The sequence below is a fragment of the Zingiber officinale genome, chromosome 6B (genome assembly GCF_018446385.1).
Source record: "Zingiber officinale cultivar Zhangliang chromosome 6B, Zo_v1.1, whole genome shotgun sequence".
Classification (NCBI taxonomy): domain Eukaryota; kingdom Viridiplantae; phylum Streptophyta; class Magnoliopsida; order Zingiberales; family Zingiberaceae; genus Zingiber; species Zingiber officinale.
The window spans coordinates 137,042,664-137,183,739 of record NC_055996.1 but is presented as its reverse complement, the minus strand read 5'-3'; the positions used below and the strand labels follow the sequence as shown (position 1 = coordinate 137,183,739).

Genomic DNA, 141,076 nt, shown 5'->3' with positions numbered 1-141,076 from the left:
ATTTGGGTCCTAATTTATCTGAGATTTGACGTCTAACGTAGGCCTCACATCCCCAAATCCTCATGAAAGACACTTGGGCATCTCTCCCAGTCCATATCCTATATGGTGTCTTTATCACGGCCTTGGATGGAACTCGGTTGAGTATAAAAGCTGCCGTGTCTAGAGCATAGCCCCAAAAGAATGTCGGAAGATCTGTGTGACTCATCATAGACCGTACTATATCTAATAAGGTGTGATTCCTCCTTTCAGATACACCATTCCACTGTGGTGTTCCAAGAGGAGTGAGTTGGGATAGAATCTCACACTCAACAAGATAATCACGAAACTCATGACTAAGGTATTCTCCACCTCGATCTGATTGAAGTATCTTAATACTCTTGCCAAGCTGGTTCTGTACTTCATTCTTGAATTCTTTGAACTTTTCAAAGGATTCAGACTTATGTGTCATCAAGTACACATAACCATATCTACTGAAGTCATCAGTAAATGTGATGAAGTACCTATAATCGCCTCTAGCCGCAACATTGAAAGGGTCACATACATCACTATGTATAAGTCCTAACAAATCAGTATCTCTTTCGCTGTGCCCACTAAAGGGTGTCTTGGTCATCTTGCCTAGTAGGCATGACTCGCACGTCTCATAAGATTCAAAATCAAATGAGTCCAGCAAACCATCTTTATGGATATGGGATAAGCGCTTGTCATTTATATGACCTAAGCGACAGTGTCAGAGATAGGTTTGGTTCAGGTCATTTGACTTGAACCTCTTGGTATTTATGTTATAAATAAGGCTTTCAAGATCTAGAATATAGAGTCCGTTTATCAGAGGTGCACTACAATAGAACATATCATTTAAATAGACAGAACAACATTTGTTCTTTATTGTAAACGAGAAACCTTTCTTGTCCAAACAAGAAACTGATATAATATTCTTAGTTAATGCAGGCACATAACAACAATCATCTAATTCTAGTACAAGCCTAGAGGGCAGAGATAGATGATAAGTTCCTACTGTTGGTGCAACCTTAGGTCAAGGTTGACCTGGTTGACCCGACTCGAGGTGACTTGACTCGAGTTGTATTTTGATGTTTGACTTGGGAAGATTGTCGGTGCAACCTTAGGTCAAGGTTGACCTAGTTAAGTTGCATGTTGATGTTTGACACTCGTGAGAGAATTCTATTCTTGATATGGGACAAGAATAGATGTTTGGGAGATTATTGGTGCAACCGTAGGTCAAGGTTGACCTGGTTGACCTGATTCGGGAAAAAGTCCAAGTATGGAGACTTGCACAGAAAAGTCCAACGCGCGAAAAGTCCAAGTATGGAGACTTGCACGGGAAAAGTCAAGTATGGAGACTTGGCCGGAAAATCCAAGTATGGAGACTTGGCGGAGAAAACAAGCAGGAGCTTGGCACGAGGAAAAGTCCTAACGGATGTTAGGCGGTGTGGAAAGTCCGGTGAGTAAAGCCGTGCAGTGAAAAGTTCTGGGATGTTAGGCGATGAGAAAGTCCTAACGGGATGTTAGGCGGTGTGGAAAGTCCCGTGAGTGAAGCGAGGCGGTGGGAAAGTCCACAGGATGTTAGGCGGTTGGAAAGTCCGGTGAGTGAAACCAGGCAAGGAAAATCCAGATGGATCGGGTGATCGGACTTCGGTGTTGGAAAATCCGGATGGATCGGGATGATCGGACTTCGGTGTTGGAAAATCCGGATGGATCGGGATGATCGGACTTCCGGTGTTGGAAAGTCCAAGTAGGTCGAAAGGACAGGACACTTGGTGGGAGTCTTAGCAGTCGAGGGGTGACCGGATGCTAAGCATGATGAACCAATAGGTCGAGGTTGACCGGATATTGGTTTGAAGTCTTGGGACTTGGTTTGGGCAAAACCAAGCTACGGATCGGCCACCGACCGATCCTGTTTGCTCGATCGATGCGGTGACCGATCGATCTCAAGCTCTCTGTTCGATTCTTGTCGATCGGTGGCCGTCGGCAGCAACAGAGGCGAAAGAAAGCGGTGATCGGTCCACGGACCGTCGGGCCATCTGATCGATGCGGGACCGATCGAGAGACGATGTCGCGGAAGCGGAGTTGGGATCGATGCGTGGACCGATCCGGTATCTGATCGGTCCACGAGACCAGTCGAATGAGCACGTGCAGCGGCGGATCGATGCGGGGACCGACAGTCTGATCGGTCGTGGGCCGATCGAGTTCTAACGTTGACGCAAGCGGCTAGTTTCATTTTCTCCTTCGCGGTATAAAGGGTGAGGGCTACGGCGAACTCTTCTTTTCTTCTTGAGCTTCGCTCTTCGACTACTGAGCTGCTGGTGTGCTTTTTGAGCTCAGTTTGCTGAAGCTCTGCGTGAGTTTCCTGCTGGTGTTCTAGCTCAAGGTTCAAGTCGACAACAAGAGGCAAGCAAGTGTTTTACAATTTCTATTGTTCTTGTTTGTTGTCTCTATTGTTGTACTCCTTTGTTTGTTGTTGCAAAAGATTGTGGTGAGGTTTCTCCACCCACAAGGAGTATATTATTAGCCGGTTCTCCGGACTCATCCACCGACGGATTGAGAGGCTTCGTCCACCTTACGGACACGGAGGAGTAGGAGTATCATCTCCGAACCTCGTTACATCGACGTTGAGGTTTGATCTTCTTGTTTTCGCTTCCTTGTTTGTTTTTCCGTTACCTAATTGTAGGAAGAAACGCGATCGATTTGGGGTCGCTATTCACACCCCTCTCTCTAGCCGCGAGGATCCTCAACATCTAGAATTGAACCCGTGCTCCATTGCCTACTCGTGAGGTCTATCTCACCCTTCGTCGATGCCTGCTATTTCTCACATTAGTACAAATGTGCGAAGCACATCCAGTATCTAATACCCGATGAAGAAATAGAGGTTGACTTCTATAACATGTATACCAAGTAGAAATCTTATTTCTCTTCTTTTAAGATCTTCCAGTATTCTTTGGAGTTCCGCCCAATGCCTTGCTTGTCCTTGATATAGGTGACAAAGATGTTCAACCATATCATAGCGCCCATTAACTCATGTTGCTTCAGCTCGAGTTCATGGTCGCGAGCATAAGACAGGACATATCTAATTCGTCATCTTGATGCTTCTTGTAAGCATCTCGATCTGTCGCGTGGCAGTGGGAGAATGGGCTGCTCCAAGAACATACAGTTTACGTTCTTGGGTGAGAACTATTCTCAGGTTCCTGTACCAGTCCAGGAAATTTGCTCCGTTGAGCTTGTCCTTCTTAAGGACAGAACGCAGAGAGAAGTTGTTCGTGTTTGACGTCATGGAAATTCTACAACAAAAATAAATGCAGAAATAAATATCATATTCTTTTAAATCATTTAATTAGACCTTTAACTAAATGATGCTCCCACTGAATTCTATAATTCATGTGGGACAAGATCCATATCATAATAATCCTTGAGTTAGCTTTGGCTAATACGCCCAAGACTTAGTATGATCGGTAGGTAACTAATTACCAATTACATCTCTATGCAACTCTTGTTTATAGGATCAAAAATCTGCATTTATATTAAAACTCGAGTTAGCTTTGGCTAATACGCCCAAGAGTTAATATAAATGTGATTTTGACCTATCTACCAACCATTGGATAATGTCTATAGTTAAACTCGATCTAATTGAGTTAACTAGTTACTCAATCTAATTGAGTTGTACTCACCCATGCGTTGATAGGCGGGACCAAGATTGTCCCTCCGTACCCTACCAAGATACTATGTGTTGCTCTGTTTTGGCAGATTCAACAACAACATGCGATCGAGGTAGTGGTAGGTATCACGACATGGTAGGCATTACGAGTTGTCACGATTTAGATCTAATCTAAAAGATGATGTGTATCATATACTCGATAGATCTAATCTAATCGAAGGGTGCATCATGTGCACGACTTAGATCTAATCTAATCGTTAGGCACTAATTAATTACTTAATTAACTAGCATGCATCACATACACACAAAAGTAATTAATTAAATAATTTTATGATTATGTCATGGCCCTACTACGATCTTCTCAAGCCAATGAGAAGATCGGATGGTCAACCTAAGGTCAACAGCTTCTCAAGCGCCTTCCTTTTGACCACCTTGTGTTGCTCGCGCCTTCCTCGTAACTCCGTCTTGAGTGGACCTTCCACCGCTTCAAAATTTACATTACATTTTGAAACTCGAGTTACATTCGAGTCTAAATCTAATTTACAACCAGAATATAAATAGGGAGGCACGACGCGCAGGTCGCACACACAAACACATGACGATACGCAGGTCGTATTATAAATTACAACACAAATCCAATCATATTGGGTCTTTTTGGGTCATGACTATCACAAAATAATATATAATTCTAAATTATATATTTTCATAATTTTCTGTAATTTTTCATAATTTTTATAATTTTTGAGTAAATTTTCCCGGCGGTCCCGATTAGCGATTTTCGGCGCAATCGCATGAGCAAATCCCCTGTGGGGTTAGGGGCAGTGCCCCTACCCACGATCTAACCATCGCGAGTGCTCCTAAGCGATCCTACAGCGCCTTAACCCACTGTCCCAAAAAGTTTTAGGGCGAAATCTTGCCGTGTCTAAACACTTGTGCTTCGCTTCTACGAGAAAAATACCCTTTAAAACTATAAAATCATGAAATTATAGAAATTCACAGAAACTATATTTTCATAAAATACAAAATAAATTCATACATGTCTTCGCACGTGGCTCTGATACCACTGCGTTGCGGAAACCCCGAAACTCCCTAGCCAACGGATCCGTGCGAAGAGTATAGAACAAAATTTTACATGTACGAGTTTACTAACTAGATCTACTCTTAGATCTATATGTTTATAAAATTACCCTTGATGCGTGTCCTTTTCGAATCCCGCTCGTCCAAGGAAGTGCCGGATCTCATGATTGTCAACGTAGACAATCCTCTAAAAGTATCCACACGAACAAGATGTGCTCTCTAACACACAAGGATGGAGAAGAGAACACCACAAGTGTGCTAGCACTTCTTGATGCTCTCGGATGGGATTGGAAGAAGAAGAAAGAAAAGAAGAGAACACACTCCTCTAAAAAAAATCTCTATGTGACTTTCACTAACCTTTCTTCTTGGATTAGACTCACTCTCCTTTCTTCTCCCTTGCTTGAAACCCACGACCAAGAGAAGAGAAGGAGCAAAAAGAGAGCTTAAGGAAGAAGATGATGTGAATGTGAGTGAATGAAAAATTCATTCTCATTCAAAACCGAAAAGGTAACCCCCATTCTCATTAAATGTGGCCATTAAAGAGAATAGATTTGTAACCCCCATGAGGTGGCACACTTTGATGATGTGGCACATCATCATTAGTCCTCCTAATGCCAAATCACTAATGATGTGGCAAATAGTCAAGTCAAACTTGACTCTTCCTCTTCCTCTCAAGTCAAGTCAAACTTGACTTAATCTCTCTCTTGGTTGATCTAATCCAACCATTTAATTCAAGCCAATTTAATATAATGAATCTAATTCATTTAATTAAATTGATTCAATGAGTCATAATCTAAATTAGACTCATTGAACACATGAATCAACTTGAGTCCAACTCAATTAGCCCAATTAGGATTACTCTTAATCCAATTTGATTCATCACATGAATCTAATCCTCTTGGTTCATCATATGCACCTAATCTCCATCCACTTGTTCTTTGTGTGTGACCCAATAGGTTCTTGTAACGTTGGCAATGCCCTTAAACCCATTTAGGACCATAAGTAATGAGCGGTATCTAACAATACATCATTACTACCCAAGTTACAAGAATGTTGAGATTCAACATCACCTTGTGACTACTAATTGTGACTCCTCACAATATATGACAAGTGTCCTTCTATCCTAGACATCTAGATTGATTAATGTGAGGCATAGACCGTGTCATCCTCTAATCAATCTAAATCTTGAACTCCAAGTAGACTCACTCAATCAAATGAACTCAATATCTCATATTGACTCATTTGGGCATGGCCATGCACTTCGTGGTCTCACTCTATCAAGAATATTGATGTCTCTCCCGTCATATAGGAGGGATAGATCCCATCTATATCACTCACATCCCTCTGCATAATTTGTTACATACCCAGTAATCGCTTTTATAGTCCACCCAGTTACGGGTGACGTTTGACGAAACCAAAGTACATAACTCCTTATTTAGGGAACCATGGTGACTTCAGGTCTAAGGACTAGTAGTCATACTAATAGCCACATGAGAAAGTATATGACACTCATATAACGATCCATGATATTTTCTCATGGCGGGTCATTCAGTATACATTCTCTAATGTATACCCATGTGTCAACTTGATATCTCTATATCCATAACTTGTGAGATCAAGTCATCGAGTTGACCTACATTCTAGTCTTATTGCATTAACATTGTCCCTGAATGTTAATACTCGACTAGGAATGATTAAGAGTAGTGTTCCCTATATTATCTCACTATCGGTTCAACTAATCGATTGATATAGGTGAGAACCTTCTACTCAAGGACGCTATTATACTTAGTTTATTTGGCACCAATACAAGTAAGTATAATAACCAAAACAAATACCTTTTATTTATATAGAATATGATACAACAAGTCCATAATACAATCATCAAATGATTGACTCTAGGACTCTAGCAAACATTTCTATAGGCTGAAGCAATTAATACGGTATGTTATGTGCAAAATTGAACATTAATACATAGGTCTCTAGGAAAAACACCTCATGAGTTGTGGTTTGGTAAACCACCTACAATTAAGCATCTTAGAGTGTTTGGGTGTAAGGTCTATATCCTAAACACTAAAGATCACATGGGAAAGTTTTCAGTTAAGGCGGATGAGGGGATCCTTGTAGGTTACTCAAGTCATAGCAAGGCATATCGAATTTACAACAAAAGATCAAAATTAGTTGAAGAATCACTAAATGTTGTCTTTGAAGAAAATCCTTCTTTGAACTCTATAAGAACAAACGATGAAGAAATACATTTTGAGTTAGAGAAATTAACACTGGATGGAATAGATCATCAAGGAGAAGAAAATCAAGAAAGTGATGGTGAGAAAAATGAATCTTTGCCACTTGAACCTGAAATTATAATAAATCAAGAATCAATACCTACTAGGATTCATGTAAATCATCCCTTAGATCAAGTAGTAGGGGGTATCACTCAAGGAGTGAGAACTCGATCTTACTTTAGAAATGAAGGAAGCCAAGTCGCCTTGATATCTCAAATATAACCAAAAACCATTGATGATGTCTTGTTTGATCCCGATTGGATCTTAGCTTTGCAAGATGAACTATCTCAATTTGAGAGAAGTCAAGTTTGGGATTTAGTTCCTAGGCCTACAAACAAATTGATTATTGATACAAAATGGGTCTTTAGAAATAAACTTGATGATAAGGGGATAGTTGTGAGAAACAAAGCTAGATTGGTTGCTAGGGGTTTCAATCAAGTAGAAGGGTTAGACTATGATGAAACTTATGCACCCGTAGCAAGATTGGAGTTAATTAGGATGATATTGGCATTTGCCGCCCACAAGGGGTTCTAATTGTACCAAATGAATGTAAAATCAGTATTTTTGAATGGTGTTATAAAAGAAAAAAGTATATGTTGAGCAACCACCGGGGTTTGAGAATTTGGAGTGTCCAAATCATGTATATAAACTTAAAAAGGCCTTATATGGGCTAAAACAAGCTCCCCGGGCTTGGTATGAACGATTGTCAACATTTCTAGTATCAAAAGGGTTTCATAGAGGAAAATTTGATCCCACTTTATTCTTGAAAAATAGTGGTAATGATATGTTTGTGGCCCAAGTATATGTAGATGACATTATTTGTGGTTCTACAAATAAAGATTATTTAAATGAATTCATTAATCACATGGAGAGTGAATTTGAAATGAGTTTGGTTGGTGAATTGACATTTTTCCTAGGGTTACAAATTAAGCAAACAAAAGAAGGCATTTACATTCATCAATCTAAATATGTCAAAGAGCTATTTAAGAAATTTGGAATGGAGAATGCAAAGGAAATATCTACTCCCATGGCCACTAGTACTAAATTAGATAAAGATGTTGAGGGGAAAGAAATTGACTCCAAGGTGTATCGTCGTACTATAGGGAGTCTTCTCTATCTTACGGCTAGTAGACTCGACATACTTTTTGCTGTAGGTATATGTGCACGGTATCAATCTTGTGCCAAGGAGTCACATTTGAGTGTCGTTAAACGAATTCTTCGTTATCTCAAGGGGACTCAAAATGATGGTCTTTGGTATCCTAGAACCGAAACTTTTGACCTAGTGGGCTATACCGATTCCGATTATGCCGGATGCAAATTGGATCGCAAAAGTACTAGTGGTAGTTGTCAATTTCTCGGATCTTCTTTAGTAAGTTGGTCAAGTAGAAAACAACATTGTGTAGCTCTCTCCGCAACCGAAGCGGAATATATTACCATGGGAGAGTGTGTATCACAATTATTGTGGATGACTCATACTCTAGAGGACTATAAACTTACTTATAACAATGTTCAAGTTCTTTGTGATAATGTGAGTACAATCAACTTGACCAAAAATCCCGTTCATCATTCAAGAACAAAACACATAGAGGTTAAACATCATTTTATTCGTGATCATGTCACTCGAGGTGATATCATTTTAAATTATGTTGGATCAAAATCAGACTTAGCCGATATCTTCACTAAACCTCTTCCCGAAGTTGAATTTAGCTTTCTTAGAAGAGAATTGGGAATGTGTTGTATTGATTAAATCACATCCTCCATGATCACTTCATAGGTAGAGTTCTTTAAGTTTTATTCACCTTAACATTGTCTCTCACAAGAACATAGGATTGCCCTCTTAATATGATTTAGATGGGATGAGAGGTTAGAGTCATTTATCTTGGTCATGATGCTTGTTATGATGCATTATTTTGGTCAAGAAAAGTGATTTTCATATGAAACATTCATTTGTCCAATCATAGGGAAAGCACGTGTACAAATCATGTGCACGTTGCCCTATGATTATGTTTGGAAATTTTAAACTCACCATATGCACCATACTTATTTTTGAAACCTTGATAAGATTCACTCGAATCATTGATGTTTTCGATAATTTTTCATTTTGTGTAAATCTTGTCTAGAGAGTGTCGCTTTTTGTCGACTTTTATTTTTTCCTTGATAATATGAGACATAACTAGTGTTTACACAAAATTTCATGATTTTTAGAGGAATATACAATTATTTGTGCATTTTCAAAACTTGGATCTGAAAGGTTTTCAGAAATGCAGTGTCACGCCCCAAAAGAGTCCCTGTCCGAAGAAATTTCGACAGCATCTCCCCTGTACGGGTGACAATCTGAAGCATTACTACATACAAAATATACATCAGCCACACTCGGCTGGAATATATATACCATATAAAATGAAACAACACAACTACGCAGTTTAATATACTCAGCTTACTCGACTGGACAAAAAGATAAAATAAGCACAGCGGAAAGAAAACGAAGAGAAAACCCACAAATTGCAAAGTTATCAAAACATCACAAATACCAAGTCCACACAACAAGTATCAAAACATAGTTCTCACAACACCAAATCCAACGAATACGAAATGCAAATAAAAAGAAACAGAACCAAAATCAATTTTCGAATATGACGCGGGACCCAGGACTGGCAACCGGCATCTCTCCAAGCATCCATGAATAATCTACTGCTACCTGGCGAAAGAAAATCAATTTGCGAGGTGGTGAGTATTGAAACTCAGCGGGTATAGAAAGATAGCGCATGAATATAACGTACAACTAGAAAGTGAGCCAAGAGTATACAGTCTCATAAGAGGAATAGTAGATACTACAATAGAACCATAATAAATGCTCATACCTGAAACCATATCCTAGGCTATGTACAGTAGATCAGAAATGGTACTAATCTGCTACAGTACTGCTCATGACTACAGAGGTAATAAGCAAGGTATATACAAATTTTCAATAACTAAACATCTACGATGAGAATATATCTCAACACAAGTAAGCACATCAGCTTATGTGAACAACAATAGTAAGTAAGCAATAACAACATATATATACAGCAGCAGCCAAAACAATTATAATAACAACAACGTATGCACGGATGGTCACTCCCGCCCACCTCTCTGCACCATGACCCCCGTATGGTCGAGAGGCCGGGTCAGTGACAGACTGTACACCACTCCAGCTACCACTCACACAAGTGGCCGAGGGGACAGTTGCATAGTAGCTAACTAGCTACATCTGCGACGGGGTCCCTGCTGCTCGTACTCCAGCTACCACTACCCATGAATGGCCGAGTGCGGCACGACAGGACAAGCGACATCAACTCCAGCTACCACCCTCTCGAGTGGCCGAGGATGCGGCCCCTTTTTTAACGACTCTCTCGACCGCAAGGGAGAATTGGTCGTTGACATGATGCGCCAAATCCTACAATCATCATACAAATATAAACAAATTTAGGTATGCTACATGAAGTCAGCATGCTTATTATCATACATAAATAAACAACATTCAAAGCATACAAACATGGTATCTAGTATCTACTACTAATCATGGACAACAACAAGAGACTGTATAGATATGGAAACGAATATCTCAAAGATCACGTAAAAGTATCAAGCGCAGGAAAAATAAGAGTGGAGTCAAGGTAAACAATCCTTAACCAAAATAATTCATGCACCAAGGTCAATGTACTAAAAGAAAACAAAGCAAGAAGTACCCGCCTTAAATGTAGATTGTATCAGAATAAATCCCTCATTGTGATGTCGTCTCGAATCACAAACCTGCAATCCCGTAATGTGCAACTTAGTTAATCAGACTTACAATATTTAGCTAAACCCCAAGATCCAACCAAAATGGAAACCCCAAGTCTAAACGATCCCTAATTATCCTAATTATGATTAACTTCAATTAATCTAATTCAGGGATCAAATTAGGATGAACCTCATTTAATCCTTCTTATTGACTAGATTAGGTTCATTCATTAATTAACCCTAATCATCTCATGACCTAATTAGATTAGCTTATCCCTAACATTCCACACCCAATTTGGATTTACCTTCAAGCACGAATCAAGGAAATATGTACCCAAATCCAATTGCACCGTCGTCCATCCGTAACCGAAGAAGCTTGCTCCCGAAAATTGGTAGCCGGAACTAGGTAGAGTTGCTAGTCTCCAAATCAGGTACCCTTGATCAGCTACACCCTAGCTGCCCCTTCTCTAACGGTGGACCCCCGACAGCACACATCCATTGGTGGCCAAGGGAAGAAGAAGACGGCGTGCAAGTGCCGGCAATGGAGAGACAATAGGGGCCGGCGGTGCTAGCTCGACGAAGAAGAAAGGAAAGATTCGGCGATGCGGCTGTGGGCAACGCAGATGAAGCTTCGGTGAGGCGTCGGCATCGGGGAGCGTCCGTGCGGAGATGGCCGAGGGAGGAAGAGGAAGCCGGCAGTCCGGCAGAGGAAAGGCTTCGGCGCAGAGAGGAGAGGAACGAGGGTGGAGAAGGGGTCGGCGATGAGGAGATGGCTAGGGCTCGGTGATGCTGCGGTGACGCGAGGAGGAAGTCAGCGCCGAGTGAGGGAGGAAGAGAAGGGAAACGGCGTGCTAGGGCACGCGGGAAAAACAAATAAAGGAATAGAAAAAAAAACAAAAGAAAATAAACTTTTCCTCGCTTAAATAAGATAGTTTAAACAGACTTTTTCCTAGCCCCATATTTATTTCCTTAACATACGTCATACGAGCTCCAATTAAATCTCAAAAAATTTCTGAAAAATCTAATAAGATTATTTGTCAAATAACCTTATTATTTAATTATTATTTTGTTCGGTATTTTACATTCTCCCCCGCTAATAAAAATTTGGTCCCCAAATTTACTACTCACCTCAGGGATTCTGATCCAAGGATAACAACCAAGCAACATACTCATATATTACTCCAACCAAATATCATGAACAAATCTCCAACTGTAAGAGATGACTCTGTGGATTATGAGCTCACAATGCTTCGTCTACACTCACACTACTGTCTAGCCAACTGTAGGTAAATCAACTACTTTTAAAATGCATAGCACACCCTATCAGTAAATCCTCCAACATCCATATAGTGCGCTCATACTGTCCATCTATCTGAGGGTGAAAATCACTACTACAACAAATCTCCATACTCACGATACTACAAACTCTACCCGGTATGCGAGGTGAATCACAGATCTCAACCCAACCTACAACACTCCTTCCAAGTTTAGAGAACAAGTTCACTTGGTATGCATGCATGTGCAAGCAAGCTTATAGAGTCCGGGCAGTCTTCTTCAACTGCCTTCAAGTCCTTTAGATCACTCACCTCTACTTTTCAAGATGGATTGAGGCTCCATATGCAGCTAAAAAAAAAAAATTCAGATCTGAAAATTTCTCGGTACTTTGTCTCAGATATATTCCCCAGTTTAAGCACCAAATCCCCTTCCTCTACTTGGCCATCCAAAAGTAGGGCTCTTAAGTACTATTCGAAGAAATGGGCTAGCATGTTTAAGAGACAGGTTTCCAGCAAGGAGAATTTTCTTGTTAGAGAACTTGAAAAGATTCAACGAAGAGGAAGGCAAAACCCACAGATGCAATTGAGAGAATAAACAACTCATTCAAGGATGAATTAGACATCAGTATCTAGGGGCAGGTCAAGTTATCTTCTGAAACACAACCATTGCATGACAATTTAATTTTCTATTTGTGGGGTCCTCAACTGATGCGAAGCTATACCATAAAATTGTCACGCCCCAAAAGAGTCCCTGTCCGAAGAAATTTTGGCAGCATCTCCCCTGTACGGGTGGCAATCTGAAGCATTACTACATACAAAATATACATCAGCCACACTCGGCTGGAATATATATACCATAGAAAATAGAAACAACACAATCACGCAGTTAAATATACTCAGCCTACTCGACTGGACAAAAAGATAAAATAAGCACAGCGGAAAGAAAACGAAGAGAAAACCCACAAATTGCAAAGTTATCAAAACATCACAAATACCAAGTCCACACAACAAGTATCAAAACATAGTTCTCACAACACCAAATCCAACGAATACGAAATGCAAATAAAGAGAAACAGAACCAAAATCAATTTTCGAATATGACGCGAGACCCAGGACTGGCAACCGACATCTCTCCAAGCATCCATGAATAATCTACTACTACCTGGCGAAAGAAAATCAATTTGCGAGGTGGTGAGTATTGAAACTCAGCGGGTATAGAAAGATAGCGCATGAATATAACGTACAACTAGAAAGTGAGTCAAGAGTATACAGTCTCATAAGAGAAATAGCAGATACTACAATAGAACCATAATAAATGCTCATACCTGAAACCATATCCTAGGCTATGTACAGTAGATCAGAAATGGTACTAATCTGCTACAGTACTACTCATAACTACAGAGGTAATAAGCAAGGTATATATAAATTTCCAATGACTAAACATCTACGATGAGAATATATCTCAACACAATTAAGCACATCAGCTTATGTCAACAACAACAGTAAGTAAGCAATAACAGCATATATATACAGCAGCAGCCAAAACAATTATAATAACAACAACGTATGCACGGATGGTCACTCCCGCCCACCTCTCTGCACCATGACCCCCGTATGGTCGAGAGGCCGGGTCAGTGACAGACTGTACACCACTCCAGCTACCACTCACACAAGTGGCCGAGGGGACAGTTGCATAGTAGCTAACTAGCTACATCTGCGACGGGGTCCCTGCTGCTCGTACTCCAGCTACCACTACCCATGAATGGCCGAGTGCGGCACGACAGGACAAGCGACATCAACTCCAGCTACCACCCTCTCGAGTGGCCGAGGATGCGGCCCCTTTTTTAACGACTCTCTCGACCGCAAGGGAGAATTGGTCGTTGACATGATGCGCCAAATCCAACAATCATCATACAAATATAAACAAATTTAGGTATGCTACATGAAGTCAGCATGCTTATTATCATACATAAATAAACAACATTCAAAGCATACAAACATGGTATCTAGTATCTACTACTAATCATGGACAACAACAAGAGACTGTATAGATATGGAAACGAATATCTCAAAGATCACGTAGAAGTATCAAGCGCAGGAAAAATAAGAGTGGAGTCAAGGTAAACAATCCGTAACCAAAATAATTCATGCACCAAGGTCAATGTACTAAAAGAAAACAAAGCAAGAAGTACCCGCCTTAAATGTAGATTGTATCAGAATAAATCCCTCATTGTGATGTCGTCTCGAATCACAAACCTGCAATCCCGTAATGTGCAACTTAGTTAATCAGACTTACAATATTTAGCTAAACCCCAAGATCCAACCAAAATGGAAACCCCAAGTCTAAACGATCCCTAATTATCCTAATTATGATTAACTTCAATTAATCTAATTCAGGGATCAAATTAGGATTAACCTCATTTAATCCTTCTTATTGACTAGATTAGGTTCATTCATTAATTAACCCTAATCATCTCATGACCTAATTAGATTAGCTTATCCCTAACATTCCACACCTAATTTGGATTTACCTTCAAGCACGAATCAAGGAAATATGTACCCAAATCCAATTGCACAGTCGTCCATCCGTAACCGAAGAAGCTTGCTCCCGAAAATTGGTGGCCGGAACTAGGTAGAGTTGCTAGTCTCCAAATCAGGTACCCTTGATCAGCTACACCCTAGCTGCCCCCTCTCTAACGGTGGACCCCCGACAGCACACATCCATCGGTGGCCAAGGGAAGAAGAAGACGGCGTGCAAGTGCCGGCAATGGAGAGACAATAGGGGCCGGCGGCGCTAGCTCGACGAAGAAGAAAGGAAAGATTCGGCGATGCGGCTGTGGGCAACGCAGATGAAGCTTCGGTGAGGCGTCGGCATCGGGGAGCGTCCGTGCGGAGATGGCCGAGGGAGGAAGAGGAAGTCGGCAGTCCGGCAGAGGAAAGGCTTCGGCGCAGAGAGGAGAGGAACGAGGGTGGAGAAGGGGTCGGCGATGAGGAGATGGCTAGGGCTCGGTGATGCTGCGGTGACGCGAGGAGGAAGTCGGCGCCGGGTGAGGGAGGAAGAGAAGGGAAACGGCGTGCTAGGGCACGCGGGAAAAACAAATAAAGGAATAGAAAAAAAAAAAAATAAACTTTTCCTCGCTTAAATAAGATAGTTTAAACAGACTTTTTCCTAGCCCCATATTTATCTCCTTAACATACGTCATACGAGCTCCAATTAAATCTCAAAAAATTTCTAAAAATTTCTGAAAAATCCAATAAGATTATTTGTCAAATAACCTTATTATTTAATTATTATTTTGTTCGGTATTTTACATGCAGAAATATCAAACTTCCCAATCGATCGGTCGATCGATTGAGAGGTTCACATTTCACTCTAGAGAGCATCTGAATCGATCAATGGATCGATTCAGATCGTTTGGATCGATCAATGGATCGATTACGACGAACTTTCGTTTAACCACAGAACGTGTACTCGAGTTTTTGCAGAAGGCATCTGAATCGATCAATGGATCGATTCAGTGCGTTTGAATCGATCGATGGATCGATTCAGACGTATGTTCGATTCTCACAGAAGCCTCGTGAATCGATCGACCAATCTATTCACATGCTCTCAATCGATCGGTCGATCGATTGAGAATTTAAAACCCATCTTAAACCCCTAAATCCAATGGTTCTCGAATCGATCCACTTATTCTCATCTCTTCCTTTTCTCTCTCTCGACCCTGTCTTGCCCTAGGCTATTTTCCAGGCGACTCTTCCGTCTGCCTCGCTCGTTCACTCTGACGTGTTTCTCCGGCGAAGGGGAGCTCTTCCACCTCTCTTCTGGTTCTGCTCCTTCTCTCTCGACGCACTGGGCAGCTTTTCTTCCTCGTCTCCGCGTCCTCACACACCATGCGGTTTCAAAACCCTAACCCTAAGTAAATTTCTTTGCTCTCTTCTTATTTTTTTTGGTTTTTGCTCCTATATTTGACCTAATCTATATGTGTCTTGTGTGTCTTTGTGCATTATCCCTCATGCATTGCATTACCTGCACTGTCCTTGCATTTTTGCATATCTTTCGCTGTATCTTTCTGTTGCAATGCAAAATCGTGTGCCTCCTCTTGTTCTTTTTCATTTCCTATCCCACAAAAAGAAACAAAAGGTTCATGAATCGGGCGAAGGATCGTCCGTACCTCCATCACGTCCTCAACCTCCTATTGATCCTAGATTCCCTAATGCTGCTATGCAGCAAGCCTTTAGCAAACACACCTTCAAACTCATAACCCCTAGATCAATTGATTTTCAATACTATAGGACGTCTTGTTTTGATACCTATAACCGGTTCAAGCACTATAAACTTGATTCATTGTTAACCTGTGAGAGGGATGTTAATATAAGTCTTGTCTCCGAATTTTATAATAATTTGCACACTTCTGATGGTGTAAATTATCGCACTCACATTGCAAAACGGAGCTTGGACTTCTCCTATGAGATTCTTCGATCTTATATCGACTATCTACCATCCAACAATGATTTTGTCTTCTATCCCAATATTGCCGATGAGTTGCCTCCACCTTTTGAGCATATTAGCATTGCATCCATGCATCAGTTCCTTTTTGGTCGTCCTCGTCCGGATGGGCCAAATGCTCAAATCACTAAATTTTCTTCGCTTGAGTTATCGGCTGAGAACGTCGCCTTATTTAAAGTGATCATCAACTGCCTTTTCCCCATTGTTTCTCGTGCCTTAGTCGCTCTGTGACCTCCTCACATGTTTGCCCTCTATGTCATTCGTCATTCCCTTGACATCAACATCGCTCTGAACATCTTCATTGCATCATTCATTTTACCCAGCCCGTGCAGCAGACGATCCATATGTCTTTCGGGCATCTTATCACAGACTGGCTGGAGTCCATGAAGATAGATGTTTCCCGGGGACAGCTGGAGCACATGACTGTGGCTTATTCTCGAATTTCTTCCCGCTCCTTCACGAAGACAGGCTTAGTTGGTGGTCCAGCGGGAGTTTGATGGCGCGATGGACATGCTTTTGGTGAGGGACCCAGGGCTTACCGCAGGGGGATGCACAGGCATTGGTTCCTACGGTGGATGATACTGAGGAGGATATCCCCGAGCCAGCTTCTCCGACATTCAAGGAGACTGTCGACACTCGCCTGGAGGAGCTGACCATGGAGGTAGCCGACCTGCATTCCACGATGGAGACCATGGTCCATCGACAGACTTTGATGCAGGCGACTATGGATACCTTAGTGGATTTAGTGAGCTCCTGGGTGACGGGTCGTTCGTCTCAGTCTGTTCCATCAACAGCTCCAATTCCCCATGCTAAGGATGCTGCTGGTGCTGACTCTGCGGCGGTTCCTGCTCTAGCTACTACGTCTACTCCTTCTGCTGATCCTGATCCCACTCCTTCGGGAGACGAGCTCATCGAGTTTTATATCTCTTTGTGATATGTTATTGTACGTCTTATGGATGGTTGTTATGGAGTCCTTATGTGAACTCTATTTTATTTTTGGATATCTGATATGCTACTTGTTCTACCTTTTATTTTGTTTCTACAATTCACGTAGTTATATTTTGTTGATATCTGTGCCATTTAGGGGGAGTACCCCTTGGATTTATCGTAGTTGCTTAGTGCCCGTATTAAGGGGGAGCTTAGTTTTTTTTTTTTTTTTTTTTTTTTTGACAAAGGGGGAGATATGTTACGTTTATACTTAATTTAATTAAAATTGAAGTTCATGTAATTACAATTGAAGTTCATGCTTACTATTTATGCTAAATTTAGATAAATTTCAGCGCAGTTGCAATCATTATTTATCAATGTATTACTATAGTATATTGCAAATTAGCCTAAACTTAAATAGATTGTCAAACATCAAAAAGGGGGAGATTGTTGGTGCAATCATGCCCTGGAAGTTTCAATGTGTTGATAATTGTTTAAGTTTAGGTTAATACGTTGGATCTAACATACAGTGTGAGTTTGCAGGAGAAGTTCTTGCAGGTCGGAAGACTGGATGCAAGGCAAGAGAAGTCCAAGAAGGTCGAGGACCAGATTCTTAGCAAAAGAATCCTTGCAGGTCAGAAGACCGGATGCAAGGCAAGAGAAGTCCAAGAAGGTCGAGGACCGGATTCTTGGCAAGAGAATTTCCTGCAGGTCATAAAGCTGGATGACCGAAGCACAGAATGCTTCTGGATCGATCGGCCGATCGATTGGGGCAATCCAATCGATTGATCCAGGAAGCCTCTATGCGAAGCACAGATTTCCCCTGGATCGATCAGGCGATCGATTGAGGTTACTCAATCGATTGGGCGATCGATTCACAGAGCTGCGATTTCACGAGCAGAGGTATGAATCGATTCAAGAACTACACCGATCGATTCAAACTCAAGTGAAGTAATCTAAGCCGTTGATCGTGACGCGATGGTTTCCGACGGATACTTATGAATTGATCCAAATATGACTCCGATCGATTCACGGCGACGGCTACGTGAGAAACAGCTAGTTTTCTCGACGTTTAAAGGCATGAAAGAAAAAGGAAAGATACAAAAAAAAAAAAAAACATATACTGTTCCATTGCTCTCCAATGTCTCAACTCTCTCAAGTGCTCAAGATCTTCAAAGGTGCTCAAGTTCAAGATCTCCATCTCGCTACTTTCTCAAATCTCACTCTGCGTAGAAGAAGCATTTTTAAAGCCTGTAATCTTTCTTTTCTTCTTCATTGTGGTGATGTGATCCTTTACTTTGGAGAGGGAGAGTTGTAACCTTATAAGGTTTCTCCACCTTCGGTGTGATTCTGAGAAGGAGGGTTTTGATAGTGGAAGAGTGTGAGTGGTGTGGATCCTTGGACTAGTCACCTCCTTGGGGAGGTGGATACTAAGCAAATATCAGAGTTAGCATAAATTAATCAAGAAAACGAAGTGAACCATTCACCCCCCCCCCCCTCCTGTAGCTCAACAGATCCTAACATAAATGTTCGGCTACTGGATCACTGACCCAATCTGATAGGAAGAGCGAAAGGAATCATGTTCTTTTCTACTGGATGCATGATCCCTCACGTATCAGAAATCGATTGGAAAATCGATTTAGACACGGCTGTGAGGAAGAATGCATCTGGATCGATCAGCCGATCGATTGGGAAGGTTTTGCGCGAAGCACAGAGTGCTTCTGGATCGATCAACCGATCGATTGGGGAAAACCAATCGATCGAGCGATCGATCCAGAAAGCTTCTGTGCGAAGCACAGAATGCTTCTGGATCGATCGGCCGATCGATTGGGGCAATCCAATCGATTGATCCAGGAAGCCTCTATGCGAAGCACAGATTTCCCCTGGATCGATCAGGCGATCGATTGAGGTTACTCAATCGATTGGGCGATCGATTCACAGAACTGCGATTTCACGAGCAGAGGTATGAATCGATTCAAGAACTACACCGATCAATTCAAACTCAAGTGAAGTAATCTAAGCCGTTGATCGTGACGCGATGGTTTCCGACGGATACTTATGAATTGATCCAAATATGACTCCGATCGATTCACGGCGACGGCTACGTGAGAAACGGCTAGTTTTCTCGACGTTTAAAGGCATGAAAGAAAAAGGAAAGATACAAAAAAAAAAAAAAAAAAAAACATATACTGTTCCATTGCTCTCCAATGTCTCAACTCTCTCAAGTGCTCAAGATCTTCAAAGGTGATCAAGTTCAAGATCTCCATCTCGCTACTTTCTCAAATCTCACTCTGCGTAGAAGAAGCATTTTTAAAGCCTGTAATCTTTCTTTTCTTCTTCATTGTGGTGATGTGATCCTTTACTTTGGAGAGGGAGAGTTGTAACCTTATAAGGTTTCTTCACCTTCGGTGTGATTCTGAGAAGGAGGGTTTTGATAGTGGAAGAGTGTGAGTGATGTGGATCCTTGGACTAGTCACCTCCTTGGGGAGGTGGATACTAAGCAAATATCAGAGTTAGCATAAATTGATCAAGAAAACGAAGTGAACCATTCAACCCCTCCTCTAGCTCAACAGATCCTAACATAAATGTTCGGCTACTGGATCACTGACCCAATCTGATAGGAAGAGCGAAAGGAATCATGTTGTTGCTGTTGCATCTGTTCGATCCCAACCTACCGAAGTCATATGGCAAACTCCTGAGTCCCCCAAGGTCGTCGTCTTTATAGCTCACGGCTGTGACTGCCGAGCTGCTAATTTTTGGGATCGATCCACTCATTGCCCGCACTGCGTCGACCTTCCAGAAGACAGGCTGATTGTCCTCAATGCTCTAGGTCGCAGGCTCGCCGTCATCTCTGTTTCCAGCCGCGGAAGATGCTGGTCTATCGAGAAGGACGTCGGCATTGCTAAAGGGATACTACAATGGTGGATTGAGAACCATGAGCTCCAAAAGCTTCCTGTCACAGCTCTGGGAGCTTCATCTGGTGGTTATTTTGTTTCTGCGCTGGCAAAGGAGGTGAATTTTAGCAGCGTAGCGCTCATGATTTCAGCTGGGGTGTTCGGTTCCATGGGTGTTCCGGTTGGGTATCCTCCCACTCGCTTTGTCCATATGCCTAAAGGCCTGCGTGCAAAGAGGCTGATAGAAAAGAACATGGCTGCGTTGAAGAAGAAGGGTGTTTCTGTTAAGGAGGTCAGGTGTCTGGAGTTCCCATTGACTTGTACCCTTTTGACGGAAAGGATCCCTGGTTTGGATGAGGCAGTATTTGCCAGTGTATTTGAGTTGTTTCAGGAGAAGGGTTTCATTGATGAGAGGGGATATTTGAAGAACGATGGACGAGCGACTCGGTGGAAGCAAGCTCTTAAGGAAAAGGATCCCTCAATGGAGAAGTATGAATGGCTTGATCATGTAGAGGAGGAGTTAAATCCATGTGTTTGCATACAATGAGATGACCAGCTTGCCTATTGGTGATATTCTCGACTGGTTTGAATCTCACATGTAGCCAGTGGCTGTGTAGTAAGCTGAAAGATATTTTGAGTTTGGACATCTGACAGAAATTTACCAGTTGAAAACATTTCTGGTGTCAAAATATTAGGAGTTTCAAAATGTTGTATAAGCATCACTGAAGTTTGATCTACACCAAACAATTCTATCGAGACATATATTTTTAATACTAGGCAAGTTTGACAACAATGCTCAAGAAAATTCCCTACTAGAGTTCAAGGAATTGGGTGATCTCGAGTTACTACCAGAGGTGGCCTTTTTTATGCCATTCTACTTTGTGGCAATTAGATGAGAGGCAAATTTGTTCATATTGAATGTCATTTTCAATTTCTTTATTTATAGAGGCTGCCTTCACTGACAGCACTGAAATTTAAGAAGATTTCAGGGAAATAGATTTTTACAAAGTTTTCTCTATACCCAAAATTCAACTAATATTTGATGCTTGTATCATATTTTTCTTCTGTGTAAGATGTTGATTACCTAATTAAGGTGGAAAAATGCTCCCCTTTATGCTACATTTTTTTAATTTCTCAAGTGCATCTATTGTCCATCTAACATAATTCCCACAAGCTTTTACAAAAATTGTCTTTACAGCTACTCCAGAGTCGAGAGTCCTTTACATCTTTTATAGGGATGTTTGACCTGTTTCTGTTGTGACCTTCACTAACTGAAAAATTGAAGAAATGCCAACTTACTATGTGCTATTAATATCTAAGAATAACGCTGTTGATGTACCTGATTTTGTTATTCCCACCTATTGATGCAAAAGAACCAGTTGATACCTCAACTACAGAATGATATTGTGTCAACAAGATAGCTTAAATTGTGCTGCCTTTGATATCTGGGAAAACTGTTGGGTAAAATATGCTACCTTTTGTATAGCGAAAGACTTCTGTTTAATAGAGAAACAATAGCTATTCGTAGCTTGATAGAATATAAATTTCAGCTTGTGGCCCCAGCAATTATCTTTATGTTTTCTCTCTTCTTGAGATACTGTCAAATTGTTGTTTGAATTAGTTATACATTTTCAAACTTGGAAATGAATACTATTGGTATGGAACCATTATTATAACTAATGCTCTCTTAGCTTGAGCATCATTATTTCTGTGAGCCACACCTTATTATTCTTTATGATCAGTTCTTGTCTCTACTGCGTCATTAGATGAATATGTCACATAATATCTACGTACATACAACCTCTCAATTGTTATGTACTGATTTCAATAATTTAGGCAATTTTTGCAGTGGACATCCATCTCTAGGATAGAACTGCCATGGTTCTTGAGTTAAATATCTTACTACGTGGATCTGGCATTTCAAGCATAAGTCTGACACAGAAACTGGTAGTATATGAATGTTATAAAAAAAATTACTGCAATGAGGAACATAATTAAAATAAGAACATGCTGCTAAACAATATGAATGCATAATGACTTGTGATCCCACATCATTCATTCATCCTGCTATCAGTCATCATCCGACCAGCTTCATCTCCTCCAAGCAGCACTTCACTACAGATATGATCCAGCACGAGCTTGAGGATGCCCTAGCTCGGGTTGTAAACACCTTTAGGTCACTACTGTAATTTCTATTTGTGTGAACAATTAGATGGATGTTCCATTTCCTCATACAATTAATGAAGTTGGATTAGCTTGATTAGATAGTTATTTTGTAGTTGATTAATTGATGATTATTGTTCATGTTTGATTTGTGTTCAACAGTAGGTTACGTGAGGTTAGATTACTTTCTTTCCAATTTCGTATGTCAATTTACATTTGCATTTGTAGTTTAGTTTCCTTAATTCTCTATTTAATGCAAGTAGGTGATAGATTTCATTAAATGCTTAATTTCCTTAATAGCTTATTCTTTTTTAATTCATTACAATTGTAGTTTAGGTTAGATAGGTTGTATTTCGTTAATTGCTTTTAGCATTAGCACGAAAACTCAAACCCCATGTCCAAATAAATTAATTCTAAGATTGCATTCTAGCAACATTCCTTGTGAGAGACGACACAAATCATCTCTATGCTATGTCAGCGTAGAATAGTTCAGTACTTAAATTGTTTGTAAACGTGTCATGACAATACGTTTATCAAATTTGGCATCGTTACCAGGGAATTGTAGTTGTGTTTGATAATTTTAAGAATGTTTTCTGTTTTTATATGAAAATATGAAAGAAAAAAAAAATGTCAACTACGAAGTCCTTATTTGACCAGGAGGATGTCCCATTCACTTGTCTATAACCTCCTAGTACATTTCAACACGGTGAGGTTAATATGATTGCTTTTCTTTTAGAAAATTTAATGGAAGTATATGTAGTTAACTTTATTGGTTGTAATTCATATTTCGATACATGTTTAGGTAAGATGGATATTGTTTCAGCTCTTCCTTATCCTACATGTGTGTGGAAGGTATGTTCCTTCTCTGGCCATGCAAGTTTTTACAGGACCTTGAACTGGATACTTTTATTGAACTGTCTCTAACCAAGAACTAGAGAAAAAATGGTAGAGGAAACAGTGCTTATCTCGGCTCAGATCACTTCAACCGCCTAGGAGAACTTTTGAGGAGATGATAATGGAAGGGGTAACATGTAACGATAGCACGAAGGCTCTCTCCTCCACTGGGATTATTCCACTATCAATGTGGATTCTATTTCTGAATCATTTGCAATCGCCAAGAAATGCACCCACAATTTCCTGTGTGCTAGTTGTTTGATCTCCCACCGAGTTTGTGATAGCCACAATTATGTTCTGTTTGTTATTTCTCTTGACCAGGTCGCTGAAGAACTTAGTACGTTGGTCACTATGCTTGAGGTATATGCATTTCACTCGTTATTGATAAAATAATCGTTCTGCCTCAGCTTGACGTGTGACTACTGCTTGTAGTTGGCTTGTTGGGTTGTCCACTAAGTATACTGTGTTGCACTATCTTCAACTCCTCATTTGCTCATAGGACCTATTCGGAAATGTGTTGAAAATACAGTTTGTTTAGATCGTCTAGCCGAGGTTAAGATGTGTGAGCTTCTTCTTGAGGATGCACTGTGCAGTCCCATGAATTCTCTACTCGATGACTAGCTCAAGAAAGTTGTCGCGACCCACATGTTGAAAAACTTGAACAACCATCGGACCCAATGTTCACCTCGAATCAAGGAGACAATGCAACAAGAATGATCTGAGAAGCATCCCAACGGAAGGAATTATGTAGAGTTATGGAAGTCCTGCATCACCTCTAATGATTAACCAAAGTCGGATCCAAATTTCTTGACACCGTGTCATTTGTCCATGTGAAGCAACATCTGATGGGTTGTAAGTCCACCAAGTGACATAAATGAACTGTTCTTTCCAAGTCTTGCAATTTATAATGCGTGACCGGCATGCCCCCAACTTTATCACTCGTAGATAATATGGAATTGAAGTCCCCAATTATAATCCATGGTTCGCTAGATCGTTCCTTGTCCAATGACTTTGAAGCTAATAGAGCATGAACAAACTTTATGATAATAAGATTTTTACTATTGTGTCAAAGACTCCCCATTCCTTATTTTTGTGAATGTAATTTATCAAAATAATCAATTGTTTCTTTTCACTGTTTGACACTAAAACTTATCTTTCACATGATCTTTTCATTAAATTACATAATTACAGTAATACTTAAAATAATTATTTTAAAAATTTTAAAATTAAATTTCTTGAACTGAAGGAGATAAATAAAAAAGAAAATAAGGGTAGGGAGAAAAGCCAACCGTGGAAAGAACAATTCCATAAATGAAAGAAATAATCAAATTTTTTATATTTTTAAACAATTATTTTTGAAATTTTGAACTTTCTCTTCTTTTTTTTTTTTGGTAACTTTCAAAGAATCACCAATAAAATCTTTTTCTGGGTATCACTTTCAACTTCTTTTTCTCGTTTCTGTTATATGCAGACACTTTTTATTTAATTATTTTTTGGACACAAGACAAGAATGGAAGGTGTACTCAAGGCAATGGGAATTGAGAATAGAAGGGAAGGCTGCAAACTCACTGCTGGGATTGAGAGGAGGAAAATATTGACTGATTTTGATGGAATTAAAATGAGGCTAAAACTCAATCTACAAATGGATTGCAAATCCATCTTTCAACTAATTCCACATCTAGTAAACGAAAAAAAAAAAAACATAGTCCCCTTCACCTTCAATGATTTCGACCTCTAAATAAACATATCCTAAGCAAATAGGACTAAAATCTAATGGTTTATTGCCACTTCTTACAGTTAAATAACTTGAGAAGCAACATCTCAAAAGACAACATCTAGATGAGCACAATGGTACCAGTTTTTTTGGTGATGAAATAGTACAAAAACTTGTAAGACCATGTAGATTCTAAATACTAAGCTAATTCATGGCACTTCCATCCTTAATGCCCATCACATGCTCTAACTTCTATGCCATTCTGCAGCAGGTGTTGTTTGACTGACGATATAGGAACCTGCATCGTCGAAATTAAAACATTAACCTTCATTTTATATAGAACATAGAGTGAAAGTTTCTTTTTAATCCATCAACAACACTGGAGAAACTAATCATACAAAAATCTCTAATCTATTTTCAGATTGATAAGGTTGCAAGCTTGTCTATATAGCCTCTTGTCAGTTATACCATCAAATAATCAGCAAAAGATGTGGAGTTATGAAATTACCTCCTTCCTGTGGAAAATTCCAGCTGCAAGTGCAGCTGATGCATTTGTCTTTTCAAAGACTTCAGAGAAGTGCTCAACGGCACCTGCTCCACTGCTCGCAATTACAGGAATCGTGACGGCATCAGATACCAACTTGATCAAGTCTATGTCAAATCCGTGACCCTGACCTGCAAACAAGTCTCTTATGATTTTTTTTTTTTTCAGGTAAACGATGTCATATCAGTACAGTGCACCAAGGAGAACATTTGCTATGCATTTAGCAGACCGACCATATTTTCACAATGACAATTTGGTAGTTTCTACACAAACGGTGACTGACTAGTGCATATTAACAGAAAGAATGTGCTGTAAGACCATCCACCTCCATGTAAGAAAAATTACCATCACAGTCTATGCAGTTTAATAATATTTCTCCAGCTCCAAGTTCTTCAACAGCTTTTGCAAGTTCAAAAGCTCCAATAGGCCGAACCTCACGTCCACCATTGACCTGCACAAGAAAAGGTCGTATCAGTCAAGAGAAAGATTTGAAGGCCTTGTTTGCTCATCTGAGGTTAACACAAAGTAATCCAATTTATAGTTACGAGTTTGGGTTGAAGCACCCAGACTAGTTTGAAGAAATTTGTGACAAAATACATGACTAGAGAAAATAATGTGCATAAATAATGAAAAGCTTACTGTGCACTGATACCATGCGTACTCTTCGCCTGAGGGACCTGAAGTTATCATGGAAGAAGAAATGTAATCATAGAGAAGTGGAAAGAAACATATAATGTGAAAAGCAATAATTTGAGGAGCTAAAAGGAGCAAGAAAGGCTAAATTATAATTATATAGTACCTGGGGAAGAAACCTTAATGGTCTTAAATTCAACATCATCAGGGCTCCTGACATAGACTCTCCGAGGGTCAATGCTCACAACTACTGCCTGATGGAGTTAAAAAGTATTGACAATAAACATTATCATTGTCATTATTTTTTTTTTAGTAAGTCAGATGTATACTGCACAAAATTCAAAATCTTTTTTCCACAATAGTGAATATCAAGAAAAGAAGGTGACAAGAAATGCAACTTGAGTTGTACTCTCAGTAAACAATTAATCTATCACATACTTTCATTGAACAGGTTCAGATAGGGAGAAAAATACAGTGATAGGGAGAGAGAACAGTTGAAATATAGGTGCAACAAACATAGGAAGCAGAAAAGTAAAAAAAAAAAGAAAAGAAATGTCAACCTGGTTCCCATAAACACGAGAAATCTGCTCCAAGCTGGTTTTCCCAGTCTTCACCTTAAACATGTACAAGGGTAAGATTAGCAAAGGATAATGGTGAAGAGTGAATGACGAGGAAAGCATATATAGCTGCCTACTCCAGTTCTCAAATACTCTTCTGCAGCATAAACTGCATCACTTCCAACTGATATCTTATCTGCACCCGATCTAAAATATTCAGATGCCACTTCCAAGCTCGAATAGTATCTGCAGAAGAAGACTAAGCCCAGAGATCAAACCCAGAGAATTTGACAAGAACTTGGTACTAAAAAGGAAAATTTGATAATAAAAAGGAAAGCAAACATGAGTATGTTGTCTGCATAACTGTAAAATAGACGATGTTTTTCTACTTATCCAAGTCAAATAAATTACAATCATATGCTTTCTAGTATCCACAAAGAAGAAAGTCCAGCCTGTTTAATCCAACAAATCAGTATCCTAACAGGTGTAGAATCTGATGTACACATCAGCTTAAAGGATGGTACGACAAGTGTCGTTCTATCAGAGGTAGGAAACTAAAAGATCCTGCACACATTAGATATCGGCATAGTCCTACAAAGCAGGAAAAAAAAATAACAACCTTCCATTTCCATCTGTGAAGTCTCGTATCCCACCACCAACTGTTAGTGGTACAAAAACATTTTCCGAAGTGTAGCGCAATATCTTCTTAGCAAACATGTGAAGGCACAAGTAGTTTAGGATAAAAACAACTATAGTAATACCAAATAATGCAAAAGCATGTTTATTTTGCAGACCTGTAACATCGGCAAATCTCCCAAGGGAAAGTCACGGAAACCAGTTATGTTTAAAAAACTAACCTGGAATATTAAACAATTACTTCAAATGAATTATTTTTAATGTTAAAAGAATAATAAGGAGATTTGTTTATACTACTGTAGAACAAGTGTATACCTCATCAGCGCCATCCTTATAATACTGACCTGCTAGATCCACTGGCTTGCCAAGGTTTCTAACCTATTGACGTGAAAGCAAAATAAGAAAGTGTACTTCAAAATAAGTGAGAGGGAGAGAAAGGTCAAACATTTAAAGCAAAGCTATTTGTCTCAAGTTCATATAGAGAGCCTTCTTATTCCACTTGCTCTAGGCTTACCGCTTTAAGTGAAACTACCCAACAACTCTACAGATGCCTAATGCCTTTTTTTTCATCCCCCATCGGAAATATCCTCCCAAATCAGAATCAATGTCGGATCTTGAAACCATTTGTGATCCATACCAAGATTATTCCCACAGAAACATAGCTCAGTTTACAACTTGAGTTATGCAAACTTGAAGTATAATATGAGGTTCATGAGGATCATCAGTAGGATAATAATGAGAGACAAAATGAATTTGCCGGCTAAGTCAGAATTCTAAATAATTGTTAAACTTGTCAAGTGAACAAATGCAACTACAGGAAAGGATTCAGCGTAGCAGCAATTCTTTTTCCATTTATAAAAGGCTAATTTATTCAAATGAACCATATACAAGATTCTTTTCACCACCATTTTCCATCTCAATCCTCTGATCTCACTAGGGTCTCTCCCTTCTCATCCAGCACTGCTGTCTATTGTTGGTTTCCTCTCCAACAACAAGCTAAAAGTCAAAAAGTACTAAACTGATTAATACTGTCTCAACTATATTCCAGACCTAAGTATGGTATCACGACTTCGATAGTAGTTCAAATAAATTCCAAATCAAAAGTTGTATTTAGATCATGAAATGGAGGAGGCATTCTTACATTTTGTACACCAAATACCAAGTCTACCAAAAGGAAACTATGAACAGCTGCCTATCAATATAGGCCCAAGAGTCAAATTTATATACTGGCACCTTTTTCTAGGAAATTTCTCGTACCTCTTTCTCATTTGACTGCTCTCTTACATCATACTGGTCCCCTTTTGTCACTACAAGATCCCCTTTGTCATTTGCCCTCACATCAAGACATGCAATCACCTGCATAACAGCATCAAGTTTTTCTTTTTTCAAAAAAGAAGCAATTATTACATAGTCATGAATAAATAAGTGCCTAAATATCCATATCCATGTCAACTAGATCAAAGAACTCACTCGCTTTGCCAGTCGTGATGCTTTACCAATGGCTGATTTCTAAAAGGTTACAAGCAAAATTAATCAAATTGTACAATAATGCCGATCGTGTAGAGAACACGACCATATTGGAATACCAGGTATACCTTTGTCTTTGAAGATGAAGAGGGGTCAAGAAATTTCTTTAATATGGAAATCCCGACATCTATAGAACCATATTACAGAAAGTTATTTTACTAACAAGGACTAACAATAGAATATGAACTAAAGTTGAATTTTTCGAGATGTTGAAGGAGAATTCCACCAGACTATATATTAAACATACAAAAGCAATAGAAAGAAGTCATCATCGCCAAGCTGTATTTGTCCTGACTATTTGGGATTGGTTATATGGATCTTATACCTTGCTAATCTATAAGCAAAGTTTTATCACTAGCACCATTCAATTCATTCCGACCCCTTATACCTTTTACTTCAATAATTTAAATTCTTCTAACTACAGAAACAATTGGTGCCTTTAAGTCTCTATATCATCTCCGCCTATTTTCCCTTATTTTGTCAAATATTGAACCTACACCTAAGGGTCTTCGTAATATTCTATATTTAATTCTTTTTAGTAACACCACATGTATCTTAACATTTTCATCAATATTAAATTAGTCTTTTGTACAAGTTTGCATCTTAAGAGTCCAATATGCCAATCCATAAAGCATGGTAATGCCAATCTTATAAAACATTCCTTTTTTCCTGAGAAAATAGCAATTAAAAAAACTATAGAATTTCCTTCCGCATTTCAACCATTAATTCTTTCTGTTAATGACATCTTTATCAATATCTACTTCTTTTAAAATAGACTAGGAAAATTACAAGAATTACAAGCTGTAATGTATGTATAAGATGTTAGCCTATGTGAAAAGTTGATAATAGAGTGAAGATAATTGCTAGTCCTGCTGAAGAAATCAGACAACAAAATAAATCCCATATTCAACAGTTTGGAACTAAACAACAACATAGAGAAGCCCAAAATTACCTCTACAAAATCATTCTCTAATTTCCTCATCCTCCTTCCTGACACTTGAATTAAGAAAGATAGGAGCAAAACACCCATTTCCATAACAACTTCTAGTGAGTAACCAAAAACTAAACATCATCTTTCCTTATCACCAATTAAAATAATCCATAAGATAAAGGTCAAATTATAACCAACTTGCACATGCACTCCGCATCCTATATCCTCATAATGACATACTCAGTTCTGGAGCTAGTCAAGCTTAGTTTGTTTGCAAACTACCTCATAAGGAATCTGGAAACATACAGAGTGTAATCTTCTATTAAATTAGAAGTAGTTGTGATCTCAAAAAAATTTCAGCAAGAAATGTGATTAAAGTATTAATCATGTTCGAGCATGTTGCAAATATATAAAAAATATATATTAATATTGACTTGTAACCTATACTATTTGGAGAATGTTACCTCCACTCTTTTCCGGATGAAACTGGACAGCATGCACATTACCCCTTGTTATAGACGAAACAAAGCTATCACCATAATTACATATTGATGAAATCCACTCGTTGTTAGCATCTGTCTAAGCAAAATTTTTGCAAAGAATAATTTAGGCAAGACTATTCATTAAACAAAAATATGAAAATGTGTTGGTCTGATTGTCAAATCACGAGAAGACATACAGGCATCACACGATAGGAATGAACAAAATAGACATGATGCCCTCCAACATCATCCAAAATTTCAGTGTCTTTGGTGGTTTGCAAAGCATTCCAGCCAATATGAGGTACTCTGAGACCATTTGATGAATCAAAACGTCCAACAACACCAGGTATCAAACCAAGACCTTTTACTGCACAAATAAATGTTATTTGTAGAATCATTTGGGACAATAAAAAATAGAAAAACAGAAATATGACTTGTGTATCAGCACAAGAGAAAAAGGAACTACGAAACATAGCATATTGGAGAGATAGTCTCATGAGAATCAGTTGAAGAAGTTCAGAGATACCTTTCTCATATGCAGACCATTGCGATAGAAATTATAAGTTAATAATTACTAGTAAAACTCACACAATGGATAATACAATTTGATTGAAACACACAGAATAAATGATCTCATTTGAAAAAGCTTGGTTTGTATAGGAAAGAATCCTTTGGTCTTCCTGTTCATGAACATTTTGTTAATGGAGCTAATAAAGCACAGAAAAATCCAAAAGGAATTTCAATATCCACCTGGACCATTCTCTTCACTGTACTCGAACAATAATTGAAGTCCAAGGCAAATCCCCAAAAATGGACGATCACTCTCTACGTATCTACAAAGTGGCTCGGCCATCCTTAATGACAATGAACATGAGTAAGCAAAACATAAATTGAGTAGAAAAAATAAGCACAAATCTAAAGATCATCAACATGGGCACACAAAAATTTCAAGAATGATAAAGCAACTCTTATAAGACAATTAGTGCAAAAGAGTATGTTAAAATTTTCTAGATAACAAATATCAGAGAAGAAAACCTTTACAGGTGTTTTATAAACAGCCAAAAGGACAAGATAAATTCTTCAAGTAACAGTGTTAGTACCACAATGAATATACGGAAGAAACCAGACCAATTTATACAAAACAAAGGATATGTGGTTGACAAAAATTCTTAACCATAGAAAAGAATGAACTAGCATAACTCTAACAAGGTGGCAGAAAATTTGAGTTACCAAATAACCAAAAGCATGAAATGAGCCATAAGCAGTTCGCTGTGAAAACCCCAATATCTTGACAAGGAAACATTGCAAATACAGCATCATTTAATCCATCAAATTACTAAGTCCAACAAAGAACAGTTGAAGACTACATGGGCAGCATGCGCTGATAAATGCAAGGTATGATAAAAAGACTGCATTTACCCAGTTCGCTCTAACACTTCCATTGCTGCTGCAAAGGCCCCAACACCAGGAAAAATAAGGCGTTTAGCATCAAGAATGTCTTCTGGATTTTGCACCTAAAAAACAAAGGTAATTTCACTGATAAATTAGTTAATTTTCATAATAAAAAATATGTATGGAGAAGAAAACCATCAAATGATAGTTAGATTCTTTTAGAATATTTCTATGAGAAAAAAACAAAGGGGTGGTCGTTTCCAAATTATGAAGGGGTGTCACTCTATGGTTAAATATCAAAAAGGACAAGGTCCCTTTAATATTGTTCCTTATTTTAAAAAGAATGAGTTGTTCAAAAATTGCTTGCAAGGTCCAAATAAATTCAAATAAAACAAAAATTGTGTTGGCTCTCTGAAAACCCAAAGCCTTCTATATATAATTTGGTATAATAGGAAGCTGACTTTAACCTATTATAAACAGTAAAGGTCTTACCTCATCACTTCATAATAAATCAAATTTCAAAGAGCCAAAGCCTTTTATATATAATTTTGTATAATTGGAAGTTAACTTGAACCTACAACAATGTAAATCTTATGTCGTCATTTCAAAATAAATCAAATTTCAAAAATCCTAAAACCTTTTATACATAATTAAAGTTGACTAGAACTTACAAACAATGTATGTCTTACGTAATCAAAATTAAGAAAACCTAAAGCCTTTTTACTAATAATTTTGTACAATTAGAAGTTGACTTGATCCTACAAACATTGTAGGTCAGATGTCATTCCTTCAAAATGAAACAAATTTCAAAAAGCCCAAAGCCTTTTATATATAAATTTTTATAATTAGAAGTTGACTTGAACCTACAAACATTGTCTTAAATCATCACATCAAAATAAATCAAATTTCAAAAAGTTCAAAGCCTTTTTTATATTAACAAAGTAGAGGAAATGTGAACAAGTATGAATATAGAGTGTGTGTGTAAATAGAATATTTATATTAATGGGAGAGGCAGTACAAATCTTTTTTCTCTCTATTCACAACCAAGGGAAACTAACCGGGATAATGTTGGAAGACATTGTTCCCACAATGCCATTTGGCAGCGTGCAAGTAAGTGTCGAATGGCACTGCTTCTAGTAGTGCTAAATGATACTGTCATTCTTCTATTTTCACAATTTTCATGTATCTTAGAAATTCCTTGATTTTAGTCACATATGAACTAACATTTGTGCATACTTGAGTTAGTGTTCCCACGCCCATGTTCATGGACCATGCTCCTGTGCGAGATAATGTCCTAGTCTGATTAGGTTAGGCAGAACCGATGAATATCACAATTTCTGCCATTGCCTCTTTTCGTTCAATTGATTAAAAAATTAATTTCTAACACTTTTAATTGACAATCTAATAAGTGTTATTTTGAATTAAGACAAAATTTTAGAAATGTCTTGCCTTGTAATTCCTATAGCTACAAAGAAGCATCATAAGACTAATTTCTTGAATCGTCAAATCATTTGGTAAATGCAATATAGGTATAATTGGAACAAGTAATAACCTACTAGAAATAGGAAATACTACATTAACATTTTTATTTAGCACTTGGTGCGCAGTATGTTTAAATTTGATATGATCTAACTCATTTTGATATTTACATGCCTAATAACTACCCTTCCACCTCATAACAACCTTGATAGAAAAGAAAAATTCCCAATAAAATCATGTCTTAATAAACCAAACAAAGGCCATTTCATTAATAATTTAGTTAATTTTCTTATGACAAAATATGCATGTAGAAGAAAACCACTAAAATGGTAGTTGTTTAGTTAATTTAGAATATTTCTATGGGAAAAAACAAAGGGGTGCTCATTTCCAAATTATAAAGGGAGTGCACTCTTTGGTTATATATCAAAAAAGACAGGTCCCTTCAATATTGATTCCCTTATTTTAAAAAGAAAGAGGTTGTTCAGAAATTGCTTGCAAGGTCCAAATAAATTTCAAACGAAACAATTTTTTTGTGTTGATTATCAGAAAGCCAGAAGTTTTTTATATAATTTTGTACAATTGGAAGTTGACTTCAAATTACAACTATGTAGGTCTTATGTCATCACGTTAGAATGAATCAAATTCAGAAAGCCCAAAGCCTTTCATATATAATTTGTATAATTGGAAGTTGACTTGAACATACAAACAACGTAGGTCTTATGTCATCACTTCACAATGAATCACATGTCATTTTTGACCTCACAAGATCCCACAGTTTACATACAAAATCTTATCCAAATTTTAGGAATTTGCTACAAATTAGTTCCGGTGTTCCATTTTGTAACAAATTTAAAAAAAAAAAAATGGGATGGTCTTTTGATATTTAATCCAAGTGAAAAATTCCTTAATGATTCAAAAAAAGAAGGATGTCATTGTGAAGTTTGTCCTTATCTTCATGGAAGAACTTCAACAAAAGCAATAGCTAAATTGATCCTTACAAGTAGATTTTCAAAAGCAAAAGGTATAATGCTAGAATTTTAGATGAAAGAGCATATGGTCTTTTTGTTTGATGAGATCTCTCAAATTCAATCCACCTAGTTCGAGTACCATCAGTCTCTTCTAGGTAAGTCGACAACTCAAATAGGTGGGGCATCAGTATGGTGACATGAATTGTGCCATTTTAAATTTTTGACGCATCTTTCCGATTGTCAAGAAACCCCTTTTGGAGGATTGACTCACACCTTTAGCATGGTCATCCACGAATCTCGTCAATATTTAAAAAACCTTAGACATGCCTCTTTCAATATCATTGACATTGACTTAACATTGTCAGTCGTCCAATTATCAATTAGGATGTTGACATACACCTTTTTATGTAAGCTTATTCCTTTGGATAAGAGATTTAAGATTGAGGTATAAGTTAGACAATCTCACTTTAAGATGATATTGCCTTGCCCAAGTGTTAGAGATGTCATATGGGCCAACAAGGTCAGGCATAGCCTTAACCAGTCACCTCGTTCTTTTGATGTGTTAGCCCAACCGAGCCAATCATTATGGATTGTGCAAGCCTGCAAGGCATGACTTGTAACTTCAAGACGACCACTTAGCACAAGCCCGACCTTGATTGAGTCGTGCTCGAGTAGGCTGGGTGATTGGCACCTCTATCAGATGTGGTGTGCAGGTTTATTAACAATTGTTGCCCAGGATACAACAATCTTCAACTCAATAGAAGAATTCCAATTTTCAGTATTGACTAAATTTCAAAGCCTTAAAACTCTTTAAAGGGGAGGCGAAAGAGCTCAAGATGAAATATCACAACCTAAGTAATTGTGATTTGAGAGAAGGGTCTTGGGTCCTTTATATAATAATGGAGAGATGATTTGAACAAGTATAAATGGATAGTATAAATGAAAATTTATACTAATGAGAGAGAGCAAATTCTTTTTTCTTCTCCCTTCACAACCAAGGGAAACTAATAGACAGCATTTTTCCCACAATGCCCATTTAACACCGTGCAAACAAGTCTTGATTGACATTGCTTCTAGCAATGCTAATCAACAGTCATTCTTCCATTTATAGAAATTCCATAATTTGTCACACATGAACTAAGATTTGCGAAATCTCGAGTTAGGATTCTTGCATCCACACCCATGAACCATGCTCCTATACGAGCTAATGGCCTAGTCCAATCAATCAAATCAAACTATTTATAGCAGTCTACTTGTTAAATTGCTTATCTATATCCCTATTCAACCAATTAGTTATAAAAATCAATTTTCAAACCTTTCTATTGACAATCTAATAAGCAATATTTTGATTTAAGATAAAATTACTTCCTTAACTCGTCAAATCATTTGGTAATGCAAAATAAGTTTAATTGAGCAAATTGCCAATAGCCAACTAGGAATAGAAAATACTACATTAACATTTTTAATTAGCAATTGGTATTCAGAATCTTTGAACAGGATATCGTCAAACTCGTTTTGGCATCTGCAGTAGTTTTTTACCATGCAATATAACTATCCCTTCCACCTCATAACAGCCCGATAGAATAGAAAATTCCCAATGAAATCATGTCTTAGGAAACCAAACAAAGGTCATTTCATTGATAATTTAGTTAATTTTATTATGAAAAAATATGCATGTAGAAGAAAACTACTAAATTGATAGTTAGCTTCTTTAAGAATATTTCTATGGGAAAAAAATAAAGGGGTACTCTGATGTGGACGCCACTATAATCGGAAGTAAATTACTAGCTTGGAATAAATCTACTACTACCTAATTTGACAATTTTGAATAAATCTGATACTACCTAATTAGCTACAGAATAAATCTGCTACTGCCTATTTGGTTATTGTCCAAATTCTGCTACTGCTCAAATTTGCTACTGTTATAAGTAGAAATAAATAAAGGGCATTTATTTATTTGATTCCTTGCTTCCTTTAGGGATTGTCTTTTCCTTTTTCTCCTTAAATAGTCCATGTAATTAACTCCTTATAAAAAGGAGTGTTATTATCAATGAAGGGGGAAGAAAAATTGAGTAATTAGGACTCTGTCTAGGACGAGTCTTCCTCCTCCCTTTTCCCCTTACGTGTTGCATGACCAAGTACGGATCCGGATCTCGACCTGTGACTCGATCCTATACTCGAGACCATATCAACTTGGTATCAGAGCCGATCATGGGTGACACGGATCTGATCGCATCCAAACTCGATGACTTCATGGAGAAATTGACCTCGCATCAGCAAGTTTTTATGGAGCAAATCACCTCCCGCCAGCAACGACTAGAGGAGCAGATTACCGAGATTTCCCGTACTGTTCAAGATGCTAGACGACGACCTTTGCCCACTGCAAACAGCCCTTCCAGCGTAGAATATGGCCCTTCTAGAGGCTCGTGGGTCAGACTTGAACTGCCAACTAGAGGCACCATGGCTCCGCGATACTCAAAGATGGAGTTCCCCACCTATTCTGGAGAAGGGGATCCGCTGAGCTGGGTTAAAAGGTGGGAAAAATTCTTTACCAACCAAAGGACCACAGAGGCTGACAAGGTTGGCCTTGCTGCCTTCCACTTGGTAGGGGAAGCCCAACTTTGGTTTGATCAGGTAGAGCAAGAAGAGCCAGAGATGACTTGGAAGCAGTTCAGAGACCACTATCATATCCGCTTTGGCCCGCCTTTAAGCAACAACCCTTTGGGAGAGCTAGCAAATCTAAAGCAGACAGGCTCTGTAGAAGACTACCAACACCAATTTCAATCTCTCCTTGCCCGAACCTCGGACCTCTGACCCCGACAACAGGTTGACTTGTTCACAGCAGGGCTAGTTGACGATCTTCGTATCGACATTGAGCTACAGAAGCCTGGAAACCTGGACATTGCAATGAATATAGCTAGGGCATTAGAACGGAAGCAATGCTTCCATCGAGGCGGGCACCCACTGCGTACAAATTGGGGCGAAATCACATCCAAGTTCAACCTTAGCAGTGGAGGCCCTCTTGTAGCAAAGACCAAGGCCATGGGGGACAACAGCAAAGGGACTCCACCTACCTCATTCTTCAAGCGTCTATCCCGCGCGGAGATGGCAGAACGAAGAGCTAAAGGCCTCTGTTTTAACTGCAACGAGTCCTACTCCATGGGTCACAAGTGTAAGAGCCTATTCTGGATTGAAGTACCGGATGATGACAGTGAAGGTGAGGAAGAGGGGGAGACGCACCCAGAAATTTCCCTCCATGCTATCAGTGGGGTTAGAAACTCACAAACAATGCAGTTGTTGGCCGCATCACACGGGATACCTATCTCGGTATTGGTGGATTCAGGAAGCGCACACAACTTCGTGCGTGAAGGGCTAGTGCCGGACTTGAAGGTGGAGATTCAAAAGCGACCGGGCCTGAAGATATACTTTGCCAACGGAGAGCGCGTGCCAAGCTTAGGCCTCTGCAAGTCGGTACCCCTACAGGTGGGCAAAGATATCTTCTCTGTTGATCTTTATATGCTTCCGTTGGAGGGGTTTGACATGGTTTTGGGAGTTAAATGGCTACGCACCCTAGGCCCCATTATATGGGACTTCCACTCTCTGACGATGAAGTTTGTCCTGGCGGGCAAGGAGGTCCTCTGGCGTGGTCACCCGTTGGAATCGAAGCGAGGTACAGCCATGATACGCAACGAGGAATTCATGGGAAACAAACTGGAGTCATTGCTTGAGGATTATGATGACTTATTTCAAGAACCTGCAGGCCTCCCTCCACCTCGAAACTGTGATCACCGTATCACGTTCTTGCCAAGATCCGCCCCTATGGTGGTCTGCCCTTACCGCTACCCGCAGCTGCAGAAGGATGAGATCGAGCGACAATGCACCCAAATGCTCATCCAGGGTATCATCCGCCCTAGTAAGTCGCCTTTTTCGTCATCAGTTCTTCTGGTAAAAAAACAGGATGCTCGTGACGTTTCTGTATCGATTATCATGAGCTCAACAATCGTACGATTAAGGACAAGTTTCCCATTCCAATAGTGGAGGAATTACTTGACGAGCTCCATGGGATGCAGTACTTCACCAAACTAGACTTGCGCTCCGGATACTAGGGGTGGGCATAAACCGACCGCACCGAATAAACCGACCAAACCGAAAAAACCGAACCGGCCAAAAAAACCGAAGAAACTTTCTTTTCGATATTTTTCGGTCAAATTTTCCAATACCGTTTTCACTCTTTTTGAAATATTGGACATATATTTAGGTATTTAATAATTTACTCACATTTTAAGAACTATAGATCATACATTTAAGCCTTTAATGTTCTTTTTATATTTAGTAGTAACAAGTTATCTTATTTAATTATTAGAATTACTTCTTTGATATTAGAACAATTTATATTTTATTGTCGTTGAGTGACTTGAGTCTATATTTTGTATTACATTAATCAAATGAGGAAGAGTTTAATTAAGTATTATAGTTGTATATAATCGATCGAAAAAGTGGGTTGTATTATAAAAAATGAACCGAATCGTAATAAAAAATAGTTCAATTTCGGACCAAATATTTTCAAATTGAAAACCGAAAAACCGAACCGTAGTAGAGCAATCCAAACCGAACCGACCGATGCCCACCCCTACCGGATACCACCAGATTTGGATGGACCCGAGGGATATCGAGAAGATAGCTTTCCGTACCCACCATGGGCACTTTGAGTTCCTGGTCATGCCGTTCAGCCTCACCAACGCCCCGTCAACGTTTCAAGCACTAATGAATGAAGTCTTCCAGCCATATCTCCGTAAGTTCATTTTGGTTTTCTTTGATGACATCTTGATCTACAACCCCATAGGAGATACTCACCTAGGACATTGTCAGCTTGTCTTTGAATTGTTAAAGGCTAACCTTTTATTTATAAAAAAATCCAAGTGTTCCTTTGGACAATCCCAAGTATCCTACTTGGGTCATGTTATCCATTCCCGAGGGGTCGAGGTGGATCGCAACAAAATCCAGGCGATTGAGGAGTGGCCCAGACCTCAAACTTGCAAAACTCTCAGGGGATTTCTCGAACTAACAGGTTACTACCGCAAGTTCATCCAAGCTTACGGGCAAATCACAACCCCTCTCACGAGTCTTCTTAGGAAGAATGCATTCCAATGGTCCCAAGAGGCTGAAGAGGCATTTGGGCAATTAAAGAAATCCCTATCAGAAGCACCAGTGCTTAATTTGCCTAATTTTTCCGAAGAATTTGTAGTGGAGTGACGCTTCAGGGAGTAGATTTGGAGCAGTTCTTCAACAACTAGGGCACCCCATTGCTTTCTTCAGTCGAAAAATAGCAGAGCATCATCTCAAATTAGCAGCATATGAACGAGAACCCATTGGTTTGGCCAAAACCGTTATTCATTGGAGGTCGTACCTGTGGAGTCGCCACTTTATGATACGAACAGAGCGCATCACCACATCACCCCCAACAACATTGGATTAGCAAGCTGATGGGCTTCGACTTCCGGGTGGAATTTAAGGCGGGCCATTTGAATCGTGCCGCAGACGCCCTCTCCCGCTGTCACGAGGAGGAGCCTATTATAATGGCACTTTCTATTCTGAGATCTTTGATAAGATACGAAGCGAAGTGAACTCTAATTCTGAGTTGTTCGGGTTACTACGCCGAGTTCAAAGTGGAGAGGAGGGGCCCGAGTGGGAAACTCGGGATGGCTTAATCTTCTACAAGGGTCGGGTTTTCCTTCTCGGCAAATCTCCGCTGCTTCCCACAGTGATCGTAGTTTTTCATGAGGTGGGGCATGAGGGGATACAAAAGACATTACACCGCCTTCGTGTCGACTTCTATTGGCCAAGTATGAAACGAGATATCTTGACCTTTGTGCGACAATGTGTTACCTGTCAGCACAACAAATGGCAGAACTTGCAACCAGCATATCTACTTCAACCTCTTCTCATCCCCGAACAAGTATGGGCAGACATCTCCATGGACTTTATTGAGGGTCTTCCGAAGGTGAAGGGTAAATCAGTCTTGTTTGTAATTGTGGACCGTTTATCCAAGTATGCTCATTTCATTCCCCTAGCCCATCCGTATACAGTGATCTCAATGGATGCGATCTTCTTTACTGAGATATTTCGTCTCCACGGAATGTCTGAATCTATTGTCTCTAATCGTGACAAGGTTTTCCTAAGCTCCTTTTGGCGGGAATTGTTTCGACTTTGTGGAACCAAACTATCTTTTTCTTCAGCCTACCACCCACAGACTGATGGACAAACGGAGGTGGTTAATCGTACAATTGAAATGTATCTGCGCTGCCTTGTTGGGGATCAACCGCAGAAATGGCTTGAATGGCTTCCATGAGCTGAGTATTGCTACAACACATCTTTCCATACTGCTTTGGGGGCTACACCATTTCAACTAGTATACGGACGAGAGCCCCCTCGTCTCCTCTCTTATTCTGGAGGCTCTACTCGTGTTGCTGCAGTAGATCGTGCCTTGATGGAGAGGGATAAGGTGCTTCAGGTGGCGAGGGCACGTTTACTGCAATCCTAACAACGGACCAAATTGATTTTTGACTCCTCTCACCGTGAATTGAGCTTTGCAGTGGGTGACTGGGTTTGGCTACGCCTACAGCCGTATCTTCAACTATTGGTGACTATCCAACATCATCACAAGTTGCTTCCCAAATATTTCGATCCATTTCAGGTGGCTTCACGCATGGGGTCTGTTGCTTACGAACTTGATTTACCGCCTGATAACCGCATCCATGATTTTTTTCATGTCTCATTGCTAAAGCCATATAAGGGCTCTCCACCAGATAATACGGAAACCTTACCTCAGATGTGTGAAGGCCAAGCTTTACCTGTTCCCAGACAATTCTGCGCAGCCGTCTTAACAGAGGGACACAGGAGTACTTAGTGCATTGGGCAGGTTCCTCCATTGAAGATGCTACTTGGGAACCGGCCGGGAAGTTTCTCTCCGTCTACCCAACCTTCGAGCTTGAGGACAAGCTCAACATCGAGGAGGGGAGTGATGATGTGGACGTCTTTGTTGGACACCACTATAATCGGAAGCAAATTACTAGCTTGGAATAAATCTACTACTACCTAATTTGACAATTTAGAATAAATCTGCTACTACCTAATTAGCTACTAAATAAACCTGTTACTGCCTATTTGATTACTGTCCAAATTCTGCTACTACCCAAATTTATTACTGTTATAAGTAGAAATAAATAAAGGGCATTTATTTATTTGATTCCTTGTTTCCTTTAGGGATTGTCTTTTCCTTTTTCTCCTTGAATAGTCCATGTAATTAACTCCTTATAAAAAGGAGTGTTATTATCAATGAAGGGGGGAAGAAAAATTAAGTAATTGAGATTCTGTCTAGGACGAGTCTTCCTCCTCCCTTTTCCCCTTATGTGTTGCATGACCAAGTACGGATCCGGATCTCGACCTGTGAATCGATCCTATACTCGGGACTATATCATACTCATTTCCAAATTATAAAGGGGTGCACTCTTGTTAAATGTCAAAAAAAAAAAAAAACAGGTCCCTTTAATATTGTTTTCCTTATTTTAAAAAGAAAGAGGTTGTTCAGAAATTGCTTGAAATTTCAAACGAAACAAAAATTTTGTGTTGACTATTAGAAAGTCGGAAGTCTTATATATAATTTTGTGCAATTGGAAGTTGACTTCAAATTATAACTATGTAGGTCTTATGTCATCAAGTTAGAATGAATCAAATTTTAGAAAGCCCAAAGTCTTTCATATATAATTTTGCATAATTGGAAGTTGACTTGAACCTACAAACACTTTAGGTTTTACGTCATCACTTCAAAATGAATCAAATGTCATTTTAGACCTCTCACAAGTATCCCACAGTTTACATACAAAATCTTGTCCAAGTTTTAGGGATTTGGATTCCACAAATTAGTTCCGGTGTTCAATTTTGTAACAAAGTTAATGATAAAAATGACATGGCATTTTGATATTTAATCCAAGTGAAGGAAAAAAACGTCATTGTTAAGTTTGTCCTTATCTTCATGGAAGAAATTCAACAAAAGTAATATATAGCTAAATTGATCCTTATAGAAGATTATCAAAAGCAAAAGGTATAATGCTAGAATTTTAGATGACAGAGCATATAGTCTTTTTGTTCAATGAGATCTCTCAATTTGATCCACCTAGCTCGGGTATAGTCAGTCTCTCCTGTAGGTAAGTCGACGACTTGAATAGATGGGGCATCAATATGGCGACATGAACTGTGTCGTTTTAAATTCTCGACATTCCGATTGTTAAGAAACCCCTTTTGGAGGATTGACTCGCGCTTTTAGAATGGTCATCCCCCACTCTCTCCGTCAATCTTTAAAATACCATAGACATACCACTTTAAGTATCATTTACATTGACTCAACATTGTCAATCATCGAATCATCACTTAGGATGTTAATTTTAGGTTAATAATTTTAATCAACTCCTACTGACTGAAATAATTTAAATAGACTTAATTAAAGCCTAATAAAATTATCTATTAATTTAATATTTATATATTTAAAGGGGAGTCTTGGCGCAACGATAAAGTTGTTGTCATGTGACCAAAAGGTCACGAGTTCGAATCCTGGAAACAGCCTCTTGCAAAAAACAGGGTAAGGCTGCGTACAATGGATCCTTCCCCGGGACCCTGCATGGCAGGAGTTTCGTGCACCGGACTGTCTTTTTTTTATATATATTTAAAACATTATAAAATATTTAGATTAAATTTTTAATTTTTAATTAATATATTTTATTAAAAGTAAGCCGACCCCACCTAATCAAATAAGACTTGGTTTTTGTTTTATATATTATTAAAAGTAAATATTATAAAAAATAATGATTATTTATAACATTATGTATAAAAAATAGTAAAAAAAATTCAAGTGCTTAGATGGTCGAGGCGGTCACCACCTACCACCATTTACAACACTATTTATTGACAATTGTTGCCCGGGAAACAACAATCTTCAACTGAGGTATTCCAAATCTGATTATTGACGAACTTTTGAAGCCTTAGAACTCTTTAAAGGGGAGAAGAAAGAGTTCAAGAGGAAATATCACAACCTAAGTAATTGTGATTTGAGAGAAGGATCTTGGGTTCTTCGTAAAATAATGGAGAGGTGACGTGAACATGTATAAACGAGTAGTATAAATGGAAAATTTATACTAATAGGAAAGGGCAAATCCTTTTTTCTTCTCTCTTCACAACCAAGGGATACAAATAGACAATATTTTTCCCACAATGCCCATTTAACACCGTGCAAACAAGTGTTGATCAACACTGCTTCTAGAAATGCTAATCAACACTATCATTCTTCCATTTTTAGAAATTCCTTGATTTTAGTCTCGCATGAACTAAGATTTACAAATACTCAAGTTAGTATTCTTGCGTCCACGTCCATGGACCATAATCCTATACGAGTTAATGGCCTAATCCAATCAGATCAACTCAAATCAAACTATTTACCGCCATCTATTTGTGAAATCTTTTATCCATATCTCTATTCGAGCAATTTGTTATAAAAATCAATTTTAAACCCTTCTATTGACAATCATAAGTATTATTTTGATTTACGATAAAATTTTAATAATTTCTCGAAGCATACTATTTCCTTGACTCGTCAAATCATTTGGTAATGCAAAATAAGTTTAATTGAATAAGTTGCTAATAGTCAACTAGGAATAGAACATACTACATTAACATTTTTAATTAGCAATTGGCCAGTAGTTTTTTTCCCATGACTTATAACTACCCCTTCCACCTCATCACATCCCTGATAGAATAGAAAATTCCCAATAAAATCATCATAAAAGGTATCATTTTGGTACATCTGTCTGTTTCTTTTCATAACTAATAACTTCTTCCACCAGATAGAAAAATAAATAAATAAAATCTCTATAGAATCATCATATAAATTAGTGAAGAATGGAGGTGTATAAATAGAACTTACATCTTTAACACTGAATCCTAGATGGCGAATGGCGTTGCGCACACTTCGAACATTTCCAGCACCATAATCTAACAATGTAACAACTGCAACAATATACCGAATCAAGACAAACATTCATGAACATCAAAAAAAGTCAAATGAGAGGGAGATAACCTGGAGATGAGGCGCGGACCGAGAAAAACTTGATAGAATTAGATTTCCATGGCGGGCAAGTGAGCGCAGGAAAAGAAATGAGAGGCATCGGAGTCGGCCAACACAGGAGGAGCGGAAAAGCAGTAGAGGCGGCGCAGGCACGGAGGCCAAGCAGAGCAGGAGCGGAAAGAACTCCCTACAACCCAAATCAGAATAGTACAAGCCCATTAAAAAAAAATATAGCAATCAAGACAGCAAATCAAGCACGGATAGACTTCCTAACGAGAATCAGATGGCAGAAGTAGCTCGAAAACAAAGGCAGACAAAAATACAATGAAAACCCCCCAAATAAAGTGGCGAATACGAAAGGAAAGAGATGAGATCAGGACAAGAAAGGCAATAGCCCTAAGTCAATTCGAGCGAAGGCAATAAGATCCAGAGCAAATCGAGGATTCTACGGGGAGGAAAAGGAAGCGTACCTTCTTTGAGCACGATTCTACGAAATGGGATAAAGAAATAAAGCAAAGGGTAAAGACAATAATATATATATAGGCCTATTATTGTCTTTACCCTCTACGTTATTTCTTTATCCCATTTCGTAGAATCGTGCTCACTCTCAAAATAAGGAAAGCAAGACAACATCAAACAAACGAGAAGGTACGCTTCCTTTTCCTCCCCGTAGAATCCTCAACTTGTACACATAAAAAATATTCTTTGATAGTGATAAATGCCCCTAATTAATTATTCTTTATAAATATTATGTTGATTTGACACGTAATTACAAGTTTCTCCAAATTGATTGAAATGTGAATAATAAATTTTGATTTGTTCCGCTAATCATTTGTTACTGTTGTCCTTATTTTCTCCTCCATCAATTTTCATTTATTAACGTTTTTTTTTCTTTTTCAAAACACAATCTACAATTTAAAATAATTATAAAAACTTTTACACCTAACTATACAAACCTCCTCACTTAACTATTATATATTAATATTAATTGTGTAAAAGCAAGCACTGTAGTGCTTTTTTTAATATAAAAAAATTAAATTCATATCATTATATAGCAAATCAACTATAATCCATTCGAAATCAACTTATGATACATTTGGAGAAATACAGGATATTTAGCTACTAATGATAATTTCCTCAGGGGAACAAACACTAAATTGATTATTTAGATACAAATTAATTAATTAATTACTAATCTAATGAATGGTGTCCACTTTGGGGACTTTAACCGGGAAGGCATGAATCTTGTCAGCTCATTGGTCCTTCTTCGTCTTCGGGTTGATGGTGTTAGTGTTAAGAAGGTGAAATGGCACCTCTTTCGCTTCATCTTCCAACTCTTTCACCTTCCTTCATTAATGGAGGTAGAGAAACAACCATCGTCCTCTATAAAAAGAGTGTCTAAGGCAATTAGTGGATAGAGAGGAGTGCAAGCATTGGGAAACGGTTGTTGCGTTGTGTACGTAGAGGAGATCGAAGCACAACGGAAGTGTTGTTGGAATTCTACCATGGAGGTGAATATTTGTTTGATCAGCTCAAAACAATATGTAATGATAAAGGAATTATTAGACAGCTTACTATCCTTATAACTCCACAGCAAAATGGGATTGCTGAAAGAAGAAATCGAACTTTTCTAGATATGGTTAGGTTTATGATGACTCAAGCTAATTTGTCAATTTCCTATTAGCAATATGCGTTATTAACTACAACCTATATACTTAACTGAATACCTTCTAAATCTGTTTCATCTACTCCATATGAACGTTGGACAAATAGAAAATCATATTTGAGTAATCTGAGACTTTGGGAGTCAGCTACTTATGTTCATAATAAGACTCACAAATATGGAAATTATGACTCAGAGATAAGAAATGCAATTTTGTAAGGTATTCTAGTATTTCTAAGGGTTGTGTTTTCATTGGTGAGAAGCAAAATGAAACCATCTCTGAAATAAAGTTGAGAGATTCTTTTTTTTTAAAACTGAATTCCCAACAGGAGGTGAATTTGATAAGAGAATTCCTTTATTTACAATAGAGGAAGAAGATAATGTTCATTTATCGACAAATCATCAATCACAAGAGATGCGTGAATCTAGTCAACCTAGTGGAAGTAATTTGCCAAGTCATAAGTCTACTTCTCAACAACCCAACTTACGAAGAAGTGTTCGTAAGATTAAACCTCAAAAATGATTTGATATTGAGAATGAAGCACAAATGGCACTCCCAGTTGACGATGATGAACCTTGGTTAAGGAAGCATTGAGATGCTCAGCTAGAGGGAAAATGGAAAGTTACAATGGATGAGGAAATAGAGTAGAAAGAATTAAGTTTAAGATTTAGTCGATCTTCATCCGAACTGAAGGACTATTGGGAATAAATAATAGAAGTCAAATCGTGACTTTCATCACAATTTGATATAATAGATAAGGGAGAAGTACATTTTAAGAGTAAACATCATTAAAAATCGATCAAAAAGACTTTCGGGTTTGTCTCAAGAGACTTATATCGCTAACATACTACAACGCTTCAATATGTCAGATTGCAACAATGAACAAACACCTACAATAAAAGGTACTATTCTAAGCAAAAGTATGTATTCCAAGACTCCTGAAGAAATATCGAAATAAAGGAAAAACCATATGTCAATCTTATTGGCAGTTTGATGTACACTATCTTGTATACTCGTCCTGATATAAGCTATGTTGTTGACTTAGTCGTTTCCGGTCAAATCCATGATCGAGATACTGGAAAACGGTGAAAAGAATATTCATTATTTTAAAGGGGCAACCTGTTATTGTATCTGTTTTCGAGGATCTAAGATGAGTCTGAAGGGCTATATAGATGCAGATTGGACGGAACACCTTAATGATAGAAAATCAACATCTAACTATACCTTCTTGCTAAATAGTGGCACAATCTCATAGAATAGCAAGAAGCAGGCTTATATAGTTGTGTAGCTTGGCTTGTGTAACTTTGTCGACAATGAAAGTTATGTGGTTTGGCCTATGCAGCCTTGTCGACAATGGAAGTTGTGTGGCTTATGCAGCGGATGTGTAAGAAATTGTCTAGTTGAAAATGTTCCTAAAGCATCTAAAAATTGTTGAGGACTATGGGAGTCTTGTTACAGTGTATTGTGATAATCAAACTACTATACCTTTTTCTAAGGATCACAAATATCACAACAAAGGCAAACATATAGAGATTAAATATAATTTTGTAAGGGATATTGTTGACAAGAAATAAATAATTCTTGAGTATATCCCTAGACATAACATGTTTGCAGATTCTTTTACTAAATCTAAAGAGTCATTTCAAGGATCTGGGAAGTCTTAAAGACTTGGCTTCGTAAAATGTAACACGTTGTAAAATGTCATGATCTATTCAGTGTATATGTTGTTATATTTTGGATTAAAATCTCGATGAGCAAATTGGCAGGTTAAGATTGATCTACTCACATGGATAATCATCTATATTTGTTAAGTATAAATACAAGTAATACTGTTACTTATAGGACATACTCATAAATTAAGGTCATATTGATAATTGTGTCAAGATGAGATCATTTATGTAATGATCGGAGTAAATGAACCCACCATTTACTGAATCTGCTTAACATCATATTGGAATTCATATGTTGAATTCATAATTAAGCATTATGTATGTCTAGATCAAAATTTGTACAATATCAAATTTTAATGAAAACATACGCTCTTTTTTTGTAAAGTGAATAAAAATAGCATGTGATTCATACCACATGTGATTTGACGACAATAAGGGTAGTAGGAGTATGATCCTGCTTCTCTACTATGTGAAACCATTGAGATTATAAATTAATCTCAATTTTACCCTAAGTGACTATTTAATTGTCTGCTACTTTAGCATGTATCCTATGGCTATGAATGATTCGATTTATAGAGCATAACTAAGAAAGAGACTGATTAAAATGAATAGATTGTAACTAAAAAAAAGATTAATATTTATTTGCATCTTTGATATTTATTGACTGGTCAATCAGTTATATTTTTTTGTTGAGTATTTAAAATGTGATTGTGAATAATTGTATTGATTGGAGATGTTGAACATAATAGTCATTATGAGGGATTAGATATGTTCATAATGATATAAATGATTGATATGGGGTAAAGGCAAGATTTTAATGTCAGATTCGTTCTATAGAACAGCTAAGTTAAGTGTAACGACTTTCTTAGCAATAATTACTCAAAATATTTGCTATCGCACGAACCATTTTTCCTGAAGTATGAATTGAAGCTTTATGACTAAATGATCTTTATAGATTGATTTGAACAATGTGAGAGATATTGGTGTTAAGAAGGTGAAAGGGCGCCTCTTCCCTATCAGCTACCAACCCTTTCGCCTTCCTCCATTAATGGAGGTAGAGGAAGAGTCATCTTCCTCCATAAAAAGAGTGTCTAAGGCAATTGGTGGATAGAGAGGAGTGTGAGCATTAGAAAAAGGTTGCTACGTTGTGTACGTAGAGGAGATCGAAGCACAACGGAAATGCTGTCGGAATTCTGCCGAGACTAGGAGGCCAAACAAGCGCTCCTTGCTCAAGCTACCGTTGCAGTAAGCGTTGATTAATGTACCATACGTTAAATTTGTGGGAGTTATTCTATTTGTCTGCATCTCCGTCCATAATGACCCAATGAGATCCCAGTTTTGTGTTTGCCCAAGGATCCTTAGCACAACATTGTAGTGAATCACATTCAGTTCGTAACAGCCCTTTCTCTTGAACCAGTTAAAGATTTCTATAGCCCTCTTCCAATCTGTTTGCTCTTTTAGGATGATGGTCCTCTCCTTGCTGTTAAGATTCTCTTCCATGGCTTCAAAGCCTCATCCAGATCTTCACAAGTTTCCAGTGCTAGCAACATCGATGGGATGCAGCCTCCATATGAAACCGACTTTGATGATTTCTTCACTTCCGATTTGACAGGCACAGTTTGAACCTCAAACTTCAGTTTTGCATAAGACCTAAGCTTCCTTGCTGGTGGAAGACGAAATCTTACTAAAGAAAATCGATTTTGGTCCTTCTAACGACCTAAACAAAACAGCAAAACATGAATTTTCGCAGGTGTGCCATCATACACGTTGGCAGTCGATGGAATCTGGCTCGGCAAGCAACCAAATGCGCCCGGCATTCCAGAAATAGCAGTAACAGAGCCTATGCTTAGATCAAAATTCCAGTTTCAACGAAAACGCTAAGCAAATCGGAGGAAAATAGGAAGATTATATATACAAATTTGAGCTAAAGAATCGGTTTCATGTTCCTTAAGAAAAGGACGAAATTTCTGGAGGCAAATCTGTCGGCAGAAGCAAACTCACCGGCTTCCTTTCGTCGGAATCTATAAAACCCTTGGCTCGAACCCTCGTCCAGCGAATCACCGCAACGCATTTACCTGCGGAAAGCATAAAGCGAAATGTCGCAAACTTATCTCGGGCTCCGATTTGGGCCTACAAGACCATCATCTCATAAAGCGAAATTTGGGCCTTTGAAGCCCATCATCTCATAAAAGACGATTTGGGTCTGCAAGACCTTTTGATACTGCAAGTCTCAAACCGTTCCACTCTAACGATTTCGTTCGAATCGCCGATTCGCCATCATCCATCGCCGGAGAGCCGCCATGGCTCCTCCTTGCTGGCCATCTGGTCTTCCTCACGATTTCCTGCGTATGAGGTAGTTGGTGCATGATCCGTCAGTTTTTCCTTTGGGTACTCTCATTACGGCACCGTCATCTGCGAGGATTCCGAGGCCGGAGTAGGAGACGAATGCGAAGGTTCATCGGTGATTACCTTTCTGGAACTCACAACTACTCAAACCAAAACTTGATGTAAAGGAGCTTGCTTACCCAATTTAGCTGGCATGCAACCACAATTTTGTAAGGTGGACATGATGCACGAGTAGAAAATAACATTAACAGAACTTGCAAGTTACAAAATAGATATTCCTACTTCATTGGAAAATATCTACTTTATGTTTTTTTTGGAACAATCATCAAAGTCCTTTGATATGTGTGATAATGTTGTTTACATTTCCAAACTTTTCCGTTGTCATCATTGGATTTGAGAAGCTCTTGAAGGTGTTGACAGAATCTGCAAGATTTGGTACCCTTAATTAACAGATGTACCAAATATTAATGTCAAGCCTACAACATCTCAACAACTTTTACCTGCTTTATCACCAACTCCTGTGTTCTCATTCTGCTGTCTCATACACATGTTAAACAAGATCTAGCTGATGTGTACCTTTACTAACTCTGCCAATTTCTAGCACTATGTACTTCTTGTAGTTGCTCAAATGAGTTTGATTTCATAAGCACAAATACTTGAGTGCTGTCTGCAGCCAAGATGAATGCAGATGCCCAACCAACTCCACCAGAGATATTAGCACACTTCCTTACAAATACCTAAATAAATTATCTCAGATGCACATGGATGAAAGCCAGACTGCCACTTCTTTTAAAATACCTGTTTTGGCTACATCTACTTCTCTGAGCTTGTGGAGCAATCATGAGATGAAACATCATCTTTCTGGATCTCCAAGTTATATGTGGATGTATTTTCTGAGAGTCAATCTTCAAGAGGTGATTTTGAAACTTCAATGATGCTTTTTACCCTGTAATTTTGTAAAGGCCTTCTCTTCAAGTTATGTCTTAAGTGCCACAAAAGTCGTCCTAACATCACTGACAATACCAATCATAGGGAAATGATTTTTTCGAACTAGTTTAGCTGCTCATAATTGCTCATTCCAATCAATATAGCAAGTTCAGAGCATGAAAGGGAAAGGTGCTTCTATTGTTGTATCACAGCTGATGGCTGATATCCCAAGGTTATCATCTGAGGTAATGTTATGAACACAGAGACTCATTATGATCAATCCACCATATTGCTTGCTAAAAGATTCATTTTCTAATGTTAGTTGAGAAATGTGCTTGGGGTTATAAAATTGTGCATTAAATTCTATTTGGTGGTATATTTTTGGATGCTAATTGTTGGTTAGGGGAGCCTTGGCACACATTTTGCATTTCTTTTTTATGTTTATGATTCAGCTTTTGATTTGGCTCTCTTGCGTGAATTATATCTTATTATAACACCATCTGAATGATTGTATTGTTCTTTCCATTTTGATCTATATTAGCTTTACAGTCTAGTCAAGGACGATGGATCTTTTTTGAGTGAATAGTAGAAGGATCTTTCTCAGTTCCATCTATCGTCATTACCATCTTTATTCTAGTTGACCACATGTAATCTCTTTGTTGTGAGCTGCATGTGCACTTATTCTTTTTAATTAACCATTGTCAGCCAATTCAAGGATTTCAGGCTGGTGCAGTTGGTTCATGCAAGGGTGTTGTTGCCAATAGGTCTAGGGTCGATTTTCAGCGGGTGCGGAATGCCCCGCTTGCCTCAACCCCTCCTTGCATGAGCTGTTGTTGCCGGGCAAAGTCCCCCGTAATTTACCTCCCTTCTAGACAGTGGGGCCATCGAGGTGACGGTTTCATCTTTTTTTTTGCTTGCAAAGGATTTCATATTCTATATCTTATTCCTCCTTGTTCATCTTATCTTAGGCAGACACATGGAAAGATGAATATTACTTTTTCTGTGACAACAATCGCTCAAATAATAATGATGGGGCTCAAGCAGTTATGATCCACGAAGATGATTTTGTATCAGCAATGCAGTCCCTGCAGCTGAAACCCCTCTGCATAACAATGCTCATCTCCCTTGCCACTTCCATCCAGCATTCCTACCTCAAAACAGAAGCCATTGGCTTCAAGTTGGTCCCGATTCCCTTCCATAATCTTCATCGCTGTCCTGCACGTGCCCATCAACAACTCCTATAGATACAATACATATTTGAGACATCTCAAGAAGTTGCATTTCGTCAAAGTAGATAGCAGTTGCAGTGATCTGATACATCTTCCAAAGCAAAGAAACATTGGAACTTTTGGTTCTTAAAGTACAAGGAGAGAACTGTGACTTCTTTCTGTTTTGTGTTTTTGATGGCCGCAATAGAATGCAATGCTGCAACTTGTTGTGTCTGTGGTTCTGTCCTCAGTCAGTGCTAGAACAGTGAATGTAAACAGATCTGTACTATGTATTATGTGGAAATAAGTGAATGTACTTTAAAGTCTTAAGGTATTTGATTGTGATATTTGGAGACAACATTGCAGTGACAATGCTGGTAAGCAATTATGCAAGATTCTCTGACAAGTTGCATGTTGCTGGGTCATTGACTTGTTAAGATTTTGTCCCTTGCCTTCTGTTATGATGCTTGCTTCATTTTTTAACAACGACTTTCATGACCATATCAATATACGATCACTCCAATAGTGTGTGGTTTAATCTGCAGGACTTTTGAAAGGGCTGTGCCTGGCCAAGTGGCTGTTGGAATCAACTTCAATGTGCATATTGTGAACAGGGTGCCCCTTAAGGTAAAATTAGAAGTATTTGATTTCAAGCGATATGGCATATGTTATCTTAAAATTATACACTACATTTTTAGGCTCCTAAGACATCTCCAAACAATCTCCTGAAGAAACTACTGAACCACAAAGTCATATTATAGCCAAAAGAGAACATTTTAAATTACATGGAAATTAATGAGTGACCATTTCATTGGTATCTAGGGCAGCACTACCATCTCTTTCTGGTTTCTAGTTGGAGAAGCATGGTCGGCGGGTCTGATTTGCTCATCTTGAGTAACTCCCTGCTTCATCACATACTCCCATTTGCATTGCAGGAGGTAGAGAAAGGCCATGAATGAGACTTCTGCAGTGAAAAGCACAGCCCACAAGCTTACAATTGATGAGGTCTTCTCATGGAAGGTGTGCAGGCCAATGAAGATGTTGGCTATGCCCAACACACAGACTCCAGTTCCAAGCAGCCAATGCACCAGGTACCACAAGCTCCTGGTTTTCATCCCCCTGATAGGAATTCGTTACTTTTTTAAGTTAGAAAACAAGCATGTGCTAAGAGTTGATTAAAGATTAGAGTGAATGATTTTTATTATTTATTATTAAGTGAATGGTTCAAAAATACCTTCTAGGCCTCACAAAGGCGATTAGAGGTTGAATCCAAATGAGTCCATATAGAACCAACCCAATTTTCTGGTGAGTGTTGTTGAAGGAGTTCTCAAAGTTGATTAGTGAAAGAACAGCTGCCACAGTAGCAAGTAGGATTGCCAGAATCTGTAGAATGATGCATTGAGAATAGCTTTAGCATCAAGTAAAATTCAGTAATTTCTACTTAATTGGAAAACTGAAATGAGCAGTAAATTTATTATAACCATTGAATCTTAATGTTTAATACAATATTGACAATTTTCAGTTTCTGTTAGAATACTTTGTATTGAAGACTTGGAATCCTGAATAGTCACAGTTTGTAGCAAGAACGAACTGGAGTTTGCTGACCTGAACAGTTACATGAGTGTAGAACAAAACCTTGACCATTTTAATTGATTTAGCACTCTCCGACATTCTGATAATGACCACCCCTAGTGGCATTAAGAAACCAAGTGAAGCCCACAGCAAGAATCCATGAATTTTGATATGGATTGATAACTCTGGTGTCAGCTGCAGAGTAATTGCTTATAAGTTCATCAAAAGACATTTTTCAGCACCATGAACAAAAAAAGAGCAAGAGAACAACTGTTTCATACCTTTAGAGGATTAGATTGATTTATCATATATATTTTCTTGAGCTAATTTAGAAATGTTTTTCAATGAGTCTGCAAATAGAATAAGAGAAATGGCTAGAGCTTACAAATTTGTCTATAAGGAATCCTTTATTGGCAAAATGCAAACAAGATGCCATACCTTGTAAGCAGTGGAGCGAAGGTCTTTAAACTAAGAAATCCCTCTCTTCAGATGCACAACGCTCAAAAAAATAGATAACCAGTGGAGATAATTTAAGAGGAAACAAAGCTGAAACCTTCACTAGTTCTTCATAATATGCATTTGCATTTTCTATAGCTTGAAGATGACTACAGGAATCTCAAAAGTGATGAAACTATTGGAAATCTCTATAGAACCCTAGGCGGGGACTGGAATAAGAAGCTTTGGCCTAGCTCTATTAGTTTATTAAATAATTAAAATACATGTCTATCATTGTTTCAACGGATCAATCATAGTAGCCGAAAGTGAAATGGAGTTTAGTTGTAATATAACATCTTGAGGTCTTCAATGTTCAAGCTCATTATGAACACTTTATTTAACTGGTTCCAATATAAGAATCTTACATTCTGGTGATGTCAATGTGAGGTGTATGGTCCATGAGCAGGAAAAGAGAAATGTGCCACAAGAACTCTTGATGTAAAAGTGCTCAGGGCACCCCTTGGTGACTCTGTCAGTCCCTCTTGTATTTCTGAAATGAATTGCTGACATTAAACTGGTGTGTAAATGGGTTGTGTTTGAAGATGTGTTCTTGTACATAGATCATCATTAAAGTTGATATGGATATCTACGAGAATTCAAGTATGTCGGGAAATCTAGGGACCTTAAATTACTGCCAATTTTTTTTCAATTTCATAAACTACGTTAGCTTTAATGTCTTAACTTTATCCTAATGATCACTGGAGTCTCCTGACGTATTGATTTTGTTGGTTCCTTCAATAAAGATTGAGCAATGATGCATGGAAATGCCGTCAAGCTACGAGGGTCGGAGGTAAAGTATTGCTTATGAAAGAAGAATAATTATGTGATTCTTCCACTCAAACACTGATGTGACAAAAGCTTAATGGTTGACACAAGTTTACATCTTCCATGCAGGATTCATCCACCTTTCTTTGCTGTTATGCCGATTTGGCTTTGGAGCAGCACTTTCTGGTCTGCTAACATAATGATGTCGAGTAGTTGAGTCTAAATCCATCAACTTGTTTCATTTGTTCCTTCTCACAGCGTCAACCTTATAAGAATGAACCCTCCACTGTGTGACATTTTTTTCTCCCAGTGATAAAGTCGACAACCCACATGCATGCATTCTTCCTTTTCCAACTAATAATCATTGATTCTTAGAAAGAAGACTCATCATTTCTCTTCTGGTAGGGTTCTTTTTAGAGCAAATACCCAAATCGACCACTCTGTCAATAAATATTTCTGAGTTTAGGCCTCTTGTTTGGAAATGGTTAAATCAAGGCTCCTCTTAGCCTGTTATATCAAAATATTTGTTTGCCTCAAGAAGTTTGACGAAACAAATTGATGGACTTAAGATTATATATTTTTTTAATCCTTATCACCACCTTAGGAGTGGGATGATGCACAAAAATAATATAAATTTACACAATATGAATCTTAATCAACAATTCAACTAATCAATGCCAAGATCATGCAACTCCACCATCTTCATCTCACTTGCTCGCTATCATAATCTTTGTCATGACTGAAGTTGACACCTTCTTCTTAGGTATTAATGACATTCTCCAAAGGGAAATTGAGATGAGCTCTCGGTCCTTTGATCCTCAAGGCAGCTCTGTCGTAGGCGATGGCAGCTTCTTCAGCAGTGTTGAATGTTCCAAGCCAAACTCTAGCACCCTTTCTCGTAGCATCTCTTATCTCCGCTGCAAATTTGCCCCAAGGTCTCCTCCTCACCCCTCTGTAATGCCTCATATCATCTTTTTTTGATGTAGTGTTGATATTATCGTTAGGGGTAGAATTAGAGTCTGTGTTAAGCTTATTAGAACTAGGTGAAGCGAGAATGGAGGCATCATTGAGCAATTCCTCCCATACCTCAGCTCCCATGGAGATCCACCTACCAAGGCTTGGAAGCCTCTGTAAGAGTTGAAGGTTGTCGTTGGTTGTTTGGAGGCCATCTTCCTCATCTTCTTGCGTTTGGCATGGCTTATGTTGCATGGATCTATCAGTGCTAGTGCCACTAGTGAAACTAGCCCACACATCCTCCAGAATCATTTGGTTGTGCTTCGATCTGTCGTCCATATGGGCAGAAAAAACAATATAGAAGAGTTGGAAATGAGTCCAAAGAATTGAAGAAGCTCACGAGTTATATATCAATAGGCTATAGAACTTGCAACAAGCTATGAATTGATGCATCAATCAAGATTGGGTGTTAATAGAGTAACAAATGTGGTTTTAGGATGTAGAAGAACTTGTGTGAATTAATGAGAGTTAATGCTTCTATATCGGAAGGGAATAGAGGTTGGGGTATAGAAGATGTTTCGAGGATGAAAACAACTATCGTAAAAGATAATTTGTGTAGTTGGATGAGAACAGGAGAATATTTATAGAATGGAAAATGACAGCAAATAAACAGCTCAAGGATTCATTTGCAATCATGGAGCAAATTCTTTGAAGTAACTTGAGTTTGAGTCCAAGAATCCACAAATTGAGAGAGGTCATTTAAAGGGAACTTCTTCCTCTTTTGTTTTTTTTTTAAATAAGATGAATATTTAGGGTTTAATTTCAATCACATCTTCATTTTTTTTTAACTACTTGCTTATTTAAAAAATTAAATGTTGAACAATAAAAAAAATGAAGCTTCTTTGATTTTGAAATTTCTATACGTTTTATTATTATTTTTAGATCATGTGACTTGAAAAGTTTTAATAAAACAAATATTTACTACTGTTTTTTACATTTTTAGATTTATCAAAATTGATTAATGTTATACATATTTATTTATTTCTTCTTAATTTTCATAGATTCATTTTATTTTGCTAAAAAATTTGAAAAAAAAAAAAGGAGACATTTTCACTAAACTTTTCTCCCGGAGCGGCCCACAGTAAAGTCCTTTGTTTTGCGTACAAATTAAGAAGCGACATGGTTGACTTTTAATTTTATTTATGGAAAAAGATAATCTAGTGTTGTTTTGTACAAAAGTCAACATCTAATGAGCTCTGGGTTTAGAAGAGTCTATGCATAATTCTGGCTCAGTTCAAATTTTAAATATTTAATTATGCTGATTAATTATAAAAGTGTTGACTTGTTTCGATCCCTTAATTAAGGCATCAGTTTGAGAAACTGAACTTGAAGCTGAAGAAAAGAAAATGAATTGATTTCTTCAATTAACCTCAATCCGCTGTGGTTAAATTAATTTCCCATAAAAAAAAACATAGTTCCATGTATCTTTCCAATGCTTAGCTTACAAGGGAATTGTTAGGGAAGACATTCCTTGAACATTTCCATATTCCATTAATGGTCGTCCCTTGCATTTGACAAGTTTGGTACATTAAATATTTCTCATCAAAATACTTCTTTAAATTTCTAGGTATGTAAGCAATGAGTTTTTCTAAAGTACAATTGACGGTGAGCAAATGTAATCATGCAATTTCAAAATATGGTGGTAAAAGGCGAATACTTTCACCTCCAGTGTCCTCGCCATCTCGTCCCAGAGACAATACGAAGGAGGCAAATCACGGATGGTTACTAGCCTTTGGAAATCTGATGATGATTTTATCATTCTATTCCATTGCTCTCGGTGGGGCGGTCAACCAATCAAATTCTTTCGTCCAGCGTTTCTATGCTGGTTGTTATCATTTTCTCTCAAAGAAAACTTTTGTTGCAAAATTACAGTTTCCTCAGAATTACTCAACTTAAGAGACTTGAAACATGAAGTCCATTTGGTACTCTAAATCTACGGTATCAAGCTGTTTGATATGATAAAGGGAGTTTTTAAACTACCTGGAGATCTTGTCTCCTCATCTCCATTCAAGCTTCGGACCTGGCACTTCATTGAACCTCAAAGATAATAGCAGCTCCAGCAACCTAGTGCATCAAGAGGCTTATATAAGTAGTTTATATTACAGAAAAGGTGGCGACTAGCGATAAAATTGATTCATTTGACTCGTGCACTAGCAAAGTGCTTGTGCTCACACTGATTGGTAAGCAAAATATGCACAAACAACTCAAAGTTACTCATGAACATAAGCATCTACATAATGACCAAATATATCATATTAAGCCCAAGAAAGACATCAAACATATTTATGGAACTGGTAACACATCCATAACAGAAAAAATAACTAGTAGTAAACAAATAAGCTAGGTAAGTACCTAGAAAACAAAGACTTCCCCAAGAAGGTCTACAGCTGACTGAACAAAGGTACACCCAAGTTTTTCAAAGGATGCATTTCAAGTTTGATTTTTGTCCAAAGGTACACCCAAGTTTTATTTTTCCCAAAAAAGCATATTTGATTTCAATTTTACCCCTTTGAGGATTATTAACTTTTCATCTTCTCTTTACTCTTTGCATATAACATTTAATCTCTTCTTTTTCATTTAAAATTAATTTAAACTTTAACCAACATTATAAATTTTTTTATTTTTTTATTTTTAAAAATTTAATAAAAAAATAATAAAACATAAAAGAAAATTAATAACACACCAAAATTATTTTTTTCCTATTTTTAATATCTTCTATTAAATATCTAATTATAAGAATAATAGAATAAAACTAATTTTATTAATAAAAATAAAAATTATTTTATATTGGTTTTCAGAAAGTAGCACTTTAGCTCAAGTACTAACATCATTAGTACTGATTTTTGAAGACAAGCATCATAGTATCATGACAATTTCAAATTATTTTTAACATAGTTGAGAGGGCTATAGAACAATAAATGAGCACTTATTTGGACTCAAATTTACCTAATAAATACATATAGGAGTTGGAATGAGTCCAACCAAAACTAAAATCTTGAAGTAAGATAGAAGAAGAGAGTATGTAGAGGGGAGATATAGTGAGAAATTCTGGTCCTTAATCTCTTACAAGAAGTTATAGATGTTAGGGCTGCAAGGTTAAAAAAAAAAGTCTCATATTGAAAACATATAAGAAAAATGATGAGATTATAAAAAAAAAAAAAAAGATCTCTATTGGTATGATATCTTTTAGGTAAAGACCAAAAATAAAAATTATGAGGGCGTAAGTCCAAAGTGAAGAATATCATGTCATTGTGGAGATATCAAATTACTTTAGTCCTAACAATTGGTATTATAGCCTAGACTACCAAAAGGTTTAACCGTCAACTATGTACAAAAGTTATGGTCTAATCGAGTCATGTGAGTATAATCTTGACCTTAAACAAAGAAAGTGGGGATTCCAGTGTCTGAATCAAGAGGACCAGCCACCAAGTATGAAGTCCTGGTTGGACCGAGAGATAGGAAGATCCAATGGATCAAAGATCGGACATCAAGCGAATATACTTCTCGCTTGAGGGGGGAGCCCTTGGTGTGAAAATGGACAATAGACTTCGGATATTATCCAAAGTAATAAGTAGATAATTATAGAAGTAGATACACGTGAAGTAAAAGAGTCGGTTTATTATTTCGTCAAAAAAGTATCGAAGTCTTTAGCCAGATCAAAATTGATTCAAAATTAGACCAATTTCGAAGTAAAAAAGGCTCTATTACTTCATCGATGTTGTAATAGTACCAAAGTAGTTGATCGTATATGACTTCATATGTTACATTCATTAACAAAATAAAATATGCATATGATTTCATAATTTTTTTATTATGGTCTAGTAAATATTTAATTTTACTTAAACTTAATTTGGCTTAGTAAAAGTATTTTTTTGTTATGTTATGTTATGTCATCATAGTGTAGACGTAAAAGAGCGTATTTTACTCGAACAAAATTTAAATTTAGTAAAGTAATTTATACGAATAACTTTACAAATTTAATCAGTAGCAAAGTAAATATTTTCTTTAATCATACCACTATTTAAATTTGTTGAAGCGTTTTGTATTATGTTACTCCACCATTTATTAGTAGTGTCGAAGTAATTGACCATATTTTACTAGAATATAATTTTAATTGATAAAATAAAGTATATTTCACAATATTTTACTACAACATAATATTTTTTACCACTAAAATTAAATAAATATAGCATAAATATCTATCAAATACAACTTAATAGTGTATTCATAAAAGACATATTTAATCAATTTCATCCAAAAATCTTTATATCCATAAATCTCTAAATACAATTTAAAATTTATATCATAGTCTACACTTAAATACACATACAAATAGATAAATTCATTCTATCTACTTCTTACTTTATCATACTGAGATTAATTGTAATACTATTTATTTTTTTGATATTGTAAATTGAAATATTAACAAAGTTTGAGGGTTAATAGAAAATGACTCAATATTTTATAAAGAAAATATTTCATTAAAAAGAAAAGAAATTTACATTCCTTTACAAATTATGGTTATGCATCCAAGACTAATTATTAGTTTTCAACTGAGCTAAAATAGAATTCAGATTGAGTAAGTAATTTACACCGTATGAATAACAAAAGCACTTGAATTTCATAATTAATTATCTTGATTTGGAAAATTGCATTTGAGAAGTATAAGTAGGTACAACTATCAAAAATTCACTTCTTTCACATCTTGAATTTTATATTTTAATTATCTCGATCTGTAAAAAAATAGAAGGGAGAAAAACATGGATGCCAACATAAGAAAAAGTTTATTAGTCCTATTCACATCTTTCATCCATAACACTGGAAAAAAAAAATGAATAGACATGCATATATATGTACCAAAAAAATATTTAGGCATCTATTCTATAATAAATCCATTTGAGAACAATCTGTATAGTTAACATAAGGAACAAAAAAAAATAAGGTAAACAAGTAGCAAGAAAACATTTCAAAGGAAAGGAGCTCGAACTAGAATTTAGAAAAGCAGTACATTTAAAAGCTAGAGAAGATAGGGTAACAAATTCAAGTGAACAAAATAAAAAAAAAAAATAGAACTAAAACTAAGGATAGTAAGAAGCCTCAAGGATAGTATAAGCTTTACCTTCCAAACAAAATCAAGGTAAATATGGGCAAAATGTAAAAGTTTGAATGGATCTAGTGATGGGAAAAAAAAAATATAAATGTCCAATTGAAACTTATAATCTTGTTCTCAAAGTTCTACTAGATTATAGTTCTCAAAAAAATATAACCTTGTTCTCAAAATTGGAACTCTATGTTATTTATATCCTTGTTCTCAAAGTTTTGCTAGATACAGGGGCGGATCCAGAGAGAAATTTTAACGAGGGCTAACAGAATATCTTTTGTAACATAAAAAATATATTTAATAACAAAAAGTTCAATTTAACATCACAAAAAGATAAAATACTAAATTAATAAATTGCAATTAGACTATTGCTTATTGAAGTATTGGTTAACACTTTGTGACATATTAGGTGATCGTTGGATAAGAAAGAGGAGGTAACTGCATCCTGCGGCTTTTCATCTTTTGAAAACGTTGCAATATTTGCTCATTTTCAATTGTTGAAAAGATATCTTTCTCGATGTATACGACTAGACTGTCATTCATCCACTCGTCTCCCATTCTGTTACGTAAATCAGTCTTTATCGTCTTCATCGCAGAAAATACTCTTTCAACAGAAGCGGTCGCAACTGGTAAAGCTAATGTCATCTCAATCAGACGATAAACCAATGGATAAGCTTGATTTTTTTGAGTTTCAACAATTTTCTGAGCAAAACTTCCCAAATCTTCAATTCCAAAAAAATTTGGATCCTGTTGTATATTATGAATGAAATTCTGAAATTGTTGTTCAATAACTATACAATCATTTGTTGAGAAGTCCTCAGGATATAAATCACAAAGTCGAACGAGTTTCTGAACATTGAATTCAGAAAAAGAATTCCTTGGATGAAGACATGCTATACAACTAAGCAATTCTGTGCCAACTTCTAAAAAACGAGTATTCATCTCTTGTATAACTGAATCAACAACCTAACATTATAATTCACAAAAAAAATAATTAATAAGTAAAAAAACTAGGATCGATGAAAATAATAATAATAATATTTTTTAAAAAATAATACCTGATAGAAAATCTCCACACGATAATAATGCAAATTGGTGATGACTTGCCTTCTACGTCTACTACGACCACCAATCATACAATTGTCTTTCATCTCCGGCACTGGGATCTCATTCAACTCACAAAATGTGTTGACTTTATCTATAATTGTATGCCATCCGTCTTCCCTAAATATTTGAAATTGATCTTTCACACTCTCAATCAAGCTTATGGCTTGGACAATATTTTGATCCTTTTGTTGTAACACAAGTGACAACTCATTTGTCATTCCCAATATCATCTTCATCAAGTGCAACATGAAAACAAACTCATAATTCTCCATTTTCTGAATCAAACTTTTGGCAAACCCTCTACTATCAAAAGAACTAGAATCATCACAAATATTCTCCAACACTTGAATCACTGAAGGCCACATAGATAATAGACGACCCAATGTCAAGTAGTGTGATCCCCAACGAGTGTCTCCTGGCCTTACTAAATTAGTTTCTTGATTTTTGCCACTGCATGTACTAATGTCTCCACCCTCCAACATTACAACAATCCTATTATGTTCAATTTGCCTAAGTTGATCTCTCCTTTTACATGATGCTCCCGTTGTGTTAACAATCATAGTGACATAGTTAAAAAACTCACTCGCATTGAGATTACTCTTGGCAACAACAATAATAACTAACTGCAATTGGTGAGAAAAACAATGAATATAACTTGCATATGGATTTTCTTGTAAAATGAGAGATTTCAATCCATTGAATTCACCCCGCATATTTGAAGCTCCATCATATCCTTGACCTCTCAGTCTAGATAATGATAATCCATGTTTCGCAAATAAAGCATCGATAGCATCCTTCAAAGAACGAGAGCTAGTGTCAGATACATGTACAATTGCAAGGAATCGTTCAATCACCTGTCCTCTTTTGTTCACATATCTCAAAACAACTCTCATTTGCTCCTTCACTGAAATGTCTCGAGATTCATCAACCATTAAGGAGAAAACATTGTTTCCAATATCTTCGATTATGGAAAGTGTGATCTCAGAGGCACAAGCACGCGTAAGGTCTTTTTGAATTGCTGGAGAAATCATTTGATTGTTTCCGGGAGCATTTTGATTAACAACCTTTGAAACTTCCTCATTTCGTTGATTGTACCATTGAAGCAATTCAAGAAAGTTTCCTCTATTTAAAGAATTACTTGACTCATCATGTCCACGGAAAGACAGTCCTTGCTTTAAAAGAAATCGCCTAACATCCAACATTGCTGTTAAACGGATGCGATAAGAAACCTCTATATCTCGCCCATGTGCTCGTAATATATTTGAAACACTATGTCTTTGATCTTGAAAAGATTCGACCTGTACTCTAGCATGATTGTGACAACTATCTACGGCACCATTATGCAAATTAAATCTTTCTAAAGCATTTTTCCAATTAATAAATCCATTTTTTACAAAGGCATCCTCTTTATATCGACCTCCTTTATTTGATGGTTTAAAAAGATAACACCATAAGCAAAACGCCGCATCTTTTGATATGCTATATTCTAACCATGTATATATTTTATACCAACTATCTTGGAAACTCCTTTCTTGATTACCAAAAGATCTTTTTGGATACATATGCCCAATTGGTTGGCAGGGCCCCCTAGTCAAGTACTCTCTCGGACTTGATCTCGAATAGAAATATCAAACTCTTCAATTGATTTTCGTAATCCAGGATCACTAACAATATCATTTAAATCTAATTCCACATGAGATTGAATTTCCACAACTTTATTAATATTAGGATCATTGGAAGAACCCTCACGAAAACGTTTAGGTTTAAAAAACCTCTCCATAATCTACATAAATAAATAATTAAAAATAAAGTCATGTATATGATGTAACTAAATTAATATTCACAAATCACAACTAATTTAAACCCTAAACTTTTTAATTTAAATTGAAATAAAAAAGTAAAAAAAATAATAAGAAAGGTAAAAAAAAATAACCTTGAATTCACAAATTATGTGAATGACGTGAGCCCACCTATGTTGTAAATCAAGAGTAAGACAGATCCTTTACTTGTACTTGCTGGAAGAGCCAAATAATAACCTTCTGATCCCGGACAAAATGCACAGAGTCCTGCAATGAAATTAACAAGTTTTAATCTTAATCTAAATAATTGTTAGGATCAAATCACAATAGTACTCATTTTCAACAGACAACAGGGTAGTATTTTTTGGATTTCAGTAAGTTAAGAAAAACATTAATCAAATCAACAGCAGCTTGCAGCTGTTGACCTGCTGCAGTGGATGGGCGACGCCGCGGTGGACAGGCGGGCCGGGGCCGCGGGCGGCCGACAGACTGGTCGGCGATGCCACGATGGACCGGCAGACGACGGAATCAACATTCAACACTACACAAGAAAACAAAATAAAAGTAGAGAAAAAACCTTAGAGGGAGGCGGCAGATCGTGAACCTAGTGGGCGGTAGGGCAGCTGCTGGCTGCTGCAGTCAGCGGGCGCCGCCGGGCGGAGCAGTGGGCGGCGGACCGGTGGGTGTCGGACTGGTGGGCGGTGGACCGGCGAACATAGGACGACATAATGAAGCGTCGAAGCGTCGATTCGCCGACTGCTGAGGCGGAGTCGAGATTCGCGATCGCGAAGAGGGAGAAATTGCAATTGACGAACTGACGGCAAAAAAAAAAACATGACCTATTGGGCATTTGGACTTGGGCTTGGGCTTGGGCTTGGGCTTGGGCTGCAAAGGCCTATAAATTTTATTAAAAAAAAAAAACAAGATGAAAACGTCGCTGCTTCATTTTTTGTCCAGTGGTTGTCGGCTTCTCACGCCGCCGCCGGACACAGAACAAGTGTGACTCCTCTTTAGCTCTTTCTCCGGCAAATCTTGGCGAGGGCTTCAGCCCCCTCCAGCCCTCGCCTAGATCCGCCCCTGGCTAGATAGAAACTTATTATAAGTCTGCATTAGGGCGGCTAGAAGAAATGAATAGTTTGAAAAGAAAGCTAGCTAAATCTCTTACTTTTACTTAGCAAAGATAATCAAATTAATTAAACAATTAAAATAAACGACATAAAATAAAGAGACTGAGAAATTTTACTTGGTTTACAATCGAAGAGCTTGCTAATTCAAGACAGTTGAAAGCTTACTAAAGATCTCCTTCGTTGAAGGCGGAGAAATCTTTTACACACTTTAAAAACTCATAAATAGCTAGGAAATTGGATACAGTAATTGATGAATAACTCCTAGCTCTAAGGAGTTTGTTATAGCCTTCTGGAAAAAGTTACCATTGCTTGGAGACTCCTCCAAAACCATCCAAGTGCCTCTAACGTGGATAAAGTTTTATCCACATTCTCATGGTCAGCCAACAACTCTGATTGATTGGAGGCCCCTTCAATGTCATTGGAGGCACCTCCGCACCTTTGCTTGAGGCGCCTTCGAGTTTCCTCGAGGCACCCTCGTGCCTTTTCATCCAAAGTGCCTCAGACACCTTTGAGGTGCCTTTTCGCCTTTAATGGACAACTCTAACCCTGGCACCCTCAATCACAAGTGAAGCACCTTGAGTCTTCAAGCTTCTTTGTTCCCGCTCACTTGGGTAATGCTCCGATTGTCCAAAATTGAGTTCACCTGAACTCAACTCCAACCTTCTCCTCGAGAAGACTTCCTCCCAAGTTTCTCATTCCTCGAAAATTGTGCACATCTTTCTTGTCCACTGGTATAGTATTTCACATCATCTAATTTTTCGGATGCATCGAACCCGTCGACTCGCTTTTCGTATATTCTTTTCGCTAGCTGCGTCTTTCGCTTGACTTCTTGTGTTCCTATATTCTTACACACTCAGACATAAGGCATCAAAACCACAAGACCTAACTTAATTTGGTTGACCATATCAAAACTAACCTGATCCAATAGAGATTATTGATTACCACGTAACCAGCGACTTACTACTACTGAGAACAAGGATATAAATAATAGAATAGTCATCTTATTGCTTTGTGGTATGAGTTTCCACACTTTCCAAAATCAGCATGATATGCACATTAATGTGTTACATAACTAACTAATAAATTGTGAAACAGAAAGTCTAAACAAAAGTGGAAATTTCAACACGAATTTAACCAATAAATTAGAAATAAAATTATGAAGTAGAAATAAAAGCAGACTAATCCAATTGCAGTTGATGTATTAAATAACTATTAATTCAACTTGGGCATGAGTATCCAACATCGAAACAGATCTAAGTGTTAAACATAGCCATAAGAGTCCAAAAACACTCTTTTATCACCATACTTACCATTAGTGCTTCTAAATTATCTTAACCACCACCTTAAATAAGTTGTACCATATCTTTACATTTGTTTTCTTTACTCGAAATAAGGCAGCAAATTACTAAGTAGAGTAGGATGGAGAACACCAATAAAAACTTCATTTTCATATTTGGGTATTCCATTTCGTCCTCTATTTCAAGGTCAAATTTAAATTCTAGAATATTCGAGTGTTAGCATGTACAAAAATAAAGTAACACAAGCATGTAGCTTGTATAACAATGATTGATAAAAAAAAGAAAGGCATGGTGAATAGTATCTTTTACTAGTGCAGTCATCTCTTACTTCCTTTATTTCATTCTTTAGTTTACTGATTTTGGGAGCTCTAATCAATATGTTTGTTATGTCTGTCGTGATTACTTAACTCTTTAATCCACCAAAATTAAGAATGAGAAATCTTAGTATATAATAATGTGATAAAAAAATGTATTAACAAAAAGATACATCTATGAAGTAATTGTCTAGCAAAGTTAGGGAAAATGTGTAATAATAAGCAAGTGAAGGAAAATATAGGATGTATATAGTTTCACTTGTTCCTATGAATCAAGATATCAAAGAACATAAATTCACTGGGAACCATTAGAGCATCCACATTGGCATTAACGTGAACGCGTTAATGCCAATATGTTGTTTTTTTATTTTTTTAATTTGTATGTATTAATGCGTTCAAGGAATTGAACGTGTTAATGTTACAGTACTACGTTGGTATTAATGCTTCAAGTATTAATGTCAATATGGATGCTCTTAGATATTACTACATGTAACACTGAAAAGAGGAAACAAAGTATAAGCATAGAAAATACGTTCTAGTTACAATTAAAAAAAAAAAGTCAGACGAGACCAACCTAGTGGCTCTACCTCACGCTCGCACACATATGTCCGCATTCCACCTCACAGATAGATCTTAAATCATAATACAATGCTGGTGAAGTGCTCCAAAAGTAAAGAAGGTGACAGTTTGAGGAAATTCAGAGAAGGAAAAAAAAGTTCTGAGAAAGAAAAAGGAGGAAAGAAGATTAGGGATTTAGAAAGAAGAAGATTACCTATGGATTTGGATTCTTTATCCTCAGAAATCTTCATCATGCTTGAGAATGACCCTAACAAACTCACCCACCTCTGCCCTTCTGTTCGCTCTTGATTTCCATCCTCCTCCATGTTCCCATGCACATTGGGCTGCTGTGAGGTAGGAGTGGGATTCATGATGCCATATGCGGAAGGAATAAGCTTGGTATCAAAAGACGCATGATCAAAACTCATTGATAGATGATTTGAATTTTTGTAATGAGATGGAAGTGCGGAGTGTGTAGAAGGTAGATGATGGTCTCTTTTCTTGCTCACTCAAGCTCCTCCTCTCTATAAAGCCTAGATCGTCCTCTCTCATTTGCAAAATCTGATACCCTGAGATGTAACACTAATTAGAACTTGAGCGGGCTTGCTAGCACGACCTCTTCGACACTTAAATTAGTCACCGGTGAGAGAAGAAGAATAAAAAAGTGAAGAAAACCGAATAATAAGGAGAGTTGGGTGGAGAAGAGTCACCTGTAATTGCAAGAATAAGATGACCACATGCCTCTATCACACCCCCATTTCACTCTTTATATAACCTTCTGGAAGGGAATCTTCATGTAGTCCGTTAATTATCTGTTTGAGAAATGATTAGAGGACCAAATCCTACAACTATCACTTGGTTCTTCGTTCATCGATCTCCATGTATTGTTAATCAGAAACTTCAAAGCCTCTAATGCTCGACAGAACTTGATAATATTGCTTGTCAGAATTTAATAATATTATTTGATAGAATAGATTGATTTCTATAACATTGTAACTTTGTTTTATTGTAGCTGATATTATAGTATATAAGAGCGTGAGTGTTCGGGAGACTAATATGATATATTGTAGCACCACTGTAGCTATTGTAGCAGTGCTCTACTGTAGCATTTGGGTACTTGGATTGCTCAGAGAAACAATTATATTTAGAAACACTATAGCAAACTATAGCTACTATAGCAGTGTTGTATTGTAACATTTTGGACACTTGGATTGCTGGGAGAAAAAGGATTTCCAAGAACACTGTAGTACCATTGTACGTAGCATTAAGGCATCTATTGTAGTAATGAACATTTGGATGTTTGCTGAAGGAAAGAATGTCTTCCATAAATATTGTATCATACTATAGCATGGTAGGAGTGAGCATTTGGACGATTGCTCGGGAAAGAATGGTTTAACACCACTGTAGCAATGTTGTAGCTACTATAACAGTGAGCATTTGGTTCCAAAAATACTATAGCACTATTGTAGCAGCGTTGTACATGTAGCATTTTGAGTACTTGGATTGCTCGAGAAATTAGAATGATTTCCCAAATACTATATTAATATTATTATTGTAGTATTATTGTAGCATCTAAAAATATGATTGCTCGAAAGAATATTCTAATGACTCAAGATGCTCGAAAAAATAAATATGGATATCATCAGATGTCTCTCCTTCAAGTTGGACTAAAGAGCGAAGTCAAATAAAATCCGATTAAAAATACTGGATTGAAGAGATTAGCTCGGGGATAAATTTAAATACCATCAAATGTCTCTCCTTTAAGTTAAACTGAAGAGTAAAGTCGAATGAAGTCCGATTATAAATATTGGATTAAATAAGATTAGGATGAGAATAAATCCAGATGCCATTAAAGTTTAAAAGTAAATCGTCAAATCATTGATTGTTATCCTCAATTCTTCAGATTTAGATTAGAGCATGAAATGACAATCAACTTAGATATGTACATAAAAAAACAAAATGTGGATTGCTAGTTTGAATCTCATTACTGTGCCATCTTCAGTTGAGAATAAAGTCAATAGACATTGTAAAGTATGACCTGTGTTTGGTCAAAAGGCATTTACAAACATCATGAAGTATATTTTCTGCAAGATGTACCAAATGGTATTCTAGTCTATAGCAACCCTTCTTGTTTCAACTAAAAATCAGAAGTTCCAAAAATCATGAAGATAATAATAATATGAAGAAGAAGAAGAAAATTCAAGAGGTACCAAAAATCACAAAGATAATAGTATTCTGCAAGATGTACAAAAAAATTAGAAAGATAATAATAAGAAAACCTAAGATATCACTAGAATGCCAAGGATGTCATGCAAATTAGAAGTCCCTCCTTGTCCCGACTAAGGAGAGGAACTCAATTCCTTGATCGGGAGGCTAATAATTTAAAAGTCAAGAAACACTGAAAATCCAACAAAATCTCGATCGAGAATAATAATGAAGTGATGAAGAACAGAGACCATTCTAGTCGAGAAAACTATAAAATCAATTGGCCATAGACAGGGAGAGGAGCTCAATCCCTCAATTGCAGAGGCATATATGAATATCGCATAACATGTTATGATAAAAAAATTGCATTTGCTGGGAATATTGTCGGACATATTAACAAGATGACTAATAAATTAAGAGAATCAATCACGTTGGAAATTTTACCGAGTAGGCTAATAAGATAAGAAAATCAGTCCCGCTGGAGGATTTCATTGAACTGAATAATGTGTCTAGGAATATTACTTAACACATTGATAAAATAAGAAATCTAATTCCACTTGAAGATATGTTAATGATAGCGGAAAATCAAATACTGCAAAGTTAGATAAAATAAGAATTCTAATCCTACTTGGGGGATATTACTAAGAAATCCAAGATGACTATAAATCCAGACCTTCTCAGTAATATTATTGAATTGAATCATGAGACTAGAAAATCAATCCCACTAGGGGATTTCGTTGAAATGAATAATGAGACAATTATAGACTAATATAGCTGTAATGCTGCTATAAAATACTACTAAGCCGCTCATGAACTATTCGAAACTCGATTCGAAAAAAGTTCATTTTGCGCTCGTTTAATGCGACTCGTTAAGATAAATAAATCAAGCTCAAGTTTTACAATATTCGCCTCGTTAGCTCATGAATATGTTCGTTAAGCTTATAAATCATTTTTTAAATAAAAAAATAATAATTTTAATATTAAATTTATAGATTTGACACTTTACTTATAAAATATATAGACAAATATATTAAATTTATTTATTATCATAAAATTATAAAATTTAATATAAATATTATAATTTTCTCTAAATATATAATTTAATATTTAATGAATACTTAAATTTATTTATATTTATTAAGTTTGTTTAAACTCGATAAAAATTCGAAAGTTTGTTTATGTTTAATAAAAGCTCGAATAAATTCGTGAGTCATGAATATATTCGTTAAATAAAGCTCGAGCTCGGTTCAATTATAAACGAGTCAAACTTAAATATTCAAAAATTCAACTTGATTCGGTTCGATTACACCCTATTAGTAACTATATCATAGGTATAAAATTGAAATTAAGTGTGCAAGAAGAATAAAACTTAAGTATTCCGAAAGCTAAATTGGAAGGTCACCTTTTAAAAATTTATAAATTTATAGGAAAAAAAAACAATCCGGATCCGGATCTGCAAATCCGCGTCTCTCAACTGGATCCTAATCGCGCAAGCGATCCGCGACGTTCCACGTGGATTTCCGGAACCACAACACCCAGAGTTGCACCCGGATGGGCCCCACTTTCCTGCCTCGATTCCCTCCCAAATTCCGCGATGACGATCCGAAAATCAAACCCAGGAAAAAGCAAAACGAAGTCACAAGAACAATGAACGATGGTTTAATTAATTAATTATGTGGATAACAACTTAGGAAGTAGGGGAAAGGCAATAAATTCAAAAAAAAAAAAAAGGCAGAAAAAGGGAAAAGCGGAAAGAGAATTTTTTTGCACCGCGATTCATTACTCTTCACGGAAACGTGCTTTTGTTGGCGAACAAGATCACACAGCGCCGCGATGGATCTCGATCTCGATTTCGATCTCGATTCCTGTTCCCAACCGTTCAACCGATCAAACCGTGACTTTATTTTTATTCCTTCTCCCAATCCAATTGTTTGTCTCTCGTTCTTATTATTATTTATCTTTATTGTTTATCTTCTTTGTTGTTTTTATTCGTTTCTCTCATCCATCTCGTCTTTCCCCTCTTCCTCTCCCTCTTTTTTTGATCCTTTTTGCTGTTTTAGTTGTCGTCCTCTCCGGCCAATCTCGCTTCGATTCGTCGATTCGGTTTCGATTTTTCCGTGCGGGGTGTTTTTGATGCTCGGAGAGCCTCGGATCGGCGCTGTTGTTTGAGTTTGATCTGGGTTAGGGTTTGCTTGCTCCGCCGGCGATGGAGTCGGGGGAGGGAGCGGAAGAGGAGCAGTCGCAACTGCAGCCGGCGACGGAGGCGTTGAAGAAATCGGCGCCGGAGGGCGGGGAGAAACCCTCCAAGCGGAAGATGAAGACGCCTTACCAATTGGAGATCCTCGAGAAGACTTACGCTGGTTTGTCGATTTTTCGATCCTTTGTATTAGGGGTTTTGGATTTGAAATTGATCGCAAGTTTTTTTTTTTTTCCTGGGGGATTTTTGTCAGTGGACACGTACCCGACAGAGACAGTGCGGGTCGAGCTGTCGGGGAAGACTGGCCTCTCGGATCGGCAGCTGCAGATGTGGTTCTGTCATCGTAGGCTCAAGGATCGGAAGTTCCCTCCCATGAAGAGGCAACGGAGGGAGGAGGAGCCGCTGCCATCGACTCCACTGCCATCAGTGTTTCCGTCTCAGAACGATAGGCTGTCCTCAAAGTCAGGGGGTGTTGGTTTGAGTTCCAGCCCCTTCAGTGGAGGGCTTGGTATCGATGGGGAGTCAAGGAGGCCAGTTTCTAGGGTAGCTCCAGTTGTGCCTAGGATTGGGGCGGATGTGTCAGCTATAGGAAGGCTCTACTATGATCTGGGGTTTCCACAATCAGCCCCTGCGCAGCCAACCGTGGCGGAAATGAGAATACTTGCATCAGTTGAATCCCAGCTAGGGGAACCACTGAGACAGGATGGGCCAGTTCTTGGAGTAGAGTTTGATCCATTGCCACCTGGTGCTTTTGGCGCGCCAATAGGTAAATAGAACAAAGTTCACATAAAAATCTTATTCATTTTTACATGGTTGAAATGGATAGTTGAGTTTTATATTGTTTATATTGAGTTTTATATTGTCCGTAACTACCGATTGAAACTACCTTGCTAGTCTAAGCATTGGTTGGTCTTCAGATTTAAATTACTGATGATTAGGGCTTTCCTTTTTCTTACCTTTCAACCAAAAATTGCCCTGTAGGTGAAATTGATTTGGTTTGAAAATTTATTTTAGTTGAAATTCTGGCTTGGTCAATATTTATTTATTTTTCTTAGTATGCTTAATGCATCTTCAGTGTTGGGAGAATACATGTGTTGTATAATACAATCAATTCAAAGAAATAAAACCTTTGTTGTAGGAACTAGCCACTGACCAGTCCTCTGGACTGGTGAACTAATGATATTCTGGATAGTTAAGGCTATTGTTGCTTGATAGTTATATGTCCAAGCAACGTGTGCTCCTTATTTGGGCAGGGGATTTTATGTTATTTACTTTTAATACTGTAACTGTCTATAAAATATAAAACTGTATTATTCACACATTGATGCATTTATTCTGTGCATATGTGTTGTTGGTATTTTATACTAATCAATTGATGCAAAAATGTTATAACGCTCATGCCAAGTGCCTCTCATCGCTGGCCCCATGGTGAGATGAAGGGAGGTAAATCAGATCAGCCCCCTAAGTCGGAGGGTTATTTGCGGCAACCATGACTCAAACCCCTTGCCCATTGATGCAAGTCTACCACTTGTGTACCAACTCAACTACACACTTGGGGCGAATTTTATACTAATAAATGTTGCAAAAGGCGATTCGCTTGCCCCAGCACCCCCGCCACCCGCCAAGTATTTTATACTAATCAAGTGGCAAAAGGCGAAATCGCTCGCCCCTAGCGCCCCCGCCGCACCCAACCCCGGGCCATCACGAGGGAGGCAAATCATGACAGTCGAGCAAGCAAGTAGTGGGTGGGGTGAGGTGCACAAAATCCGGGGATTTACTCCCCGACAGCCCCGCGGTTCGACCCCGCGTTCTCAAGTGGCAAACGAACCACTACTTACCAACTCGGATGACCCGTGGGGTCAGGCCTTCACGTAAGGTGGATGTCAATGTACAAAATGAATAAAAGGATATAAAGGGATAAAAGGATACATGGTTGACAAGAAATGGAAGAATTATGTTTATCTATGGTTACATAACAGTTCTGGAATTTGACAGCCTTTGTGCTAGTACAACTATGATTTCGAGTTTCAACTATGGCTGTCAAAATTTTGGTGGTTCTTAAATGGCATATGAATCTATTTGAGTTCAAGGAGTCCTTGCTGATAAAGTGACTTGTTTATGGTGATTCTGCTCTTTAGTATGGAATAGTTAGGTGAACGTTACAAAATATCATATAATGGTGGATCATTTTCCTGGCACCATTTATTTTTTTCTGTTGCTTGCTCTCATACATATCTCTCTTGATTATGCTAATTTCAAATTTTGTCTAGTTCTATTATAAACTCTAGTATATCAACCCTAAGTAGCAACTTCACTCACACTGAGAACACACTGTTTCTGTTTTTTGGTTTGTGTTTTTGGCTTATCATCCTACAGTCTTTAAAATACTGGCAGTGTGTTTTGATGTTGTTGCATATTTGATGCCCCTCATTCATTTTTTACTGCAATTCTGGTCTGCATTTGAGGTTGTTATATGTGGAGTGGTTTTGGCAGTATTGATACCTTCCATTTGCTAGTCCACTGTGTTTTTTTTTAATAATCTGTTGGTTGATTTGCCATTTCTTTTGACATAGTATTGGAAAAGTAGTTAGTGGCTTGCCAAAACATGCCTTATCCAAACTGTTCTCTATTGGCTACAGCCTACATGGATCTTTTTTTTACCTTTGAGTTCTACACACAGTCACAATATATGGAAGGTTATTCAGAAGTATTTATCAATGTGGACAGTTGCATTGTGATTATCCTTTTTCTTTAGCAGTTTAGAATAGTCAATGATTACCCTTTTTTTTTTTTACATCTACATACTTGGTTTCTTTTAGGATCTTTTTTGTGTACATTTTGATTAGGAAAATAATTAAGACCTTGTGGCTGAAACACATCTCACTAGAATGGTTAGGAATTATCATTCCAGCATTACATTCATCTTCTTAACTCTGCTAATTTTGATAGTGTTTTGACTTGCATATACTATATGGGCATATTTATGATACCATTCTTGTTTGTTATCCAAATCTTTCAGCAGAAATGCCGGTGCAACAGAAGCAGCCTATGCATCCTTATGATGACAATATTTTTGAAAGATATGATACCAAGCCAATGAAGGTGTGTGTTTGTTCACTGTTCAGTAGTGGAAGACTTTTTTTGCCCTTTATTATGATCTTACTAGTTTTAGTAGAATGTATGCAGTTTATGTCAGTAAGATTTTAATTTGTTGTTTGTAGATTTAAAATTGCAGTGTATGTCACTATTCGCAGGCAACAACTTTCTTGTCTACTGCTGACCATTTGTTAGCAAGCACATCTTGTGGAAAGAGAAAACTACTAGCTAGTGTTCCTCCTATGGGCCATCCACAGATGGGTCGCAAAGCTCTTCACGAGTATCAATTTCTCCCTGAACAGCCTAGTGTCCCATCAGAGACATATGATAGGGTCTCTCAAACTCACTACTATGACTCAATAGAGGGTTCGAATGTCAAGGTGAAATCTTTACCAAAAAAATTGCATGGAAATGAACAAGAGACACCAAATTATACATTTCAAGGTCAAATATCCAGTGCACATCTTTTGTCTCAGTCAGGAAGGCAGCACAATTTTCCTTCCATTTCAATGGACTCTGATGACCTTCCACACAGTAACACGCTTCCTATTCCTGCAAGTGACAGTCAATTTGGGATGTATCAAATTGCAGGAGAAGAAAACCAATATGTATCCTCTGACCGGAGTGCTCGAGATGATGATTTTTCTAGATTGGAGAGAAAATACAAGGTTCTACAATCTCTTCATCCATGTTCAGTTTCTTAAAACAATAGTTCTGCTACAGTACTTTTATGTATGTAGAGTGATGAAGCAAGGATTACTAAGGAGGTTGAAGCGCATGAGAAAAAGATAAGGAAAGAGCTTGAGAAACAAGACACCTTGAGAAAAAAGGTCCATATTCTTTGTTAAAATTTAGTATTTTTTCGCTCTTTTGCGCTGAAGAAAAAATGATCATTCCTTAGAGAGAGGAGCAAATGCGAAGGGAAATGGAGAGACATAATCGTGAAAGAAGAAAAGAAGAAGAGCGGATGTTGCGTGAAAAATTGCGAGAGGAAGAGAGGCTTCAACGTGAACAAAGACGTGAAAATGAACGCAGGGAGAAATTTTTGCTAAAGGAATCCCAAAGAGTAGGTTCCATAAATTTTGTATGATACCTATCACTCTAGTACTTTGCTAACATCTTTCTGAATAATTTCAGGCTGAGAAATTGAGGCAGAAAGAAGAATTGAGGCATGAGAAGGAAGCAGCAAGACAAAAAGCTGCTACAGAAAGGGCTACTGCCCGCAGACTTGCGAGGGAATATATGGAGCTTATTGAAGATGAGCAGCTAGAGTTAATGGAGATTGCTGCAATGAACAAGGGACTTTCCTCAATATGTAGTCTTGACAGTGATGCTTTGCAACAATTGGATTCATTCAGAAGTATGCTTTTGTCAAGTTATTCAATTTATTTCTAAAATTGAATGGTTCTACTGAGTTGGTTTTGGAGCTCTTGTAACCTTTGTCAGTCTTTGCTGCAGCTATGTTGCAGGCATTCCCACCAAGTTCTGTAAAACTGAGAAGACCTTTTGGCGTTCAACCTTGGGTGGATTCTGATGAAAATATAGCAAACGTTCTTATGGTGCATTTTCTAATCTCACGATATGGGTTTTTGCTTTTATCACTAGGTTTTGATTAGTACCCCAATACCATGCTTGGTTATGCTGCCTTATTGATGTAGATGTTTTATTTTAATTGTTTTAGCATTGTTTATATCATTTATCACCTCAATATGCATGCTTATTGTTCTATCATTGTTTCCATTTAGTCATTGCTCATTGTGAGAGCAATTTCATTTTTGATTAGTACTACATTACCATGTTTTATTTTAATTATTTTAGCATTGTTTATACCATTTATTAGAATTTCTCTTTGATGTGCATGTTTATTGTTTTAGTGTTGTTTCCATTTAGTCCTTTGCCCATTGGGAGAGCAATTTCATTTTTGGTGTCACTGACATATCTGCCATTGTTGGAATTTCAGGTTTGGAAGTTCTTAATTACTTTTGCTGACATATTAGGGCTTTGGCCATTCACTCTGGATGAGTTTGTGCAATCTCTTCATGATTATGTGAGTGCTTATGAACCTTGTCTAATGTCCTGACTATCTATGCTTAAAATTGCTTGTAAAGGTACAATGATATAATATTCAAAGGCCATTTATGATATCATCCTGTTCAGGTATCAGTGTTATTTATCATTGCTCGTTTCTGTGTTACAGATCATCTGTTGAAAAGCGAATTTTGTATACTTAAGGGTCCATTTACTTGGGCGGAAAGACATGAAGGGGAGAGAAAGAATGACAAAATTACATATGGAACTCTATCATTTTCTACATCTTTTGTGTTACTTTCCCTCCTGCTTCATATTTTCCATTCTAGTAAATGGACCCTAAGTCATTTTTTTCTTCTTCTTAAAAATCAATCTTTGGCTGTGGTCTTTTTTGTTTAAAATATCACCATTAGTTTAGTAGATGTATATGAATCATCTATCACAGGTGGTCTCACTGTTGCCTACCTTATATGAAGCTTGGACATTCCTTACATGATAAATAAGATGGTCTTTAAGAACTCAAATTATTTTGAGCTTGCAACTATCTGCACCTTGAAATCTATTATACTGAAGCCACTGAAATTGAAGAACTTTCTTGTGCGACTGTTGGATAATATGGATGTATGATATTACAACCTCAGTGTCTACATTGCTTTAAAGATCACTAGAAGCAGCATCAAATTTATCTAATGCTAATTAATGTATGAAAGATCATTTGAAGCAACTTCAACTTCTACTGTGTTAAATATCTTATATAAAATCCCTACAGGATTCAAGACTTCTGGGAGAAATACATGTTTCCCTTCTTAAATCAATAATCAAGGACATTGATGATGTTGCAAGGCCTCCTGCTATTACGGTCGGTGCTAGTCAGAGTAGTTCTGCTAACCCAGGTGGTGGTCATCCGCAGATAGTTGAGGGGGTGAGTTGCTTAAGTTCCTACTTCCAGGGATGCTTCTTTGTTGTTATGATCTTTTTTGGATTAGCTTGAATTTTCTACTTTCATTTGTTAGGCTTATGCATGGGGCTTCAACATTCGGAGTTGGCAGCGCCACTTAAATTACTTGACGTGGTCTGAGATACTGCGACAATTTGCTTTATCAGCTGGATTTGGGGCACAGTTGAAGAAAAAAAATGTTGAACACGCATATTTCCAGGATGAGAATGAGGTATCTCAGCTGCATAAACTTTTAAAAAAATCTGTATCTACCCAACTCTATTCTTTTCTTTACATAAGTGTATTGAATATAATTTTTATCATTGTTGCTATTTCTACCTCAAGTCACTAGTTAATCTTTTGGCTGCAAGTCATCTTTATTTTTACTTTTTGTATTCCATACAACAAATGGGCATAACAGTGTTATTCTTAGTTTAAAGATAACAGTTGGCTGTGAATGCACCAACAATGGCTCTAAATTACGAATTTGTTAGTAACATGCATATGATCTTACAGTTATTGCCAAGTGAGACACATTCAAACTTCAAGGAGCATGTGTAAATTGTAAAGTTAGTTAATTTTGTCTTGAACAATTTTAGTAAAAATGTTTGCTAGCCATCATCATATGATGTTCAAGCCGGTCTTTTGTTAGTAAAATAGTATTATTTTTCTTTGTTTTTTTCTTCTCTTTTATGCAGCTAATACTAACTCAAGCAATTTGTATTCAGGGTATTGGTGAGAATGTTATTTCTACTTTGCGGAATGGTTCAGCTGTTGAAAATGCTGTTGCTCTAATGCATGAAAGGGGGTACACACATCGGCGAAGACCTCGACATCGGCTGACTCCTGGAACAGTAAAATTTGCTGCTTTTCATGTCCTTTCTCTTGAAGGAAGCAGAGGCTTAACAATACTTGAAGCTGCTGACAAGATTCAGGTATATACCTTCAGTATGACTGTTTTTGTGTTCTTGATTTTTTGAGTGAGTTTTGTCTCATTATCAGAGATCCGGATTGAGAGATCTTACGACGAGCAGGACACCTGAAGCATCAATTGCTGCAGCTTTGTCACGTGACACAAAACTTTTTGAGCGAACTGCTCCTTCAACATATTGTGTGCGGTCAGCCTTTAGAAAAGATCCTGCTGAGGCAGATGCATTGCTATCTGCTGCTCGAGAAAAGATACACATATTTCAAAGTGCACTTTCAGATTCTGAGGAAGCAAAAAAGGATACAGAAGATGTAGATGACGCAGAAAGAGATGATGATTCAGAAGGTGATGCTGGTGATGATCCTGAGGTAGATGATACAGGCATTGATCCTAACTTGGATAAGAATGGTCCATTTAGAAGCGAGCCAAAAGATCCTAGGACATTGAGTTCAGTAGATAAGTTAAAAGGAGTTACAGAAATTGGAGCAACTCCACAAACTAGTATTAGAAATGTTGAAAATGTTTGTTTGAGTCCCTCTTCAGAAAATGCAAAAACAGTAGGTTCTTGTGCCTTTGAGTCTACAAAGACCGATTCAAAGTTTCTTGAAGCAGTTAATGTGAATATGGAGGAGACAGAGATTGATGAAAGCAACTTTGGTGAACCATGGGTTCAAGGCCTGTCAGAAGGTGATTATTCTGAGTTGAGTGTTGAAGAACGCCTAAATGCGCTGGTTGCTTTGGTAGGCGTTGCTATTGAAGGAAACTCAATACAAGTAGTGCTGGAGGTATTAATATTTTTTTTCCTTTTTATTTTCAAATTCTATTTTGTGATGATGTAATTGAATTGAGGTTTCACAGGAACGTTTGGAAGCTGCAACTGCGCTTAAAAAGCAAATGTGGGCAGAAGCACAGCTGGATAAAAGGCGTTTTAGAGAAGAATATTCTAACAGATTACAAGGTACTTTTGGTGAGTACAAGGCTGATATAGCACAAATGAATGGAGCAGGAGAGGGAAGCCAAACTCCACATGGCAATGTGGACAAGGCCAATGATGGCAATTTAGAAGCAATCAACAATGTGGGTTGTATGCCTTTGGGACAAGAGCTTACTAATACAGATGCTCTATCTATTCAGCAATGTGGATATACTGCTGAGAAGTCTCGTTCTCAATTAAAATCATTCATTGGTCATAAGGCAGAGCTACTTTATGTATACCGTTCATTACCCCTAGGTCAAGACCGTAGGCGAAACCGCTACTGGCTATTTTCAACGTCATCATCACCAAATGATCCTGGTTCTGGAAGAATCTTTTTGGAATCAAAAGATGGTCATTGGAGGCTTATCGATTCAGAGGAGGTACTTAATATCCAGCATCTTGTTTAAGCTTCAAATGTTAAACCTACTCTTAAATTACAATATATTGAAATTGATTGACTTGTGTAATACAGTTATTTATTTCCATTTCATCTATTAGCAAAATTACCTATATAAAATTGCATTAGATTGACTAACGTTCATATTTTCCTACCTTGACTGATATTGTAGATAGTTTCCTTGTGAACTGTCAAAACCACAGACCAATTTTTTTATATTTATTATCCCAAAATTTAATGAAACTTTATGGTCTTATCAGTCTGGTCCTTTTATTTTCATCCACATTGTGTGTTTGAAGATTAACCTGAGAATAAAACAATAAAGAGTCTATTTCATTAGTTTGCCTTATCCCTTTCCTAATGGTCTAATTATCTTAAAAAGAGAGCTGATCAGTAATGATATAAATGAACCAGATCTGTGCACCATAATGAGACTATCTGCTAGGTATTCTTATGATAACCACTTAGTTTCCCAAATGAATATTGTGAACTCATTGTTCTTTACTTTTTTTTTCATAACAATCGATAATGATGTATTGTTCTGATTCTAATTACCTTTTCCTGGAAGCAATAAGAAAAAAATTAGACAATTATTATGAATAGATTTTGAAGTTATGATTTGGTTCATTGTTTTTTGTCTCGTGTTCTGGTATAATGATTGATTTACAGATGTTTGTTTTGTTGAAACTAACATGTGGAGTGAATTCGTATATATTATTGAATTTCAACAAAACAAATTTTGAAATGCTATAAATTAATTAGCCTTGGCGCAACGGTAAAGTTGTTGCTATGTGACCAAAAGGTCACGGGTTCAAATCCTAAAAATAGCATCTTGCAAAAAGCAGGATAAGACTGCATACAATGGATTCTTTCCCGGGACCTCGCATGGTGGGAGCTTCGTGCACTGGGCTGCTTATAAATTAATTTCTTTGATTTGTTCCTCTGATCTTGTCTAGTCCGGCCTACTCTACCACATCATTATGTTCTTCATCATACACAGATTTCGGTCACCAGCCTTGGTGATATGGTCTCTTTTTGAATGTCTGAAAATCTCTCTATTGTTGCTGTGAAAAATTTATTGCTGGAAGATCAACTTATTTCTCTTTTGATCATCACTTCAGCTCAGTAATGCATCTGTATAGGACAATCTTGGATGAGCTTGTTCCATATACCTTTTCTTTCACTGATAAGAATTCTTCGTCAATGCATTCATTTATCTTAATGAACTTTCACCATAATCCAATGAACCTTTTGCTGTTTGTATCACTCCCTGTTTGAAGAACTCTGTAAAAACAAAAAGAATGTAGATTAGAACCAGCCAAATTCTGCAAAGCACCTGTTTGAAATTAAACTGCTGAGAATTTATTCCATTTTACTTTCTATCAATAGGCCTTTGATACACTTGTAGCTGCTCTAGACACTCGGGGGATTAGGGAATCACATTTACACTCAATGCTGCAAAGAATAGAGATAATATACAAAGAGGCAATAAAGAGGAGAAAGAATGCTATCAATTCAACTAAGTCATTTGAAGATCATGCTAAACCAAGGGCCTCCAGAATGATGTCAAGTTCAGACTGTAGCATGGAAATTGACAGTCCTAGTAGTACTCTTTGCAGACTTACTCCTGATGACTCAAAGAACTCAACATCTCTCAAAATTGAACTTGGTAGTAATCAATTAGAGAAAAATTGTGCTCTTGTCAGATATCAAGGTTTTTTAAACTGGATGTGGAAGGAATGCTATGATTCACGTATATTGTGTGCTATGAAATATGGGAAGAAGAGATGTCCTGAGTTGCTTCATAGTTGCGGTTGTTGTTACCAGTCTTTCTTAGCTGAAGAAAGGCATTGTTCTTCTTGCCACAAGACATCTAAGACCTTCCAAAACTCTGATGCACTTTTTTCAGAGCACGTGGTTCTGTGTGAACAGAAAAGAAAGTTAGACACTGACTGGAAATTCCAATTCTCTGATTCTACTCTTCCAATGGCTATCAGATTGCTGAAGGCACTGCTATCCATGATTGAGGTGGGCAATGTTTTAGAATCCTAAATCTATTCACTGTTCCAAAATTTTATTTGCTTATCAGTTTGAATTTTGATATGTAATTTTGTTAACTTCAGGCAGCAATTCCAGCTGAAGCACTTCAAACTTTTTGGACGGACAGTTATAGGAAATCTTGGGCTGTGAAATTGCACTCTTCGGCATCTGCTGAGGAGCTGTTGCAGGTTTTAACTCGTGCAATGTCATTCACCACATAATTGAATTTTTTAATATATTTTAAAACTAAAATTGGTTATAGCGTTTGTTTTTATTTTATTTTATGTAAAAGTCTTTTATACCAATTCTTTTATTTATTTAGAGTTAGGTTTCGAGTTACCTTTTCACTAATTTTTGAGAGATAATGAATAAAGGATAATCTGGTGCAATGTGGAGTTCTAAGGAAGGATCGGATCACATTGAGTCTATTGTACACAATTTTACCTTGCAGAGGCGCTTTCTGCGATTCAAACCCTTAACCACTAGATCACATAACAATAACTTTACCGTTGCACCGTACCAAGGCTCCCCTCCTATATTATATTTTGCATTTTTTTCTATATTATATTTGCAAGTATATTCTTATCGGAATAATTACTAGCATGAAGGTGCTAGTTTGACAAAGGATTAGTAGTACATTACCTGTACCAAATTATTTATTTATTTTCTTTTGTCAAGTGATGAATGGAGTAGTTAACTAAACTGCCAGCTATATCACTACAGTTCCAGCTTAATTCTATTGTAACTATCATAGTAATGATAGAAATATTCTGTAAAATCGTGTCATTTCCCCCCTTTTCATGAGAGCTCGCTCACCTAGGGCATTTTCTTTATTGAAAATTATATTTGTTGCTTGGAATGTCATTTGGTCCTTCTGCTTGATATAAGGGCTGGGTGTCATATTTTTTTAGCATACAATCCTTCTTAGAAAGCGTTAGCTGTTGGATACAGTGTAGTGAATTGACCAACTGAACCAAAACTCGTGTGAAGAGAGTCACAACTTATCAATATATGTTGTGGTTGCAGGTTCTGGCATTGTTGGAGCATGCAGTAAAACCCCATTTTCTTTCGTCTCTGAGTTCTAGTCAAGGAGTTGCCTCAACCATCTCTGCTCAATCAGGAGCTGTGCCAGTACTACCATGGATGCCTAATACTTCAGCAGCAGTGGCTTTAAGGCTGTTAGATCTTGATTGTTCAATTTCTTATATGCTGAACCAGAAGCTAGAGTCTCGAAAGGAAAATGAAGGATATCATATTGTAAGTCTTATATTTCTTCTATTACGTATCGATGTCAGAATGAAATTATCAACTAGGTTCCTATATTTATATGTTGAAATCCAGTCTAATGTTTCTATTTTTCTTCAGAGGCTTCCATCACACTCTGCTGTCGTTAACATGCAAGAGGTAGATCCTATGGGAACCCCTGAACAAGTTGATTACCTCACTGGGTGGTTGGATTCAGGAAGTCAACAGAGGGGTCGAGGACAGGGCAGTCGTGGGCGAGGACGGGGAAGTCGTGGCCGAGGGAGAGGGCTAAGTGTTGGTTCAAGCTCTTCCAGAGCCATTTTTATGGCTGAAAATGGTCTTTTCAAGAAGGCCACAAGAAAATTCACCAGAAGAGGAAGAACACGTGGACGCGGTGGGCGTAGGCGTGGATGTCGAACTGTCGGCCCTAGGCAAAGATCTGATGGCAGAGTACCCACAATTGATAAAAGGTCAATTTTGGGCAGCTCGATCCCCGCAACTAGCAGCTCCAAACAGCTGATTGTGGATTCCCCACAGAGCTCAGGTGGAGAAGAGTGGGGCATACCACAAGTTAGAAAACCATACGTCGAAGATGACAACATTAGTAGAGGCTCTGAATCCAATGATAATGGTCAAGCTTCAGGGGATGATTATTATGATCAGGCAGCTGACTCTCCTGGAGTGTATGACTATGGCAAGTCCATAGGATTAACTGAAGATGGATCGGAGGAGGATAGTGAAGATATGGAGATGGATGAAGATGTTGAAGAAGATGACTTGGATGGCAGAAGTCATGACTTGGATGCTTACATGGACGATGATGTTGATGATTTGCAAGATAATCCTGATGACGGAGAGGATGGTGAGGGAAACAGGGACGAGGGGGCGACTTCATATTCATCACAGTACAGTGATTAACATTGGGACAATCATTTAATCTGGCCGGATGCAGTCTAGGTCACCGTCGTTACGATGATGAACCCATTAAGGTCTCGATTCCACAAATCCGCCAATGTTTATGCTTCCTCATTAGGCCCTGACTCAGTGAAAGAATCAAATCTGCAGCGAGCCAGTAATTTATTCCTGAGATCCAGCAGTGCTAATGTCGAAGAAGATGACTTTCTTCATATAGTATTTTTGCAATTTTCTTTTTCTGTTTTGCCTTCTTTCCTTTTTTTTTTTTAACTGTTCTTACTTGGAAGCTTTGCAGCTATGTTGCAAATTTAAGTTGCCGTCTCCCTGGCCAATAGAGGGCGAAGAGGGAGATAAGAGCAAACGGATTGTTTCCTACCCTTTTTTTATTTTGTACAAATCTCCTTCCGCCCATGTTAATCAATTTGTATTATGTATTTCATCATTGTCCATTTTCTTTTTGTGGTGGTTGTTTGGTTCTTATTGGAAGCCGAATGCAACCAATAACCATTAGCCAAATAATCACAGCCTCATTCCTGTTCCGTGCCATGTGTTTCACCGTCACCTTCCAGCCGTCGTCGAGTTCTTATTGCTTGCAGGTTCTTTGGCATTACTTACATTTACTGACGGATTAATTTCAAATTGCAATCTTCAAACGTCATATCTTATTTTTCCTGTAGTAAAAATCACATCAAAAATATTTTTATTATTAATATTTTAAAACTTTATGATTCATTTTGATTAAAAAAAAAACAACAAAACGAAAAATAATTGAGTAACATGTTATCTTCCTTTGCTTTGCCTTCTTTTGATAAACTCTAATAATTATTATCCTCGAATCCGAATGCACCTTTTCAAGTATCCTTTGAAGTTGGCAATGGAAAGGAATCCCCCAACTAAAACTTAAAACACCACAAATTGCATCTCAAATAAGATTAAATTTTCTTTATTATTATTATTATTATTTTAATGGCGTTTCTAAACTAAGTAATTATTGTTTTAGTTTGATGGAAAAGAAATCTAAAGAAATGTAATTACTATTAATTCCCATTAAAACAGAAAAAAAAATCGATGAAAAAAAAAGGAGGGGAGAGTTATATAATTTGGGTCACGAACGCAGACACGAGTAGGGACCAGATCTAACAAGAGTACAAGTCAACGGAGAGCGGCGCCGTCGATCCCGCGACCAATCCTGGCCGGCGCGTCCTGCCGCAGGATCCACCTCTCGGCGGCGACTCCTACGCGCCCGGATGCGGCGGCCATGGAGGAGCGGTGGATGGGGCGTCCCCTGCGGCGGCCAGCGCCGACGGGGACGTTGCGGAGGGCGCCGCCGGCGGTCCAGTAGCGGTGGCAGGCCTTGCAGAAGTGTCGCGGCTGGTTCACGTTGTAGTTGTTGAAGTAGCAGAACTTGGTCTCCCGGCTCTTGCACCGCGGGCACGGCAGCGCCTCCTCCCTCGCCGACACTGCTGCGACCAACGCCGCCGTCCCTGTCGCCGTATGCGCCCCTTCCTCTTCCTCCTCCGCCTCTTCCTGTTGCTGCTGGCTGACTTCTCTGTCCCTCTTTCCTATCACTGTGCCGAAAAGCTTGAAACTTGGCTGAGCTTGCGGCGGCGGCGGCGGCGGCGGCGGCATCTCCTCCGCCATGGCGATCAGGCGACCGGTTGGAATTTGGAAATGGATTGTACAAACTAGAATGTAAAACAACTAAAAAGGGGGCAACCAGACGCTTCATTCTTTATATAAGTACATAGACATTTGTTTGTTTAGCCCAAAAAATTTAAAAAAAAAAAAGTTTCGCTAAAAAACTAATAAAAGTGGGGAAAGGTTTTCATAAAAAAGAAAAATAATCTCATTTCTAATATAAAAATCTCTCATAATCAATACTACGCTAGTTAATCATAATTAAAATTTACCTATATCTCGAGGAGTCGAGGTCACATCTATTTTTTCACCATGATCATAAATAGACAATAAAAGCAAGTCTAATATTAATGCTAGCTAACCCAAGACACATGTAGATTCCATTATTAAATGTTTTAAGTTTAAAGCTCCAATAATGTCTCAAGTAAAATGTAATGAGATAGAATGTATATATATACTAGTTTTTTTAAAATCTAATGAAGCTAAGTGAAGACCTACACAAACTAAATATTGTTACCATAGATCTGAATGCAACTTGATAATACAACACAACGTATTACAACATCTTTACTAATTCCCAATGCAACTCTAGCCACTACAACACTTGCATATCGAGCCAAATCAACTCTTTGCCAACATAATACTTTAATGCATGGATGGGATTTTATGCTACTGCTGTATACAATTAATTATGACAAAAGACGAATACGTTCGCCCCTACCCCCCCCCCCCCCCCCCCCCAATCCGTCTCAGGATCAGTACGGAAGAGATAAATCACGGACAACTACTGTATATGATTAATACATCATGCTTTACCATACCACCGTATAAGCATGTTGATCAAAAGATGAAAAGAATTTTTTTCACAAAGATATGTATCCATCAAGAATTGATCTTTTATTCCATTAAAGTTTTTCATCCTCTAACTAATTGGAGATCCCATAAGGGCAAAAATCTACAACTCAAGCTTTCAAGATCAGTTTGAAATTTTCTCATTAAATAATTTCTAAAATTATTAAAAAGATGTCATATCACCGTTTTGCATTAGATCAATGTCAAAGGAAATGGGAATTATTAAGTACAAGAAGATTCTCATATCAAAGAATTCTTTCAAGGAAATAAAAAAAGATTACTGCAGGCGTAATCAAATGCTCACTTCTCCACATTGGATTAAACTTTTCAAGAAGACTGCCTTCCCAGACGTAATCAAATGCTCACTTTTCCACATGGGATTAAAGTATTCAAGAAGGCATCTTCCTCCTTTTCCTTGTATTTGAAAAGTATGAGCTTTTCAAATACAAGGAAAAGAAAAGTATGAGCTTTTTCATTGTCAATGGAAACATCTTAAAAGTTAGGCAAAAATAAAAAATTTGTTATGAATTACAAAAGCAAAAGGCTACGAGGCCGGCTCATTTTTTAATCATTAGCCTTGCTTTAAACTTTGAAAAACAACAAACACATCTTCTTTTTGCCCCACGGAGCATGGTATGGTGGAAGAAGACAAGACTCAGTACCAGGCAACCAAATTCAAATCTTACATTGAGCATTTCCAAACGCATGCAGAGTTTGAACTAGTGACACCGGAGTGCTTTGCCAAGACTCATCTGTGCGGTCTAATTGGACCGAAAGCCCATATACCTAGATATAAAAAATAAAAAAAAAAATCTCCTCCTCCTTTTCTAGGGTTCATCCAACTCCATCCCACACCATCAATTTAATATAACAAGAAAATTATTTAAAGCTAACCTATTCATTATCTCTTAGTTCACCATTAATTAGAAAATCAAGCACTTGTCTTACTTGTTTATTGAACACTGTTTTGTGAAATATTATAAAATGAGAAAATATAATGGCAAAGTGAAAATTTTTGACATAATAAGATTTCCAGCCAAGTTTACCTATTGGGTAGGATAGGGGCGAGGATTTGTCGATAGTTTTTTACCACAGTACCTACATATTAGATCAATTTAATTGCAGATTGCAAATTCATCTTGCTCTTAGTGTTTTTTTCCTCCTCTCTTTGTATCCACGTAGCTCGTCTTCTTCTTCTTCAGTTTGGGAAATGAGGAAACAAAGCGTAGATGGCTAGGTTCAGGTAGATAAATAGGTCGAGAGTTTGTTCACCTCTCGGTCTCTATACATAACGCTATACTTCATCTCCCTCTTCCCAGAGAAAGTGAGTAAAAGTTATAAAAGAGCATCACAATCCACGTAACAAAACCAGTAAAAGTACAAGCCTAAAAGACCTAACTTTACAAGCAAGTGATCATCCTCATCTCAGGGGAGATGTATCTAAAGTAAAAGCATGCCAATAATAATTCTTTTTATGGGATATGACTAATAAATCATTATGATACTCTTGGACTTTTGAAAAGGGAGACCACAAGACAAGGGAGCCTACTTCGACTTTAAAGAAAGAGATAAAAGATAGGGATACCTAGTGGAGTTGCCAAATTATTTAAATATTGCACTGGGATTCCTTTACAAGCCATGCATTCTCTTCTATATTTATTCATTTTTTCCTTTTCCCCAAAAAAAAAAATGGCGCTAGCGTCTTGTTGAAAGATTAGAATGTCCAGTTAAATCGAGCTAACCAGAATTAGGCCAAATTAATTTTCACTAATGCAACACAGATTATTAGATGTAATAAGCCCCAACTTCAATCAAATAAAAAAATAGGTCAAAATAAAGAGACATGAATGTGATTTGGATATTCACTAATGCAGGATGAATCAGAAAACAATAGGAGGTGAAGGGTTCAAACTACGTCAAAAACCATATCATCTTAAAGTTCATATTTCCATGGTAACTTGTCGAGCATGTACTTAGAGTGATAGGAAACAACGAAAGGAGAGTTAGAAGTCACCTGATACAAAGATCATTGACTCCTCCCTTCCCAGAAGTACTCCGTTCTTTTAACTAAACAAGGATGAGGGAAATTATATCAGATATATCTCTATGTAATGTACGAGATTCTCTATTGAAATCGTTATTCTGAGAGAAAAAAAATATATCATATTGCTGCAGGTGGAAGATTACAAACTCAGATTTTCTCCCTGTTAAAGGAGCTAATCGGATAGAAAAATGATAGCAAAATGATAGCGAATTTGGGTTATCCATTGTTGACGATCCGGCCCCTGTACGGCCCTCTTCGGACAATAAAGGTTTCTGGTGGTTGACACTCTTCCATCCAAGTCATTTCGGAAGCCTCTATTCCACCAGGCAAAGAACCTTTAAATATTTGAATAATGAATTATGTATTGATGGTCCTCAGAGTCACCATGATAGAATTAATTCGTAAAGTGTATACCAGAAAATTTTCTTCTTGACTTCTTGAAGTAAGTGCAATCTCGTCCATCTTTTGATGAATAGGGGGGCGATAAAACATCGAAAAGAGCACAAGGAGTTACCGCTTTGAAAGAATGGATGTTGCCGCCGCTTGTAGGATAGAGAATTGTAGTTCCACAAGGCGCAGTCATCTGACCATCTCTGACAATCTTTGTTGGTCTAGCTGAAAAAATAATGCTAAGATGATTTAAATGCAATTATCAACCGCAATCAAAGCACCAATAACAAAATAACTTTTTCCTGGCATATGTTAATTATTTTTTATTAATATTAATTGGTCAAAATTACTTAGACATTAAAAATGCTGGTCAAAAGTGCTCCAATATTGGTCATACCAATGCAACATTGGTCAAAACTATTATAATGCCAATTTGGCTAAAAGTGCTCAAATACACTATTATAATCGTTCTGGCTAAAACTACTACAACATGAAGCACTTTCTTTTCTAAAGTCAAATAATCCAGGGCTATCAAAATTGCTCTAAATATTGTCAAAATTGTTCCAACTTGATCAAAATTGATCCAACTTAATTAAAATTATTCCAACTTAGTCAAAACTACTACAATGTATTGAACTGGTTGAATAAAAGGAGTAATTTAGAGAGAAAATTTAGCATCAGACGTTGCTTTGATATTTTTTCAACATAGAAAACTCTTTTGATGACAATGAATAATAAAGGATGCTCTTTTAATTTTTTTCCCCATGTAATAGAAAGAGATTTAAATGACGTGAATATTACTAATTATTATTATTGTTATTTTTATATACCAGGTATCCATATCTTGTGAATATTACTAATTATATACCTTTGTAGCCTGGTCAAATAATTGCAACATACAGCTTGATGATGATGATAACACAATAAATGCTAAAATGTTACACTAAATTATTAGTACGACTTCAATTAGAAGAGATAACCAACCATTTATTCACAAGAGAAGGCAATTACATTGATCTGAAAGCATCTCCAATCATCTGAACTAACAAGTAACAAAAATAAGCATACATCTGAATAAACAAACGTTTGTCAAACAAGAGGGTTTTAATTATCATAGCTAACAAAATAATGTTTACAGAAAAAATGGCATATACCTTGGGAAGCATCTATTGGTTCTTCAGTATCAATCCAGTCATATGATTTGACAAACATTGTCCCATAAAGAACCTTGCTGAGCACGGTCATCCCTGGATGATTATGAAGCGGAATAACAGACAAAGGTGGCATGCAGAAGATCCCGATCTGCATCATAGTTGGAGAACAATCAAGATAGCATTAGCATCATTTAAATTCATTGTAAAGAGAAATATGCTGCAATAGTCAAGAACCCAGAGAAATGCAGCAAGTTGTGCAACTTATATGAGACACTCTGGAAAAGGATTCAGATGCTTACAGAAAACTCATCACACTCGTGTACATGCAGATACTTGATAGGAGGTGGACACAGGTTACTTCCATTACGCACTCTTCTTCCATTTGGACCTTGCATGGAAAGTGTCCACCCACGTGCTATCTGAGCCTCAGTTTCAAGTCCCACATCAGAAGGATTGATATCATCTGAAATAATAAAAATGAGAAATTGAAAATAAAAAGTACTAGATATTGTTTATACTAATTAAACAAATTGGTTAAATTATAAAACATAGTTTATTGTAGGTTATTGATTGAACAAATTTTCCTAATGTGGATTTAATCAAGAAAGATGTATGAATAAATATAAATTAATACAATAATGATGACAAATGGAAAAGGAGGTAAATGTGTTCAAGATGTGGAGGTCTAAAATATTTTCCAACTGCAGAAAAGTGGTCCAATTTGGTAGCCAGGACACAGAACTACCTCTCTATATCTAAAAAGGGGGAAAAAATGTGAACTTGAAGATGTTAATATCAACATCAACCGGTGAATCTAAGCACACACATCCAATTTACAACAAATGCCCAAGACAAGCAATCCAGTATGGTAGCTAGAGCAAAAATCTCCAACACTTGATGAACACCCAAAGTTTCACATCAGAGTATAATAACATGATTCTATCATTTTCTTTTCACGTGCTGCAAGACATCTCAACAACTAGTTCCCTGAATATCCAAATCATTCAATAACCATTAGAAGCAAAATCTTTAACATGTAGTCAAGTGCAAAATAAACATGAATAAATGACCAGGAAGCCCATCCAACCATACTGAAACTGCTTAAGGCTCAGAATAGTCCAATTCAACCCAAACTATGTAGGCCCACACATCCAGGACTGTTTATGGCTCAGGACTGCCCAACATATTCCAAAATGCATAGACAATTGGATGTATCTCATACACAAAGGGCCAAAACAACCTTAATTTGATGAGGTGGAACTAAGGAGACAAGGATAATCAACAGACATGAAACAAAACAAAAATAAGGATAACAGATGAATCATAAAGTGTTATAAATAATGGATAAAAAGTACGTGCACTTGGAATTGATTAAAAAAATAGCTTTATGGACTTGTATGCCACTTGGCAATGCTCTTCTACAAGTAAAATCCATTTAACCCACACTTCTGTTGCTTGAACCACCAAGGCAAAGTGGGTGATTTACAGATTTTTTAAATACACAAGGAACAACAAGTTGAGATCCTCAGAAGAATATATGTGGATAAGAATCCAACTAAGAAAAGACCAGTACAAGGAGAAATTAAGCACATTGCTAAAACTTTAAACCGTTTCTAACCATTGAAAGGATGACACTGAACATAACCCTACAGCGTGTTATTGTGGAATTGTCTAATTCATTTAATAGTAGAAATTAATATTGGGCCATTAATTCATATGGCCAATATGAGGTCATATATTGGCCTCAACTATAATACAGATTGAATATTTTACCATGCAATTATTACTATTAAGAAGTTTCAGATTCATATCATTTACCAAATGAGTAAAAGTAGATCAACTTCAGGGGAAGATAAATCACATCAACTATCATTACCACCAATCAAAAATATAAAGAATGTGTCACTGCAAAGAAACTACAATTCTCACCTAAACAAGACCGTACATGTTCAAGAGCTTCTTCAGATATTGGTCCCTTGCCGTTGAATGATACTTTACAGACCTCATATAGTCTTCTAATTGCAGGCATACTGCAGGATGGGGCCAAGTAGCCTATAGATAAACCAACCAAAAGCTTCCAACTGGTAACGTGTATCAATCAGGAACTTCAAGTGAACCAGTGTTTATCACGGGGGTACCAAGTGCATAGCTCTATGGTAATGAATGACAAAGTGTCACTTCAATGGAAAGAAAGAAAAATTGTACTGATTTGTTTCTATAAGCAAAAAATCTGCAACAATTTGAGCATGCCCTTATTTATGAAGTTCAACAACAACAAAAGAAATCTAACACTTTCGCAATGATCCTTATTTTTCTTTTTCATAAAAAAAATATAATCTTACCATAAACGTATATTGAACTTCTCCACCTTACGACAGAAGTGGGGAAAAGAACTGGACGAGTCTACCGAATTCAAATTAAAGAAGATATTTCTCAGATAACTGGAATAAGGAATCATGGTTTTAAAGCAATCGACAGAATCGAGTGGTTCAGTGGATCGTCATTTTTACGCTAGATAACCCAAAGCGAAAATACTCCTTGTTTCTGAACCGACACTTTCAGCATTCCAAAAAAGAAAAAAGTGGAACAGAGCACAAAAGATAACGGCAAAGAAAAAGCAACAACGGGGAAAGACGAGCAACCTCCACAATAAACTCCGACCATAGACAATCACCGAATCCCGCTGTTGTAGAAACCCAACTCATCGAATCTAAAACAACCATAACAGAGTCCAAACAATCCTAAACCAGATACACTCAGAAAAGAAACTGAGAAAAAAAAAAGAAAAGAAACCACTCTCAATTAACAACATAGACATAGAAACACGAAAAGAATGCGAGCTTCGTGGTTCTCACCTCGTAGTTAGGGTTCAATCGCGGCTATTCTCGGCAGACGATGGAGAGATCGAGAATGACGAGCGACGTGCGAAGAGCGACGAGTACTCGCCAGGTGCGTTTTGGGGCAGATGGATCCGCATCACAAATAAATAAACAATTCAATACTAAATATATTAATTGCGGAATAATAAACGTGGGGCTTGCGAGCGGAAACATATCGCAGGTGCGACATATCCACTGCAACGTAAACCATACCTGTTTTCGTCTACCAACAGATTTCCTCGTGTCAGTGGTGAACGTGGGCCCAGAGAGACCCCGGTTACGTCCAGTATCGGGACCGGTAATATCTTGCGTGTGGAAATAAAGTATTGAGTCTATTTCGGACGAGGAGTTCCAGGATTCATCCGCCGGCGTACGATCGATTGACCGAGCCGCGCGTCACCTTAGACGTCATCTGCCAATCCGCTGTGGTCGCTCCGACACGGCGCGCCGGGTAAAGCGGGCACGTTACGAAGTTTTTGTGGGTGCTGAAGCGTGTCGCCTGTGTTGGAAGGCAGATCGAAAGGCTCCGAGCAGATTCGAAGTTCGGGGATCAGTCACGACACGTAAGGCTGTAAATGAACCAAGTGTTCGTGAATAAATTTAGTGTTCGGCTTAGTAAGAGCTTGTTTATGTTCGTTCAATATATATAATATTCGTGAACAATGTTCATGAACAACGTTCATGAACAATGTTTGCGAACCATATTTATTAATAAAATTCTTTTCAATATACTAAATAAATAATAAAAATAAAATAAATAAATAAATAAATTTAAACTATCAACTCAATAACTATTCAAACAACTAAAAATTTCAAATAATCAAACAAGCTTGAATTGAGAGCTTGATAACATCTTAACGAACCAAGCTTAAGTTCATAAAAAATAAACCAAGCCAAGCTTGAACACTCATTTCAAAAGCTTAGTTCATTTTAAACTCGGTTCGGCTCGACTTAATTACCTTATCAAATAAATTTGAACACCCCAAAGTTCGACTTAGTTTGTTTATAGTCCTAACGAGATGAAGCACGTGGACATGATCGCTGTGGAGCCTGCTGCCTGTCTCTCACGACGCACGTGGGCTCCGCCCATTTATGTATTTAGGCGAACAAAATAAAAGAAGAAATATCGATATGAAAAAGAAACACGAGTAAAGACATAAGAATACTGTTAATTTAAACCGACAAAGATCTTATAAATAATATGCACGTGGTTTGTTTTTGTCATGCTACATAAATACGAAATTTACTAGTGGATAAAAGTATCTTATATTTTATTTCAAAAAATATATATATCTAAGCTATTTCTATTTTAAGTAATTTTTTAAATTATGTTTTTATCAATAAAAATTAAAAGATGTTCTATATTTGAATAATTTTAATTAATATTAAAATAATTTTAATTAAAACCACTTAGAATAATTTTTATTGGCGCAGCGGACGATAAGAGGAGATTAATTGTCTGAAATAGAAAAATAAAATTTCTTCCCGATCCTTAGACCTACACTAGAAACGTAATTAAAAATAGAATTAACAACTTAAAAAAAATAAGTGAAAGATCACTATTTACTTGATTACAACCTAGTTGGTTGTTAATCTAAGACGATTGAAAAGCAATCTCCTTCTCTGAAGACGGATAAATCTTTTACACACATTGAAGGTTCAGAAATAACTAGAAAAGTGATTACAGAAGTTGTTATTAATTTCTTAGCTTTATAGGGTTTTTTATTGCCCCTGAAAAATTTTATCTGTGGCTTGAAGATGCCTCCAAAGGAGTTAGAGGGCGCCTCCAGCGAAGCGCAGTGGATAAAGATTTATCCACTGTCAACGGGTAACTTTTTGGTTGAAAGCGCCTTCCATGCTCATGGAGGGCGCCCTCCATACCCATGGAGGGCGCCCTCCATGCTCATGGAAGGCGACTTCCACCTGAAGGTTGCAGAGGCGTCTTCAATGTCTTTTAAAGGCGCCTCTAGCAACATGTATAGTCTCCATATGCTCTTCTGCTGTTTCGTTCGCCTGAGTAATTACGGATAATCGAAATAGAATTCACCCGAACTCAATTTTTGACATTCTCCTCGAACAAGCTTCCGCTCTAACTTCTCGTCCCTCGAACGTTGCGTACGTTCTTCTCGTACATTAGTGTACTCTTCCGCAGCACCTCGTTCCTCGGATGTACCGAGTTTGTTGGCTCTCTTCCCATGTCATCCTTCTCACTAACTGCGTCTTCCGCTCGATTTTTTATGCTCTTAAATTCCTGTACACTTAGACATAAAGATCAAATCAAAATATGATCTAACTTAATTTAGTTGATCACACCAAAATAATCATGAGATCTAATAATTTTAACTAAAATTATTATAACAATGCTACAACAAAGATATTTTACAAAATAAAAGATAAAACAGCCACCCTTTGAATATATTTTTATGAGGCACCTTTTCGACTGTAACAAAAATATAAAGAAGGAATGAAAATAGTTCGTCTTAAACATATTATTTGCTACTTTTGTACTTTTTCGGTTTAAATTGAACCTTCCCGTTGTAGCCACTTGTCTTGGTAAAAATAGCTTTCTAATTTTGAACCTTGCACAATCCACATCGTCCATTTCTATCAAACTCTAATTCAATAAATTAAAATTGACTTAATCAGAGAATAATTAATGGTGGAAATAGCACAAAAAGTTACACTTAACCATACTTAGCTGGATGGAGGCAGCGAAAAGCATTTGAATGGCTCAGCGAGGAACAGGAAGGATTGATTGATTGATATTGCTACCTTGTTTTGGTGACCTGCGATGGCAGTTGAGTAGAGTTCCGATCGACAACCACCGCCGGTCATGGAGAAGAAGGGCGCCGTGACCGTGCTGATGAACCGGTACGAGCTGGGGAGGCTGCTGGGGCAAGGCACGTTCGCGAAGGTGTACCAGGCGAGGAACCTTGCCACCGGCGCCATCGTCGCCATCAAGGTCATCGACAAGGAGAAGGTGCTCCGGGTGGGGATGATCGACCAGATCAAGCGCGAGATTTCGGTGATGCGCCTCGTCCACCACCCCAACATCGTCGAGCTCTACGAGGTGATGGCGACGCGCAGCAAGATCTACTTTGCGATGGAGTACGTCCGCGGCGGCGAGCTTTTCAGTAAGGTGGCCAAGGGGCGGCTAAAGGAGGACGCCGCCCGGAAGTACTTCCACCAGCTGATCGCCGCCGTGGACTTCTGTCACAGCCGCGGCGTCTACCACCGGGACCTCAAGCCGGAGAACCTGCTGCTGGACGAGAAGGGCGACCTTAAAGTATCCGACTTTGGCCTCAGCGCGCTCGGCGCCTCCCGCGGCCGGGACGGGCTTCTCCACACCACCTGCGGCACGCCGGCGTACGTCGCGCCGGAGATCATCAGCAAGAAAGGATACGACGGCGCCAAGGCCGACATTTGGTCCTGCGGTGTCATCCTCTTCGTGCTTCTTGCAGGGTACCTCCCTTTTCACGATTCGAATCTGATGGAGATGTATCGAAAGATCAGCCGCGGCGACTTCCGGTGTCCCTATTGGTTCCCTTCCGACGTGAAGAAGCTACTGCTCCGCCTTCTGGAGCCAAATCCCGCCGTTCGGATCACCGTCGCCAAGCTCATTGAGAACCCCTGGTTCAGGAAGGGATATTACAAGGCGATCAACCAGCACCAGGCGCAGATGAAGCGGGACGAGAGCCTGGGCGACGTCCGCCGGGCGTTTGCCGACGAGGAAGGGCAGGAATCGGAGGACGATAGCAAAAGGCAGTCTTTTTCGGGGGAGCCATCGAGGACGACGTCGCCGGTGAGGCCGGAGCGGCTGAACGCGTTCGACCTGATCGCACGGTCGCCGTCGTTCGACCTGTCAGGGCTGTTCGAGGAGGACTCGAATCATGGTCCGCGGGCCTCGGAGGCGCGTTTCACGACGCAGAAGACGACGGAGGCGATCGTGTCAAAGCTGGAGGAGATCGCACGGACGGAGCGTTTCCGGCTGAGGAAGGAGAAGGAGGGAGTGGTGAAGCTGGAAGGCAGCCGGGAGGGGCGGAAGGGGCAGCTCGCGGTGGAGGCCGAGATCTTCGAGCTTACGCCGGCGCTGTACGTGGTAGAGCTCAAGAAATCGGCCGGTGACACGCTGGAGTACCAGAGGTTCTACAACCAGGGGATGAAGCCGTCGCTCAAAGACATCGTGTGGAAGTGGCAGCTGGGGGAGCAGTAGCCACCGCTGCCAGCTCTTCCGGCGCCGTACCTGCAGTCGCCGACGGATGCAACGAACGCACGAATGACCCCACCTCCCTTCAATTCCCATGTGCCCCTCTTCCCTTGTACTGCACGTCACCAAACATCCACCGGAGTTTGGAGCCCTTCTACAACTGCCATCAATCCAATTACCACAATAAATTATGTGTGTGTTGTCAGTCTTATTTAGAACATCTTATGAATGTATGCGATAGATCTCTGTACAATTGTTTCAAAATGAGCAAGATTGCAATTTTATTTTTTAAGATGCAACTGAGAATATTGTGTACTAGTAAGAAATCTAAGGAAAACTGAAGCTACAGAAAAAAGAACAGCAGTGGAACACAATTACAAGAAATAGATTTGCAGAAGCGTGATCATATTTTACAGGATATTAGCTGAAAAAACAGGTCTTCAGATCTTGCACAACGAATAAACTTTAGTTTATCAGTGCAAGAGAACAACAATTTATGATGCCAAATAAAACTAAGCGGTTAGAACCGAATCACTTTGGCCTTGAGGCATAAGATTCATCAGCAAATTCAATATCACTGATAGCTGAAATCTAAGTAATAAGAAGATTTGGATGAAAATAAGAGGTGTAATCTCAGAAAACCTTAGAACAGTGACTACCCAACTGGCACACTTGAATCTGCTCGACCCATTTGGATTGTTCCTCTGGTAATGAATGTATCCATGACTGCAATTGATTGCCATGTTCTAATTCAGGAATTTGATATTGGTGCACTCCTGAACTAATGCCGTCAAAGTCACAGAAACTATAAGTTCAACTGCAACCTGAAAGGAAAAAAAAAACGAAAACAAACAAACAAAAAAAAAAAGAGAGAAATCCCAATCTGATCTCTTTAGTAGCATCTCTTATCAGTAACCAAATTGTTAGTATAAAAGAAAATATGTGGATTTAAGAAAAGAAAAAGATATCTTTCTGCAATTATATGAGGTGTGTTCCCCCAATGAAATTTCATCATCAAACAATAGACAGCGTCATAATAAAACACAGAATACAGATCAACGCATGCTCAACTAAGATTGTGATATATCTAAATGAAATGCAGCTCCTTTGAGTAAGTTTCTGATATATCTAAATGATATGCAGCTCCTTTGGTATGCTGCTCTGTGAAAGATCAATCATGGATAGAAAGGAAGACTCAGAGTAAACCAATGACTGTTACTCTACGTCCTAACTATCAAAATAATAACCAAGTTTGGAGAACAAACGTATGCCAATTAAAAGTTCCCACAGAAATCTAAAATTGTTTACAAAGTTCCCCATTTTAGCTCGTGCCTACTGTCTCTCGTTACTGAGATTGAATTCTTGAAATTACTGAAAGCTTATGACTGCATAATTCAAAGTCTAAACGAGAGAAGAGAGAAATGCAACACTAAGTCAAGAACAACTAATCAGGTTTTCAAACTTAGTTGGGTATAAAAGATCAGTTCAGATCCTCTGGTCCGTAATCCCTGATCATTTTCTGGTTCCTTCCACAATTTACACATCGGATCGTGGTCAGAATCATGCCAAAATTGGTTGCGATATCCCCTGGATCCACCTTCCCACCTAGATTATAACTTTTGGTAGAGCCAAGCGGCCGAAGGCCGCTAGTGGTGGACAAGCCGCCCCCTTCTCGGCACCATACAGTCTACCCATCGTCAGCAGCCTCCGACCGCCTGACTTGACCCAATACTATAACCTAGGTGGAAAGATGAAGCTAGGGGAGATCACAACTAATTTAACCGGATTCCATCCACGATCCAACGTAAAAGGACCAGAGATTACGGATTAGAGGATCTGGGCTCATAAAAGATAAGAGACATACAACATAAGCATGTGCCAAACATGTATAAATCTTCATACATACAAAAGTGATAAAGTTGTAATGCTCTCTTATCCTCTACATATTACCACTTTGGCACTGCAATATGATTTACTATTGCCAAGTCTAGGAGATCATACAAAAGAGATTTTGGTAAAATTTGTTTATTTTTGTCCACTATTTGATGGAGCAGGGTTGGGTTGTGAGTCTTCTGATTCAGACCTTCAAAGACATTGAATTGAGATGGCTTGGTCGGCAAGCAAGTTAGAAAGGCAGAGCATGAGGAGATTTGAAAGAGAGGCATCATGCATATGCCCAACAAAGTAACACTCCATCTTTAACCCCTCAAAATCACAGGGAAAGAGAGAATTTGTCCAAGGCAAATATTGATTGCATTCCATACAAAAGGGATATTTATAGAGGTGAGAATCTAACGTTAATAAGAAATTTGAAATCTTTCTACACATGATGATGGCAAAAGGCTAATATGCTCGTCCCCAGCGTCTCCGCCAACCCGTCCCAGGACCAACACAGAAATCTTTCTACACATGTTAACTAAAGAGGTTGGTTGGCATTAGCTTAATTATGCAGAAATTGCCAAATAAAGTGCAAATATTGTTATTTTCCAATCTTATATCAGCATTTTTTATGCCAAGGGTTTGCTTAGGATGGACATTCATGAGTTCTAGTCATCATTTCTTACCAAACGGCATATTGGTAATATCCAATTTATTATATTACTTTAAAAGCATACTTCAAAATATTGTTACATGACAATCGGCAAGGTTTAAATATATTGTTCCGTTGCCCGATCAACATGCTGAATTGTATGGGACAAGGAACAAAAACTATAATCTCATTCACCAATCGTCATCACAAGTCCATTGGAAGCCTTCTCCGCCAACCAAATGTTATGTTTCTGTATTTAAAAGCTCGTTCATCAATTCATCAGAAATAAATTTCATGTTTAAAAAAGGTAAAGGTTCACATATTATGTTTCTGTTTCCCTCGTTTGTTTACTTTTAGTGTCAATAGAGCAGTGCTCTTATGCAGGTATTTGAGAGTTTTCATCAACTGACACAACGCCTGTAAGATTACCATTAACTCTTCACATTTCATTGAGTATTATTTACATAATCAACTCTTTTACCTACATACAAAAATACACAAGAAAAATAGTTTGTACAAGGGTAAAAATTAGCAAACAAGGAAGAACTTGGACAATCTACAGACGAGCACAAGCACAGATATGGACACATAGAGGAACACAACTATACTTTCCAGAAGCTTGATCATTCATCACACTCAATAATTAGCTAGATAATAAGGTAGTGAAGGTAGATACACTTAGAAAAGCTTGTACCAAGTTAATTGGAGTATTAATTGGTGATGCGCTGAAAAAATATCGCCGCAGTTCTTACTTGATGAGCTTCAAGATGGAATGTCTTCAATGAATATCCCTGGACATGATAGAAACAAATAGAACAAAAGATTTGGAAGGAAATTTCAAATTGAAAACCAAATAAAGTTCTACATAAAGCATAAGGTGCATGTACCAAATGTTTAATTCTCAATTCTATCATATGTATATGTGATAAGAAGATTTATAATGAATCCAAGTTCAAATATGATATATGCTGAGTTTAACCTATTGCACATTAAAATTATACTATTATCCATGGCACACAAGTAAAAATACTGTCCCTTTGAGGTTCCCCCCTCCCCTCCTTAATGAACTCTTGAAAGAGTTCATAGTGCATAGATGATAAACATAAACCTGTTTGTTTGAGCTCTCTATGAACATGTTCAGCAAAATTATGAACAAGCTAGAGCATGTATGAGTTCAAGGTTGACGACCTTGTATAAACTAGGTTGAAGACAGCCTTCATGAATTCATTAAGCCAGCTAATGGTCGATATTGAGCAAGGTAGAATCTTTATTATCATTTAGTAATGAAGAAACTGGTTTGAGCATCCTCACGGAATAACAAGAATGTTGTTATTTAAATAATAATAGATTTAAGTCAACTGAAACTTACTTTGCAACTCTAAGAAGATGTCCAAGTAAATTGTAAACATAAATCTGTAAATCTAGAAAACACCTGGCTCTGATTATGAAAGATGAATTTTAAAAGTATCAACAAAAGAAAAGTAAACTCATTCATTTACAATCTTAAAGGAACCAAAGAATTTTGTTGTTTATCCTAACAAATTTTGAACAATGACAAATAAATATTAATATAAAGATGGATAAAGTTATACCTCTTTCTTAGGACTTCATCATGAAGCTTTCTTCCCTGAGTGAGCGGACTCGTACACAAAGTGCTGCAATCCAGGCTTCAGTTCCTTCCTCCAGAACTCTTCGTAAGCTTCACTATCCCCAGCTTTCTTCTTCACCTCAACCACAACGATTGAAGGTGTGAGTTCAAAAATCTCAGCTCCAATCGTCAATGGTCCCTTCTCCCCTTCCCTGGTTCCTTCCAAACTCGCTCCAGAATCGTTTCTCCGCACAGTGAAGCTTACCACTTTGGCAATCTCCTCTAATTTCGATATGATCGTTGCCACAGACTCCTTGGACAGGAACCTCGTCTCATCCCCTGTCTCTCCAAACAAACCAGAGAGATCGAATGCCCTAGAGAAGGATATGACATCAAATGCATTGAGACTCACCGGCCTCCGCATCCCTTTCCTCCGCCGCTTCTCCTCCACTAGTGTTGCGGGGCAGGAGACGGCGGAGCAGTCAGATTCAGTTTCCCAATCTAAAGTCACATCGCCCTGAACTCTATCGTCCTGTAGATCGGGGTCTTCCGGGCAGCGCAATTGGTAGTCGTCTAGGACCGGCCGGAAGCCTTTCTTGAACCACTTGTCCTCCATGATTTCCGGGATGGTGATCCGGGTCTGGGCATTAGTGTCCAGAAGGCGACGTAGAAACCTGTAGAGATCCTGCGAGAACCAGCGCGGGCATCTGAAATCTCCTTTATAAATCTTTCTATACATTGCGACAATATTGGCGTCCTGGAACGGGAGATAGCCGGCCATCAGTACGAAGAGGATGATACCACAGGACCAAATGTCGACCTTGGAACCGTCGTAGCCCCTCCTCGAGAGAACCTCCGGCGCGACGTACGCTGGTGTTCCACAGAGGGTGTGCAGAAGCCCGTCGCCTCCACGGCACTGATCGGCCACGGCCGAGAGTCCAAAGTCGGACACCTTCATGTCCCCGTTCTCGTCCACGAGCAGGTTCTCCGGCTTGAGATCGCGGTGGAAAACGCCGCGGGCGTGGCAGAACGCCACCGCAGAAATCAGCTGCTGGAAGTAGCGGCGGGCGGTGTCTTCCTTGAGCCGTCCCTTGGCGACGCGGGCGAAGAGCTCCCCGCCGCGTACGTACTCCATCACAAAATAGATCTTTGACCTAGTGGCCATGACCTCTAACAGCTGCACGATGTAAGGGTGGCGGACGCGGCGGAGGATGGCGATCTCGCGCTTGATTAGCGCGACAAGCCCCAACTTCACTATCTTCTCCTTGTCCAGGACCTTGATAGCCACATCCTCTTCCGTCTTCACGTTACGGGCGACGTACACCTTCGCGAAGGCTCCGGCGCCAAGAAGCTTACCAAGCTCGTAGCGGCCAAGCAGAAGCTTGGCCTCCGTCTTCACTCGCTTGGCCGGATGGCACTCCAACCTCGCCGTTTCTGCCTCCGCCATCGACAAGGCAATCGAATCCTCCCCAACGTGAGACGACTCGAAGCTCACTCGTCTCCCCCTCCCACGGCAAAAGGGTTAGGGAGAAACAACCAACAGCAACGACGAATCAAATGTGAAGGGTAATGGGTGAAGGGCATTCATCCCGGTATATATCGAGATACGGCTCGACTGTAGCGTCCACCACGATAAATGAATAAAACGTCCGGTACAAAAGAATTTTGACATAGCGTCCGTTATCTACTGATTTCCAATATTTGACTATAATTTTAAAATGTAAACTCATAGAAACATGCATGACATTATAGAATTGATACGAATTAAACAAATCGATTTTTTTTAATATTTTTATTTATTTTTTATTAATATTTTTAATAACGAATTATTCCAAATGGCCTCAAAATACATTAGTTGGAGTTGTTGAATTTGCAAGGACGACTTTGGAATGTTTCAAATCTCATTGATAGAGCTTGCCAACTTAGATATTGCCCAAATTTTAAAATTAAATAATCTTTTTGGGATTAAGTAGGAGACCATGAAATAGTATTTAATATTTTCATAATAAGTTGGTGACTTCGATCCAAGTTGGATTGATATTGATTGAGAAAAATTCATTTAAAGTACATTAAAAAAATCCTTCAAACTATGACGTGCACCCTTTCTATTAGAAAATAAATTCTATGGATTAAATTGAATTAAGACTTTATCCATTTTATTTAAACGACTAAGTTTTGAATAAGATGATGGCATTCTTTATATATTAGTAATTAGGATTTATTAGAGTTATAGTTGAGTTTGTTGAAATCTATAGATAACTATGTGTTTGACTTAAGTATTGTTCATTTAATGTTGATGTACACATAGTGTGTGTATATATACTTCTTAATCAGTCCCCTCAGATGGATTTAATGGTTAACACATAAGGTATTGTCATAATGAAATCTGAAGTTCGAATCTCGGTAAAATCGAGCTAAATACTTTCCTTATGTGCTAGTCACTATTCCAAAGGCTAATAGCTACCCGTAATTTACCTCCTCCGTGTTGGCCAAATCCTAAGCTTTAAAAAAAATTTGTACTAAATGTGCACAAGATGGACAACATATCAAACTTATTTATTCTAGTTAAATAACATTATTAATCTAGCTTATTAAAAATATAGAATTATTCAATTTTGGTAAATAGTTTTTGACTTTTTATATTATCTCAAAATTGTTATTTTAATTTATTTGTTCACGGGAAAGAATTTTTGACCTAAAAAACATTTGAAAATAATAAAGTTGATTCCTATTTGAAGCTATATTTTTATTATGTGATAATTTTTTATGTTAAACGAACTATTATGATATAAGCAAATTTTTTTTAATAATCATCTATTAATATTTTGACTAATTTATATATATATTATATTTATTTTAAAATTTAACCATCATTTGAATGTGAGAAGAGTTAAATTGGTATAAAATATATGGAAAAGTCATTAAATAACTATTAGTAAAAATAATAAAGGATTCTTTTATTTTCTTAATTAGCAATATTTTTTATTTTAGCATGATTAGGGTAATCATCATTATTCTAAGTTATAGTAGTTGTGATCCTAACTACTATGTTATAAGTTATAACAGTTAACTACTAGTTTTAGTAACTATGATTAACTACTATAATAATATTACTATAAATTCATTAATTTTTTTTAAAAAAAATAAATAATTATTTATAAATTTTATGTTGAAATAATAATAATAATAATAAATTTAGGATAAAAAATAGAGTAAAAAAGTAAAATGCTGTTTTAATATTTTAAAAATGAAACACTGAATAACAAAAATAAAGAGTTTTTTATTTTTATTTTTAACCTATAAAATTAATAAATGTTAGGCATTTATTTATTTTTTGTTTTCCTTGATAATATTCTTACTAACCTAAGAATATTCAGTAAGAAACATTGATCATGCCTTTTATTGTCGAGTTGGAGTGCGGGCAACTACCACGGAGAGAGCATGTGATGCGACGAGACCGCTGATCCCGATCTGGAACATGGCTTCGCTGCCGCTGGGACCTCACCAACCCCCGCCGCCGCAGCCGGCCCACGACCCCGCCGCCGGCGCCCTTCTCTCCCTCGCCCCGCCTCACCTCACGGAAATGGCCGACAACAACAAGGTTCGCTTCCCTCTTTCCCCAACTTGCTGCTTTTCCCTGCCTTTTTGTGCCTTTTGCTTTTAGTGCGGGGACGAAGAATGAGTTCATCCTGCGGGTTTCTCTTCGGGTGAGCTTGATCTCGTTTGGGGATAGGTCGCTGGAGGGATTTCTTGGCGTCCCCGCTGCGGATCTCGTTGGCAAATTGGGTTGGAGTTGTTTTTAGCATAAGCTGTTCGATCTGAGGAATTGAGGGAGCTTGTTTCGTCGCCTTTTTTAGTACTGAACTAGGCTCGAGAAGCTGGCTTCTTGCATCTGATCCATGCTGCTCCGATCGGTTTCTTTAATCATTTTTGTTGATTTGCACTTGTGATCTCCTGCTCAGCCCCGTGTTTGTCTTTTGGTTTGGAATGTTGATGAGCTGCTTTTGTTAGGTCATCGGGACCCTATATTTCAAGACCGCTGAGATACAGTTAGAATTTATTCTTTTTATGTTTGCTGTGTTTAAGGTTTTCGGTGTGAGTCCTCGGCAGAAGTAAATTCTAGGTTTTATTTTCATTTTTTTAAAGGTTTGTGTTGTGATCTTACACTTAAAATCGCTTCTCTTTGGCATGATAGATTCTCTTGATTCGGTACTTTTCACATGGCATACATTCTATTTCATCAACATGCTTTGCTTCGTGTTCACTTGCTAGACAATGCATCTGAGCTTTGCTTGCAGTGAAGGTTGATGAGTTATTCTTCTTTGACACTTTCTATTGTTATTTTGCTTGTCTCACCTGCAATCCTGCATTCTTTAACCTATTTGATGCTATCTCTGGTGGCTTTGTTTCTCCCCCTCTGCGCTCTTTGCTGTGCAGTGTTTTATGTTTGAGCTATTAAGTAGAATGGTTAGTTGTTTTCTTATTAATTTGATCCATGCAGCATTTTTTTTGTCTTTCTCATGTTTAACTGCCTTACAATACTTATTAGAAGTTTCCACCTTTGTCCAATTTGTTGCAGCAAGAATCTGTTGTTGAAGCTAGTGAATCAGTCACTGGTCATATCATCTCCACAACTATCGGAGGCAAGAATGGGGAACCAAAGCAGGTTATGTGCATATACTTGTATTATCATGTGAAGCGAGATCTTAAGTTGATTCTTCAGCTCACACTTTATTCTGATTTGTTCTTGACATGCAGACCATTAGTTACATGGCAGAGCGTGTCGTGGGGACTGGTTCTTTTGGAATTGTATTCCAGGTTTTGTGTAAATACATCACTAGGTTTCTGGTGCGATTGTCTATTGTATTGTTCTAGACTCAAATGGTTCCTCTGCCAGGCCAAATGCTTGGAATCAGGAGAAACAGTTGCCATAAAGAAGGTTTTACAGGATAAGAGATACAAAAATCGTGAGCTTCAATTGATGCGCTTCATGGATCATCCAAATGTGATTTCGCTCAAGCACTGTTTCTTCTCCACTACAGTCAGAGATGAGCTTTTCCTTAACCTTGTTATGGAATATGTACCTGAATCTCTATACGGTGTCCTTAGGCATTACAGCAGTGCCAACCAGAGGATGCCACTTATACATGTTAAACTGTACACATACCAGGTATTTTTGCCCATTTTTTTAACCACTTTATTGCCATATGAATAAGGTAGTAACTTAGATAGTTTGTGCAGATATTCAGGGGGCTGGCTTATATCCATACAGTTTCAGGAGTTTGTCACAGAGATTTAAAGCCACAAAATGTTCTGGTTGGTTTCATAACTTTATATTACAGGAAGTTGCTTGTTTTCTTTTAGTAAAATTATTTCCTTTTGCATTCACTGCACGTTCTGCAGGTTGACCCACTTACTCACCAAGTCAAGATATGTGATTTTGGAAGCGCAAAAGTCCTGGTATGCTCAACTTTCCATCAAACTTGTGCCATTGTACTTATTTATTGTGGGAAATATTTTGAGGCTTTAGACTGTTTGGGTCATCATAACTCACTATGGTAATTCCTTAAAAAATTCTGCCCATTTGCGTATACACAATTAATATTAGGACAGTAAACATTCTTAACAGATGGGATTTGTACATCCAAAACCATTTGCATTATATGGTTAGTTCCAGCTGTGCTTAACTACTGAAAAACTAAAATAGAGCCTAGCATTTCTCTAGTCTAAGAGTTAGTCTTTCTATGATGCCTTAATGATGTAACTCCTTAATAGAATGGAAACCGATGCCAAAAGCTTGGATGGTGGTGCCAATGGTTTGCTAGATGTTATATATATATATATATAAAGTTCTGTAGCATTTCCCATACTCCAAACTTACAGGAGTACATGTTTTGTGTTTCTCTCATGTGTGCGCTGGGGATCTTGAATCAAGTGCTAAATGATGGTGCCACAACATGACTAACTGCCACGTCAATCGTGATTAATGTCTTATCTCTCTGAAGGGAAATGTGGCTTCTAGAATAAGAAACTAAGCAAAGAATTTTATCCTTGAACGTTTGCCGTCTTGTTTAGTACAATGAAGATCATTTTTGAAGGCTCCACAAGCATGTTTTGCAGTTAACCACTTGTTTTCATTAAACACTTTCAGTGCTTTTTACATGTATATTGATTCTTAACTTTTGTGCTATGTATTTCTATCCATTTTGAACAAAAGAGAACTATATGTCATTTTAGTAGCTTTACTGAAGTGATACAAAAGGTTACATCTGTGTTCTATGAGCTGACCAAGGCATCTGTTTCTTCTATAGTCGTGTATACAGCTTTGAAGTCCTCAGTTTCTAGCCAGTACCTTTTCTTTTCTTGGATTCTTGCAATTATTATATTAGTGCAAGAATGATCTTTCATAGACTGAATGTTTCTCCCATTAGCCACGTGACAATCTGTACACCTTGCTTAAATCTAGAATTGACATTGCTTTGGGCTGAACACATCCTGATTCAGAGTTAAATATATCACACAGTGTGCATCTATCGTAATACTTTGCTAATTTCCTCAACACATTATGGTTATCTGTGATGCTCCTACAATAGCTAGGTAGCAAGGGAGGTGCATCCATAGTGTCTTTTGTTAGTTATAGATATATATTGCCCCAATTATAATTTTGTGCTTCTAGTAAAAGTGGTCCTTCCTTTGTCATATTGTGCTCATCTTTCATTTCATGTTGTTATTTCTTACCAGGTTAAGGGCGAAGCAAACATTTCTTATATTTGTTCTCGCTATTACCGTGCTCCAGAGCTCATTTTTGGTGCAACAGAATATACATCATCGATTGATGTTTGGTCAGCTGGTTGTGTTCTTGCTGAATTACTACTTGGCCAGGTAAGCATTGCTGAGTTGATATATTCTTGACAAGAAGAATTTGTAGGATGACAGATTTTCATCATCCAACTTCTTTGAATTTGTCAGCCATTATTTCCTGGTGAAAGTGCTGTTGATCAGCTTGTCCAGATAATCAAGGTATAAATTTCGTGGATTCATTTTGTTTCTAATTTGGGTATATATCATTTCAAAGTTTGCAATAATTGATGAAATGCTATGATTTAGGTTCTTGGAACCCCAACCCGTGAAGAAATTCGGTGTATGAATCCTAACTACACAGAATTTAGATTTCCACAGATAAAAGCTCACCCATGGCACAAGGTAAATCTCACACCATTGTCTAATCTATTGAAGAAATATACTTCTGAAATTTGGGTGAACTGGAAGGGATATATTGTATAATGATTTGGGATGTGTTCCTTTTATGAGCAGTTTAATTATTGTGTAAAATAAATCAAAGTATTTATAACTGCAGACCTATCATGCATCATGCTGTAGGTCCTATCATGCTGGTGTGTGATGATAGATTTGTTGGGTGACCCATTACAAAAGCTCGAGCTATTGGGAAAAGGCCGGCCGAAATCTATTATTGGGCTTCTGCTTTATACAAAGTCAAATTTGATTGTGTGACTGCTTACCGCACCATGCCATTATTTTAACCCTACAAATGTGATTTTTACCTGCTTGAAAAGTTTGCTATTCTGCAACAGGGACTATCTAGTGCCATACTTTTTTTTACTAAGACTGGATAATAGTTGTCAAATATATTTCTGTAATTTAAAAGTTTCAATGGAATGGGATATTGTCAATATTATGCATAATGAACCTTTTTTCAAGGATAAAATATGTAACAAATTATGATTTGCAGATTTTCCATAAGCGAATGCCTCCTGAAGCTATTGATCTCATTTCACGCCTACTCCAATACTCCCCAGATTTTCGGTGCTCTGCAGTAAGTTCTTTCCTCTATTTTTCAGACTACTGATTATAAAAAATAATTCTTGCATTTGTTGACTCACTCATGTGCTCTTTCCCTTGACTTTCCTCCACCTATTTTGTCCAGCTTGAAGCATGTGCCCATCCATTTTTCAATGAGCTACGAGAACCCAATATGCGATTGCCAAATGGGCGTCCTCTTCCTCCTCTTTTTAACTTCAAGCAAGAAGTATGCAAATTTTTCTATCTTAACTCAGTCAGTGCTTTGGTTTTCTATATTGATTGACTATTTTATCCTCTTTGCATATATTACCCTGTGTTGTCGGTGCCATGCTGCACCTGCATCATGTATTTCATCTTACCTGCTAGTACTCGCAACTGCAATGGCAAGTTTTCTATATGGAGATAGATGACCTGCATCATGTTATAAATAATTGATAATTTCTAACTTGAATCAGTTATGCTAAAAATCATATACCAGATATCTTACTAGATCGTATGTTTGTTTGTATTAGAAAATCATAAGAATTGTATTCTGAGACTATCCATGCTGACTGGTGATTTTTTTTTTTTTATCTAATTGGATGGTAAAACTGATGATAGATTCAGGGTGCTGATTATTAAATGTGTTTTTTTCAAAAAAAGAGTGAGAAGATCAATTAAAAGTATAATTATTTTTTAATTCCAAATTGTTTATGATTGAAAAAACACAAATTTTGATTCCATGGATGCTTTCAAGAGGCATTTGTTCTCAATAAATGAAAGTTGATCCATGGCAATGATGTACCATTGAGAAGTTCCGCTAGCCTTGTCAGGTGTTGTTCCCTATTCTTCCTTTTCTTAATATTTTCAAGTATAAATATTCTTATTATTCTAGGTAAAAGTACCAATTAGTACCATCAATGGTTAGGTGCGTGACATATGAAGAACGTAGCAACATGTACAAAGAGCTTTGACTCGATTTCAAATAATTGAAACTTCGTTTCCTACAATCAAATCCTACCTTGGAACTAGGTGATATTGGAACCACCTTAACCCATCTGTTCCCCATATCCCATCTATTCCACTCCAGCTGAGTTGCAATTGACTTGACTGGACCACCTCAAGCCCTAGCCAAACTGCTACCAGTTTGGGCAAGTTAGACCCGTTCCAACAATTTACCATGTATACATTAATTAGGCATATGATATTATCTATAAATTTGATCGAAAAACTTATTGGTTAGTGTCATGATGCTTGGTCTTTTATGCAGTTAGCCGGAGCATCGCCAGAACTCATAAACAGACTGATTCCAGAACACATGGGGCGACAATCTGGTCTTAATTTCCTGCATTCAGCCGGCACATAAGCTTGAAGTCTCAAAACTCTTATTCCTAGAACACATCAATAGTTAGCACATAGGAGAGAAAGCTTAGGACGAGGACGAGCTTCCAGACTGTTTGGAGGAGTCTTATCCTAGCTTTTATTCAAGCTTTACAAACCATGATTTACTTGGGATCGTCATGCTAATCAAACTGATGATTCCAAGCAGTGGAATGCATGACTAGCGGTTATGGGTGCAGGTTTGTTTTTCCAATGTTGTTTGCCTGTTATTGAACGTCGCATTGCTGTGTTCCATGCAGTAGCCTCTTTTTTCTTTGTTTCTACATCATAGCCAATGTGCTACCTACCTCATCCGGAGTTGTTTTGGAGGCTTCGAGCTGGAACTTGCAAATCTATGTAATGTTTAAGTAATGCATAGTTTGTACTTCTATTATTTTTCCTTCCCGCAGGTGTCGTTGTTGTTGGTCTGTAGATTATTTGAATCTTGAATTTGCTATCGAATATTTTCACTTTGCACTCATGAAATTATTATTGTGATATCGTTCGCCTTTAATAAATTAAATTTAAAGGCGTTGGAAAGTTAACTCTATGTTTTGAGAAATAAATATTGATGAACATGGATGGCGAAGAATTCGAGCATGATCGGACTCCTGGAAAAGTACCTGAGCGACTACCTCTCCAATTACAAAGGTACATTCATTCCTCCACCTTAATTAGTTACATGCATGCGTTCAACCCCATGGCCAGGCCACCTCCTCCATCAACTCAGCCACCACCATCTCTTCGAGCTGGCCGACCACCTCCGCCGCTGCCTCCCCTCCCAGGCCGGCCCTCCACCCATCGTCCCACACGGCATTCAGAGCCACATCTTTGCACTCCAGGTCCCTCTCCAGCTTCACGTAAAGACCATCCCTCTCACTGCCATGTCCATGTCCAATGACCACACTGTACTCCCCAATTAGCTTCCTGATTCCCTTGCAGATCTCCCCTGCCAGATCATGCGTCGACGATCCACGCCCAGACGAGCTAGTCGCGAACCGAGGATGGTGCGCCAGCAGCTCCTGATATCGTCTTCTGCGCTGTAACAACTCGCGTGCGCAGCCCAGGTACAAATCGGTGGTTTCTGCGTTGGTGCTTGTCGCTTCATAAATAGTGCTCAGCTGGCAAGCTTCGAGGAGCGAGTTGTCAAGATGCTTCTTCACCTCGCCTGCAACTCTTTTATTAGCGTTGCCAAGGCGGTTGTTGATGGAATCCGAAGGGCGGCGACTTGCTCCAACAAATTGGCTGGTTTTGGCCCTGATTTCGCAGTCGATCTTCCCATCTTTATCGGAATGCTCTGTTACCGATTGTAGGAGAAAGAGTTAATGATCATTTAAGTTTATAAGTTTGGGTGTCACATAAATTGTGTGATTTGACTCTTCTAATTTGTCCGACTAACCCTTTTGAATCCACTTGATCTATTCGACCATTGAACCCATAAGTTTGATTGGCATGTCTGACTAGTTCATCTGACTGACTTTGCATTATAGACATGATTAAACCATTTTGAACCATCTCTACTAGAATAACTTGATCAAGGTTCGACTTAACCGATTTGACTCATGTGCTAGAACCACTGGATCCTATTAACCCACTCAATTTGATTAATTTCCAATTGGTTCATCTAATTTAATTTAGCAATTGATTTGATAAGGTCATATGACCCACTTATCTGTTTGACCAAAGTGCCCTCCTTGTCAATCGGCCATCAGTTCGCTGAGCTCAATAGACCAACTAACCAACTAATGCTGTCGGCTTTCTCACTTATTATATATATATATATATATATATATATATACACACAAAGACAACTATTCCTAAATTCATTAGCAAAGAAATATTCTCAATTATTTGTTTGCGATAATAATGCTTGTTTCAATGCTAATTAATTCACAGAGAATAAACTATCTAGCTACTTACATGAAATGAGTCAAAAGTAGCATAATTTTCCTAAAAGAAAGCATGATGGGATGGCGTACCATTATTGGAAGGTCGCGAGCTGTCTTTGTTAGACTGAGCAGGTGAAATATCCATTACCATTACTGACGCATCATCTTCTCCCTTACTCGTCCCTTCAACTTTCTCGCTGGAAGTCTAGGAAAACAGAGGCCAGATATCAACCATCCATGCCACAATTTGTATGGTTTAAGACTCCAACAACACACCAAACAGAGCAAAAATAAGAAAAATTTAACCTTGAGTTTGGCATTAATCTTTTGTGCTGGTTTTACTCCAGTAGCTAATTTCTTTCCAGGACTTGTTACAGAGTGGTTCATACTGCTCTTTGCACTCGACGTCGCTGTAGTTTTCTTCGCCTGAGGCAATGGTTGGTGCTCGATATTGTCCTTCTTCAATCTACTGGAGGAGTTCAAGGGCTCTTGTTCCTCTTCTTCGCGGCCCCAAGTTGGTTTTTGCATCGCTATCGCACAGAAATTGGCGTCTGAGAAACTGGAGCCATCAAGCTTCGCAGCCTTCTCTCGCTCGATGATGCTCAGCAGAGTCACTCTCTCCAGCGCACCGTCGCGAGACACGCTTGGACTCTCCCTCTCGGGCTTGACCTTGGTTGCGGCTGCGGCGGCGGCGGTGGCGGTGGCGGTGGCTGTTTCTCTTGCAGGGAGCTCTTCCAGGCCCATGAGCCTTGCGGTCAAATTGGGAGTTGCCATCTTTCCTTGAGGTCGTCGTAAATTCTTCTCTGGATTCTTGATCTCTATCGCCTCCTCCTCCTCCTCCTCTCGGAACGACGAGCCGAATTCGCCGCTTCTGATGTAGGACCGTAACGATCTGCTAGAAGATGCTTTGTCGTCTTCGCGAGAGCTCAACAGCAAGCTCTCTCTGATCACCTTCTTGACCTCCTCCTCCTCTTCATGGCAGCAGCTCCTCCAGGAGCAGCTCCCGAATTGCTCACCTTCCTCTGCTCCGAGCTTTCTCCCCACCTCTACCTTCTCCTCCTCCTTCGCGTTGGCCGTCACGCTCAAAGAATCCTCCAGAAGGACGCCGCTGGGGACGCGCTTGCTTCTCCCATCGAAATTCTGCACCTTGAACAACGAGTTGATCATCTGTGCCAGTTTTCGAGCTCGCCGGGAAATCTCCAGCAGCTGCATGTCGCTGCTCTCTGCGCTGCTCATCCTCCTCACTCCTCCACAATCTTAGCTTGCAACAAACAAACAATTAACTAACCTCTTCAATCTTCCGCAACCATTTTCCTCAAACAAATTTCAAAGAAACTAATTAATGAAGAGAAAAGGGAAGATTTTGATTGATTACCTCAAGTCAGAAAGTCGAGGAGAGTGGAAATGGAGTGACAATTAGGGGAAGAGCTTTAACAAGTGCCGGGAGGGTGACAGAAATTGCGTGAGCTGTGTGCGTGTGTGTTGATTGGACGAAGCAATTGTAGCAAGGTTGCAGCAAGATGCTGCTCTCTCCTCGCTCATTCAATGTGAGTAATGCTGGTAGGGACAATGCATACAGTCGTTCTGTAAATGGTCTAATGATAAATAAATACACAAATATTATAAATAAATAAATAAAGAATTAACCATATATATATATCGATATTTAAGGATGTCATTAATTATTTAATGAACATCCACAATTTTCGGATCTTCTCCACTTTGCCTCACCAAATTAACCTCCTATTTTCTTCTCCTTCCTTAATTCTCCTCCTCCTCTCTAAATTAAAACGTGCATCTCTTCATCTCTCATCATTTGTTCCTCTCTTCTAGCTAGCAACATTAATTAAGCTTTGATCGATCGATATATCAATCTCTATTTGCATGCATTCATGCATGATCACTTCAATCTCTACGTCCTGCCAAATGGAAATGTAGCAATTGTTACGTTCGATTTGTTTGATTCTTCATTGATTTATTAGTTTGTACCAATGACGCGAGAAGGCGCGGTTGAGATCTCCGGCCGTCGTGCACAGAGCGTCGACTTGGGCAGCATAGGAGAAGATGGGGGGTCGACGTTGGCGGCCTTGACAGAGGACAACAATGTGTCGTCGCTCAAGTGCCAAAGCTCAAAAACCTTGAGCAGTGAGCCCTTAACGGAAGGAGCACCACAACCAACCGCCGCCCCGAAATCAAGAACTGGACCACCTCCGGACGTGGAGTTGATAAAGGAGAAGTTCGCCAAGCTTCTGCTCGGCGAAGACATGTCTGGTGCAGGCACAGGAGTTTCCTCAGCTCTGGCTCTCTCCAATGCCATTACTAATCTCGCAGGTTCGATTAACTTCTTCACATTTCCATTTCCATTTCAAAGCTAATTTTTGAAATACTACTTGTTCAGCTTCCGTTTTCGGAGAACAATGGCGCGTGGAACCGATGTCAGATGAACGGAAAGCGAGGTGGAGAAAAGAAGTAGACTGGCTCTTGTCAGTCACCGATTACATTGTGGAATTCGTCGCCACTCAACAGACTACCGACGACGGCAAACATATGGAGGTACTTAATTAATTACTCATCGAATTGCATTTGATCTAGTTTCACACATGCATGTCGTCCGCAGATAATGGTCACTCAACAGCGAAAAGACCTTCGCATGAGCATCCCGGCCCTTCGGAAGCTCGACGCCATGCTCATCGTAAGAGATTCAATGATTTTTCATATTCAAATTTGGATTAATCTGATACTTAGCCTCGATCGATCGATCAATTGATCGGTCTTATAATAATAATCCAGGGCTACTTGGACAATTTCAAGGGTCCAAAAGAGTTTTGGTACTTGTCGAGAGATGCCAAGGATTCTGAAAAGGGACAGAGAGCCGACGATAAGTGGTGGCTTCCGACTGTGAAAGTCCCCGAGAATGGATTGTCGGAGGAATCCCGGAAATGGATTCAGCATCAGAAAGAGCTCGTCGGCCAGGTGCTCAAAGCCGCCCAAGCTATCAACGCCAATGTCCTCATGGAAATGGAGATCCCTGACGACTATATCGAAAACCTCCCCAAGGTATGCAACACTTTACCTTCGATCATTTCATTTCATTCTCAATCTCAACATGAACGTTGTTGGATTTGTCTCCTCGGATGAGTCTAGTGACTAGTGCATGAAATATTGTCATAATGAGGTCTGGGGTTCGAATCTCGGCAAAGTCGAGATAAATACCTCCTTTATGTGCTAGTCACTATTCCAAAGACTAGTAGCATGTTGACCTTGAGACAAATTGACGAAGACACTGGGACGAACGTATTCGTCCTTCTTTTCTTTTCTTTTTTTTTTGCCACGATGAACGTTGTTGGATTTATTTAATTTCACAGAATGGAAGATCAAGCCTCGGAGACTCACTCTACAAGTACATAACAGACGAAGGGTTCGACGCAGAGGCGTTCCTCGAGACCATCGACTTATCCACCGAGCACAAGATCGCCGACCTGAAAAATCGCATCGAAGCATCCGTCGTCATCTGGAAGAGGAAGATGAACAACAAGGAAGTGAAGTCGTCGTGGGCCACGGTGACGGGGGGCGTCACGAATGTAGTCTCGGGCATCAGTTGGGAGAAGCGAGGCTTGTTCGAAGACAGAGCAGAGACCATTCTGCTCATTCTGAAGCACCGATTCCCCGGCATTCCTCAATCAAACCTGGACATAAGCAAGATCGAATACAACAAGGATGTGGGCTATGCCATCCTCGAAAGCTACTCCAGAGTCTTGGAGAGTTTGGCATTCACTGTGATGTCGCGCATTGAAGACGTCCTTCGCGCGGACTCCTGCGCTCGGAATCTGTCTCGTGATGGTTCGATGAAGAATAAGCCTCCGGAGGCGGACTCAGAGCCGGCGACGGCGGACGTGGAGGAAGTCGCTCAGCTCCTGAAAATACAGTCGAATGACTCCATGACGCTGTCGGATTTCATGGACTGGCAGTTCGACAAAGATACACTGGCAGAGGAGGAAGACCCTGCAGGGAACGCAGACAAAATGGCGAGCTTGGAGGAATCAAAGTCGGCGAAGAAATCCCCAAATGTTTCAGCTAACAATAAGAAGTTTTACTATTTGGAGAAGTTGGTGTATTGGGAGCCTCAACATCAATCATAAGTTTTGGCAGCTTCAACAATCAAAAGTTTTGGCAGCTTCAACAATCAACATCGATCGATCAACAACGAGATCAACTTATGAGTAATATAAGATATACCAACTGTTATATATATAACTAAACAAGATTCATTGTAGATGTTTTGTATTTAACGTCAAAGGAGAAGAAGATATGTATTAATTCTTTTTAAGTTATGTATATCATTGAGTATTAAAAAGAAAATTAAATGTAATTGAAAGACTACTATTTGATTTTTACCAACTCATCGATGCAGGGGATATCAATTCTTTAGGCAGACATTGTTGAAATCTCAGAAGTCGTTGTAAATTCTTCACTTATCCATTAGATTGGACATTAGCACCACGTTAAAGAGTCAAGTTGGAAACTATACCTTTCAAATGTGCCCAGCTTCCATCAACTTATTGATTTATGCTTGAATCAATTGATTATGCTAGGGCAAAAATTCTGTCGATTTATGCTTGAGTCAAGTTTGTTTTCTGCCAACTAATCGATGTAGGAGAGAGGAAAATAATCCTTTGGGAAGACTTTGATTAGATTTCGGAAATCAATGGAGACCCTTGCATATCGTGCCCATCGGATTAGACACTGGTACTCTTTTGAGGAGCCAAGTTGAGAATTATACCTTTCGGATGTGCCCAACTTCCATCAACTTGTCGATTTCTGCTTGAATTACTAGATTCTGCTTGGGCAAAAAGCTCCATTTCTTCTACCGGACTAGCCAAACATACGAAAGTGTGTTCAGCTGATGAGCTATCATAGTCAGAAAAGTACCTGTGACTTCTTTGATGACCAGGTGAAAATATTATGGTTACACGATAGACGCATAACCAAGTCTTGCTTGAACCTTGAGTGAAGGTCTACAACTACTTAGGTGGTCCCTTCCGGTCGGTCGGGACGTATTTGCACGTCTTTGTGGCGGCCTTCTATCGATCGGGGTATCGACGCCTTTTGGACGACTTGTACTGCCATATCCTGAGTTCGACGAGCATTTCGTGAGTCGGACTAGATTATATCAACATAGTATTTTCTTATTAATGACTGGTCCCTTTTCACTTTCCCGACCTCGCTTCCCACTAGAAACTTAATTTTTTAATAAAAAGTGGAGATTACTACTTGTAAATCACTTAACGTAGGCCTACCAAGTATAATGTAATAAGCGAAAGCTGTGTTCACAACAATGGAGGGCGTCCGCCTATTCATCATCAATAATTCTTCCCCCAAGGAAAGGGAGAGGTCAATTTGACCGAATGACTACATTTCATTCCTTGTGAATCCATATAAGGAGGTATGTAGAATGAAGTTACTCCTCGTTCAATTGTATTTTGTTGAAGACCTTTTTGAAAATGATATTAACAATGCTGCCCATATCTATGAACACTCATTTCACCCTGTAGCTAGCTCGTGATGAAAGCCTTGACCACCAAAGCATCATCATAAGAGGTTTTATCCCTTCTAGATCCTCAAGCCCAAAGCTAATTGAAGGGCCCTTCCTTTTTCGTCGGTTGGTGCTGACTACATAATTTTCTAGTCTTCTACTATGAAATTTTTAGATTCGAGTGAAATCTTCATTAGTTGGGCCTCTCGAAATCATGCTTACAGTGCATCGGGAATCAATCTTGCCTTTTCTATCCTTGTCCTTCTCTTGATCTGCCTCCCAACCACATCGAGAGGAACCTTAGGGCTCCCGGGGGGAGAGTGAGATTGTCGATCCGAATGACGATCAGTATAGGCATCGCGGTTGGGATGACGATGATGCTTAAAAGGCTCAGGAGATCTTCTTTTTCTTGTTCGACCTCAACTATCTCTTCGTTGATCAGCCACTCATCGCAATTCTCTCATATACTATTGGCACTCCCGAGTAGAGTGAGTCTTCAATTGGTAGTATGTGCTATAACGATCCGTCTCGGAAGGCTCCCGACCCAACTCAGATGTTGGAGCCATAGAAATTTTCACCATTTGCACAACTTTTTCTCCTCTTTGATTCTCAAATTCCTGATTCCATAAGGGAAGAGGAGGAGTTTTGCAGAGAGGCGAGTAACGGAGTTGAAACTTCCTTTCTATTTGTAGACTGTGATAAGTATATAATAAACAAAAGAGAAAAGAAATAATCACTTTCTCATTGATATTATCATATGCTAACAAAATTATTTATATAGATAATCAAATAATTATATGAAAAAGTATCATGATATATATGGTAACATATTATGATACCTATGGTAATAATAAATATAAAAATAATGATAAATATGGTTAACTTAACTTTGAACCCTTTGTCATTATCGAAATACAGGTTCGATCTCCTTGTGCTTCCCGCACCAGCAAATCGACTATACTATAGCTGAAACAAGCGATGGGAATGAGCAAGCTCTTAAGGCGATGAAGAAAAGAGGAAAAAAAGGCTTTATTCACTATCTATCAAGGAGTAGATTGTTGGTGCAATATTCCCTAGGTCAAGGTTGACCTGTTTGACTGAGCTTGAAGTGAGTCAAGCTCGAGTCTCGATGATTTGGTTTCGATGTTTGACAATACTTGTAGACAACACATGAACATTGCAGGTGCAATTGTTCATGTGGAGAGATTGTGAAGGAGAGTCAAGTAGGTCAAGGTTGACTAGATACTTGACTGAAAATCCTAATGAGTAAAGCTAGGTGAAAGTCCTGGTGAGTGAAGCCAGACAGATGAGAAGACCTAGTGAGTGAAGCTAGGCAGAAGGAAACCCTAGTGAGTGAAGCTAGGTGAAAGTCCTGGTGAGTGAAGCCAGGCAGATGAGAAGACCTAGTGAGTGAAGCTAGGCAGAAGGAAACCCTAGTGAGTGAAGCTAGGTGAAAGTTCTGGTGAGTGAAGCCAGGCAGATGAGAAGACCTAGTGAGTGAAGCTAAGCAGGTGGAAATCTTGGTGAGTGAAGCAAGGTGAAAGTCCTAGTGAGTGAAGCTAGGCAGAAGGGAAGTCCTGGTGAGTGAAGCCAGGCACGGGGAAATCCAGATGGGTCAAGGTTGACCAGACATCTGGTGAAAGTCTAAGTAGGTCAAAGGGATTGACCGAATACTTGGCAAGAGGAGAAAAGTCCAAGTGGGTCAAAGGGATTGACCAGACACTTGGTGAGAGAGTCCTAGCTGGTCAAGGGTGACCGGATGCTAGGTTTTATGTACCAACAAGTCATGGTTGACTGGATGTTGGTTTAGGGGGCTTTGGACTTGCTTTTGGGCAAAAACCAAGATCTGGATTGATCAGCTGATTGATCCAGCAGATCTGGATCGATCAGCCGATCGATCCAACAGATCTGGATCGATCAGCCGATCGATTGGATCATGCCCAATCGATCAGCTGATCGATCGGGTGAGTCCCCACGAACAGAACCCCTTTGGATCAATCCGTGGATCGATCCAGATGTCCCAATCGATCAGTGGATCGATTGAGAGCTGCTGTTTGTGCGCGATAAGCCTTGGATCGATCAGCCGATCGATCCAGGCTATTCCAGAGAGCACAGAGGCGCTCTGGATCGATCGGTTGATCGATCCAAAGCCTCCCCGATCGATTGGGAGCAATTCAATCGATCGGGATCCGACCGTTGGCGTCGTATTTAGCTGCAGGCAAGCGTTTCCTTCAGCAGTGCTTACACGATTCATCTCCGATCTTCACTAGCGACTCCACAGCTCTCTCTCAAGTTCAGATCGCCAGTTCTTGAAGATTCTTGGAGGTTCTTCCAAGTCAAGAGGCGGATCAAAAGCAAGAAGAGAAGTTAGGGTTAGGGTTTATTGTAAGCTTTTGCTTGTATTTCATATCCTTTCCTTTCTTCTTGTATTGAGAGTTTGTAAAGGCTTCTGCGCCTTCGGTAGTTACCGTAGAGGAGTGTGTTTCATAGTGGAGGGTGCGTGATCCTTGGATTAGTCACCTCTAGTGAGGTGGATACCAAGTAAAATCTATTTGTTAGCGTTGTATTTTGTTTCTTGTACATTTCCGCTGCACATCTTTGAAGAAACAAGCAATGCCAACAACGAAGCACGCGACGAGCTATTCACCCCCCCTCTAGCTACTTTTCGGTCCCAACATAGATGAAGTCGCTTTTGAGTTGATTGCTCTAGCAACAATGTCACAAGAGGCTTGGGAGATATTGAAGACAGCATATGATGGAGTAGATAAAGTAAAGAAGATTAGCCTACAAGTCCTATGAGCTCAATTTGAAGCACTACAACAAGAGGCTTTAGAAATAATTTCTAATTATTTCTCCCAAGTTATCTCTATTGTTCATCAAATGAGAAGAAATGACAAGGAGCTAAAAGATATTTGAGTCGTTGAAAAGATCTTAAGGTCTTTAGACTTAAAGTTTTTTATAGGTGTGGCGATCGAGGAATCAAAAAATTTGGAGGTGATGGTTGTGGAAGAGCTTATGGAGTCCCTTCAAGCATTTGAACAAAGAAAATTGAAGAAAAGTGAAGGAAGAACTTTGGAGAAAGCACTCCAAACTAAACTATCATTCAAGCAAAATAAATCATTAAGAGGAGATCCTCAATAAGGAAGGGCTTCTACATGGAAAGAAAGATGTAGTCGTACTTCTAACTCCAATTGGCACACTCAAAATCAAAATGATGGAAATGAAGGACATGGACATGGAAGAGGTCATGACGGAAGCCGAAATCAAGGTCGTGGATGAGGTAGAAACACTGGATGTATGATAAAACTAAATATCATTGTCGTATTTGCAAGAAGTATGGTCATCACTATAATGAATGTTGGTATAACACTAATAATGGAAAAGAACATGTGAATCCTGTTAATAAGGAGGTGGAGAATGAAGGACCAGTCTTGTTGATGCCATACGATGGGCCAGAATCTATCCAACCTATTACATAGTTCCTAGACACAGGAGCATCAAACCACATGTGTGGGAGAAAGGAGTCGTTCACAAAGTTTTATGAGAGGCCAATTGGCAATATCACCTTTAGAGATCTATCACAAAGGTCAATTAAAGGAAAAGATGACATTTTGTTTGAATTGCAAAATGAAAAGAAGGTATACATCTTAGATGTTTATTATGTTCCTGATATAAAAAATAATCTTTTAAGCATTGGTCAATTATTGGAGAAATGATATGATATACAAATGAATGACTTAACTATTAGTATTCATGATGATCCTGTCCGAAAGCTGAATCAACGGACGCTGGGCACGTGGCGCTCTCCGGTTGCTGACATGGGCCTTCGAATGCTAGTGCGAACTTCCGGCGACCCAGCAAAGAAGTCGGGCCGGGAAGAGGTTCTCAGCGGTGACCCTCCGACGCTCAAGTCAGGCAAGCTAACAATGAAGAAGTGGCTCCGAAAGTTGTAGAACGCGTACCTCCGGCGAAGTATAAGGCTCCTTATATAGAGCGGTAAAAGAGCTCACTCACACTTACCGAGGCAAATACGTGTCCTTAGCCTATACCTTGGTATGTGCTTGTCAGAAAGCTTACCTGACACCATACTGCTACAGTCCCGGCACGTCTTCGATGGGACTGCAGAACACCTTGCCGCCAGATTTGGAGTATGGCCTAGTCATAGGACTTGACAGCTGTCATAAGATGTTTCTTGTCCTTCTCTCCCTACTCAATGTCGGGACGTCCGGCCGGCTGGCACTCATCTCCCGTCCGGCCGGCCGGCACTCATCTCCCGTCCGGCCAGCCGACACTCGTCCCACGTCCGGCCGGCCGACACTCACATCACGTCCGGCCCTCCATATGCATCGGTATACTGGGGAGATCCTCGGTAAGGTGCTATATGGGGACTGCTAGCAGTATGTTACTTTATGTCTACGGCTGAGCATGACTTCCGCTCGGCCCTTCGTTACTGTTCAATCGAGCGTCGGAACCTCGACCCCTGTCGGGGCGCCTTTTACCATCGGTTATTTACCGACCGACCGGCCGGGGGGTCGGCCCATCCTTCTCCGGTCAGCCGACCGGTCCGCCCTTCTCCGAACGACCACCTGGCCCTTTGACTTCCACGTGGCATTGACCCCTCAAAATGGGGGTCCCCTGTTCTAACCGCCGGATCACTTGCCTCCCCCTCAAGTCTAGTCGAAGGAGGCGAAGTCCGACTGACAGGACTGCCGATCTGACTGGGTAACGGCCGCTGCATAAGTCCGCTCGGCCAGGCTTAGGGATGCTCATCCGTTCGGCGATGTCTTGCCCGTGCCTTGTATTCCCTTGGAATCCATGCCGAATCCTCTCCCCTACTGCCAATCACGTGCGCTGCGCGCGGTAAGGGGAGCTCATTAAATGCGACCCGTGTCCTGCTGACACGTGGCGATCTCGCTTCTGTCAGCGTATGGCGGTGGCGTTACCTCCGATGGGACAGCCGCCGTTTGAAATGAACGGCTGGATGATGGCCTCGTTCTTCACGACCTGAATCGGACGGTGGAAGCTGCTTGCGACCGACGTTATAAAGCTCGCGACTTCTTTTCTTCGCCGCATTTCGACTTCATCGATCCTCGACGCCCCGTTGCTCCTTTCTTCTCGGCGACCTCGAGGCCCCTTGCGACCATCCTTTTGCTCGTAAGCCTTTCTTTTCCTCGCTTCCTCCCTCCTTTTCTTCCTGTTAGTTTTCTCTATCATTCTGCCCCCTTCTTTCCTTGCTTTATTTCCTTTTCCTTTCATTCCGCGTTCGTTCCTTGTTTTATACCATGACTAGTACCTCACAGCCGACAGCCGGCGCTCCTGGTCTTTGGTACATGACCATGGAGAGCCGGTTTGACGAGGAGGACGCGCTGCGCCTCGCTCGGACCTATGAAATCCCTGCCGACCACCACATAGTATTAGCCACTTCCGCCGACCGACCTCATGAACCGCCGCCCGACACCGTTCTTTTCTTCCGAGACCAATTGTTAGCCGGGCTACGCTTTCCACCCTATAAGTTTTTCTTGCAAGTTTGCAATTACTTTCGCATCCCGCTCGGCCAGCTAGTTCCGAATTCAATCAGGCTGCTGAGCGGGGTGGTAGTTCTGTTTAAACTGAACAACATCCCGTTGGACCCCAAAGTGTTCCACTACTTCTACTACCCTAAGCAAGCCGAGTGGGGTACTTTCGTTTTCCAATCTATGATAGGTTTTGTCCTTTTTGATAATATGCCGAGTTCCAACAAACACTAGAAGGAGCATTTTTTCTACATGCATTTTCCCGAGCCACCGGCCTTCCGTATCAAATGGCAAACGGCGATGCCAGTGCAACCGGAGCTCGGCAAGTTTAGGGGCGATCCGGCCTACCTTCATGCAGCCGACCGGCTGGTCGGCCAGCGCTATCACATCGACAAGCTGCTCCTTCCGGGAGTACTGTATATATTCGGCTTGTCTTCTATCCCAGCCGATCTGCCTTGCAGCATGAGCAAGTTCTCTTATCTTCCCGTTTCTTTTGTTCTAACTGATTTATTCTTTGTTTCTGCAGCCGAAGTTATGTGGCGCGCAAAGGCTACCGAGCGGCTGAAACTGCGAGCCGCTGAGATCGAGGCGGCCAAGAATAGGGAGGTCGTCGAGCGGAGCTTGGCCTCAGCTGGTCCGGCCAACGGAGAGGGTGAGGGGACTCAGAGTGTCCCCGAAGCCTTAGACGCTTCTGCCTCTCTAGGCGAGGCTGCGGGCGATATAGAGCCCTCTATTCAAGTCGAGGTAGAGGGCCGTTCGGCCGACGAAGTTCCCCTGGCAGCTCGGAAGCGCAGACGGCCAGAACCAGCCTCTCAACCCACTCCATCTGATGACCCGCAATCCGAGCGGGGCGATGAAGCTCCAGTGCTGTCCGGGACGGTCTCTATAGAGAGTACCCGCACGCCGCGCGGCTCTCCAAGGGCTACCTCTAAGGTGCCGCCCGCAAGTCCTCCGCGAACCATGCGTCGCCTTAGGCGATTGAGCGATCTTCCTTCCTCAAGTGGTGAGCCGTCCGGTAAAGAAGCTGCGCCCCAGGCGTCTTATGGGCCATCCGAATGACACCGAAGGAAGGAACTGGCGTCACGCCCTTCCATCTGGTGTATGGTGGAGAAGCGGTTATTCCTGTTGAAGTTGGCGTCGAGTCCGCTCGGATCCAGAATTATGATAATGACAACGTCGAGCGGAGGAACATGGAGCTGGATTTGGTCGAAGAAGAAAGAGCCAAGGCATCCGTCCGGCTGATGGCGTATCGTCAAAGGATGAAGCAGAATTACAACCGACACGTAATCCCCAGATCATTCCAGGTCGGCGATCTTGTCTAGAAGAAAGTAAACCCGGTCGGCGACGTCGGCAAGCTAGAAGCTCCTTGGGCGAGCCCCTTCAAAATCATCGAAAAGCTCCGCTCGGGCGCTTATTATTTAGAGGATGAAGACGGCCGGCAACTGGATAGGCCATGGAGCGCGAATCATCTCCAGCCTTATCGAGCTGGGTGAAAGGTGCACTGATGTAACTCATTTTTGTGTATATTCTAGTCGGCCATGTCCTTGTAATGCAGGAAGCAAAAATGATTTAAAAGGATGGCTAATGTGTTCGCCAAGCGGCTGTGTCAAAGTTAGCCTTTAAGGTCGTCGAGTTCCGACATTAAATATCGAGAGACGAGCCGGCGTCTATAAACCCGCCGAGCGGAAGACCGTCGAGCTCCGACGTTAAATATATAGAGACGAGCCGACGTCTATAAACCCTTCGAGCGGAAAATCGTCGAGCTCCGACGTTAAATATCGAGAGACGAGCTGGCGTCTATAAACCCTTCGAGCGGAAGACCGTCGAGCTCCGACGTTAAATATCGAGAGACGAGCCGGCGTCTATAAACCCACCGAGCGGAAGACCGTCGAGCTCCGACGTTAAATATCGAGAGACGAGCCGGCGTCTATAAACCCTCCGAGCGGAAGACCGTTCTTCCGTCGAGCTCCGACGTTAAATATCGAGAGACGAGCCGGCGTCTATAAACCCTCCGAGCGGAAGACCGTCGAGCTCCGACGTTAAATATCGAGAGACGAGCCGGTTATTTGATTCGTGTATAGGGATCGATCGAGCTCCGACGTTAAATATCGAGACGAGCCGGCATCTATAAACCGCCGACTGGAAGACCGTCGAGCTCCGACGTTAAATATCGAGAGACGAGCCGGCATCTATAAACCCGCCGAGCGGAAGACCGTCGAGCTCCGACGTTAAATATCGAGAGACGAGCCGGCGTCTATAAACCCTCCGAGCGGAAGACCGTCGATCTTCGACGTTAAATATCGAGAGACGAGCCGGCGTCTATAAACCCTCCGAGCGGAAGACCGTCGAGCTTCGACATTAAATATCGAGAGACGAGCCGGCGTCTATAAACCCGCTGAGCGGAAGACCGTCGAGCTCCGACGTTAAATATCGAGAGACGAGCCGGCGTCTATAAACCTGCCGAGCGGAAGGTCGTCAGGCGCTGACGATAAAATTCGACGTTAAAAGGCAACCGGAGTCTATAAATCCTCCGGACGGATAACTTTCTGCAAGGTCCTGCTCGGTTGTAAAGGCAGACCTCTGATCGGGCCTGCCGATAAGGCGAGAATAAAGGCAACGCGTGGCCGAGCGGCTCCCTTATAAAATATACTTGGCGCAAGAAAATTAGGACCGAGGCAAAAGTTAAAGATTTGATGCTGGTCGAACAAACAAATAACATAAGAAGAGAATTCGTTTGCGCAGAACAGAGGACCGACAAAATTTATAATATTCGCCCCGAACGGTAGGCATATAAAAGATTGCACACTTAGAGAAATTACATAAACCCCTCATTCACTATCTGTTGGTTGCTACTCGGAAAACCTATAGGTTCCACTGTACAAAATTTTTGTACAAAGGTCTGAACCTTTTCCTAGCTACCATGTGTTCTTTTAAATTAAATTTTGGATCGCCTGCGGAACTTTACACGTTTGATCCAAAACTTAATCTATTTGTTCTTTTAGGTTTTGACTTGGATCTCCTGCGGAACTTAACACGTTTGACCCAAGTCTCCTTAAGTTATTAATTCCATTAAATATTAATTTCCATAAAAGGTTCCCAGTACTGACGTGGCGAGGCACACGGCCTTCTTGGATATGGGAGCAACCACCACCGACTAGACAAAACCTTTAATAGAAAGCTAATATTTAATTTCCTAAAATAACTTTAGGTTAACCAAAAAGAACAATCAAATCACAAGGAAAAGAAAGAAACAAAAGAACACAACTTCGAAAAACCATATTCGAAACACTAGAACGTAAGCCTCTTGTATTTGGTATTATTTCCATAAATAACTAGCATGATGCGGAAATAGAAATTACTAGTTATACCTTGTAGAAAAAACCTCTTGATCTTCTACCGTATTCCTCTTCTTATCCCGGACGTCGTGTGGGCGACGATCTTCCGAGACGAGAACCACCACGCACCTTCTTCTTCTCCAAGCAAGGTTCGGCCACAAGAAGAACCACCTCCAAGGAAGAAGAACTTGATCACCACCAATACTCCAAGGGATCTTCAAGATGAGGCTTCCTCCTTTTCTTCTTCTCCTTCCTAGGTCCGGCCACCAACAAGAGCTCCAAGAGATGTATGGTTCGGCCACCAAAAGAGAAGAAAGGAGAAAGGCTAGGGCCGGCCACAAGAAGAAGAAAAGAGGGAGAGAAAAATAGAATAGATTCGTTAGCCTTGAAGCCTCCTCTACCCCCTCTTTTATAATCCTTGGTCTTGGCAAATAAGGAAAATTTAATAAAAACTTCCTTAATTCTTTTGCCATGAAAAGGAAAAAATTATTTAATCAAAAATAATTTTCCTTCTCCAATTTATTTGGCCGGCCACACCATAGAATTTCCAAGCAAATAAAATTTTAAACATCAATTAAAACTTCCTTATTTGCTTCCGGAAATTTATAAAAATTTCTCAATAATTTTTATCCCTTCATGATTGGTTTATAAAAAGGAAATTTAATAAATTAAAATCTTTCTTTTAAACATGTGGATAAAAAGAAAGTTATCTCTAAAAATTAAAATCTCTTTTAATCTACAAATAAGGAAAGATATCAAATCTTTTCTTAATCTCTTGTAGAAACTTATAAAAGAGAATATTTAATTTTTAAACTTTCTTTTAAATCATGAACATGATTTAAAAGGAAAGTTTTCTTAAAATTTAAAATCCTCCTTTAATCAACAAATAAGGAAAGATTTCAAATTTTAAACTCTCTTTTAAACATGTAGATGATTTACAAATAAGGAAAGTTTTTACCAAAAATTAAAACCATCCTTTTAAACTACAAATAAGGAAAGAGATCTCTTCTCTTAATCTTTTGTAGAAAGCTATAAAAGGAAATTTTTAATTTTTAAACTCTCTTTTAAAAACATGATATCCACATAAGAAATCATTTTAATAAAAATCCTTTTTAATATTCTAGTGGTCGGCCACCTAAGCTTGGGACCCAAGCTTTGGCCGGCCACCAACTTAACTCATCCACTTGGTCTTGGCCGGCCCTAGCTTGGGTTCCAAGCTAGCTTAGCCGGCCCCATTGGATGGGTAAGAAGGTGGGTATAAATCTCTATATACTAGAGGCTACGATAGGGACCGAGAGGAGGAATTGGTTTTGGTCTCCCGATAAAATTAAGCATCCCGTGTTCGCCCCGAACACACAACTTAATTTTATCAATAATAATTCATTCCACTAGAGAACTATTATTGAACTACCGCACTAATCCCAAATTACATTTTGGGCTCCTTCTTATTATGAGTGTGTTAGTCTCCCTGTGTTTAAGATAACAAATGTCCACTAATTAAGTAAGTTACTGACAACTCACTTAATTAATATCTAGCTCCAAGAGTAGTACCACTCAACTTCATCGTCATGTCGGACTAAGTCCACCTGCAGGGTTTAACATGACAATCCTTATGAGCTCCTCTTGGGGACATTCTCAACCTAGATTACTAGGACACAGTTTCCTTCTATAATCAACAACACACACTATAAGTGATATCATTTCCCAACTTATCGGGCTTATTGATTCATTGAACTAAATCTCACCCATTGATAAATTAAAGAAATAAATATCAAATATATGTGCTTGTTATTATATTAGGATTAAGAGTACACACTTCCATAATAACCGAGGTCTTTGTTTCTTTATAAAATCAGTATAAAAGAAACGACCTCAAATGGTCCTACTCAATACACTCTAAGTGTACTAGTGTAATTATACAGTCAAGATAAACTGATACCTAATTACACTACGACCTTCTAATGGTTTGTTCCTTTCCATTTTGGTCGTGAGCTACTGTTTATAATTTATAAGGTACTGATAACATGATCTTCTGTGTGTGACACCACACACCATGTTATCTACAATATAAATTAATTGAACAACTACTTTTATCATAAATGTAGTTATTTGACCAATGTGATTCTTATTTCTAGATAAATGTTTATACCAAAAGCTAAACTTTTAGTATACACTCTAACAATCTCCCACTTATACTAAAAGACTAAGCTGTCATATCTGCTGCCATACATCTGATTCCATGCCTTCCACTTGCCTCAAAAACCTTAGTTTATCATCCGATGCAATCTAGGCGGCAACAACTTCTCCTCGTTTATACGATTTCTCGTATTGGGTGGTACTTGCGCTCTATTGTGTTTACTTGCCTTATAGACTTATGGTTTCTTGAAGTTTGTCTACTGGACCAACATTATTACAATAAATTGTAATAATCTTTGGACAAACCAAATCATCTCTAAATCTATCTTGAGGTTATTGAGTCATTCATTTTATGGCTACCTTAGAGGCTTGCCATATACTAAGCTTCTATGGTGGAGTCCGGATAAACACCTATGCTTATCACTCTTCCATAGTTATGACTTTACCTCTAAAGTAAACACAAAACCCCGAGGTTGACTTAATATTGTCCCTATCCGATTGGAAGTTAAAATCCATGCAACCCACAGGGACCAAAATAACGCCTTGTAAACTAGCATATAATCTCTAGTGCCTCTAAGGTACTTATATGCTTTACTGCAGTCCAATGTCCTTGTCTAGGGTTACTTTGATATCTGCTAACTATGCCCTTGGCAAAACAGATTTCTGATCTCGTGCATAGTATACATTAGGTTGTCTAACTGCCGAAGCATAAAGAACTACCTACATGTCCTCAATCTCCTTTGATGTCATCGAAGACATCTCTTTAGATAAAAACACTCCATTCTTAAAAGGTAAGAAACCTTTCTAGGAGTTTTGCATGCTAAAAACGAGTAAGGATTTTTTCGATATATTAAACTCGGGATATATCTATATATATTTTTCTTGCGATCCCTTATTACTTTGATCACAAAAATATATACATTCTCCCAAGTCCTTTATATCGAATTATTTGGACAACCATACCCTTACTTCTGACAACATTTTGATATTGTTTCCAACTACCAAAATTGTTATCTACGTATAGTACAAGAAACATCACCACGTTTCCATCACACCATTTGTATACACAAGACTTATCCGTTTATTCAATAAATCCAAAGGTCTGGATTACTTTGATAAACTGGATGTTCCAAGACCTTGAAGCTTTGCCTCAGTCCATGGATGATTGAGCTTTCACACAAGATGCTCTTAGCCCTTTATAATGAACCCTTCGGGTTGCTTTATGTGGATGCTATCTTCAAGACTTCCATTAAGGAATACTGTCTTGACATCCACTTGCCAAATAGATAAAAGAATCTGGATAGACTTAAACATGGCTACCTGAAAAAGTTTCCTTTTCATCAAGCCTTGCTTTGAAAGTTTCTACCTTCCTGTCTATTCCTCTTTTCCTATTATAGACCTTTTACACCCAAAGGCTTTTACACCATCCGGTGGTTCTACAAGCTTCAGATTTTATTAGAATATATATATTCTAATTACATTATTCATTACTCTTTGCCAAGATCAATCTTTATCTTGGTGTGCTTCATCATATGTCCGGGATCGGGCTCATGTTCATTTGGGATCAAGTCCAAAGACTCTCCTAAAACATGAATCTCTTAGGTTGCTTGACAACCCTCCCACTACGAAGAGGCACTATCTGTAATTGTGTATCTTTTATGATACGTGTTGCAGTTTCTTGTGATATTTCATCTTGTACAGTTGGTACTAGATTAGACATGTCCTTTATTATTTCCTTAAGAACAAATTTACTTATGGGCATGTGGTTTATTACATAGTCCTATTCTAAAAATCGGTCATTGATAATGACCTTCTGATTTTTTTAAGACTATAAACCTACTTTTGTTTCTATAGGATAACTCACAAACAAGTGAACTCTTGCCCAACTTATCAGTGTCTCTTATGTGCTAGACCACCCAAATCCGAATATACTTCAGACTAGGCTTACGCCCATTCTGTAATTCTATGGGAGTAGAGAGTTCTGACTTTAGAAGGTATTATGTTCACTTCTGTTTCTAGTGTATATCCTTAAAACAAATTTGGTAATAACTCATCATCGATCTAATTATTCCATAAGAGCTTTATACCTTCCTTTTTCTACACCATTCTGTAGGGGTGTACCAGGTGTAGTTAGTTGGGATTGAATCCCTACTTTTGATAAGTGACTCCTAAATTCTCCCAAGAGGTACTTGCCACTACGATCTCACCGTAGTGTCTTTTTACTTTGACGTTTCTCCGCATCAGCCTTGTACACTTTGAACTAATCAAAGTACTTAGTCTTGCGGCACATTAAGTAAATGTATTTGTATCTTGAATACTTATCTATAAAATAGATGAAATATTCGATACTACCTCTTGCCTGGATAGTCATAGGATCACATAAATCAGAATGAACCAATTCCATCATATCTTTGGCTCCATACCCCTTTGACTTAAAAGCTTCTTGGTTATTTTTCCTTCCAAGTAAGACTCGTAGGTTGGAAAGATTTCCACTACTAATGAACCCAAAAGTTCATCAGCTACCAATGAATCCTACTTAAGTTAATATAACATAGCTTTAGATGCCAAAGATATAATTGGTTCATCTCCGAAGGTTGCTTCCTCTTAAAGTTAGAAGATGTGTTATAATTTCCATTTATTACATCGTGGGAGTTATTGGATTATAAATTGTCAACCAACATACCAGAATTGATAACTTCTCTATTTTTCTTGATAACAGCTTTGTTATCAAAATAGACACAATATCTATTCTATAATAGTTTAGAAACTGAAATCAGATTCTTTCTAAACTTAGTACGTAAAGACAATTTCCAAATTTTATTCCTTTTAGAGAATAAACCTCTCCCACTGCAATAGCTGCTACTTTTGCAGCAGTGCCCATGTGGACGGTGTTTTTTATTTTCATTTAGTTGTCGGGTTTCCTGGAACCCTGTAATGAATTACAGACATGATCAGTGGCTCCTATATCTACACACCAGGTTCCGGTAGATAACTCCACTAAACATGTTTCAACTAATGAATAAAATTCACCTATATTGTTCTTAGTTCTAAGAGGACAGTCTACCTTAATGTCCAAATCCTATTTCCAATCAATTATAATTGGGACCACTAAGCCTATCCTAAAGTATATCAGCTAGGGATTGACCATCATCCTAAGAATCACAAAAATATTTGGTTAAGACCAACTCCTTAAAAATCCCATGAATTTTGTATGTCACGTTAGTGTGGACGTATACAAATTCAAAGAGGAAATTTTATCATTTAATTTTATTATCTCGTCATCCTTACTTTATGACGAATAAAATTAATAGTTGGTCTATCTTTAATCAAATATTTGGTCAAGACTCTAAATTTAAAATAATATTGATTCCTCTAACAATACTATTTAAATTTACCAACACCTCAAAACACCGTGAATTTTGCATGCCACGTTAGTGTGGACGTATACAAAATCAACATTTGTAAGAGGAGGGTTTTACCCATTAACTATCTTGTCAACATAACTTTATGACAAATAAAATTATCTCAAACACCGTTAATTTTGTATGCCACGTTAGTGTGGACGTATACAAAATCAATCATTTGTAAGAGGGGTTTTAACCCTTTAATTTTATTATCTTGTCAACCTAGTTTTATGACAAATTAATAGTTGGTTTCATTTGGTCACACAAATAATAGCAGTGACTCCGATGGGGAGGATACTATTAGATGTGTCTAAGTGTATACCATTACTTGACACTAAGTCCATTAATAAGATTATGCCCCTTCCGTTGGGGAAGATCACACGCTCTTAATTAACTTCCTATAGTCATCCAAAAATGGAAGTCTGTTCTAGTGATCCACAAACAAGCTCATCCGTTATGGAGGAAGGCACTCAGAGCCAACGCGCAAGCTTGTTTGCATCACTTACAAACCAGTAATGGAGACCATGGGATTTATTTAAAAATCCCTCTCCCACTTAGTTATTTATAAATGAGGAATTTTACACATGCTAACCTACTAAACTTGTAAACTAACATGCACACACAACACAATATAAAAGCAATAAATAGAAAATCTAATTTTCAACTATTATGGCTTTTATCTCTAGTTGTCTTCCGTGTGTTGTCATCCCAAGCTGCTGCCATATTTGGCCACTGCCACCGAGTCTAGCTGTCACATCCATCTTGCTCCTAGTTCCGCTGCGCCTCTGGTCCTTAGAAGGTTCCACGCTTTGCAAGATTCGATCCGCGACATAAATAGAATTTTACATTTTTGATCCTATATTCCATAAAAGGAATGTACATGTATCTAGATCAAAAATAAAATCCTAATAAAACTAAATACAGCTCCTGCTGTATTTTATAATACAATCATGCACACACAATAAAATGCCCTTGACATGTCCAAGGGTCCAATCACACACATAATAACTATAAGCCATAATAGTTGGATCCTGCATCCACAAAGTTAGCACATCCTACTATTATCCTGCCTAAATTATGTATGACATGTGCATAATTACACTAATACCAAATACACAGAGGCAAAACCCTAGCTCTGATACCAATTGTTGGTTGCTACTCGGAAAACCTATAGGTTCCACTGTACAAAATTTTTGTACAAAGGTCTGAACCTTTTCCTAGCTACCATGTGTTCTTTTAAATTAAATTTTGGATCGCCTGCGGAACTTTACACGTTTGATCCAAAACTTAATCTATTTGTTCTTTTAGGTTTTGACTTGGATCTCCTGCGGAACTTAACACGTTTGACCCAAGTCTCCTTAAGTTATTAATTCCATTAAATATTAATTTCCATAAAAGGTTCCCAGTACTGACGTGGCGAGGCACATGGCCTTCTTGGATATGGGAGCAACCACCACCGACTAGACAAAACCTTTAATAGAAAGCTAATATTTAATTTCCTAAAATAACTTTAGGTTAACCAAAGAGAACAATCAAATCACAAGGAAAAGAAAGAAACAAAAGAACACAACTTCGAAAAACCATATTCGAAACACTAGAACGTAAGCCTCTTGTATTTGGTATTATTTCCATAAATAACTAGCATGATGCGGAAATAGAAATTACTAGTTATACCTTGTAGAAAAACCTCTTGATATTCTACCGTATTCCTCTTCTTATCCCGGACGTCGTGTGGGCGACGATCTTCCGAGACGAGAACCACCACGCACCTTCTTCTTCTCCAAGCAAGGTTCGGCCACAAGAAGAACCACCTCCAAGGAAGAAGAACTTGATCACCACCAATACTCCAAGGGATCTTCAAGATGAGGCTTCCTCCTTTTCTTCTTCTCCTTCCTAGGTCCGGCCACCAACAAGAGCTCCAAGAGATGTATGGTTCGGCCACCAAAAGAGAAGAAGGGAGAAAGTCTAGGGCCGGCCACAAGAAGAAGAAAAGAGGGAGAGAAAAATAGAATAGATTTGTTAGCTTTGAAGCCTCCTCTACCCCCTCTTTTATAATCCTTGGTCTTGGCAAATAAGGAAAATTTAATAAAAACTTCCTTAATTCTTTTGCCATGAAAAGGAAAAATTATTTAATCAAAATAATTTTCCTTCTCCAATTTATTTGGCCGGCCACACCATAGAATTTCCAAGCAAATAAAATTTTAAACATCAATTAAAACTTCCTTATTTGCTTCCGGAAATTTATAAAAATTTCTCAATAATTTTTATCCCTTCATGATTGGTTTATAAAAAGGAAATTTAATAAATTAAAATCTTTCTTTTAAACATGTGGATAAAAAGAAAGTTATCTCTAAAAATTAAAATCTCTTTAATCTACAAATAAGGAAAGATATCAAATCTTTTCTTAATCTCTTGTAGAAACTTATAAAAGAGAATATTTAATTTTTAAACTTTCTTTTAAATCATGAACATGATTTAAAAAGGAAAGTTTTCTTAAAATTTAAAATCCTCCTTTAATCAACAAATAAGGAAAGATTTCAAATTTTAAACTCTCTTTTAAACATGTAGATGATTTACAAATAAGGAAAGTTTTTACCAAAAATTAAAACCATCCTTTTAAACTACAAATAAGGAAAGAGATCTCTTCTCTTAATCTTTTGTAGAAAGCTATAAAAGGAAATTTTTAATTTTTAAACTCTCTTTTAAAAACATGATATCCACATAAGAAATCATTTTAATAAAAATCCTTTTTAATATTCTAGTGGCCGGCCACCTAAGCTTGGGACCCAAGCTTTGGCCGGCCACCAACTTAACTCATCCACTTGGTCTTGGCCGGCCCTAGCTTGGGTTCCAAGCTAGCTTAGCCGGCCCCATTGGATGGGTAAGAAGGTGGGTATAAATCTCTATATACTAGAGGCTACGATAGGGACCGAGAGGAGGAATTGGTTTTGGTCTCCCGATAAAATTAAGCATCCCGTGTTCGCCCCGAACACACAACTTAATTTTATCAATAATAATTCATTCCACTAGAGAACTATTATTGAACTACCGCACCAATCCCAAATTACATTTTGGGCTCCTTCTTATTATGAGTGTGTTAGTCTCCCTGTGTTTAAGATAACAAATGTCCACTAATTAAGTAAGTTACTGACAACTCACTTAATTAATATCTAGCTCCAAGAGTAGTACCACTCAACTTCATCGTCATGTCGGACTAAGTCCACCTGCAGGGTTTAACATGACAATCCTTATGAGCTCCTCTTGGGGACATTCTCAACCTAGATTACTAGGACACAGTTTCCTTCTATAATCAACAACACACACTATAAGTGATATCATTTCCCAACTTATCGGGCTTATTGATTCATCGAACTAAATCTCACCCATTGATAAATTAAAGAAATAAATATCAAATATATGTGCTTGTTATTATATTAGGATTAAGAGTACACACTTCCATAATAACCGAGGTCTTTGTTTCTTTATAAAATCAGTATAAAAGAAACGACCTCAAATGGTCCTACTCAATACACTCTAAGTGTACTAGTGTAATTATACAGTCAAGATAAACTGATACCTAATTACACTACGACCTTCTAATGGTTTGTTCCTTTCCATTTTGGTCGTGAGCTACTGTTTATAATTTATAAGGTACTGATAACATGATCTTCTGTGTGTGACACCACACACCATGTTATCTACAATATAAATTAATTGAACAACTACTTTTATCATAAATGTAGTTATTTGACCAATGTGATTCTTATTTCTAGATAAATGTTTATACCAAAAGCTAGACTTTTAGTATACACTCTAACACTATCATCGAAGTTAAAGAGAGAGTCGGGGATGGAGCCCATCAAGGCCGGGGTGACGGACAGCTCGGCAGGTATGTGGCCTTTGGTCTTCAGATATTCCACTGCCACTTTGATCGCCTCTTCAAAAGTTAAGGACAGCTTGTCGCTGAACTTTTCGCCAAATTCATCCGAGCGGACGAATGCTTTGCGCACTTCCGCCGACCGACCGGGCTCCCCATCTTGATATTCCTTAAGAGTGGCTCCGGAAGCGTCAAGGGCCGCCTGAAGATCTTTCAAAGCCCCTTCCGCTTTAACCTGGTCGGCCGAGCGGCCCTCTCGTTCACTCTTGAGCAAGGCGTCTAATTCCTTCACTCACTGCTCTAGCCCCCGGTTCTCTACCTTCATCATATCCATGTCGTCGATGGCTTGGCGCTTCCGGGTGGTCGCGGTCTTTATCTCATTGTCCCGCTGCTTGACCAAAGCGGTCGGCCCACCAGCTATGATGTTGATCTCGCCCCGGGAAGTGTTGCTTCTATTTTCTTCCTCCCGGGTGGACGGTCTGGGACGTTCCCTAGACATCCGGAGATTCTCCCGCCTCGGAGAGCGATGCCGCTCGGGAGTCTGTTGTATTCGTCTGTCAGCTACCGTCCGATCGGCTTCATGAGGCCTCTGTCGCCTGTCGGCTGATGGCGACCGACGACCGCCGCCTCTGGGAACGGGGTGGGCGATTAGAGGAAGACTACGACAATCCCTGGTGTTATGTGTGTCCGTCCGGTGGAAGGAGCAGAACATTGGGGTCCATCTCTTCTTTGGCTTGGGCCGCGCGGCAGCTACCTCTTGCACGTGGGACCTAGCATGGGGGGAGCGGATTGCTTCGGCCCTTGGTCCTCTAGGTGGCTGATGAGCAGTGTGCGGCTTCCGTTCGGCAGGAGGAGCCCGCTCGGCTGGAGTTTCTTTTTTTCGGGCCGCTTGGGCTTCCTCCACGTTAATGTATTCGTTGGCCCGGTGTAGCATGTGGTCGTAGTCTCGGGGCGACTTCCGAATGAGTGATCGAAAGAAATCCCCATCCACGAGGCCTTGTGTGAAGGCATTCATCATGGTCTCCGAGGTGGCCGTTGGAATGTTCATGGCCACTCTGTTGAACCGCTGGATGTAGGCTCGGAGCGATTCGCGGGCTTCCTGTTTGATGGCAAACAGACTAACACTGACTTTTTGATAGCGCCGACTGTTTGCGAAGTGGTGGAGGAAGGCCGTACGGAAGTCTTTGAAGCTTGTGATAGATCCGTCCGGCAACCTCTGAAACCATCGTTGAGCCGATCCGGAGAGGGTGGTGAGGAAAACTTGACACTTCACCCCATCTGTGTATTGATGCAGGGTTGCAGTGTTATCAAATTTACCCAAATGATCATCCGGGTCGCTGGTTCCATTGTACTCACCGATCGTCGGAGGCACATAGTGCTTGGGCAGAGGGTCTCGTAGAATAGCCTCTGAAAATTGGTGGTTGATCCGCTCGGGCGATGCGTCCGCTCGGGGGGCTTTCCCTTTTCTGCTATCTCGTCTTGGCATTTCATCCGAAGATGATCCCCGATCTCGATTAGTTGCTGCGGCTTCAGGAGTGCGGAATAGAGCTCGGTGGAATGGAACCATGGCCTGTGGTGCTTCCACTCGGCCACCTGATGCTGATGTGGCTTGCTGCTCAGGCCGCTCGGCTGATGCCTTCTGTTTTTGTTCCACAAGCTTAGCGACCCTCAACTCGATCAGAGCGTCAAGTTCCTCCGTGGAAAGCGTCACCGTGTGCTGTCGTCCAGCCTCGTCCATTGTTTCCGTTCGGATGCAGGAGTGTTCCCACAGACGGCGCCAAATTGATCCTGTCCGAAAGCTGAATCAACGGACGCTGGGCACGTGGCGCTCTCCGGTTGCTGACGTGGGCCTACGAATGCTGGTGCGAACTTCCGGCGACCCTGCAAAGAAGTCAGGCCGGGAAGGGGTTCCCGGCGGCGACCCTCCGACGCTCAAGTCAGGCAAGCTAACAGTGAAGAAGTGGCTCCGAAAGTTGTAGAACGCGTACCTCCGGCGAAGTATAAGGCTCCTTATATAGAGCGGTAAAAGAGCTCACGCACACTTACCGAGGCAAATACGTGTCCTTAGCCCATACCTCAGTATGTGCTTGTCAGAAAGTTTACCTGACACCATACTGCTACAGTCCCGGCACGTCTTCGATGGGACTGCAGAACACATTGCCGCCAGATTTGGAGTATGGCCTAGTCATAGGACTTGACAGCTGTCATAAGATGTTTCTTGTCCTTCTCTCCCTACTCAATGTCGGGACGTCCAGCCGGCCGACACTCATCTCCCGTCCGACCGACCGGCACTCATCTCCCGTCTGGCCAGCCGGCACTCGTCCCACGTCCGGCCGGCCGGCACTCACATCACGTCCGGCCCTCCATATGCATCGGTATGCTGGGGAGTCCTCGGTAAGGTGCTATGTGGGGACTGCTAGCAGTATGTTACTTTATGTCTACGGCTGAGCATGACTTCCGCTTGGCCATTCGTTACTGTTCAATCGAGCGCCGGAACCCCGACCCCTGTCGGGGCGCCTTTTACCATCGGTGATTTACCGACCGGCCGGCCGGGGGGTCGGCCCATCTTTCTCCGGTCAGCCGACCGGTCCGCCCTTCTCCGAACGGCCACCTGGCCCTTTGACTTCCACGTGACGTTGACCCCTCAAAATGGGGGTCCCCTGTTCTAACCGCCGGATCACATGATAAAAGTAATAATCTTATTACTCATGTCACAATGACTAAGAACAGAATGTTCCCATTGAATTTAAGCATTAATGAAAATAATTGCTTCAAGGCCAGCACTATGGATAGTTCCACTCTTTGGCATCTTCGATATGAGCATCTAAACTTTGAAGCATTAAAGCTACTTTCAAAAAATAACATGGTATTTGGATTGCCAAAGATTAAAAGTTTCAACCATCTATGTGAAATATATGTTGTAGGCAAGCAACAAAGGAAGCCATTAAAAAAGTACAATCAGAGATGAGCATCTTCACAACTTGAGCTTGTGTACTCTGATGTTTATGGACCTATCAAACCTATCTCTTCTAGTGGAAACAGGTATTTTTTACATTCAATAATGATTATAATGAAAAAACTTAGGTATATATGCTGAAAGAGAAAATGGAAGTTTTCACCAAATTTAAGCAATTTAAAAATTTGGTTGAAAAATAAAGTGGATATCAGATAAAATAGCTGTGAACTGACCGAGGAGGTGAGTACACCTCGTTAAAGTTTTTTGCAAAGAAAATTTTTACCTCAAACACCACAACAAAATGGTATTTCGGAAAGAAAAAAAATTGAACTATTCTAAATATGGTTCAATGCATGTTGAAAGAGAAAAATATTCCAAAAGAATTTTGGGGAGATGTTGTTGCTTGTGCTGTATATTTATTGAACAGGTTTTCCACTAAAAGAATTGGAGACATCACCCCGGAGGAAGCTTGGAGTTTACACAAACCAAAGGTAGATCATCTTCGTATTTTTGGGAGCGTTGCATATACAAAAGTACAAGAAGAGAAGCGAACAAAACTTAAAAATAAAAGTCAGAAGTGTATCCTCTTGGGCTATTGTGAGAATGCTAGCAGGTATAAGTTGTACAATCCCATAACTCAAAAGCTTGTGGTATCAAGAGATGTGGAATTTGATGAAGAACAAGTATGGAATTGGAACAACAACAACAATAATAACGACATGAAGCAAATCACATTTGAAGAAGGTTATAAAGAGAAGAAAGGCAAGCAAGGAGAGAGTGAAGAAGTATCATCACCCCCAACAAGTTGATACTCAGTCAGAAAGTAACGATCCAAACAGTCTAATTGTGAAAATGATGAAGAGTATCTAACATATATATGACTCCAGTAGAGCAATTGATGCTGACTTTGTTCTTAATAATTTGTGTTGGTACCCCAAGGTTATTTTGATGTGATCAAATAAGTTAAGTTAGGTCCTATTGTGTTTAATCATGTGTCTAAGTGTGCAGGAACTTAGAAGCACAGGATGACGAGCAAAAAACACAGCTAGCGAAAAGCGCGACACAGGAGAGAGCCGACGGGCTTGGTGCATCTGAGGGATGAGGTGCTGCGGAAGAGTACGCGGGCGGACGAGAAGGAGGCGCGCGACATTTCTGAGGGAAGAGAAGCCAGGAGCGGAAGTTTGCTCGAGAAGGCCGGAAGATGGGTTCGGGTGAGCCCTATTCCGGATGGCTGAGATCACCCAAGCAAGAGGAACAGGAGTGGAAGACCCGGACCGAGGCGAGCGAAACCGGAGTGGAAGGCCAGGACTGGAAAAAGTCAACTTGGTTGACTTTCCTGGTTCGGGCACCCAGAATAAAATTTTATCCAGATCACATTTGATTGCGATCCATTACGAAGGGGATAATGTTTTATCCCCCTCTAGGCGCCTAGAACTCTTCCAAGCACCCCGAGCAGGGCTATATAAGCAACCTTGCTCCCAAAGTTAAAAAATAATAAGAAATTGTGAAACAACACTTGTACACATCCATTGTTCTATTTTAGCTTTCTATTTCTATGCTTCCATTGCTGTAAAGAGGCTTCTCCGCCTGAAGGAGAATTTTAGTGCGCTTTGACTTTCTT

General features: G+C 38.9%; 13 protein-coding genes across 29 annotated transcripts; 5 read left to right on the top strand and 8 right to left on the bottom strand.

Moving 5' to 3' along the window:
* Window positions 1–25,155: 25,155 nt before the first annotated feature.
* Window positions 25,156–49,895, bottom strand: LOC121989829 (imidazole glycerol phosphate synthase hisHF, chloroplastic-like). 2 transcript variants are annotated; one of them, XM_042544108.1, is made up of 20 exons: window positions 49,757–49,895; window positions 44,434–44,608; window positions 44,281–44,363; window positions 31,888–31,982; window positions 31,219–31,322; window positions 30,666–30,835; window positions 30,451–30,565; window positions 29,124–29,182; window positions 28,999–29,037; window positions 28,786–28,884; window positions 27,844–27,906; window positions 27,687–27,749; window positions 27,512–27,597; window positions 27,030–27,138; window positions 26,896–26,949; window positions 26,502–26,589; window positions 26,342–26,379; window positions 26,048–26,153; window positions 25,667–25,833; window positions 25,156–25,456 (listed from the first exon to the last, which is right to left on the bottom strand). In XM_042544108.1, exons 1-20 carry the CDS (start codon window positions 49,841–49,843, stop codon window positions 25,385–25,387), a joined length of 1,872 nt encoding a protein of 623 aa, XP_042400042.1. In that variant the 5' UTR covers window positions 49,844–49,895; the 3' UTR covers window positions 25,156–25,384. The 2 variants fall into 2 exon arrangements, with proteins under 2 accessions (XP_042400042.1, XP_042400043.1); XM_042544109.1 differs by having other exon boundaries at window positions 27,512–27,594; window positions 49,757–49,894.
* Window positions 49,896–49,966: 71 nt separating this feature from the next.
* LOC121989830 lies at window positions 49,967–55,397 on the top strand. Of its 10 annotated transcripts, none has more exons than XR_006114334.1 (7): window positions 49,967–51,015; window positions 51,134–51,917; window positions 51,997–52,613; window positions 52,782–52,863; window positions 53,172–53,327; window positions 55,047–55,093; window positions 55,198–55,397. XR_006114334.1 is itself a non-coding variant. In XM_042544110.1 (4 exons), exons 1-4 carry the CDS (start codon window positions 50,857–50,859, stop codon window positions 52,270–52,272), a joined length of 696 nt encoding a protein of 231 aa, XP_042400044.1. In that variant the 5' UTR covers window positions 49,969–50,856; the 3' UTR covers window positions 52,273–52,470. The 10 variants fall into 10 exon arrangements, 1 of the variants encoding a protein (XP_042400044.1); XR_006114339.1 differs by having other exon boundaries at window positions 49,969–50,208; window positions 51,734–51,917; XR_006114337.1 differs by having other exon boundaries at window positions 49,969–50,216; window positions 51,734–51,917.
* LOC121989831 (cytochrome b561 domain-containing protein At2g30890-like) lies at window positions 52,873–54,571 on the bottom strand. Its single transcript, XM_042544112.1, has 5 exons — window positions 54,247–54,571; window positions 54,090–54,158; window positions 53,842–54,003; window positions 53,471–53,619; window positions 52,873–53,355 (listed from the first exon to the last, which is right to left on the bottom strand). Exons 2-5 carry the CDS (start codon window positions 54,114–54,116, stop codon window positions 53,055–53,057), a joined length of 639 nt encoding a protein of 212 aa, XP_042400046.1. The 5' UTR covers window positions 54,117–54,158; window positions 54,247–54,571; the 3' UTR covers window positions 52,873–53,054.
* A 430-nt stretch (window positions 55,398–55,827) lies between the features above and the next one.
* On the bottom strand, window positions 55,828–56,361 carry LOC121991630 (pathogenesis-related genes transcriptional activator PTI5-like). The gene has a single exon (XM_042545613.1). It carries the CDS (start codon window positions 56,359–56,361, stop codon window positions 55,828–55,830), a length of 534 nt encoding a protein of 177 aa, XP_042401547.1.
* Window positions 56,362–61,588: 5,227 nt separating this feature from the next.
* LOC121991629 (zinc finger MYM-type protein 1-like) lies at window positions 61,589–67,757 on the bottom strand. Its single transcript, XM_042545612.1, has 7 exons — window positions 67,601–67,757; window positions 64,515–64,630; window positions 64,303–64,356; window positions 63,890–64,073; window positions 63,398–63,710; window positions 62,242–63,334; window positions 61,589–62,149 (listed from the first exon to the last, which is right to left on the bottom strand). The coding sequence occupies exons 1-7, from the start codon at window positions 67,755–67,757 to the stop codon at window positions 61,589–61,591; spliced, it is 2,478 nt and encodes an 825-aa protein (XP_042401546.1).
* A 3,558-nt stretch (window positions 67,758–71,315) lies between these two features.
* On the top strand, window positions 71,316–84,792 carry LOC121989826 (homeobox-DDT domain protein RLT2-like). 2 transcript variants are annotated; one of them, XM_042544107.1, is made up of 18 exons: window positions 71,316–71,951; window positions 72,042–72,554; window positions 74,811–74,890; window positions 75,043–75,552; window positions 75,625–75,714; window positions 75,786–75,950; window positions 76,022–76,244; window positions 76,343–76,443; window positions 76,845–76,931; window positions 77,682–77,834; window positions 77,926–78,081; window positions 78,578–78,784; window positions 78,852–79,562; window positions 79,636–80,133; window positions 81,540–82,178; window positions 82,274–82,378; window positions 83,217–83,447; window positions 83,556–84,792. In XM_042544107.1, the coding sequence occupies exons 1-18, from the start codon at window positions 71,798–71,800 to the stop codon at window positions 84,351–84,353; spliced, it is 5,421 nt and encodes a 1,806-aa protein (XP_042400041.1). In that variant the 5' UTR covers window positions 71,316–71,797; the 3' UTR covers window positions 84,354–84,792. The 2 variants fall into 2 exon arrangements, with proteins under 2 accessions (XP_042400041.1, XP_042400040.1); XM_042544106.1 differs by having other exon boundaries at window positions 74,808–74,890.
* Window positions 84,793–85,419: 627 nt separating this feature from the next.
* LOC121989825 (cyclic dof factor 4-like) lies at window positions 85,420–89,173 on the bottom strand. 3 transcript variants are annotated; one of them, XM_042544105.1, is made up of 3 exons: window positions 89,032–89,173; window positions 88,855–88,907; window positions 85,420–86,035 (listed from the first exon to the last, which is right to left on the bottom strand). In XM_042544105.1, the coding sequence occupies exons 2-3, from the start codon at window positions 88,868–88,870 to the stop codon at window positions 85,503–85,505; spliced, it is 549 nt and encodes a 182-aa protein (XP_042400039.1). In that variant the 5' UTR covers window positions 88,871–88,907; window positions 89,032–89,173; the 3' UTR covers window positions 85,420–85,502. The 3 variants fall into 3 exon arrangements, with proteins under 3 accessions (XP_042400039.1, XP_042400038.1, XP_042400037.1); XM_042544104.1 differs by having other exon boundaries at window positions 89,028–89,168; XM_042544103.1 differs by lacking the exon at window positions 89,032–89,173 and having other exon boundaries at window positions 88,855–89,004.
* Window positions 86,207–93,406, bottom strand: LOC121989824 (plant cysteine oxidase 4-like). 2 transcript variants are annotated; one of them, XM_042544102.1, is made up of 6 exons: window positions 93,284–93,406; window positions 92,358–92,579; window positions 90,728–90,891; window positions 90,429–90,576; window positions 89,299–89,499; window positions 86,207–89,219 (listed from the first exon to the last, which is right to left on the bottom strand). In XM_042544102.1, the coding sequence occupies exons 2-6, from the start codon at window positions 92,455–92,457 to the stop codon at window positions 89,101–89,103; spliced, it is 732 nt and encodes a 243-aa protein (XP_042400036.1). In that variant the 5' UTR covers window positions 92,458–92,579; window positions 93,284–93,406; the 3' UTR covers window positions 86,207–89,100. The 2 variants fall into 2 exon arrangements, with proteins under 2 accessions (XP_042400036.1, XP_042400035.1); XM_042544101.1 differs by lacking the exon at window positions 93,284–93,406 and adding an exon at window positions 92,771–92,869.
* Window positions 93,407–95,999: 2,593 nt separating this feature from the next.
* Window positions 96,000–97,803, top strand: LOC121989822 (CBL-interacting protein kinase 5-like). Its single transcript, XM_042544098.1, has one exon. It carries the CDS (start codon window positions 96,141–96,143, stop codon window positions 97,518–97,520), a length of 1,380 nt encoding a protein of 459 aa, XP_042400032.1. The 5' UTR covers window positions 96,000–96,140; the 3' UTR covers window positions 97,521–97,803.
* LOC121989821 (CBL-interacting protein kinase 19-like) lies at window positions 97,537–103,194 on the bottom strand. Of its 2 annotated transcripts, none has more exons than XM_042544097.1 (3): window positions 101,637–103,194; window positions 98,179–100,835; window positions 97,537–97,674 (listed from the first exon to the last, which is right to left on the bottom strand). In XM_042544097.1, the coding sequence occupies exon 1, from the start codon at window positions 103,077–103,079 to the stop codon at window positions 101,655–101,657; it is 1,425 nt and encodes a 474-aa protein (XP_042400031.1). In that variant the 5' UTR covers window positions 103,080–103,194; the 3' UTR covers window positions 97,537–97,674; window positions 98,179–100,835; window positions 101,637–101,654. The 2 variants fall into 2 exon arrangements, with proteins under 2 accessions (XP_042400031.1, XP_042400030.1); XM_042544096.1 differs by having other exon boundaries at window positions 97,564–97,674; window positions 98,157–100,835.
* A 1,819-nt stretch (window positions 103,195–105,013) lies between these two features.
* LOC121989823 (shaggy-related protein kinase eta-like) lies at window positions 105,014–111,206 on the top strand. The gene is made up of 12 exons (XM_042544100.1): window positions 105,014–105,233; window positions 106,212–106,298; window positions 106,391–106,450; window positions 106,530–106,802; window positions 106,874–106,948; window positions 107,036–107,092; window positions 108,374–108,514; window positions 108,602–108,652; window positions 108,740–108,835; window positions 109,383–109,466; window positions 109,578–109,679; window positions 110,703–111,206. The coding sequence occupies exons 1-12, from the start codon at window positions 105,111–105,113 to the stop codon at window positions 110,796–110,798; spliced, it is 1,245 nt and encodes a 414-aa protein (XP_042400034.1). The 5' UTR covers window positions 105,014–105,110; the 3' UTR covers window positions 110,799–111,206.
* Window positions 111,207–111,345: 139 nt separating this feature from the next.
* Window positions 111,346–114,253, bottom strand: LOC121989818. Of its 2 annotated transcripts, none has more exons than XM_042544093.1 (4): window positions 114,077–114,253; window positions 113,008–113,957; window positions 112,792–112,906; window positions 111,346–112,109 (listed from the first exon to the last, which is right to left on the bottom strand). In XM_042544093.1, exons 2-4 carry the CDS (start codon window positions 113,935–113,937, stop codon window positions 111,505–111,507), a joined length of 1,650 nt encoding a protein of 549 aa, XP_042400027.1. In that variant the 5' UTR covers window positions 113,938–113,957; window positions 114,077–114,253; the 3' UTR covers window positions 111,346–111,504. The 2 variants fall into 2 exon arrangements, with proteins under 2 accessions (XP_042400027.1, XP_042400028.1); XM_042544094.1 differs by having other exon boundaries at window positions 113,008–113,962; window positions 114,077–114,219.
* Window positions 114,254–114,448: 195 nt separating this feature from the next.
* On the top strand, window positions 114,449–116,994 carry LOC121989819 (rop guanine nucleotide exchange factor 9-like). The gene is made up of 5 exons (XM_042544095.1): window positions 114,449–115,032; window positions 115,100–115,254; window positions 115,319–115,393; window positions 115,492–115,758; window positions 116,067–116,994. The coding sequence occupies exons 1-5, from the start codon at window positions 114,693–114,695 to the stop codon at window positions 116,838–116,840; spliced, it is 1,611 nt and encodes a 536-aa protein (XP_042400029.1). The 5' UTR covers window positions 114,449–114,692; the 3' UTR covers window positions 116,841–116,994.
* Window positions 116,995–141,076: the final 24,082 nt, after the last annotated feature.

What these genes read in the sequence shown, in the direction of transcription:
- LOC121989829 (XM_042544108.1), bottom strand. Translation starts at nt 49,843, where the DNA reads ATGCTTTCCGCAGGTAAATGCGTTGCGGTGATTCGCTGGACGAGGGTT. An exon ending in GAAGTGTTAGAGCGAACTGG is followed by an intron (nt 31,323 to 31,887) that starts GTAAATGCAGTC and finishes ATTGTCATTAAG; the next exon opens with GATGGCCGAGCCACTTTGTA. An exon ending in AAGAGTATTTGAGAACTGGA is followed by an intron (nt 26,950 to 27,029) that starts GTAGGCAGCTAT and finishes TACATGTTTAAG; the next exon opens with GTGAAGACTGGGAAAACCAG.
- LOC121989830 (XM_042544110.1), top strand. Translation starts at nt 50,857, where the DNA reads ATGCACATGGATGAAAGCCAGACTGCCACTTCTTTTAAAATACCTGTT. An exon ending in TGAGAGTCAATCTTCAAGAG is followed by an intron (nt 51,016 to 51,192) that starts GTGATTTTGAAA and finishes CAATCAATATAG; the next exon opens with CAAGTTCAGAGCATGAAAGG. An exon ending in TAGACAGTGGGGCCATCGAG is followed by an intron (nt 51,918 to 52,000) that starts GTGACGGTTTCA and finishes TATCTTAGGCAG; the next exon opens with ACACATGGAAAGATGAATAT.
- LOC121989831 (XM_042544112.1), bottom strand. Translation starts at nt 54,116, where the DNA reads ATGATAAATCAATCTAATCCTCTAAAG. An exon ending in ATCAATCTAATCCTCTAAAG is followed by an intron (nt 54,004 to 54,089) that starts GTATGAAACAGT and finishes ATTACTCTGCAG; the next exon opens with CTGACACCAGAGTTATCAAT. An exon ending in GCCTTTGTGAGGCCTAGAAG is followed by an intron (nt 53,356 to 53,470) that starts GTATTTTTGAAC and finishes AATTCCTATCAG; the next exon opens with GGGGATGAAAACCAGGAGCT.
- LOC121991630 (XM_042545613.1), bottom strand. Translation starts at nt 56,361, where the DNA reads ATGGACGACAGATCGAAGCACAACCAAATGATTCTGGAGGATGTGTGG.
- LOC121991629 (XM_042545612.1), bottom strand. Translation starts at nt 67,757, where the DNA reads ATGAATCCCACTCCTACCTCACAGCAGCCCAATGTGCATGGGAACATG. An exon ending in TAAAGAATCCAAATCCATAG is followed by an intron (nt 64,631 to 67,600) that starts GTAATCTTCTTC and finishes TTTCTTGTGTAG; the next exon opens with TGTTGAATGTTGATTCCGTC. An exon ending in GTGTGGAGATTTTCTATCAG is followed by an intron (nt 62,150 to 62,241) that starts GTATTATTTTTT and finishes TTATAATGTTAG; the next exon opens with GTTGTTGATTCAGTTATACA.
- LOC121989826 (XM_042544106.1), top strand. Translation starts at nt 71,798, where the DNA reads ATGGAGTCGGGGGAGGGAGCGGAAGAGGAGCAGTCGCAACTGCAGCCG. An exon ending in TGCAATCTCTTCATGATTAT is followed by an intron (nt 76,932 to 77,681) that starts GTGAGTGCTTAT and finishes AAATCCCTACAG; the next exon opens with GATTCAAGACTTCTGGGAGA. An exon ending in CTGCTGAGGAGCTGTTGCAG is followed by an intron (nt 82,379 to 83,216) that starts GTTTTAACTCGT and finishes TTGTGGTTGCAG; the next exon opens with GTTCTGGCATTGTTGGAGCA.
- LOC121989824 (XM_042544102.1), bottom strand. Translation starts at nt 92,457, where the DNA reads ATGCCTGCAATTAGAAGACTATATGAGGTCTGTAAAGTATCATTCAAC. An exon ending in ACCAATAGATGCTTCCCAAG is followed by an intron (nt 89,500 to 90,428) that starts GTATATGCCATT and finishes TTATTTTTTCAG; the next exon opens with CTAGACCAACAAAGATTGTC. An exon ending in GTCAAGAAGAAAATTTTCTG is followed by an intron (nt 89,220 to 89,298) that starts GTATACACTTTA and finishes AAATATTTAAAG; the next exon opens with GTTCTTTGCCTGGTGGAATA.
- LOC121989822 (XM_042544098.1), top strand. Translation starts at nt 96,141, where the DNA reads ATGGAGAAGAAGGGCGCCGTGACCGTGCTGATGAACCGGTACGAGCTG.
- LOC121989821 (XM_042544097.1), bottom strand. Translation starts at nt 103,079, where the DNA reads ATGGCGGAGGCAGAAACGGCGAGGTTGGAGTGCCATCCGGCCAAGCGA.
- LOC121989823 (XM_042544100.1), top strand. Translation starts at nt 105,111, where the DNA reads ATGGCTTCGCTGCCGCTGGGACCTCACCAACCCCCGCCGCCGCAGCCG. An exon ending in AGCTTGTCCAGATAATCAAG is followed by an intron (nt 108,653 to 108,739) that starts GTATAAATTTCG and finishes GCTATGATTTAG; the next exon opens with GTTCTTGGAACCCCAACCCG. An exon ending in AAGCTCACCCATGGCACAAG is followed by an intron (nt 108,836 to 109,382) that starts GTAAATCTCACA and finishes TATGATTTGCAG; the next exon opens with ATTTTCCATAAGCGAATGCC.
- LOC121989818 (XM_042544093.1), bottom strand. Translation starts at nt 113,937, where the DNA reads ATGAGCAGCGCAGAGAGCAGCGACATGCAGCTGCTGGAGATTTCCCGG. An exon ending in AGATTAATGCCAAACTCAAG is followed by an intron (nt 112,907 to 113,007) that starts GTTAAATTTTTC and finishes CTGTTTTCCTAG; the next exon opens with ACTTCCAGCGAGAAAGTTGA. An exon ending in CTCGCGACCTTCCAATAATG is followed by an intron (nt 112,110 to 112,791) that starts GTACGCCATCCC and finishes AATCGGTAACAG; the next exon opens with AGCATTCCGATAAAGATGGG.
- LOC121989819 (XM_042544095.1), top strand. Translation starts at nt 114,693, where the DNA reads ATGACGCGAGAAGGCGCGGTTGAGATCTCCGGCCGTCGTGCACAGAGC. An exon ending in ACGACGGCAAACATATGGAG is followed by an intron (nt 115,255 to 115,318) that starts GTACTTAATTAA and finishes TGTCGTCCGCAG; the next exon opens with ATAATGGTCACTCAACAGCG. An exon ending in ATATCGAAAACCTCCCCAAG is followed by an intron (nt 115,759 to 116,066) that starts GTATGCAACACT and finishes TTAATTTCACAG; the next exon opens with AATGGAAGATCAAGCCTCGG.